The 144,179-nt window shown below is 47.4% G+C and overlaps 1 protein-coding gene across 1 annotated transcript; it reads left to right on the top strand.

Annotated features, from left to right (window-relative positions):
* The first annotated feature begins 62,230 nt into the window (after positions 1-62,230).
* Positions 62,231-143,437, top strand: LOC134945797 (sulfotransferase 1 family member D1-like). The gene is made up of 8 exons (XM_063935303.1): positions 62,231-62,737; positions 69,713-69,875; positions 83,172-83,297; positions 84,162-84,259; positions 141,077-141,203; positions 141,525-141,619; positions 142,252-142,432; positions 142,648-143,437. Exons 2-8 carry the CDS (start codon positions 69,743-69,745, stop codon positions 142,752-142,754), a joined length of 867 nt encoding a protein of 288 aa, XP_063791373.1. The 5' UTR covers positions 62,231-62,737; positions 69,713-69,742; the 3' UTR covers positions 142,755-143,437.
* The last annotated feature ends 742 nt before the right edge of the window (positions 143,438-144,179 follow it).

Below are 144,179 nucleotides of genomic sequence, written 5' to 3'. Positions count from 1 at the left end.
CCCGCGCATCTCCATTAGCGCCTGGTGTCCTGCACATCTCCATCAGCGCCTGGTGTCCCGCGCATCTCCTTCAGTGTCTGGTGTCCCGCGCATCTCCATCAGTGTCTGGTGTCCCGCGCATCTCCATCAGTGCCTGGTGTCCCGCGCTTCTCCATCAGCGCCTGGTGTCCCGCGCTTCTCCATCAGCGCCTGGTGTCCTGCTAACCTCCATTAGCGTCTGGTGTCCCATAAAACTCCATTAGCATCTGGTGTCCCGAGCATTTCCATTAGCGTCTGGTGTCCCGCTCATCTCCACTAGCGTCTGGTGTCCCGCGCATCTCCATTAGCGCCTGGTGTCCCGCGCATCTCCACTAGCGTCTGGTGTCCCGCGCATCTCCATTAGCGTCTGGTGTCCCGCGCATCTCTATTAGCGTCTGGTGTCCCGCACATTTCCATTAGCGTCTGGTGTCCCGTGCATCTCTGAAGGGTTAGCTCTTCTGTCTCTGTAAATATTACTTTTTATATGATCTGACAATGCTAAATTCCTATGTCGTATAAACAACCCTTATGAAGCTAAGAACACTGTACGCTGTTTACTTAAGAAATACCGTAATGGTACGCTATTTGCGTAACGATCGCTCAGCCGTAGGCGAGACGCTCAAGCGTCACGTTCGCTCACGGCCCAGCGATCACAGGACACGTTATTGGTTATGTCTAGGGGAAAGATTCGCTATGGCGTAGCATACACTCGAGACCACGAGGAGGTCACCAGCGATGCAGACGCTCACAACACTATACCTTGATATTAAACCTTATACCGACGAAACACACAGAATACCTTTAATGTGAGTACAGGGTGTAAATGCAACTTTGTGTAGCCTGACTACCTACAAAGCTGTTTGAGCGTCACCGACGCTCAAGTGAACACTTAACACTATAGTAAATACACAGATACTGTTTTAGGGTTCCAAAGCCTATTATCTGTATTATATCTAGTATACTTGTAAAAGAGTAACACAGTACAAATGATACACTACAATATAACAAAGACTTCCTAACCAAACACCTAACTAAGGGATAAACTACAATACTATCCTGGCCTAACACAATACAATACAATACTATAAAGTTTAGTCTAGGGGAGTTACGAGAGAAAAGAGAAAATAGAAAGAGAGAAATAGACACAGAGGGAGAGAGAGGAATTGGCTCACAGAAAGACAATGATTACGGAGAGAACTTACGCACAAAGGGTATGATCGCCTGCGCCTCGATATCCAGCTCCCGATTATCAGCAGATAACCGTTGATGAGAGAGTGAGCGCTGGATGTGGTCGGCCTGCCTATTTATGCCCCACACACAATGCAATCTCCTGGTCCTACAATCCTTCAGTTTATTGGACACAGGAATTCGGCCCTGTACTGTAACCAAAGGTCATAGGTTGATTCATACAGGTGGGCTGTGCTGAGTTTAAACGGCTCAGGTGGGTGGGAAACTGGGTTTCCCGCCGCATACCTGAGTATGGGTAAATAATAGAAATGGACATAAACTTCTTATGTTCATAACTATTCGCACGAGCGATTAATACGCTCCAAACCAACACCGGAATATTGCTAATTAAATACTCTTCCGATGGGTACCAAATACTGCTGTATGACTCCTGTTAGACCCTTCGTGCAATACAAAGAGGGACTCCTCCGCTCAGGGACATTCTATCTAAACCAAACTTACAGAAACTATTGAGGGGAACATGATCTATAAACGACATTAATTGTGAACTTTTGTAACGAATGAGTCGCACGCTACGATCACATAAACTCTACCGTAAATGCGCATACTGCGCGTGCGAGTGCACGCTATTGCGGGTATGCGCTTCCACGGGAGAGCATACGCATGCGCAGCACGGACCAGTGTGCGGTGCAAATATGGCAGTGTGCATTGAGACATTTTTCTGACTTCGACAGTCCACCCTTTGGCAGTCAATAATAACTGCCACAAAATATTTAAGGAGAAAAATGTAAGTCAGGGGTTAATTGATTTCCATGGTGGGGAAAGGAGGAAGAATGGAGTAGGTGTGAAGAGAGTATGACCTAGTGAGAAAGCAGGAGCATGTGTGTATGAGTCCATGTTTGGGGGGGTCATGTATCATCGTGCCGTACGTGTGGTAAATCAAGCTTCGAGGTATTGCGAAGTATACATTTGAATTCCTTCTTATCCTGTGGTACAGGTCTGTGGATGGGCTGTCAAACTCTACCGAGCTCATTTCGGCTGTGGTTGTAACACAATGGGGATGCACATTTTAGTTGATGATACATGAATTGGGGGGGTATGTGGTTGCTGCTATCTGTGCCTGTATTCCCTATCGACTATGTGTGTTATTACCTGAGGGTTGCAGAGATGAAGATAAAGAACACTTACGAAAAATGCAATGATATTCTATGTCAGGTTAATGTACGTTCGTCGATTGAGGTCTTGATTGGTGTCGTTTGATTGCAGTCTTCTTCTTTGTGCTTTTGCTCATAAATCGTGAGTAAAGCAAACAACGTCCATGGATTTACAAAAAATGTTGGGCTAGCGTGATTTTAAAGTTCCTAGGGAAACTGGGGTACCCATGGCATTGTCCATAAAATCTTGTATATCAGGTCGTCTGCTCTTCTTCTTTCCATCTTTCCGTTGTCGGCCCCTTGGCTCATCAGGTCCTTCGTCTACGTGGGTCTTTGTACCTCGGAGGAAAACATAGAAATGGGTGAAAGACGGACCGTATACTCATTTCATCATTACGTCATGGTTTCTAGCATTGGGTCATAAATCAAATCCAGGTTAATTACAGTTTCCTCACTCCTCAAGCTCATCACTTTCGTACTTTGTTTGCACCTCATTAAAGCCTGCCCGCATCTAAATATCAATCCAATAGATATAACGACACCCAAAATACATAGGAGAAACTTTCCAACATCCATTATGACTCCTTGAGCCCAGTCTCCTAAACCGGAGAACCAATTTCGCGGGTTCAACCATGACACCCAACCAGTCAGCTCATTACCTACAGCAGCAAGGGTGAGATTGTGTTTCCGACGAAATTCCCACTTTAATTGCAGAATATCGTCCATCTTTTGGTCTATGACCTCTACCGGATCCTCGGTGTTATTTGTGATATACGTGCAACACTTTATACCGTACTGTGTTGCCAATGTAACACAATATCCGCCTGTTACTGCTGTAAGGTAATTAAGAACCATCCTATGCTGAACTAGTTCTGTTTTGTAAGCTTGAAGTTCTCTTCCAGTGTATCTAAACGTGTCATCATACATTTCAGTGATATTATCTAACAAATTGGCGAGTGCGGAAATGTATTTATAATTCATCACTCCTCGAGCGGTACGAGTGAAATCTAACGCTACCAGAACCTGAATCCCGGTGGATTCATGGATAAGATCAGAGGCCGGATGCTCTAACCTTTCTGACAGTTGTCTTTTAACTCGGTGTTCGTAGTGAGTGTGAGTATAAGGAGCTTGGGCACCACGGTGTATGTCTTTCATTTTGTCATGTGTTACAGTCATCACTTCAGGCAATACTTTTCCAATATAACACAATCCTTCAGAGTTTGGGGCAAGCCACTTGTACGCCTTTCTCCCGCATATGAAATATGCATCATCGGGGAGAACATAAGGGACGGAGAAGGACATGACCATGTTACAAACCTTCCAGGTGAAATCTCCTGACCCTAATTCTTCCATCTGTCTAATACATGTATCAGTCTGTATGATATGTGCACAGTATCCTGGTGATACCTCTCCCACTTTAGTAATTCTATTTCCTAAGGTATACCTATACCGGAAAGATTTTCCTCTACTGGCTATGTGGCGTACAAGCTCTGTATCTGTAGGCATTCTATCTGCTCTGTGTGAAAAGGTCATGGTAAGGTTGCTCCATGACACTTCCCAATTTCCCGGTTTTCTGGGATTGGAGATGTTAAAACATAAGAGGGACCTATCCACATGGTATTGGTGGAGCTTCAAACTAGGAGGGCTGGAGATGTTAAACCTCCGGTCCACCGGTCTCCCACCACTTAGCTCAAGTACCTCCCCTAACGTTAAAGGAAATGGTACTAGCCCTGATTTGCTGTGACCCTGAGGTACTTGAGAGCATACCCAACAATCTGTTTGGTTCAACACGTTACCCACTAGAGAGTGATAGTCACTCAATGGATGCCGGTCCATATGGATATTAAAACTAGATTGGCATTGCTTTATGCATCCATCTTCAACCAGATTACCACAGAGCCTACAGATACAATTTTCCTCAGCTAACAATCCATCACAATTTCTTCTATCGGATCGTTTTCTGATACTCGCCTTTGCTTGTTGGATTGGTTGATCTTGGAAAACTACGCCTCCATCATCATAATCGGAACCCATTCCAGAACCTCTCTCGACCTCTATGGTACTCTCGCCGGAACAGACTGCTCTGGTCAACATCATGGTTAACATCAAAATCCGGATCACAGTCTCTTTGGGCAAGTCCATCTTTGAGGAGGAAATGGAGAAGAATGAGAAAGGGGAAAAAGAAATATCAAGGGAGAAGGGATGGGAAGTGGAGAAAAACAATAAAAGGGAGAAGGGAGTCGACAACTGCTTTCGATCTTCAAGGCTCAGGTGCCGCCTCAGTCCTCCTGGAACAGACACTCCAGTGATACAACCTCTACCGTCTGTTCCTTATCACGGGACTTCTCTGGGTCAGCAACCTTCTTGCAGTGGGATGAATGGACCCAAGTCTCTCTCTCAGCAACCTTCAATGCTGTGGTGCTAGTCAATAAGACCTGGTATGGTCCTTCCCATCTATCAATAAGACAACCTGAGCGTAGAAAATTTCGTATCATTACATAATCCCCAGGTTCAATGTCATGACAATTACTATCTGGTAAATCAGGAATCACCAACTTCAGATTATCATTTTGACTCCTCAACTGCTTACTCATGTTAATCAAGTACTTTACAGTTACTTCATTGTTACATTTCAAATCATCCTGAGGGTTAATCATGACATGCGGTTGTCGACCAAACAGAATTTCAAAAGGAGACAGATTAAGAGGGGACCTGGGAGTGGTTCTGATGCTATATAAAACAATGGGTAAAGCTTCTGGCCATGTCAATCCTGTCTCTGCCATTACTTTACTCAATTTATTTTTAATAGTGCTGTTCACTCTTTCGACCTTCGCACTCGCCTGTGGACGGTACGGAGTGTGCAGCTTACTATCAATTCCCATCAACTTACACATTCCTAAAAACGTTCTGATCTGTTGCTGGGTTTGTGGTAGTGTCATGTCTCTAATGGCTTGGATTCTATCCGCGGTCAGGTGTCTCAGTCCTTGTGTTAGACAGTGTCCCAAGTATTTTACCTTAGCTTGGCATAATTGCAACTTGTCTTTGGAGACCTTGTGACCTGTGTCTGAAAGATGAAACAGGAGCTGTTTCGTATCTTTCAGGGATGCCTCCAATGAATCAGAACACAGTAGTAGATCATCCACATACTGTATCAACACTGATCCACTTTCCGGTTGGAAAGACTGTAAACAATCATGCAAAGCCTGAGAAAATATACTTGGACTATCTATGAAACCTTGGGGTAATCGAGTCCACGTGTATTGGACTCCTCTGTATGTGAATGCAAACAAATATTGACTGTCAGGGTGCAGAGGTACCGAAAAGAAAGCGGAGCAGAGGTCAATAACAGTGAAAAATTTGGCAGTGGGAGGAATTTGCATTAGGATGACAGCTGGATTAGGCACTACGGGGAACTGACTCTCGACTATTTTGTTAATCCCCCTTAGATCCTGCACTAGCCTGTAACCCCTCCCCCCACTCTTTTTAACAGGGAAGATGGGACTATTTGCTGTGCTGGACGTTCTTACTAGAATGCCCTGTTGTAGCAAGCGCTCTATTACGGGAAAAACTCCTAACTCCACCTCTGGCTTCAGAGGATACTGTGGGATTTTTTGGAGCTATCCTACCATCTTTTACTTGCACTACTACTGGAGCTACGTTTGCCATTAATCCAGTGTCTTGTCCATCTTTTGTCCAAAGTGAATCTGGTATCTGAGATGTCATCTCTTCTACCTGGGATGGATTCCTATTTGTCATAATGGAATGTGACATTAATTTTGATGGGGAGTCTAACATATCTCGTACTTCTTGAGCGTGATTCTCAGGTATGTCCAAGAATACACCTTCAGGAGTACAATAAATGACGCAACCCATTTTACATAGTAAGTCTCTTCCCAGGAGATTGGTCGGTGCCGATGCAGCCAGCAAAAAGGAATGCTTGGTGTGCAGAGGCCCTATTGTAATCTCGGCTGGTTTGCTAACAGGGTAGTGCTGGACTACTCCTGTTACTCCTATGGCTGGAACTGTCCTACCAGTGGTTCTCATGCCCACTGTCGAATTTATCACTGACTTGGCCGCCCCTGTGTCTACAAGAAAGTTTAAAGTTTTACCAGCCACATTGATTGCAATCTCTGGTTCGCTTCCAAGACTGGCAATCAATTTAACTGGTTGCAGATTACAGGTATGGCCACACCCCTATTGGGTATGCTGACCGCCCTGAATCCCATTGGCAGCAACTACTTGTGCGGGGGTTAGCTGGGAACTACCAGAGGCATGCCAATCTCTGTTTGGGGGATATCTTTTTGTTTCCCCTGTATGTGGCTCAAAACTCCGCCTCTGTGGACCCTGCTCCCAATGTCGTGTGTGGTGTTGTTGTCTAGGGGGTTGAAAAGATCTTTGTACATTTCTTACTCTACAGTCTCGTGCAAAATGTCCTGGTTTGTTACAAGAAAAACATGTTATCATACTTGCCTTATCCACAGGATTCGGTGGTACATACGCAGGCTGCCTTGTGGTCAGCGCCTGTATACTTACGGACATCAACTTATCACTTTGCGACTCCCTGTGCCTAGTGATGTTTTTGTCGTGATCAACAGCAGCCTCTCTCAAAGTGGACACTGACAGACCTCGCCAGCATGGCTGCGTGGTCTGTACCCTAGCCTTTAATGTTTCTTTCAAACCATCCATCAGTACAGATACTGCTACTTCTCGATGGTTTGGGTTGGTCTTTATGTCTTCTATACCAGTGTATTTTGCCATTTCTGATAATGCCCGGTGGAAATATTCTGCTGCCGTTTCAGACTCCTTTTGTTTAATGGAGAATAGTTTATTCCATTTAGCAACGGCTGGGAAATATTCTTTTAGCTGCAAATTTATCCTTTTTACATTATCCTGGTCGTACACATCTGTAAGTGGTACATCTTTATCTAATAGACAATCAGCTAAGAATTTAACTGAGTCGACACTGGGAGGTAAGCAAGCTCTTAACACTATCTGCCAATCCTTATTATTGGGCTCTAAAGTGTTTCCTAAATCCCTGATGTATTTTTGGCTTGCCACTAAATCCTTTCTGGGGTCTGGGAATTCAGACACTATGGTCCTCAATTCCATTCTAGTTAACGGGCAATACATGGCAATGTTCCTGACGGGTGTGACTCCTGATGCATCTGTTTTCCCATTGGGAACTACTATCACCTTTACAGGAGCAATTCTAACAACTTCATTCTGTGTAGATTCTACAACTTGTGGTACAATTGTTTCAGTGTAATGCATGGTGCCGTACTTACCCGCTGACACGACCTCACCTATCCCTCCGCTAGGGGCCTTCACTAATCTCGTGGGTGGTGCTGTGCCTACTGTGGTCTCTGCTATGGTGGCCGCTAGAGAGAGCGCTGAAATCGTTGCCGAATCGTCTTCTTGTTCACACTCCTGAGGAAGGTTCAAAACAGGGTACAACTTGCACGGGTTAATACTTGCATGAGTTATTTGGTTAACATCATTAACATTTACATTGTTACTAAGAGTTTGTGTTTTACAACCCAGTGCGTTTCTCTCCGCAATCAACTTCTCTCCTGCAATATATGGTGGAGGAGGAGCTGTGGCAATCAACTTCCTGACTGCCCCAGATCCTGCCGCCAGAGCCAAACCTCTCTGTATCTCACCTTCCTGGTGCCATAACTGTAAGTAATCATGATGCTGAATTCGTCTCTTTGATGATTTTACGAGACATATCCTCCTCCTTAAATTTTGTAACACTTCCGGACTGAAGCTACCTATTCTTGGGAACTTGTCCCTGTCTTGTACAGTCATTCTCTCCCATTCATCACATAAAGATTCGGTGTGAATTCCATATTTTTCACACATTACATATCGTGCCGACCCAACTGGTCGGTTCACAGAATCAACCTGAACCAGGGTTGATCGCCCCCTACCTGAGCAACTGGCCCCCATCGTCTGTAGGTGTTGCTTAGTCCTCCTTGGATTTTCTGTATCAAGGTTTTCAGCAAGCCTTTACAGACAACCAAATTACTCCGCAGTAGGCCGGCGGTGGCGGTTTACCGAGTACCCCACTCACTCGCCCACCTCGACCAATACGACCTGATCACACCGACGTGGTGCTGGCGTACTCGATACAGGGCCCCTATGGAACCTTCAGTTTACTGGAACATATGAGGGATACCCGCAGGACACTTACTCTTTCCAGTAAACGTTGGGGTTGTTAGATAGTTCCTGAGTGACCAGCGAACTTCCCTTCCAAAAATAAAAAATTACACAAATCACGTCAGAATGTACAAATAGCGTTTATGACCTTCGTACACAAATAGTACCGGTCAGGTTTACTAATGCACACAATTACGTGCGGTACAATCGTTCAGCACATAAGCAACTAATCTTATGTGCGGAGCGACCAGTGGAATCGAAAATTTCGGCTGCGAATTCCTTCAGCCAGAGCTTAATGGCCTATATGGGTTCTGCACCAACACCCCAGGCGTTGTGCCACTGGACTTTTATAGCGGACCTTTTTACCTTATGACCTCCTGGTCTTGTTCCTTATGACCTCCTGGTCTTGTTACCTTATGACCTCCTGGTCTTGTTACCTTATGGTCTGCTATACTCTAATGCTCAAATATTATTTAACCAGAGATGCCTCCCTGGCCACCGTATATGTCACTTACACGTATGTTCCTTAACGAGTACCCGACTTTCCTTTTGGTTCCACCTTAAAGTTATATAAACTTTTGTATACAAAACACACTCACTCAACACATGTACACTTTTGTTTCTATATCTATTTCTGCGCAGAAATTGTCTTCAGGCCAAGAGTGTTACCAATTAGGAGCAGGATCTGTTAAACTAAATTTCAGATTTTCCAAAAATAGATTTGCGTTATTTACCGCGTCGCGTTATCTACCGCTGTGCGTTACTTATCGCCTTTGCGCCACTTATCGCTTTTGCGCTACTTATCGCTTTTGCGCTAATTCAACTTTATCACAACTTGAGCTACGTGGGCGTAACCAGACGCTACGTTGCGTAATGTACGCTGCGTGCGTCTGCCTTTCGGATTGCGTACGCTAGTCTTTGTTAGCGACACGTGTACGCAATGCAAAGGATCCACCGTAACACAATATATATTTTATCAATGTAGATGATCCCTGATCATCTACCGCAATCCACACTGCACACTGGCTGCCTCGTCTCTCGGACAAGCCGTGTGTTGTTCTATTCTTTAACTATTACCTCTATTTATTAAATAACAGCAAATCTCCTTTTAGCACTTTCTATCAACTATAAAATTTGGCAAACAGGAATAGTGATATACGAAAAATGGAACAGAAATGCAGATATATGCGTGCGTACGCAAGACAAAAGACAAATAAACAGTTTTTTAAAAGACAAGCGTTTTGTTCTTACTTCCGGTTACCGGATTCCTTCAGCACTCTTTACCTAAGTGAAGCAGACGCTTATCCCGTCAGCAACTGCGAGACAACCTCCCACCCTTTTGCTGGGGGATAATGTCTGCTGATCTACCTAGTGCAGATGTGAAAAGGATCGGACGAGTCCCCAATTGACAATGCTAAATTCCTATGTCGTATAAACAACCCTTATGAAGCTAAGAACACTGTACGCTGTTTACTTAAGAAATACCGTAATGGTACGCTATTTGCGTAACGATCGCTCAGCCGTAGGCGAGACGCTCAAGCGTCACGTTCGCTCACGGCCCAGCGATCACAGGACACGTTATTGGTTATGTCTAGGGGAAAGATTCGCTATGGCGTAGCATACACTCGAGACCACGAGGAGGTCACCAGCGATGCAGACGCTCACAACACTATACCTTGATATTAAACCTTATACCGACGAAACACACAGAATACCTTTAATGTGAGTACAGGGTGTAAATGCAACTTTGTGTAGCCTGACTACCTACAAAGCTGTTTGAGCGTCACCGACGCTCAAGTGAACACTTAACACTATAGTAAATACACAGATACTGTTTTAGGGTTCCAAAGCCTATTATCTGTATTATATCTAGTATACTTGTAAAAGAGTAACACAGTACAAATGATACACTACAATATAACAAAGACTTCCTAACCAAACACCTAACTAAGGGATAAACTACAATACTATCCTGGCCTAACACAATACAATACAATACTATAAAGTTTAGTCTAGGGGAGTTACGAGAGAAAAGAGAAAATAGAAAGAGAGAAATAGACACAGAGGGAGAGAGAGGAATTGGCTCACAGAAAGACAATGATTACGGAGAGAACTTACGCACAAAGGGTATGATCGCCTGCGCCTCGATATCCAGCTCCCGATTATCAGCAGATAACCGTTGATGAGAGAGTGAGCGCTGGATGTGGTCGGCCTGCCTATTTATGCCCCACACACAATGCAATCTCCTGGTCCTACAATCCTTCAGTTTATTGGACACAGGAATTCGGCCCTGTACTGTAACCAAAGGTCATAGGTTGATTCATACAGGTGGGCTGTGCTGAGTTTAAACGGCTCAGGTGGGTGGGAAACTGGGTTTCCCGCCGCATACCTGAGTATGGGTAAATAATAGAAATGGACATAAACTTCTTATGTTCATAACTATTCGCACGAGCGATTAATACGCTCCAAACCAACACCGGAATATTGCTAATTAAATACTCTTCCGATGGGTACCAAATACTGCTGTATGACTCCTGTTAGACCCTTCGTGCAATACAAAGAGGGACTCCTCCGCTCAGGGACATTCTATCTAAACCAAACTTACAGAAACTATTGAGGGGAACATGATCTATAAACGACATTAATTGTGAACTTTTGTAACGAATGAGTCGCACGCTACGATCACATAAACTCTACCGTAAATGCGCATACTGCGCGTGCGAGTGCACGCTATTGCGGGTATGCGCTTCCACGGGAGAGCATACGCATGCGCAGCACGGACCAGTGTGCGGTGCAAATATGGCAGTGTGCATTGAGACATTTTTCTGACTTCGACAGATCAATTTCCTTATAATAGTTACAGTGTAAAAGTGAATATTTCTACTTCCCTAATGAAGGGTTAAAACATGCTATATGAACTCTTATGTGTTTGCATGGATGCTTGCTGCCCTGTGCTAGGTGCCTTTGTCTCTCATACAGATACCAGGCTTGTATGTGTCTGTTTCTCAAGGTCAGTTCTATACCAGATGAAACCTGTTACAGACTTTGTTAAATGTTTTGAGAAACTTGTAGAAAACCCATATATGAACATCCGCCTTTTTCACTCCTGCCTGGTAACTACCAACGAGCCAATGGGAGTGTAACGACATGTCAGTTACACCCATATGCATTGTCTTATATACCTTTGTTAACCTCATAATAAACAGTGTGAATTTTTACTGCTTGTGTTGTGCATGTAACTGATAGCATAAAGGTTTACACTCCCAGACGTCTGAGAGGCCATCACATCGAGGGTTAAGGTAATAGGGCCATATCCTTTCAGACATGCTCTAGTGAGTGCAATGAGTTCTGCAGCTTGCGCGGACTGATAAGGTATTGGTAGGGTTTCCAACACAGTATCAGGAAGGGTGACAATGGCATAGCCAGCCTGGTATGTATTGTCATTGGGCCTACTACAGGAGCCGTCAACAAAAACTATGTCTGCGCCTGGTATGGGAACGGGAGACATGTCAAGTCTGGGAGAAGTTTCAGCTTCAATGGAAGCAGCACAGTCATGTAGGTCGGGTGGTTCATCCTCGGGACCTTTCAAGCCTAAAAGGGCATTGAGAATGGGTGTGTACTTGATGGTAAGGGTAGGGTTACTCAAAAGGAGTACTTCATATCCACTAAGGCGTTGTGCTGACATGTGCTGTGTGTGTAAGCCTTTAAGTATTGCCAGGACATCATGTGTGGTGTGGAGTACTGTGGTGTGGCCTAAAGTGAGGGTAGTGGCCATTTCTGCAACCATTGCACAGGCTGCCAAAGCCCTGAGGCAGGCAGGCATACCTTGCACAGACACTGGCATGACTTTGGGAAAAAAATGCCACGGGGCGCAACTTCCCTCCATGAAACTGTGTGAGCACCCCCGCCATGGTTTTACAATTGTCCCTTGCATATAGATGGAAAGGTAGTACATAATTGGGGAGGCCAAGTGCCGGACTTTTTATCAACATACATTTTAAACTTTCATATGCAGTTAACATTTCTTGTGACCATTGTACAGTTTTAGGTTTGTCCTTCAGTGTGGCTTGTCTCAAAATGTTATCATAATAAGAGCAATCAGATATCCACTGTCTGCAGTAATTTACCATACCCAGGAAGGACAATAGTTCCCTCTGGGTAGTTGGGGTGACCAGGCCCAATACAGACTGTATGCGTTGTGGACTGACTTTCCTCTCTCCCTGAGTGAGCACAGAACCTAAGTAATCAACATGCTTTTTACACCATTGCATTTTTATTTTGGACACCTTGTGTCCACATTCACAAAGCCAGTTTAGTAATGAAACACCATCCTCTCGGCAGGCCTCCTCAGTTTTACTACAGAGCAGCAGATCATCTGCATACTGTAGCAGGACTGAACCATGGTGAGGTTGCCAGGGCCTCAATGTGGCCTGGAGACAACAGGTGCGTCAATAATCTGCACCAGGTAAGTTGTTTACCCTCAAAAGAAAAGGCAAAAAGTAATTGTGTCTGTGAATCTACAGGTATGCTGAAAAAAGGCATTCTTCAAATCAATTACAGAGAAGAACGCAGCATCTGCAGGGATTGCAGAAATGAGTGAGTTTACATCTGGAACAATTGGTGCAATTGGGACAATTAGCTGATTGATCGCTCTGAGATTCTGTACAAATCTTATACTGCCATCAGCTTTGGCAACAGGGTTCACAGGAGTACAGTATGGTGATACAATATGTCTGAGAATACCCTGTTGTAAGAATTGCTGTATCATGGGGCGGAGACCTTCTATCTTTTCTGGTGAGAGGGGATACTGCATAGGTCAGAACACAAAACACTGGTTGTTGCACCGCTGTCCACTAAAAAGGGAATTTTACTTCCATTTATAATAAGTGGCAGCAGAGGTGAATCTTTACTATGACGGGAGAGTTGAATAAAGGCTGGGATACCCTCCTCCGGGCCCCGTCAGTGCGCGGGGTCTTTGGAATGTTCCCTGACTGCGGGGTTGGTTCTGTCTGTCAAAGCGTCTGGAGTTCTGATAGTTATGAATGGGTGGGGAAATGAGTAAGCTTTCTGAGTTAAGCAAAGGTAAGCCAGCGTCATCTGTCCAGCAGTCCTTAAACCTTTTCCAAAACGCAGTAACAGACTATGAAGGTTTCTGTTTACAAGCCACAGCGACAGGCAAAAAAGCACAGGCTTTAAAGACTTCCTTCATATGTGTATAGCTGCGTCCTTTGCAAGCTTTGCGCAAATAAGATATACAGCCATCGAGGGTAATGGTGGGCTTGGGCAGTGTTTTACTATTATCTAAACTCTGGGTTATTGGTGCGTTAGGGATAGAGCTAGTGGACGCACCCTCCAGCAGTGAAGTTGGAGGCGATCCCATCTAGTGTGAAAGGGTTACTGCTGCCAAGAGATTTGTGTCTCTGAGCGCAGGATACATTGGAATGCAAGGGGGAGGGAGAGGGATTTCAAAGATTTATAGTTTCTCTGCAGCTTCGCTTCTGTGCTATTGGGAACTGACATTTTTTCTTAAATCTCCATATAGAAAGGGTAATTACTGCCTTCCCGTAGGAATGGGTCCTGTCCTGCTTTCTCTGTCCATCCCGCTAAATTATCCACCCATGGGTTAACTAAGTAATACTCTGAGGTGGAGTTACGGGCAACATACTCCTTACATGTTTCCCCTGGTAAAGGTGGGGGGTAAATGACTGTCTTACTCTGACCCCCTCCCATAGTAAAAAATGCAATTTACACCAACGTTCTATGCAATTTTACAATAACAATGCAATTTACAATAACAATGCAATTTACAATAACTTTCTATGCATGCATCAGCTTAACCAGTTAATTAGTCATTGACAATATCACAATATTATCTGTATAGTGAGAACATGAAATCTTTTGACGAGTACGATACTTACCATTCGTACAAGATGTCAGAAAAATACAGCGTTTTAAACAGGAAGCAAGAAAAGTGTTTGAGTAAAGATATCTGGCAGACGAAAACTTACCAGCCGTCTGGACCAAATATAAGAACTTATCTCACTACAAACATACAAGAATATATATAGACGATCAAATCGAGGTATAATCTACGTTACGTATAGACCCCAGGTCTATTTTAAGTATCCCAGATACTGACGTCTTTGGAGAATTGCGCTTGGACCCCGGGTCCTTTCTCAGACGTATCTTTAAGTCCCAGACATTAAAGATTCTATGGTATCCCTGATACCTGTTTTATGCTTTTACATAAAACTTCGTAATATTAAGTCCCGGACTTAAATATTACCTTGTCACGTGTTCCCGGAACACTGACACGGATTCAGCTTCAGTGTATGACCGCAATCCCGCATAGCAAAGACAGACAATAAATTCTCTATCTTTACCATTCAGGGACGATCACTGAATTCCGGACATAGCCCCCAGCTGAAAGGATATGGCCCTATTACCTTAACCCTCGATGTGATGGCCTCTCAGACGTCTGGGAGTGTAAACCTTTATGCTATCAGTTACATGCACAACACAAGCAGTAAAAATTCACACTGTTTATTATGAGGTTAACAAAGGTATATAAGACAATGCATATGGGTGTAACTGACATGTCGTTACACTCCCATTGGCTCGTTGGTAGTTACCAGGCAGGAGTGAAAAAGGCGGATGTTCATATATGGGTTTTCTACAAGTTTCTCAAAACATTTAACAAAGTCTGTAACAGGTTTCATCTGGTATAGAACTGACCTTGAGAAACAGACACATACAAGCCTGGTATCTGTATGAGAGACAAAGGCACCTAGCACAGGGCAGCAAGCATCCATGCAAACACATAAGAGTTCATATAGCATGTTTTAACCCTTCATTAGGGAAGTAGAAATATTCACTTTTACACTGTAACTATTATAAGGAAATTGATCATATAAAAAGTAATATTTACAGAGACAGAAGAGCTAACCCTTCAATGTCCCTCCCTTGACAACGTCCATCTGCTCACTCAACTTCAAGCTGCTGCGACTAATACTGATCTCTCCGACTGGACTTACCCAATTCTGCAGAAAAATCCTAAATCAGGATTAATCTGCAAAGAGGGGAAACCCTGTATACCCCAGTCCGGTGCCCCTTTGCTCGTTGCCCAGTGCCGTGGTGTTGGTCACCGTGGTGAAGCCACAACACTCCTCCTACTAACCAATGATTTTTATGTTACTAATGCCAAATCACTTGTGGACCAGTATGTTAGCAGATGCATCACTTGCCTCAGGAACAACCCTAATAAAGCTAAACACCAGCATCTTGAATACCCCACAGAAAACTCTAGGATACTCACCCTTTGAAATACTAATGGGTAGACCCTTTTCCTACACCCTGGGCTAAGAAACCACTAGTAGTACAGGAAGGAGATCTAGAACTCATCAGAGAAGAGTATGTCAGGTCCCTGATAACAAAACTGAATGAAATTGAACATGAGGTTGTTTGTAAAAACCCTTTGAATCCACAGGAACCTACACACCCCTTTAAAGTCAGAGACAGAGTCGTGGTGAAGGTGCTCCCCAGGAACAAGAGCCCAGGAGACTTCACCTATGGTCCAGAGACAGAGGTCGTAGCAGTTACCCGAACAGCAGTCCTGACAGAGGAAAGTCCTACCTGGATCCATGCATCCCGAGTAAAAAAGGTTCCTAGACCAGACCTAGAGAGGGAAGCAAGTGATTCCAGTGAGGTACGAACCGGGGCAGACAGCCCTGACCTCCCACCTAGCGAAGAAAGAAGAACAGAAGAAGATGAGGAACCTGCCCCCTATCTCTATCCTGGGGACTATCTCGATAGCCCTACTGGCCCTCATTCACCTCACAATATGTGAAGTCGACATCACACAAACAAATGGGATCCCCACCTTGTGGTATAATTCCTCTAACACACACGTAGCCACATATATCCTTGACTATTTTATGTTCCCCAAAATTGCTGATGACAAATATTATATACAACAAAGGAGGAAATCAGGAATGTCTGAGACAGTATATATTTGTGTTACTGACGAATGGTACTATGACATTAGATATTATGGATCTAATTGTAATTCCTGGGAATCTGTGGGGTGGAATACAGGAGCAGATTGGAAATATGGCCCATCATTTGCAAAAAAAATAGATGGAGCAAATATGGAGTACCCCTACTTTCTAGACTATCCATTCATAAGATGGATGAAGGCCCAAATTCATACAGGTTTAGACTAAACATAGTGGACCCTAGCAGAAGCGACAATGAGACTTATGTAGTTGGTATATGGTGGCAAGCAGGATACTATAGTGCAAGACAAAGGTTTTATTTGTGGGACATGTATAAAAACCCAAAATACCAGCCTAAAATTGCTCCCCAAAACAAACCTTTAAAGCCACATATTGCCACTTCTAAAGATATGGTGGCTATTACTAACCCTACCTTTGAAGACACCCTAGCTATTGAAACTGGTTTCTCTGACATTAATTTTTGGTTGGAATGGATGAAGTATAGTGCTAACAAACACAATAAAAGCAACTGTTATGTCTGTGGCAAATCTAGGCCCCACCTAGGTACAGTGCCCCTTAATATACCCCTAGAACAGGAAAATTGTTTTTTCAGCCTTTTTAATGACACCAAAACAAATGACAGTCAGTGCGAAATGTGGAAAAGGGAATATCCCATATTGTCAAAAAATCCCAACCCAGGAAGCACCATAACCATATATCCTGGAAACTATACCTGTTATACATCTAACACCACCACAGGGAGAAATTTAAAAACCTTCCCACCAGGGTATTGTGCAAATAAAAGAACAACTGTTTTAGTCAACCAAACTAGATCATTAGGCGACATTTATTACATATGTGGGGATATGAAGCTTAGAATTAAATTAGACACACCATGGTATGGTGAGTGTGCCCTGGCCAAAGTCATAATGCCACTCCTAATGATCACCGATGACCCCACTCCTCCCTCTAATACTCCTGCTAATCGAAAGAAAAGAGCACTCCCAGGAGGTAGCTTTGACCCCCACGTATACATTGATGCTATAGGGGTCCCAAGAGGTGTTCCAAATGAGTTCAAAGCTAGAGATGAGGTGGCTGCGGGTTTTGAGTCATTGTTTCCTATAGTAACTGTAAATAAAAACGTAGCCTGGATTAATTATATATATTATAATCAACAAAGATTTGTTAATGATACCAAAGATGCTCTTAAAGGTATAGCTGAACAGCTAGAAGCCACTTCCCAAATGACATTCCAAAATAGAATGGCCCTTGACATGATCCTAGCAGAAAAAGGCGGTACATGTGTTTACATTAGTAAGGTGGAAGGCTGTTGTACATATATTCCTGACAACACTGGTCCCAATGGTAAGGTTACTTTAGCCATAAACAAGTTAGAAACCTTATCCATAGAACTTAAGAAAAATTCAGGTATTGATAACCCATGGAGCCAATATTTTGGGTTTTTCTCCATTAGCGCCTGGTGTCCCATAAAACTCCATTAGCATCTGGTGTCCTGCACATCTCCATTAGCATCTGGTGTCCTGCACATCTCCATTAGCATCTGGTGTCCTGCACATCTCCATCAGCGCCTGGTGTCCTGCGCATCTCCTTCAGTGTCTGGTGTCCCGAGCATCTCCATCAGTGTCTGGTGTCCCGCGCTTCTCCATCAGCGCCTGGTGTCCCGCTAACCTCCATTAGCGTCTGGTGTCCCATAAAACTCCATTAGCATCTGGTGTCCCGCGCATTTCCATTAGCGTCTGGTGTCCCGCTCATCTCCATTAGCGTCTGGTGTCCCGCGCATCTCCTTCAGCGCCTGGTGTCCTGCGCATCTCCATCAGCATCTGGTTTCCCGCGCATCTCCATTAGCGCCTGGTGTCCCACGCATCTCTATTAGCGTCTGGTGTCCCGTGCATCTCCATAAACGCCTGGTGTACCGCGCATCTCCATTAGCACCTGGTGTCACGCGCATCTCCATTTGCGTCAGGTGTCCTGCGCATCTCCATCAACGCCTGGTGTCCCGCGCATCTCCATTAGCGCCTGGTGTCCCGCGCATCTCCATTAGCATCTGGTGTCCCGCGCATCTCCATCAACGCCTGGTGTCCCGCGCATCTCCATCAGCGCTTGGTGTCACGCGCACCTCCATTAGCGCCTGGTGTCCCGCGCATCTCCATTGGCATCTGGTGTCCCGTGCATCTCCATCAATGCCTGCTGTACCGCGCATCTCCATCAACGCCTGGTGTCCAGCGCATCTCCATTAGCGCCTGGTGTCCCGCGCATCTCCATCAGCGCCTGGTGTCCCGCGCATCTCCATCAACGGAATTGTTCTATCTGTATCTTGTTACCATGTTAGTGATCATTATTGATTAAATTACATTACATATTAGCACTCAATCCTTCTTCTTTTTTAACTTTTTAATACACATATATAGCGCTGCTAGCTGTTTTTCTTTGCATCTCCATCAACGCCTGGTGTCCCACGCATCTCCACTAGCGTCTGGTGTCCCGCGCATCTCCATCAACGCCTGGTGTCCCGCGCATCTCCACTAGCGCCTGATGTCCTGCGCATCTCCATCAGCGCCTGGTGTCCCGCGCATCTCCATCAATGCCTGGTGTCCCGCACATCTCCACTAGCGTCTGGTGTCCCGCGCATTTCCATTAGCGTCTGGTGTCCCATAAAACTCCGTTAGCGTCTGGTGTCCTGCACATCTCCATTAACGCCTGGTGTCCTGCGCATCTCCATTAGCGTTTGGTGTCCCATAAAACTCCGTTACCGTCTGGTGTCCTGCACATCTCCATCAGCGCCTGGTGTCCCTCGCGTCTTCATTAGCGTTTGGTGTCCCATAAAACTCCGTTAGCATCTGGTGTCCTGCACATCTCCATTAACGCCTGGTGTCCTGCGCATCTCCATTAGCGTTTGGTGTCCCATAAAACTCCATTAGCGCCTGGTGTCCCATGCATCTCCATTAGCACCTGGTGTCCCGCGCTTCTCCTTCAGCGCCTGGTGTCCCGCACACCTCCATTAGCGTCTGGTGTCCCGCGCGTCTTCATTAGCGTTTGGTGTCCCATAAAACTCTGTTAGCGTCTGGTGTCCTGCACATCTCCATTAACGCCTGGTGTCCCGCGCATCTCCATCAGCATCTGGTTTCCCGCGCATCTCCATTAGCGCCAGCTGTCCCGCACATCTCCATTAGCGTCTGATGTCCCGCGCAATTCCATCAGCGCCTGGTGTCCCGCGCATCTCCATCAGCGCCTGGTGTCACGCTCATCTCCATCAGCGTCTGGTGTCCCACGCATCTCCATCAACGTCTGGTGTCCCGCACATCTCCATCAACGCCTGGTGTCCCGCGCATCTCCATTAGCGCCTGGTGTCCCGCGCATCTCCATTAGCGCCTGGTGTCCCGCGCATCTCTATTAGCATCTGGTGTCCCGCGCATCTCCTTCAGCGCCTGGTGTCCCGCACTTCTCCATCAGCATCTGGTGTCCCGCGCATCTCCATTAGCGCCTGGTATCCCGCGCATCTCTATTAGCATCTGGTGTCCCGCGCATCTCCATCAACGTCTGGTGTCCCGCACATCTCCATCAACGCCTGGTGTCCCGCGCATCTCCATTAGCGCCTGGTGTCCCGCGCATCTCCATTAGCGCCTGGTGTCCCGCGCATCTCTATTAGCATCTGGTGTCCCGCGCATCTCCTTCAGCGCCTGGTGTCCCGCACTTCTCCATCAGCATCTGGTGTCCCGCTAACCTCCATTAGCGTCTGGTGTCCCATAAAACTCCATTGGCATCTGGTGTCCCGCGCATCTCCATTAGCGTCTGGTGTCCCGGGCACCTCCATTAGCGTCTGGTGTCCTGCCCATCTCCATTAGCGTCTGGTTTCCCGCTTCTCACTACCATTTATTTAGGACAGTTGGGCAACTTCCCCACTTTACCCCTGTCTAACGTTTAGGGGCCAATTTAGGGGGAGATGTATCAAACCTTAGAGAAACGTGGAGAAGTTGCCCCCATACCAGCTTCTCGCTACCATTTATTTAGGACAGTTGGGCAACTTCTCCACTGTACCTCTCTCTAACATTTGATACATCTCCCCCTTAGAAGTCCATTTATCATGGATTGCGCAGTGAATGTGATCTGGGCGGGATCTTACCACCCAGGATCACATAGCAATATTCGATCCTATCGGCTGTATGTATCATGCAGCACAGCCAGGGAGAGTGGCTCCGAAAAGCCCCTGGTATTCTGATCAGAGGCGTAGCTAGGGTTTTCGGAGCCCAGGGCAAGATGGAAAATGGCGCCCCCCCAAAAAAAACACATCAACAACAACACCAAAAGAAGCATGTGCACGCGCGGCGGAAAAATGGGCGTGGCCACACACCTGAAGGGGTATGGCCACGCACCAGAAGGGTTGTGGCAACTGAAAATGGCCCACAGTGCCAGTTACATTGCCCCACAGTGCCAGATACAATGCCCCACAGTGCCGGATACATGCCCCACAGTGCCAGATACATTGCCCCACAGTGCCAGATACAATGCCCCACAGTGCCGGATACATGCCCCACAGTGCCAGATACATTGCCCCACAGTGCCAGATACATTGCCCCACAGTGCCAGATACATGCCCCACAGTGCCAGTTACATTGCCCCACAGTGCCAGTTACATTGCCCCACAGTGCCAGTTACATTGCCCCACAGTGCCAGATACATGCCCCACAGTGCCAGTTACATTGCCCCACAGTGCCAGATACAATGCCCCACAGTGCCAGATACAATGACCCACAGTGCCAGATACAATGCCCCACAGTGCCAGTTACATTGCCCCACAGTGCCAGATACAATGCCCCACAGTGCCAGTTACTTTGCCCCACAGTGCCAGTTACATTGCCCCACAGTGCCAGTTACATTGCCCCACAGCGCCAGATACATGCCCCACAGTGCCAGTTACATTGCCCCACAGTGCCAGATACAATGCCCCACAGTGCCAGTTACTTTGCCCCACAGTGCCAGTTACATTGCCCCACAGTGCCAGATATATGCCCCACAGTGCCAGTTACATTGCCCCACAGTGCCAGTTACATGCCCCACAGTGCCAGTTACATGCCCCACTCAGTGCCAGATACATGCCCCACTCAGTGCCAGATACATGCCCCACTCAGTGCCAGTTACATGCCCCACTCAGTGCCAGATACATGCCCCACTCAGTGCCAGATACATGCCCCACTGTGCCAGATACATGCCCCACTCAGTGCCAGTTACATGCCCCACTGTGCCAGATACATGCCCCACTCAGTGCCAGTTACATGCCCCACTCAGTGCCAGTTACATGCCCCATTTAGTGCCAGTTACATGCCCCACTGAGTGCTTGTTACATGCCCCACTCAGTGCCAGTTACATGCCCCATTTAGTGCCAGATACATGCTCCACTGTGCCGCCCCCCTCCCCCCCGGTCACTCACCGCTTGTTGATGATATGTGAGGGGAGGAATGCGCAGCGCAGCGCCTCTCCTTCCCCTCACCGCTCCAGGTCTCCGGCAGCTGTCTGGCACCGGTACGCTAGCCAATCAGAGCTCGCGGACCGGCAGCCAATCAGGAGCCGGTCCGCAAGCTCTGATTGGCTAACGCCGCCGGAGACCGGACACAGCAGCGCTGCTGGCAGGGTAGATGCTAGAATCAAGTGGGCTAAGGGACCTTTTCCGTCTGGGGGAGGAGTCACGACACAAGGGGGAGGAGCTAGGCCAGTGGGATAGTTCCTCTACTATCTACTTCAGTCAGGCTTTCGCGCCCAACACTCCACAGAGACGGCACTGACCAAAGTAGTGAATGATCTAGTCACTGCTAGATCAAAAGGCCATTACACACTACTTATTCTTCTAGATCTCTCTGCTGCTTTTGACACTGTTGACCACTCTATTCTCATACAAACACTACAATCCCTAGGTCTTCAGGACACGGCCCTTACTTGGTTCTCATCCTACCTATCTAATCGCTCTTTCAGTGTTCACTTCTCTGATTATACCTCCTCTTCTCTACCTCTATCAGTTGGAGTACCGCAAGACTCAGTCTTAGGTCCTCTGCTTTTCTCAATCTATACCTCCTCTCTTGGTAAACTAATCAGCTCCTTTGGATTTCAGTATCATTTGTACGCTGATGATACTCAAATCTACCTATCCTCCCCAGATTTGTCACCACCAGTATTGGCTCGTGTCACTGGATGCCTGTCTGCCATTTCATCTTGGATGTCATCTCGCCACCTCAAACTCAACATTTCCAAAATCGAATTAATTATTTTCCCACCAGCTAAGAGTAGTTACCAACCTGATATCTCTATAACTGTTGACAATGCAACTATCCACCCCACCCCACAAGCTCGTTGCCTAGGTGTCACCCTTGACTCTGAACTGTCCTTTGTTCCACACATTCAATCTGTCTCTAAATCATGTTACATGCACCTTAAAAAACATATCCAAAATACGCCCTTATCTTACACAAGACACTGCAAAAACTCTAATCCATGCACTCATCATCTCCCGCATTGATTATTGTAATAGTCTCCTTACTGGTCTTCCCAAACATAGGCTATCACCACTTCAATCCATTTTAAATGCAGCTGCGAGGCTAATCTTCCTCGCCAGACGTTCTTCATCTGCTGATCCGCTCTGTCAGTCCCTCCATTGGTTACCGGTTTTCTACCGTGTCAAATATAAAATACCTTTACTTACATACAAGGCTATTAACCAAACTGCACCATCATACATCTCCTCACTCATCTCAAAATATATCCCTACCAGACCTCTCCGCTCTGCACAAGATCTGCGTCTCTCATCCACATGTATTACCTGTTCCCACTCAAAATTACAGGACTTTACCCGTGATTCACCCACTCTGTGGAATGCCCTCCCACGCACAATAAGACTCGCCTCTAGTCTCCAAACCTTTAAACGTTCTCTGAAAACTCACCTCTTCAGACAAGCCTATCCAATTCCAGACCCACACACATAACCTTCACAGCTTCCCTATCAAGTTACATCCCCTCTGTACAGTCCACATAAACTCACATTTTGTCTTCCAACATTGCTGGGTGATCATATCATATACAACCCATTAAGAACCTAGCAACCTGGGGAACCATTATGTAACAGGTAGCATCTATCCTTGTGTATCAATGCCTATCTCCCTATAGATTGTAAGCTTGCGAGCAGGGCCTTCCTACCTCTGTCTGTCTATCTGTCTTTGCCCAGTTTTGTTCTATAATTGTTGTTCTAATTGTAAAGCGCAACGGAATGTGCTGCGCTATATAAGAAACTGCTAATAAATAAATAATAAATAAATATCCACGCCACCAACTATTACCTTTAGTAATCAGGTGGCGAGCGAAGCGAGCCACCGAGCCCGTAGCGTGGCGAGCGCACTTTTCGGGTACCCTGTTCGGCCGTAGCTCCTCCCCCTGGTGACGTGTCTCCTCCCCTAGGTACATCAGAAGGTCCCTTCTGCCACTCCGATATAGACTCAACCCTGCTGGCAGCGCTCTCCTCCCCTCACATTTCGGCTTGACGGGGGCGAGTGGGGCATGATGCCCTGGCCGCCGGCGGCGCCCCCCTCTCCTGGGCCTGCCAAGGTGCCCAGGGCACGTGCCCCACTCGCCCTACCCTAGATACGCCTCTGATTCTGATACAATGTCATGTACACTGCACCTGTGAAACAAGTATTGCAGACCACCCAACTCCAATTTTCAGTGGGTCAGTGCAAATTTGAGGGCTCTATCCAGGAACCACCGATGGGCCCCACTACCTGGAGGCCCACCCCCTCCTCTAGGGATCAGATTCCAGATTTACATTATACTGCACAGGACTATGGTGTACTCTCTACAGTGCATTATACATTATACATATGTTACATTATACTGCACAGGACTATGGTGTATTATCTACAGGGCATTATACATTATACATATGTTACATTATACTGCACAGGACTATGGTGTACTCTCTACAGTGCATTATACATTATACATATGTTACCTTATACTGCACAGGACTATGGTGTATTATCTACAGTGCATTATACATTATACATATGTTACATTATACTGCACAGGACTATGGTGTATTATCTACAGGGCATTATACATTATACATATGTTACATTATACTGCACAGGACTATGGTGTATTATCTACAGGGCATTATACATTATACATATGTTACATTATACTGCACAGGACTATGGTGTATTATCTACAGGGCATTATACATTATACATATGTTACATTATACTGCACAGGACTATGGTGTATTATCTACAGGGCATTATACATTATACATATGTTACATTATACTGCACAGGACTATGGTGTATTATCTACAGAGCATTATACATTATACATATGTTACATTATACTGCACAGGACTATGGTGTATTATCTACAGTGCATTATACATTATACATATGTTACATTATACTGCACAGGACTATGGTGTATTATCTACAGGGCATTATACATTATACATATGTTACATTATACTGCACAGGACTATGGTGTATTATCTACAGTGCATTATACATTATACATTATACATATGTTACCTTATACTACACAGGACTATGGTGTATTATCTACAGGGCATTATACATTATACATATGTTACATTATACTGCACAGGACTATGGTGTATTATCTACAGAGCATTATACATTATACATATGTTACATTATACTGCACAGGACTATGGTGTATTATCTACAGTGCATTATACATTATACATATGTTACATTATACTGCACAGGACTATGGTGTATTATCTACATGGCATTATACATTATACATATGTTACATTATATTGCACAGGACTATGGTGTATTATCTACAGTGCATTATACATTATACATTATACATATGTTACCTTATACTACACAGGACTATGGTGTATTATCTACAGGGCATTATACATTATACATATGTTACCTTATACTGCACAGGACTATGGTGTATTATCTACAGGGCATTATACATTATACATATGTTACATTATACTGCACAGGACTATGGTGTATTATCTACAGGGCATTATACATTATACATATGTTACATTATACTGCACAGGACTATGGTGTATTATCTACAGTGCATTATACATTATACATATGTTACATTATACAGCACAGGACTATGGTGTATTATCTACAGTGCATTATACATTATACATATGTTACATTATACTGCACAGGACTATGGTGTATTATCTACAGTGCATTATACATTATACATATGTTACATTATACTACACAGGACTATGGTGTATTATCTACAGTGCATTATACATTATACATATGTTACATTATACTGCACAGGACTATGGTGTATTATCTACAGGGCATTATACATTATACATATGTTACATTATACTGCACAGGACTATGGTGTATTATCTACAGTGCATTATACATTATACATATGTTACATTATACTGCACAGGACTATGGTGTACTCTCTACAGTGCATTATACATTATACATATGTTACCTTATACTGCACAGGTCTATGGTGTATTATCTACAGTGCATTATACATTATACATATGTTACATTATACTGCACAGGACTATGGTGTATTATCTACAGGGCATTATACATTATACATATGTTACATTATACTGCACAGGACTATGGTGTATTATCTACAGTGCATTATACATTATACATATGTTACATTATACTGCACAGGACTATGGCGTATTATCTACAGGGCATTATACATTATACATATGTTACATTATACTGCACAGGACTATGGTGTATTATCTACAGGGCATTATACATTAAACATATGTTACATTATACTGCACAGGACTATGGTGTACTCTCTACAGTGCATTGCTGTTATCAGTCTGGTACATTATCATGCATGCACTAACAGTATTTACTATATATATTTATCAAGGGGCCCAGACCATGCACTCCCTAATGGTTAGCCAAGCCCAGAGCCGGCCTTAGGCATAGGCAAACTAGGCAATTGCCTAGGGCATTTAATATGCCTAGGGGCATCAGCAGCTTCTGCTGATTAAAATGATATGCGGCATGCCTATATTCTGTGTGTAGCATTTCATATGCAGATACAGCCACAGTCTCACACAGTATATAGGCATGCTGCATATCATTTTAATCAGTAGAAGCTGCTTGTGCATCCTAGCCACATAGCAATGCAAATAAGATGCATTTTCATTAAAAAAAGGTGCCAGATGTTAGCATTGAGGCAATATCTATGAGGCAGAGGTCACAGTGTTAGTGGCAGTGTGAGTGCTGTGTGCATGTGAGTGGGTTGGTTGTGCAGTAATGTTCGGGATATGTGGAAGGAGCATTATGTGTGTCATGTTAAAATGCATTAATAATGTGCAACATATGTGCAAGGGGCACTATGCGTGTCATTATGTGTATAAGGGCATTAATAATGTGCGGCATATGTGTAACAGGGTACTACTGTATGTGTGTCATTATGTGTATAGGGGCACTAATAATGTGCAGCAAATGTGTAGGGGGCACTATGTGTGTCATTATGTGTAAAAGGGCATTAATAATGTGCGGCATATGTGTAAGGGACATAATGTGTTAAAGGGCATTAATAAAGGTTGTCATAATGTGTAAGGCGCATTATGTTTATAAGGACACTAATAATGTATCTCATATGTGTAAGGGGCATTACTGTGTGCATTTATGTGTATAAATGCATTACTAATGTGTGGCATTATGTGGCGTTGCGTATAGAAAGGGCACTACTGTGTCGTCTAATTTGAATAAAGAGCAATAGGGTATGATGTAATGTGAATAAGGAGCTCTACTGTGAGGAGTAATGTTTATAAGGTACAGTGATACTACTGTGGGATGTAATGTGAATTATGGACACTATCGCATGATCAAATGTGAATGAAGTTGCAGTACTGTGTGGCGTAATTGGAATTGGGGTTACTATTGTGTGGCCATGCCCCTTGCCAGCAAAAACACACCCCTTTTTGGGCTGTGCGCCAAATGTGTAAACTGTTCCTATTTAAAATATAGGGGATACAAACACCAAAATAAGGACTGCTATGGGTGAGGGGTGATGGTGCTGGGAAAGAGGTGCAAGGTCAGAGGCGGAACTAGTGGTGGTGCTAGGGGGCACCAGCCAAAATCTTGCCTAGGGCATCATATTGGTTAGGGCCGGCTCTGGCCAAGCCTCTGTGGTGGCTGGCCACACCCTCTCTGGAGACTGGCCACACCCCTACCACTGCATCCCCCCCAGTGGGCCCTTCATGCCCCAGTCCAAAACTGGCTCTGTCCCACTTGGCATTGTCCCGATCGGGCCAGAATGTTGGGAGGCACGTCTGATCATTGCTGCGTTGCTTTGCGTGCGCCTCATTGAAATGATGTTTTTAGGGTAGGCGAGCATGAGTTTTTGTGGGCACACCATGGTTTTGTAGGTGCATGCTCGGGTTGTACCCAACTACTCTATCAAGTTGTTAGGGGAGATATTATATTATACTTATCTACTCTCTGGAGGACATTGATACTGGGTTCCTGAGAGAGTAGGCACGACTCCCGCATGACATCCATTTCCCAATGTGAAGTGAGCAGTTTGGGGCTTGGTGACGCAATTTGCAGCAAATTGCCTTATCGGGGCCTATCCCTCGCTTTACAATGCTGCATTCACCATGTTGTGCACTTTCCTTGTTAATGGATGAGACACTAAAAAACTATTTGTTCTGTTTTTAATATTCTAATTTCCCAGAGTGCACAGAAAAGTCTTACAGCACAACCAGATCACAGAGCACCAGGAGGCCTGTAACTGGGCCAAGCTACCACACAGAGCTGCCTGGACAACTCAGTCTTCTACCGTCATTCAGGGTAAAGTTCTCATTGGTTTGAGATTATTAACGCCTTCATTTCCAGAGGACACAACGATCACTAACTCCAAATGATCGGATCCATTTGTAAATTTCATTCTTACTATATAAAAGGGATTCTGCACAATTCTCCACGTCTTGTCTTCCCAATTTATTTTTAATGAATGTTTATATATTAAAATTTTAGATAGAGAAAATTCATGGCATAAAGCTAAGCAGAGAAATATTGTTCTAGGTAGGTTAATGAAGGAATGTTATTTAATCTTAATAATATAAAACGGAACATCGGGTATTGATTTATTAACGAGCAATGCTCTATGGCATGAGATGAGCAGGACATGTAGGGCTAGATGCATCATCGCTTGGAAAGTGATAAAATGGAGAGTGAAAAAGTACCAACCAATCAGATGAAGAGTGAAAAAAGTACCAACCAATCAGATGGAGAGTGAAAAAAGTACCAGCCAATCAGATGAAGAGTGAAAAAAATACCAGCCAATCAGATGAAGAGTGAAAAAAGTACCAGCCAATCAGATGGAGAGTGAAAAAAGTACCAGCCAATCAGATGGAGAGTGAAAAAGAACCAGCCAATCAGCTCCTAACTTCCGTGTCACAGGCCGTGTTTGAAAAATGGCAGGTAGGAGCTGAATGGCTGCTAATTTTTCACTCTCCATTTTATCACTTTCCAAGCGGTGATGCATCCGGCCCGTAAAGTTGGATCCATTGGGGAGTATTGGAATTTCTGGTGGGACATTTGTATCATGGTGATCAGTATAGGTCAGTAGAATGGTGTCAACCGGTTTGCATGTTGGGGGTTGATGGTGTAATAGATTGTCATTGATTTGCTTCCATTGTGCAAATATTAATGGGAACAGAGCCTATGCTGGACACTCGGACCGCAATCAGCGACGGGATCTGTAACTGGGAGCCAGATGCTTCATAATGGAAAATGGGCCAACTAGAAGTGGAAGGTCAGATCAGTGTCGGACATCGCCTTCTTATAATATTCATCGAGGGTTTCGTTTTGAGACACCGTGAGTTGGTTCTTCCAGTCACCACAGGTTCCTGAGGACACAGAAAATCAGGGATGGAGAAACTAAATAATATAATCATGTGTGTATAAACCGTCAATGGATTACAGAATGCTAGGAAACCTCAATGTTCTCCATGTGTCAGTATGACTAAATGATAAGCCGCGATACGGGTCATTATTCCTCTCTAAGCAATGAGTGTGGATATGAGGGTGATTGGAGTCACAGCAGAGGTAGCAGGCTGTACCTTTCCTCATGAAGGGTGAGATGGTGTGGTCCATGATTGCGGTGGGTATGTCGGAGAAATTGGCCATTTTATATACCTTCTATCGGCCGATGTCGGACCGCATGACATCATTACACAATAACCTTGCAAATAAATATGAACTAACTTAACATATCTAGAAATAAATGACAGAGAAATAACGACACAGACCACTGAAATGCCATTAAAATCGGTCAACCGTTATTTATTATGATATATTTAAACTAAGTATGGTGGCAATAAGAAAGAACGGCCAGACCAACAGTGACATTACGACTTATTGCCGCTACGCATGTCCACGACTTGACTTGCTTTATCTCATTGGCCACGCCAATAAGTGCTGAGTTTCCAACTTTCTACCCCAATACACCATAATAGTGCCGGCCAGACAGCCGAGCCCCAATGACCCCTGGTAAGGAGGGCCAGAGTATACGATGTATTGGGCAAAGAGCGCACCCACAAACAGCGGCGCAATAGCCACTGTAACTGCCGTTCTTTCCCGCCACAGAGAGTGGTTGATAAACCCCAACCGGCAAAGAAAAAGAAAAACGGGTGGGGAAAACGTGACTCGGGGAGGGAGGGTGGGAAACTCCTGAGAGAAAGAGGCAGGATGCAGATTCAGCAAGAATCGCGTCATCGACTGCCCGGACCGCCCACTTTACTCACTAAGTGGGCGGTCGGGCAGGGGGGCCCCTAAAAAATCGGGAGACTTGCCTGCTCTTCCGGGGGGGGGGGGCGGGAGGGTCACCAGATTTTCGGGAGCCTCCCGCCCTTTCCGGGAGAGTAGGTAAGAATGGTGTGCTGGTGTGTAAATCTCAATGTCTCAATCTCAATCACACAATGTTGTTATGTTCCTTCTCTCAAGTATGTCATTTCTCCTTCGGGCATTATTTTACCTAAAACGGCCTGTGGGAAAGGGCATAGAGGGGAGGGGCCAGCACACCCAGCAGAAGAAATTTAAAGTGCACTGGCTACTTTGGACCCATCTATACCCCATCGTACTAATCTGTCCCCAATATCCCTTATGGACTACGAGAAAAGGATTTACCGGTAGGTATTTAAAATCCTATTTTTTTTAATGAGTGAATTAGATGAAGAACATGTACAGTATATCAACTTATCCAAAATTATTTTAGTTAAAAAAAAATATTTTTTTTAATAATTGTTAAACATCGGAACATGGGTCGGCACCATTGGAACATAGCAAACATCGCGACCATCGCAAATTTCATTTTAATAGCCCGGAGGGGTGAGTATTCAAAAAAATGGGTGCAGCATGTTAGTGTGGACCCCACCTTGAGCTCCCCACTCCAAACATGCATGTGATGGTGCTTTATTCACCTGGGGTTGCATGCCACCACAACACAATGCCTAATTTCCTAGCCGAGGGATACATTTACCATCCCGATGGATGGGATGCCGGCAGTCATGTAACTGACACCAGAATACCGACACTGGGAAACCAGAACATCCATTAATTTTGTGTCAGTTGCTGCAGCCGCCACTTGCACCAGCCGCATGCTATGTGCCACCCAGGGCCGGCCATAGGCATAGGCAAACTAGGCAATTGCCTAGGGCATTTGATATGCCTAGGGGCATCAGCAGCTTCTGCTGATTAAAATGATATGCGGCATGCCTATATTCTGTATGTAACATTTCATATGCAGATACAGCCACAGTCTCTCACAGTATATAGGCATGCTGCATATCTTTTTAATCAGCAGAAGCTGCTTGTGCATCCTAGCCACATAGCAATGCAAATAAGATGCATTTTCATAAAAAAATGGTGCCCGACGTTATCATTGAGGCAATATTTATGAGGACACATCTGTATCCAAGCAGAGGCAGAGGTCACAGTGTTAGTGGCAGTGTGATTGCAGTGTGCATGTGAGTGGGTTGGTTGTGCAGTAGTGTTCGGACTATGTGTAAGGAGCATTATGTGTGTCATGTAAAAATGCATTAATAATGTGCAACATATGTGTAACAGGGTACTACTGTATGTGTGTCATTATGTGTATAGGGGCACTAATAATGTGCAGCAAATGTGTAGGGGGCACTATGTGTGTCATTATGTGTATAAGGGCATTAATAATGTGCAGCAAATGTGTAGGGGGCACCATGTGTGTCATTATGTGTATAAGGGCATTAATAATGTGCGGCATATATGTAAGGGACATTATGTGTATAAGGGCATTAATAATGTACGGCATATGTGTAAGGGACATTACTGTATGTGTATTAATAAAGGTTGTCATAATGTGTAAGGTACATTATGTTTATAAGGACATTAATGTGTCTCATATGTGTAAGGGGCATTACTGTGTGGAATTGTGTATAAATGCATTACTAATGTGTGGCATTATGTGTATAAGGTACTCTACTATGTGGCATTGCGTATAGAAAGGGCACTACTGTGTCGTCTAATGTGAATAAAGAGCAATAAGGTGTGGTGTAATGTGAATAAGGAGCAATTCATTGTGATGTAATGTGAATAAGGGTCACTACTGTGAGGAGTAACGTTTATAAGGTAAAGCGATACTACTGTGGGATGTAATATGAATTATGGACACTATCGCATGATCATATGTGAATAAAGTTGCAGTACTGTGTGGCGTAATTGGAATTGGGGTTATTGTGTGGCCATGCCCCTTGCCAGCAAAAACACACCCCTTTTAGGGCTGTGCGCCAAATGTGCTAACTGTTCCTATTTAAAATATAGGGGGTACAAGGTCAGAGGCGGAACCAGCGGTGGTGCTAGGGGGCACCAGCCAAAATCTTGCCTAGGGCATCATATTGGTTAGGGCCGGCTCTGATCTCTGCCTATGCTTGGATACAGATGTGTCCTCATACATCTTGCCTCAATACACCATGCAGCTGGAGATGCTTGGCGTGAGTCAGCTTGCAGCTCTGATAACATCATGACTAGGATGCACAAGCAGCTTCTGCTGATTAAAATGATATGCAGCATGCTTATATACTGTGTGTGACTGTGGCTGTTTCTGCATACAAAATGCTACACACAGAATATAGGCATGCCGCATATCATTTTAATCAACAGAAGCTGCCTGTGCCCCTAGAGATACCAAATGCCCTAGGCAATTGTCTAGTTTGCCTATGCCTAGGGCCGGCTCTGGGTGCAGCAGCTGAAGTATAATCAGTGGGTGACACATTGCATGGGATGCTGCAAGTGGCGGCTCCGGTTGCTGACATATAATCAGTGGGTGGCACATAGCATGGGGCTGGTGCAAATGGTGACAGCGGTGGCTGACATTTAATCAGTGGGTGGCACATAGCATGGGGCTGGTGCAAGTGGCGACTGCGGAGTCTGACATATAATCAGTGGGTGACACATAGCATGGGGCTGGTGCAAGTGGCGACTGCGGCGGCTGACATATAATCAGGGGGTGGCACATAGCATGGGGCTGGTGCAAGTGGCGGCTCCGATTGCTGACATATAATCAGTGGGTGGCACATAGCATGGGGCTGGTGCAAGTGGTGGCTCCAGTTGCTGACATATAATCAGTGGGTGGCACATAGCATGGGGCTGGTGCAAGTGGCAACTGCGGCGTCTGACATATAATCAGTGGGTGACACATAGCATGGGGCTTGTGCAAGTGGCGACTGCGATGACTGACATATAATCAGGGGGTGGCACATAGCATGCGGCTGGTGCAAGTGGCAGCTCCGGTTGCTGACATATAATCAGTGGCTGGCACATAGCATGGGGCTGGTGCAAGTGGCGACTGCAGTAGCTGACATATAATCAGGGGGTGCCACATAGCATGGGGCTGGTGCAAGTGGCGACTGCGGTGGCTGACATATAATCAGGGGGTGGCACATAGCATGGGTCTGGCGCAAATGGTGACTGCGGTGGCTGACATTTAATCAATGGGTGGCATATAGCATGGGGCTGGTGCAAGTAGCAGCTGCCACCGCTGACATATAATCAGGGGGTGGCAATAGCATGGGGCTGCTGCAAGTGGCGGCTGTAGTAGCTGACATATAATCAGTTGGTGACACATAGCATGGGGCTGGTAGAAGTGCAGGCTGCCATGGCTGACATATAATTAGTGGGTGGCACATAGCATGGGGCTGGTGCAAGTGGCGACTGCGGAGGCTGACATATAATCAGTGGGTGGCACATAGCATGGGGCTGGTGCAAGTGGTGACTGCGGAGGCTGACATATAATCAGTGGGTGGCACATAGCATGGGTCTGGTGCAAATGGTGACTGCGGTGGCTGACATTTAATCAATGGGTGGCATATAGCATGGGGTTGGTGCAAGTGGCGGCTGCGGCAGATGACATATAATCAGTTGGTGACACACAGCATAGGGCTGGTAGAAGTGCAGGCTGCCATGGCTGACATATAGTCAGTGGGTGACACATAGCATGGGGCTGGTGCAAGTGGCGACTGCGGCGGCTGACATATAATCAGGGGGTGGCACATAGCATGGGGCTGGTGCAAGTGGCGGCTCCGATTGCTGACATATAATCAGTGGGTGGCACATAGCATGGGGCTGGTGCAAGTGGTGGCTCCAGTTGCTGACATATAATCAGTGGGTGGCACATAGCATGGGGCTGGTGCAAGTGGCAACTGCGGCGTCTGACATATAATCAGTGGGTGGCACATAGCATGGGGCTGGTGCAAGTGGCAGCTCCGGTTGCTGACATTTAATCAGTGGGTGGCACATAGCATGGGGCTGGTGCAAGTGGCGACTGCGGCGGCTGACATATAATCAGTGGGTGCCACATAGCATGGGGCTGGTGCAAGTGGCGACTGCGGTGGCTGACATTTAATCAGTGGGTGGCACATAGCATGGGGCTGGTGCAAGTGGCGACTGCGGAGTCTGACATATAATCAGTGGGTGGCACATAGCATGGGGCTGGTGCAAATGGTGACAGCGGTGGCTGACATTTAATCAGTGGGTGGCACATAGCATGGGGCTGGTGCAAATGGAGACTGCAGCAGCTGACATATAATCAGTGGGTGACACATAGCATGGGGCTGGTGCAAGTGGCGACTGCGGAGGCTGACATATAATCAGTGGGTGGCACATAGCATGGGTCTGGTGCAAATGGTGACTGCGGTGGCTGACATATAATCAGGGGGTGGCACATAGCATGGGGTTGGTGCAAGTAGCGGCTGCCACCGTTGACATATAATAAGGGGGTGGCACATAGCATGGGGCTGATGCAAGTGGCGACTGCAGTAGCTAACATATAATCAGTTGGTGACACACAGCATGGGGCTGGTGCAAGTGGCGGCTGTAGTAGCTGACATATAATCAGTTGGTGACACATAGCATGGGGCTGGTAGAAGTGCAGGCTGCCATGGCTGACATATAATTAGGGGGTGGCACATAGCATGGGGCTGGTGCAAGTGGTGACTGTGGTGGCTGACATATAATCAGTGGGTGGCACATAGCATGGGGCTGGTGCAAGTGGTGACTGTGGTGGCTGACATATAATCAGTGGGTGGCACATAGCATGGGGCTGGTGCAAGTGGCGGCTCCGGTTGCTGACATATAATTAGTGGGTGGCACATAGCATAGGGCTGGTGCAACTGGCGACTGCGATGACTGACATATAAACAGGGGGTGGCACATAGCATGGGGCTGGTGCAAGTGGCGGCTCCCGTTGCTGACATATAATCAGTGGGTGGCACATAGCATGGGGCTGGTGCAAGTGGCGACTGCGGCGGCTGACATATAATCAGTGGGTGGCACATAGCATGGGGCTGGTGCAAGTGGCAGCTCCGGTTGCTGACATATAATCAGTGGGTGGCACATAGCATGGGGCTGGTGCAAGTGGCGACTGCGGCGGCTGACATATAATCAGTGGGTGGCACATAGCATGGGGCTGGTGCAAGTGGTGGCTCCGGTTGCTGACATATAATCAGTGGGTGGCACATAACATGGGGCTGCTGCAAGTGGCGACAGCGGCGGCTGACATATAATCAGTGGGTGGCACATAGCATGGGGCTGGTGCAAGTGGCGACTGCGATGACTGACATATAATCAGGGGGTGGCACATAGCATGGGGCTGGTGCAAGTGGCGGCTCCGGTTGCTGACATATAATCAGGGGGTGGCACATAGCATGGGGCTGGTGCAAGTGGCGACTGCGATGACTGACATATAATCAGGAGGTGGCACATAGCATGGGGATGGTGCAAGTGGCGACTGCGGCGGCTGACATATAATCAGTGGGTTGCACATAGCATGGGTCTGGTGCAAGTGGCGACTGCGGCGGCTGACATATAATCAGTGGGTGGCACATAGCATGGGGCTGGTGCAAGTGGCGGCTCCGGTTGCTGACATATAATCAGTGGGTGGCACATAGCATGGGGCTGGTGCAAGTGGCGACTGCGGCGGCTGAAATATAATCAGTGGGTGGCACATAGCATGGGGCTGGTGCAAGTGGCAGCTCCGGTTGCTGACATATAATCAGTGGGTGGCACATAGCATTGGGATTGTGCAAGTGGCGACTGCGATGACTGACATATAATCAGGGGGTGGCACATAGCATGTGGCTGGTGCAAGTGGCGGCTCCGGTTGCTGACATATAATCAGGGGGAGGCACATAGCATGCGGCTGGTGCAAGTGGCGGCTCCGGTTGCTGACAAATAATCAGTGGGTGGCACATAGCATGGGGCTGGTGCAAGTGGCAGCTCCGGTTGCTGACATATAATCAGGGGGTGGCACATAGCATGAGGCTGGTGCAAGTGGCGACTGCGATGACTGACATATAATCAGGGGGTGGCACATAGCATGCGGCTGGTGCAAGTGGCGGCTCCGGTTGCTGACATATAATCAGGGGGTGGCACATAGCATGGGGCTGGTGCAAGTGGCGACTGCGATGACTGACATATAATCAGGGGGTGGCACATAGCATGCGGCTGGTGCAAGTGGCGGCTACGGTTGCTGACATATAATCAGGGGGTGGCACATAGCATGGGGCTGGTGCAAGTGACGACTGCGGAGTCTGACATATAATCAGTGGGTGGCACACAGCATGGGGCTGGTGCAAATGGTGACAGCGGTGGCTGACATTTAATCAGTGGGTGGCACATAGCATGGGGCTGGTGCAAGTGGCGACTGCAGCAGCTGACATAATCAGTGGGTGACACATAGCATGGGGCTGGTGCAAGTGGCGACTGCGGAGGCTGACATATAATCAGTGGGTGGCACATAGCATGGGGCTGGTGCAAGTGGTGACTGCGGAGGCTGACATATAATCAGTGGGTGGCACATAGCATGGGTCTGGTGCAAATGGTGACTGCGGTGGCTGACATTTAATCAATGGGTGGCATATAGCATGGGGTTGGTGCAAGTAGCAGCTGCCACCGCTGACATATAATCAGGGGGTGGCAAATAGCATGGGGCTGGTGCAAGTGGCGGCTGCGGCAGATGACATATAATCAGTTGGTGACACACAGCATGGGGCTGGTGCAAGTGGCGGCTGTAGTAGCTGACATATAATCAGTTGGTGACACATAGCATGGGGCTGGTAGAAGTGCAGGCTGCCATGGCTGACATATAATTAGGGGGTGGCACATAGCATGGGGCTGGTGCAAGTGGTGACTGTGGTGGCTGACATATAATCAGTGGGTGGCACATAGCATGGGGCTGGTGCTAGTGGCAGCTCTGATTGCTGACATATAATTAGTGGGTGGCACATAGCATGGGGCTGGTGCAAGTGGCGACTGTGGTGACTGACATATAATCAGGGAGTGGCACATAGCATGGGGATGCTGCAATTGGCGGCTGCGGTAGCTGACATATAATCAGTGGGTGACATATAGCATGGGGCTGGTGCAAGTGGCGACTGCGGCGGCTGACATATAATCAGGGGGTGGCACATAGCATGGGGCTGGTGCAAGTGGCGGCTCCGATTGCTGACATATAATCAGTGGGTGGCACATAGCATGGGGCTGGGGCACGTGGTGGCTCCAGTTGCTGACATATAATCAGTGGGTGGCACATAGCATGGGGCTGGTGCAAGTGGCAACTGCGGCGTCTGACATATAATCAGTGGGTGGCACATAGCATGGGGCTGGTGCAAGTGGCGGCTCCGGTTGCTGACATATAATCAGTGGGTGGCACATAGCATAGGGCTGGTGCAACTGGCGACTGCGATGACTGACATATAAACAGGGGGTGGCACATAGCATGGGGCTGGTGCAAGTGGCGGCTCCTGTTGCTGACATATAATCAGTGGGTGGCACATAGCATGGGGCTGGTGCAAGTGTCGACTGCGGCGGCTGACATATAATCAGTGGGTGCCACATAGCATGGGGCTGGTGCAAGTGGCGACTGCGGTGGCTGACATTTAATCAGTGGGTGGCACATAGGATGGGGCTGGTGCAAGTGGCGACTGCGGAGTCTGACATATAATCAGTGGGTGGCACATAGCATGGGGCTGGTGCAAATGGTGACAGCGGTGGCTGACATTTAATCAGTGGGTGGCACATAGCATGGGGCTGGTGCAAATGGAGACTGCAGCAGCTGACATATAATCAGTGGGTGACACATAGCATGGGGCTGGTGCAAGTGGCGACTGCGGAGGCTGACATATAATCAGTGGGTGGCACATAACATGGGGCTGGTGCAAGTGGTGACTGCGGAGGCTGACATATAATCAGGGGGTGGCACATAGCATGGGGTTGGTGCAAGTAGCGGCTGCCACCGCTGACATATAATCAGGGGGTGGCACATAGCATGGGGCTGATGCAAGTGGCGACTGCAGTAGCTGACATATAATCAGTTGGTGACACACAGCATGGGGCTGGTGCAAGTGGCGGCTGTAGTAGCTGACATATAATCAGTTGGTGACACATAGCATGGGGCTGGTAGAAGTGCAGGCTGCCATGGCTGACATATAATTAGGGGGTGGCACATAGCATGGGGCTGGTGCAAGTGGTGACTGTGGTGGCTGACATATAATCAGTGGGTGGCACATAGCATGGGGCTGGTGCTAGTGGCGGCTCTGATTGCTGACATATAATTAGTGGGTGGCACATAGCATGGGGCTAGTGCAAGTGGCGACTGTGGTGACTGACATATAATCAGGGGGTGGCACATAGCATGGGGATGCTGCAAGTGGCGGCTGCGGTAGCTGACATATAATCAGGGGGTGGCACATAGCATGGGGATGCTGCAAGTGGCGGCTGCGGTGGCTGACATATAATCAGGGGGTGGCACATAGCATGGGGCTGGTGCATGTCACGGCTGCAGCAGCTGATATATAATCAGTGGGTGACATATAGCATGGGGATGCTGCAAGTGGCGGCTCCGGTGGCTGACATATAATCAGGGGGTGGCACATAGCATGGGGCTGGTGCAAGTGGCGACTGCGGCGGCTGACATATAATCAGGGGGTGGCACATAGCATGGGGCTGGTGCAAGTGGCGGCTCCGATTGCTGACATATAATCAGTGGGTGGCACATAGCATGGGGCTGGTGCAAGTGGTGGCTCCAGTTGCTGACATATAATCAGTGGGTGGCACATAGCATAGGGCTGGTGCAAGTGGCAACTGCGGCGTCTGACATATAATCAGTGGGTGGCACATAGCATGGGGCTGGTGCAAGTGGCGGCTCCAGTTGCTGACATATAATCAGTGGGTGGCACATAGCATGGGGCTGGTGCAAGTGGCGGCTCCAGTTGCTGACATATAATCAGTGGGTGGCACATAGCATGGGGCTGGTGCAAGTGGTGACTGTGGTGGCTGACATATAATCAGTGGGTGGCACATAGCATGGGGCTGGTGCTAGTGGCGGCTCTGATTGCTGACATATAATTAGTGGGTGGCACATAGCATGGGGCTGGTGCAAGTGGCGACTGTGGTGACTGACATATAATCAGGGGGTGGCACATAGCATGGGGATGCTGCAAGTGGTGACTGTGGTGGCTGACATATAATCAGTGGGTGGCACATAGCATAGGGCTGGTGCAACTGGCGACTGCGATGACTGACATATAAACAGGGGGTGGCACATAGCATGGGGCTGGTGCAAGTGGCGGCTCCTGTTGCTGACATATAATCAGTGGGTGGCACATAGCATAGGGCTGGTGCAAGTGGCGACTGCGGCGGCTGACATATAATCAGTGGGTGGCACATAGCATGGGGCTGGTGCAAGTGGCAGCTCCGGTTGCTGACATATAATCAGTGGGTGGCACATAGCATGGGGCTGGTGCAAGTGGCGACTGCGGTGGCTGACATATAATCAGTGGGTGGCACATAGCATGGGGCTGGTAGAAGTGCAGGCTGCCATGGCTGACATATAATTAGGGGGTGGCACATAGCATGGGGCTGGTGCAAGTGGTGACTGTGGTGGCTGACATATAATCAGTGGGTGGCACATAGCATGGGGCTGGTGCTAGTGGCGGCTCTGATTGCTGACATATAATTAGTGGGTGGCACATAGCATGGGGCTGGTGCAAGTGGCGACTGTGGTGACTGACATATAATCAGGGGGTGGCACAAAGCATGGGGATGCTGCAAGTGGCGGCTGCGGTAGCTGACATATAATCAGGGGGTGGCACATAGCATGGGGATGCTGCAAGTGGCGGCTGCGGTGGCTGACATATAATCAGGGGGTGGCACATAGCATGGGGCTGGTGCATGTCACGGCTGCAGCAGCTGATATATAATCAGTGGGTGACATATAGCATGGGGATGCTGCAAGTGGCGGCTCCGGTGGCTGACATATAATCAGGGGGTGGCACATAGCATGGGGCTGGTGCAAGTGGCGACTGCGGCGGCTGACATATAATCAGGGGGTGGCACATAGCATGGGGCTGGTGCAAGTGGCGGCTCCGATTGCTGACATATAATCAGTGGGTGGCACATAGCATGGGGCTGGTGCAAGTGGTGGCTCCAGTTGCTGACATATAATCAGTGGGTGGCACATAGCATAGGGCTGGTGCAAGTGGCAACTGCGGCGTCTGACATATAATCAGTGGGTGGCACATAGCATGGGGCTGGTGCAAGTGGCGGCTCCAGTTGCTGACATATAATCAGTGGGTGGCACATAGCATGGGGCTGGTGCAAGTGGCGGCTCCAGTTGCTGACATATAATCAGTGGGTGGCACATAGCATGGGGCTGGTGCAAGTGGTGACTGTGGTGGCTGACATATAATCAGTGGGTGGCACATAGCATGGGGCTGGTGCTAGTGGCGGCTCTGATTGCTGACATATAATTAGTGGGTGGCACATAGCATGGGGCTGGTGCAAGTGGCGACTGTGGTGACTGACATATAATCAGGGGGTGGCACATAGCATGGGGATGCTGCAAGTGGTGACTGTGGTGGCTGACATATAATCAGTGGGTGGCACATAGCATAGGGCTGGTGCAACTGGCGACTGCGATTACTGACATATAAACAGGGGGTGGCACATAGCATGGGGCTGGTGCAAGTGGCGGCTCCTGTTGCTGACATATAATCAGTGGGTGGCACATAGCATAGGGCTGGTGCAAGTGGCGACTGCGGCGGCTGACATATAATCAGTGGGTGGCACATAGCATGGGGCTGGTGCAAGTGGCAGCTCCGGTTGCTGACATATAATCAGTGGGTGGCACATAGCATGGGGCTGGTGCAAGTGGCGACTGCGGCGGCTGACATATAATCAGTGGGTGGCACATAGCATGGGGCTGGTGCAAGTGGTGGCTCCGGTTGCTGACATATAATCAGTGGGTGGCACATAACATGTGGCTGCTGCAAGTGGCGACAGCGGCGGCTGACATATAATCAGTGGGTGGCACATAGCATGGGCTGGTGCAAGTGGCGGCTCCGGTTGCTGACATATAATCAGGGGGTGGCACATAGCATGGGGCTGGTGCAAGTGGCGACTGCAATGACTGACATATAATCAGGAGGTGGCACATAGCATGGGGATGGTGCAAGTGGCGACTGCGGCGGCTGACATATAATCAGTGGGTTGCACATAGCATGGGTCTGGTGCAAGTGGCGACTGCGGCGGCTGACATATAATCAGTGGGTGGCACATAGCATGGGGCTGGTGCAAGTGACGGCTCCGGTTGCTGACATATAATCAGTGGGTGGCACATAGCATAGGGCTGGTGCAACTGGCGACTGCGATGACTGACATATAAACAGGGGGTGGCACATAGCATGGGGCTGGTGCAAGTGGCGGCTCCTGTTGCTGACATATAATCAGTGGGTGGCACATAGCATAGGGCTGGTGCAAGTGGCGACTGCGGCGGCTGACATATAATCAGTGGGTGGCACATAGCATGGGGCTGGTGCAAGTGGCAGCTCCGGTTGCTGACATATAATCAGTGGGTGGCACATAGCATGGGGCTGGTGCAAGTGGCGACTGCGGCGGCTGACATATAATCAGTGGGTGGCACATAGCATGGGGCTGGTGCAAGTGGTGGCTCCGGTTGCTGACATATAATCAGGGGGTGGCACATAGCATGGAGCTGGTGCAAGTGGCGACTGCGATGACTGACATATAATCAGGAGGTGGCACATAGCATGGGGATGGTGCAAATGGCGACTGCGGCGGCTGACATATAATCAGTGGGTTGCACATAGCATGGGTCTGGTGCAAGTGGCGACTGCGCCGGCTGACATATAATCAGTGGGTGGCACATAGCATGGGGCTGGTGCAAGTGACGGCTCCGGTTGCTGACATATAATCAGTGGGTGGCACATAGCATGGGGCTGGTGCAAGTGGCGACTGCGGCGGCTGAAATATAATCAGTGGGTGGCACATAGCATGGGGCTGGTGCAAGTGGCAGCTCCGGTTGCTGACATATAATCAGTGGGTGGCACATAGCATTGGGATTGTGCAAGTGGCGACTGCGATGACTGACATATAATCAGGGGGTGGCACATAGCATGTGGCTGGTGCAAGTGGCGGCTCCGGTTGCTGACATATAATCAGGGGGTGGCACATAGCATGCGGCTGGTGCAAGTGGCGGCTCCGGTTGCTGACAAATAATCAGTGGGTGGCACATAGCATGGGGCTGGTGCAAGTGGCAGCTCCGGTTGCTGACATATAATCAGGGGGTGGCACATAGCATGGGGCTGGTGCAAGTGGCGACTGCGATGACTGACATATAATCAGGGGGTGGCACATAGCATGCGGCTTGTGCAAGTGGCGGCGCCGGTTGCTGACATATAATCAGGGGGTGGCACATAGCATGGGGCTGGTGCAAGTGGCGACTGCGATGACTGACATATAATCAGGGGGTGGCACATAGCATGGGGCTGGTGCAAGTGGCGGATCCGGTTGCTGACATATAATCAGGGGGTGGCACATAGCATGGGGCTGGTGCAAGTGGCGACTGCGATGACTTACATATAATCAGGAGGTGGCACATAGCATGGGGCTGGTGCAAGTGGAGACTGCGATGACTGACATATAATCAGGGGGTGGCACATAGCATGCGGCTGGTGCAAGTGGCAGCTCCGGTTGCTGACATATAATCAGTGGGTGGCACATAGCATTGGGATTGTGCAAGTGCAAGTTGCGACTGCGATGACTGACATATAATCAGGGGGTGGCACATAGCATGCGGCTGGTGCAAGTGGCGGCTACGGTTGCTGACATATAATCAGGGGGTGGCACATAGCATGCGGCTGGTGCAAGTGGCGGCTCCAGTTGCTGACATATAATCAGTGGGTGGCACATAGCATGGGGCTGGTGCAAGTGGCAGCTCCGGTTGCTGACATATAATCAGGGGGTGGCACATAGCATGGGGCTTGTGCAAGTGGCGACTGCGATGACTGTCATATAATCAGGGGGTGGCACATAGCATGCGGCTGGTGCAAGTGGCGGCTGCGGTTGCTGACATATAATCAGGGGGTGGCACATAGCATGGGGCTGGTGCAAGTGGCGGCTCCGGTTGCTGACATATAATCAGGGGGTGGCACATAGCATGGGGCTGGTGCAAGTGGCGACTGCGATGACTGACATATAATCAGGGGGTGGCACATAGCATGGGGCTGGTTCAAGTGGCGGCTCCGGTTGCTGACATATAATCAGGGGGTGGCACATAGCATGGGGCTGGTGCAAGTGGCGACTGCGATGACTGACATATAATCAGGAGGTGGCACATAGCATGGGGCTGGTGCAAGTGGAGACTGCGATGACTGACATATAATCAGGGGGTGGCACATAGCATGCGGCTGGTGCAAGTGGCGGCTGCAGCAACTGACACAAAATTAATGGATGTTCTGGTTTCCCAGTGTCGGTACTCTGGTGTCAGTTACATGACTGCCGGCATCCCATCCATCGGGATGGTAAATGTATCCCTCGGCTAGGAAATTAGGCATTGTGTTGTGGTGGTATGCAACCCCAGGTGAATAAAGCACCATCACATGCATGTTTGGAGTGGGGAGTTCAAGGTGGGGTCCACACTAACATGCTGCACCCATTTTTTGAATACTCACCCCTCCGGGCTATTAAAATGAAATTTGCGATGGTCGCGATGTTTGCTATGTTCCAATGGTGCCGACCCATGTTCCAATGTTTAACAATTATTTAAAAAAAAAAAAAAAAATTTAACTAAAATAATTTTGGATAAGTTGATATACTGTACATGTTCTTCATCTAATTCACTCATAAAAAAAAATAGGATTTTAAATACCTACCGGTAAATCCTTTTCTCGTAGTCCATAAGGGATATTGGGGACAGAGTAGTACGATGGGGTATAGATGGGTCCAAAGTAGCCAGTGCACTTTAAATTTCTTCCGCTGGGTGTGCTTAGTGAGTAAAGTGGGCAGTCCGGGCAGTCGATGACGCGATTCTTGCTGAATCGCGTCATCATAGCAACGCCCCCTGCTGTATAATGCCGGTAATCGCGGCATTACATAGCAGGGGGCGTGGCTTAAATTATGTGCCGTGATAACCCCACCACTGTTCCGCTTCCGCCCGCCCCAGTTCTGCCTCCGCCCCGCCCCCTATCAGTGTCATAACCCTGCCCCGCCCCCCTGCTGAGCCGACCTGGCTGCTCTCTCCCGGAGAGAGCAGCCAGGATGTCGGCATGTATTCAGCACACTAAAACATATAGGGGCCAGCAACAGCTGGCAACAGAAAACAGCAACAGCTGAACAGGTAACACATAACAGAACCTGCAGAAAGTCACCGCACAGAGGCTGGCGCCCAATATCCCTTATGGACTATGAGAAAAGGATTTACCGGTAGGTATTTAAAATCCTATTTCTCTAACGTCCTAGTGGATGCTGGGGACTCCGTAAGGACCATGGGGAATATGTGATACCCTGAAACTGCAGCCCAAATCAACTGTGGCACTACAGGTGCCAGCATGACTTTAATAAAAGTAAAATGTTTGCTGGAGTTGCATAGCACTGTGCCAGCAGCCTACGGCTTGCAGCACAGAAGGAGTTAACAGCACAGCTCATAGCTATACAGATTAGTCTGCAAAATGCAAAGGGCATGACTTACTCATTTGCAGACTCAGAGCGGGAAACTGAGAGCGGGAAACACAGAGCGGGAAATCCCAGATAGAATGTGTACCTGGGAATGCAGGGTTATAAAAAGGTTGTCCTGCAGCAGCCTAGGAAGAGGACAGTCAGTGAGGAGAGTGAGCAGACAGTGAGGTGAATTTAGCCAGAAAGATGTAGCCCCAGTGAGGGCTCCCCACATGTTTAGGTGGGGAGTGATGCCAGCCACAGCAAAGCACTTGATGACAGAGGGAGACATCGCAGTGTAAGAGCAGCAGTATGCAGAATCCAGTGAAAGGGTGATGCCAGGAGAAAAATGTGCTAATGGTGTGAGTCTCAAGAGGTATCTGGGTGAAGTGGTCGGAAGCCACGCGGCGTGAGTAAGCGCCCCCATGGAAAAGTATCTCGAGAGGTATCTGGGTGAAGTGGTCGGAAAGCCACGCGGCGTGAGTAAGCGCCCCCAAGGAAAAGAATCCTCGCTAAGTAAGAGAGAGAGAGACGGTCACCTGATGTGTAGCACTACTGGTCACAGAATGCCCTGGTACGTAATGCTGTTTGCCATGTATATGCCGCTGCGACTAAGCGATGCGCTGGAGGAGGTGCCCTGATGTGTGATCCACTGTAACTTATTCTTTGTGCTGGAGGAGTGTGTTCACAAGTTATCCCTGCAATCTCCCTGTTTGATGGTTAAATAAACTTTATGCTGTTTATCTGAGATGGCCTGGCGCCCAATTCTTTATGCGCTGCACCGACACCTGTAGTCCACACCCACAATGTACTTGTAGTTAAAGACCTGATTCTTCAGGGGACCCTCTGGTAACTGTGCCTGAAACCATGACCAGCCGGGGCAAGGTAAGGGTGATGTACTATACACAGTGACTGCAGATCTTGCATACCTAATACTAGTGGGCTATCACAAATAGACGGGCTCCGCAGGAGACAGGGCACTTTAAGAAAGAATTTGGATTCTGGTGTGTTCTGGCTCCTCCCTCTATGTCCCTCCTCCAGACCTCAGTTTGAATCTGTGCCCGGACGAGCTGGGTGCTGTTTAGTGAGCTCTCCTGAGCTTGCTATAAGAAAGTATTTTGTTAGGTTTTTTATTTTCAGGGAGCTCTGCTGGCAACAGACTCCCTGCATCGTGGGACTGAGGGGAGAGAAGCAGCCCTACTCTCTGAAGATAGGTCCTGCTTCTTAGGCTACTGGACACCATTAGCTCCAGAGGGATCGTACACAGGATCTCACCCTTTGTCGTCCGATCCCTGAGCCACGCCGCCGTCCCCCTCGCAGAGCCGGAAGACAGAAGCCGGGTGAAAGAAGCAAGAAGACTTCGAAATCGGCGGGAGAAGACTCCAGTCTTCAAACTGAGGTAGCGCACAGCACTGCAGCTGTGCGCCATTGCTCCCACACTACACCCACATACTCCGGTCACTGTAGGGTGCAGGGCGCAGGGGGGGGGGCGGGGGGGCGCCCTGGGCAGCAATTAGGACCTCTTGGCAAAAGTGGGCATATATACAGTTGGGCACTGCTATATGCATGAGCCCCCGCTAAAAATTGTACATGAAAGCGGGACAGAAGCCCGCCATCGAGGGGGCGGGCCTTCTTCCTCAGCACTCACCAGCGCCATGTTTTTTCTCCACAGCACCGCTGAGAGGAAGCTCCCCAGCCTCTCCCCTGCAGTTACACGGTAGAAGAGGGTAAAAAGAGAGGGGGGGCACATAATTAGGCGCAAAAATCAATATAAACAGCAGCTACTGGGTTAACATTAAGTTACTGTGTTATTCCTGGGTTAATAGCGCTGGGGTGTGTGCTGGCATACTCTCTCTCTGTCTCTCCAAAGGGCCTTATGAGGGAATTGTCTTCAGATGAGCATTCCCTGAGTGTGTGGTGTGTCGGTACGTGTGTGTCGACATGTCTGAGGTAAAAGGCTCCCCTAAGGAGGAGATGGAGCAAATATGTGTGTGAGAGGGTATCTCCGTCGATAACGCCGACACCTGTTTGGATATGTGTAATTAAGTGCTAAGGTGAATTTATTGCACAAAAGATTAGAGAACAAACAGGGAATCTACCCATGTCTGTCCCTATGTCGCAGAGACCTTCAGAGTCTCTCAAGGCTCACTATCCAAAATAATAGACACTGATATCGACACGGAGTCTGACTCCAGTGTCGACTGCGATAATGCAAAGTTACAGCCAAAATGGCAGAAAAGTATTCACTATTCAATATATGATTATTGTAATAAAAGATTATTTGCATATCACTGATGACTCATCTGTCCCTGACACAAGGGTACACATGTTAAGGGCTGTAACACACACTCCGGTTTTTCCCGGATGGCAAAAAGCCGGACAAACTTTGTCCGGCTTTTTGCCTTCCAGGAGAAACCAGCAGAGTCTGTCACACAGGACGGCTTTGAGCCGTGTGTGATGCTGTGCGCATGCGCAGCATCAGACACGACTTCAGAAAAAAACGTTGTGTGTGAAAGCTCCCCTTCACACACATGGTTTACTGGCTCCAAAGACGGCCCGGCCGCCGGACCTTCCAGTGGTGAGACCCGGCTGCAACTCGGCAGCCGGGCCGGGGCCGTGCAGTGTGAAGGGATCCTAGCCCTCACACTGTTAACTACAATGCCGGCACGGCAAAAGCCGGGTAGTGTGTTTTAGCCCTTAAGGGGAAGAAAGCTGAGGTAAATTTCCCTCCTCTCATGAGGAAAAAGAGCGGGAATCTCCAGACAAGAGACTGCAGTTTCCCACAGAGAATTTTCAGGGAGTATCCTTTCACCACTAGGGCCAGGATACGATGGGAATCTTCCCCTAGGGTGTCACGTTTGCCCAAAAGGTAGCCCTGACGTAACAGCTATTCTCAGGGATCCTGCAGATAGCGTGCGCATTCTGGTACACTACTCAGACCGGCGATTGTGTCGGCATGGGTTTATAGCGCTGTGGCAGCGTGGACAGGTACCTTATCAGCAGAGATGGAGACCCTAGTATGTATATATATATATATATATATGTATATGTATATATAGAGATATATATATTAAAGATGCTGTCTTAGGAGATATATATATATATAACATGCCCAAAGAGACATGAGTCTACTGGGTCCTAGAGACAAAGCTATGTCGATTTCTGCTTGACGTGTCCTGTAGAATATGCAATGGACAGATGATGCCGACTTAAGAGGCATATGGAAGGCTGAGGATTGTGTGGAGAAGGGTTCTCGGACCTGGTCTCCACAGCTATAGCTGGTAATTCTGATATTTTGCCTTACATTCCTGCACAGCCTAGGAAAGCACGACATTATCAAATGCAGCCTTTCGAACAAAGAAACAAGAAAGTCCGAGGTGCGTCCTTTCTTGCCAGAGGCGGGGGCAGAGGAAAGAAGCTGCACAACACAGCTAGTTCTTAGGAACAGAAGTCCTCCCCGGCCTCTACAAAATCCACCGCATGTTGCTGGGGCTCCACAGGCGGAGCTAGGCCCGGTGGGGGCACGCCTTCGTAAGTTCAGCCACAAGTGGGTTCACTCCCTGTTAGATCCCTGGGCAATAGATATTGTGTCTCAGGGATACAAGCTGGACTTTGAGGAGATGCCCCCTCACCGACGGCCCTGCCGGCTTCCCCCCACGAGAGGGAAACAGTGTTAACTGCAATTCACAAATTGTATCTTCAACAGGTGGTGGTCAAGGTTCCCCTCCTTCAACAAGGAGGGGGTTATTATTCGACCATGTTGTAGTCCCGAAACCAGACGGTTCGGTCAGACCCATATTGAATTTAAAATCCCTGAACATATACCTGAAAAGGTTCAAGGTCAAGATGGAATCGCTAAGAGCGGTCATTGCAAGCCTGAAAGGGGGAGATTTTATGGTGACTATGGACATAAAGGATGCATACCTTCATGTCCCCATTTATCCACCTCATCAGGCGTACCTCAGAATTGCGGTACGGGATTGTCATTACCAATTTCAGACGTTGCCGTTTGGTCTCTCCACGGCCCCGAGAATATTCACCAAGGTAATGGCGGAAATGATGGTGCTCCTGCGGAAGCAAGGTGTCACTATTATCACGTACTTGGACGATCTCCTCATAAAAGCGAGATCAAGAGAGCAGTTGCTGAACAGCGTATAACTTTCTCTGGAAGTGTAATGGAAACACGGCTGGAGTCTATATATTCCAAAGTCGCAGTTGGTTCCTACAGCTCATCTGCCTCTCCTAGGCATGATCCTAGACACAGACCAGAAAAGGGTTTATCTCCCGATAGAGAGAGCTCAGGAGCTCGTGACACTGGTCAGGAATCTATTAAAACCAAAACAGGTGTCAGTGCATCACTGCACTCGAGTCCTGGGAAGGATGGTGGCATCATACGAGGCCATTCCCTTCGGCAGGTTCCATGCGAGGACCTTCCAATGGGACTTACTGGACAAGTGGTCCGGATCACATCTTCAGATGCATCGGTTAATCACCCTATCCCCCAGGGCCAGGGTGTCTCTCCTGTGGTGGCTGCAGAGTGCTCACCTTCTCGAAGGTCGCAGATTCGGCATTCAGGACTGGGTCCTGGTGACCACGGATGCAAGCCTCCGAGGGTGGGGGGCAGTCACACAGGGAAGAAATTTCCAAGGGCTGTGGTCAAGTCAGGAGACTTGCCTTCACATCAACATCCTGGAACTAAGGGCCATATACAACGCCCTACGTCAAGCGGAGTCCCTGCTTCGCGACCAACCGGTTCTGATTCAGTCAGACAATATCACCGCAGTGGCTCATGTAAACCGCCAAGGCGGCACAAGGAGCAGGGTGGCGATGGTAGAAGCCACCAGAATTCTTCGCTGGGCGGAGAATCACGTAAGCGAACTGTCAGCAGTGTTCATTCCGGGAGTGGACAACTGGGAAGCAGACTTCCTCAGCAGGCACGACCTCCACCCTGGAGAGTGGGGACTTCATCAAGAAGTCTTCACGCAGATTGCAAGTCGGTGGGAACTGCCACAAGTGGACATGATGGCATCCCGCCTCAACAAAAAGCTGCAGAGATATTGCGCCAGGTCAAGAGACCCTCAGGTAATAACTGTGGACGCACTGGTGACACCGTGAGTGTTCCCGTCGGTCTATGTATTTCCTCCTCTTCCTCTCATACCCAAGGTGCTGAGAATCATAAGGAAACGAGGAGTGAGAACAATACTCATTGTTCCGGATTGGCCAAGAAGGACTTGGTATCCAGATCTGCAAGAAATGCTCACCGAGGACCCGTGGCCTCTGCCTCTAGGACAGGACTTGTGCAACAGGGGCCCTGTCTGTTCCAAGACTTACCGCGGCTGCGTTTGACGGCATGGTGGTTGAACGCCGGATCCTAGCAGAAAAAGGCATTCCGGATGAGGTCATTCCTACGCTGATAGAGGCTAGGAAGGATGTGACGGCTCAACATTATCACTGTATATGGCGAAAATATGTGGCTTGGTGTGAGGCCAGGACGGCCCCTACGGAGGAATTCCAGCTGGGCCTTTTCCTTCACTTCCTACAGTCGGGAGTGACTTTGGGCCTTAAATTGGGTTCCATTAAGGTTCAGATTTCGGCCTTATCCATTTTCTTTCAAAAAGAACTGGCTGCTCTGCCTGAAGTTCAGACGTTTGTAAAGGGAGTGCTGCATATTCAGCCCCCTTTTGTGTCTCCAGTGGCACCTTGGGATCTTAACGTGGTGTTGAGTTTCCTGAAATCACACTGGTTTGAACCACTCAAAACGATGGAAGTAAAATATCTCACGTGGAAGGTGGTCATGCTATTAGCCTTGGCTTTGGCTAGGCGTGTGTCAGAATTGGCGGCTTTGTCACATAAAAGCCCTTATCTGGTTTTCCATGCGGATAGAGCAGAATTGCGGACCGCCCACAATTTCTGCCGAAAGTGGTTTCATCCTTTCATATAAACCAACCTATTGTGGTGCCTGTGGCTACTACTGACTTGGAGGATTCCGAGTCACTGGATGTAGTCGGGGCTTTGAAGGTTTATGTAGCCAGAACGGCTAAGGTCAGGAAAACAGAATCTTTGTTTATCCTGTATGCTTCCAAAAAGCTTGGGGCGCCTGCTTCAAAGCAAACTATTGCTCGCTGGATCTGTAACACGATTCAGCAGGATCATTCTGCGGCTGGGTTGCCGCTGCCTAAGTCAGTTTAGGCCCATTCCACAAGGAAGTCGGGCTCTTCTTGGGCGGCTGCCCGAGGGGTCTCGGCATTACAGCTTTGCCGAGCAGCTACTTGGTCAGGTTCAAACACCTTTGCAAAGTTCTACAAGTTTGATACCCTGGCTGAGGAGGACCTTGTGTTTGCTCATTCGGTGCTGCAGAGTCATCCGCACTCTCCCGCCCGTTTGGGAGCTTTGGTATAATCCCCATGGTCCTTACGGAGTCCCCAGCATCCACTAGGACGTTAGAGAAAATAAGATTTTACTTACCGGTAAATCTATTTCTCGTAGTCCGTAGTGGATGCTGGGGACTCCGTAAGGACCATGGGGAATAGATGGGCTCCGCAGGAGACAGGGCACTTTAAGAAAGAATTTGGATTCTGGTGTGTTCTGGCTCCTCCCTCTATGTCCCTCCTCCACACCTCAGTTAGAGAAACTGTGCCCGGAAGAGCTGACAGTACAAGGAAAGGATTTTGGAATCCAGAGCAAGACTCATACCAGTCACACCAATCACACCGTATAACTTGTGATAAACATACCCAGTTAACAGTATGAACAACAACGGAGCATCAGATCAACCCTGATGCAACCATAACATAACCCTTATTTAAGCAATAACTATATACAAGTATTGCAGAAGAAGTCCGCATTTGGGACGGGCGCCCAGCATCCACTACGGACTACGAGAAATAGATTTATTTTTCTCTAGCATCCATAAGGGATATTGGGGACAGATTAGTGCGATGGGGACATCCGAAAGCTTTCAGAATGGGCAGGAGCGTGCGGAGACTGCTGCAGCACCGCCTGCCCAAACTGGGCATCCTCTTTGGCCAGGGTATAAAATTTGTAGAATTTCACAAAAGTGTTCTTCCCCGACCAGGTAGCCGCTCGGCATAGTTGCAAGACCGAGACTCCACGGGCAGCCGCCCAGGAAGAGCCCACTGACCTTGTAGAGTGGGCCTTCAGAGACTGAAGAACAGGTAAGGCTGCCGACACATAGGCCTGTTGGATAGTAAGCCTAATCCAACGAGCAATGGTCTGCTTTGGAGCAGGACAAATCTTTTTCTGCGCATCATAAAGCACGACTAAGGAATCCGTCTTCCTGACCCGAGCTGTGCACCTGACATAGATCTTCAAAGCTCGCACTGCATCCAATGCCTCCGGAGGAGCCGAAGCGTCGGAACAGGACAGAACCACAACAGGTAGATTCAGGTGGAATGCGGAGACAACCTTTGGCAGGACCTGCTGTCTAGTCCAGAGCTCCACTCTGTCCTCGTAAAAGACCAAGTAGGGACTTTTACACGATAAGGCCCCCAATTTTGAGACGCGTCTAGCAGAAGCCAGGGCCAATATCATCACTGTCTTCCATGTGAGGTACTTGTCTTCTACCGTCATCAGAGGCTCAAACCAGGAGGACTGTAGAAATTTCAACACTACATCCAAAGCCCTGGGTGCCGTAGGCGGCACAAAGGGAGGTTGTATGTGGAGTACCCCTTGTAAGAAGGTCTGAACTTCTGGCAACACAGCCAATTTCTTCTGAAAGAAAATTAAGAGAGCTGAAATCTGGACCTTAAAGGAACCCTGACGTAAGCCCTTATCCACACCAGCCTGCAGGAAATGGAGGAATCGTCCTAAGTAAAACTCTGCAGGCGGATAGGTGCGTTCCTCGCACCAAGAGACATATCTCCTATATGATGATAGTGTTTTGACGTCACAGGTTTTCTGGCTTGCACCATAGTGGCAACGACTTTTAAGAAAGCCCTTTGTGAGCTAGGATGTTCCGCTCAACTTCCATGCCGTCAAACGAAGCCGTCTTAAGTCCGGGTAGGCGAACGGCTCTTGCCGAAGAAGATCCTTTCTTAGCGGCAGAGGCAAAGGGTCTTCTATGGACATGTCCAGAAGAGCTGCATACCATGCCCTTTGGGGCCAATCCGGCGCAATCAGGATTGCTTGTACACTGTGATGTCTGATCTGCTGGACACCCTTGGGATCCACTGCACTCGCCTGAGGGTCTCCGGTTCGCGAGCAGTAGCAGTGAAGTTTCTTGTTGAGGCGAGATGCCATCATGTCGATCTGCGGGTATCCCCACCTGTCGACAATCTGTTGAAACACCTGAGGATGTAATCCCCACTCTCCTGGGTGGAGGTCGTGGCGACTCAGGAAGTCCGCTTCCCAGTTGCCCTCTCCTGGAATGAAAATTGCGGACAGCGCTCTTGCATTTCTTTCCGCCCAGAGAAGTATTTTTGACACTTCTCGCATGCAGGCCCTGCTTTTTGTCCCTCCCTGTCGATTGATGTATGCCACTGCCGTGGCGTTGTCCGACTGAACCTGGATCGCCTGATCCCTGAGTAGAGGGGAGGCCTGAATCAGAGCATTGTATATAGCCCGAAGTTCCAGAATGTTGATCCGAAGTAGGGCCTCTTTCGCAGACCACCTGCTCTGGAACTGCGCCCCCTGGGTGACAGCTCCCCATCCTCTCATGCACGCATCCGTCGTGAGGAGGATCCAATCCTGAATCCCGAAACATCGACCTTCCAGCAGGTTGGAAGACTGTAACCACCACAGGAGTCAAATCCTGGCCTGGGGTGACAGCTGAATCATCCGGTGCATCTGAAGACGTGAACCGGACCACTTGTTCAGAATGTCCAATTGGAAAGGTCTGGCATGGAACCTTCCGAACTGTATCGCCTCGTACGAGGCTACCATTTTTCCCAACAATTTTATGTAAAGATTAATGGAAACTCGAGCAGGTCGGAGAACCATGCAAACCATCTCTTGAAGTGTACTCACCTTATCCTCTGGGAGGAACACTCTCTGAGCTACAGTATCCAGTATCATACCCAGAAACAGGAGACGTTGAGACGGTACCAGTGGAGACTTCTGTAGGTTGAGGATCCACCCGTGGTGAGACAGAAGTTGGATAGTGTGAACTATATGGAGCAGTAGAAGCTCCATGGAACTTGCTTTTATCAGGAGATCATCCAGGCAAGGGACAATGTTGACCCCCTGGACTCTGAGCTGGAACATCTTTTCAGCCATCACCTTTGTGAACACCCTCGGAGCTGTAGACAGGCCGAAGGGCAACGCCTGAAACTGGTAGTGATCGTTCAGTAGGGCGAACCGCAGATAGTCCTGATGAGGAGGCCAAATTGGGATATGTAGGTAGGCGTCCTTGATATCCAGGGACACGAGGAATTCCTGTTGTTCCAGGCCCGCGATCACCATCACCGCTCTCAAATATTCCATCTTGAATTTGAAAACCTTCAGGTAAGGATTCAAGGACTTCAGATTCAAAATGGTTCTCACAGACCCATCTGGTTTTGGCACTACGAACAGACTGGTGTAGTAACCTTGTCCTTGCTGTAGCAGGGGTACTGGAACAATGACCTGGGACTGGACCAACTTGTCGATGGCCAGTAGTAGCGTAACACGCATATCTTCCAAAACTGGCAAGCCTGATTTGAAAATTAGTTGGGGAGGAGCACCGTCTAACTCCAGCTTGTAACCCTGAGAGATAAGGTCCCTTACCCAGGCATCTTGGCAGGAACCATCCCAGACATGGCTGTAGTGATGTAACCGAGCTCCCACCACAAGATCCCCTCGGGGTGGGTAGGCACCGTCATGCCAAAGTCTTTGTGGAAGCTGAGCTGGTGCTCTGCTCCTGAGAGCCAGCAACGGCTGATTTCTTAGGCTTACCTCTGGAGCTTCTAGCTGCATTGGAGGCACCCCGGGCCGTAGAATGAAATCTGGAGGTCCGAAAGGACTGAGTAGATGGTCCCAGGTAGGTACGCCTAGCAGGCGGAGCCCCAGAAGGGAGAAACGTGGATTTCCTAGCAGTAGCTTTGGAGATCCATGCGTCCAATTCAGCTCCGAAGAGTCATTCACCTGTGAAGGGAAGAGATTCTACATTACATTTGGAGTCAGCGTCTGCCATCCACTGACGCAACCATATGGCTCAGCCATAGCAGTGGTTCTAGCATTTATATTGCCAATCTCTTTAAGGGAGTCACAGAGGACTCTTGTCGTATCCTGAATGTGTTTTAGGAAAGTGACAGTAGTAACTAAGATCATATCACCTGAAAGACCCTCCTGAATCTGAGTAGCCCATGTATAAATGGCATGTGTCATCCAGCAACCAGCAATGACCGGTCTTTGAGCTACACTTGCAGCAGTGTAGATAGATTTTAGAGTGGTCTCTATTTTCCTATGCCCCGTAAAAGAGCCCAGAGCAGGGAGCACTGCCTTTTTAGAAAGGCGAGAGACTGAGACGTCTACTGCTGGAAAATCTTCCCAGAATTTCCTGCCTTCAGGGGCAAATGGGAAGGTATTTAAAAACCTTTTGGACACCTGATATTTTTTACCTGGATTTTTCCAGGCTAATTTAAATAAATCATCCAATTCCTTGGAATCAGGAAAAGTGACTGTCAGTTTGTCTTGAGGGAGGAAAAATGACTGCTGATCAGTAGCGTCCTCCAGGGGGAGCTTTAACACATCCCGTATAGCCAATATGAGGGGTTCGATACCCTGTGTAGGGGTGCAATTCCCACTAATGGGATCCCCATCATCCCCATCCACCTGTACATCATCATCAGAATCTGATAGGATTGCAGGTAAAGCAGGTTTTTGTGCACCTGTAGTAGACAGCGGGGGATGGGAAGCATCAGCCTTGGCAGCTAGGTTAGCCACTGCTTGTTGCAGTCCTTTTTTTTTTCCCTTGGCGTTGACAGTGAGCTGAGATGACATATCCGACATCATAGTTTTTATAGCCCCCTGCCAGGAAGGCTCTGGACTCTCCCCCATGTTGTTATCAGTATTTTGTGATGACTGACTACACTGCTCACAGGATATGGAGTCAGATGAAATAGGGGAGAATCTGGCATTACACACATTGCATGACTTCTGTTTCACCATAATGAAAGACAGAAACAATACACATACAACACAGACTGACTGAGTACAATACAAGCCTGCCCTATTGCATATGAGAGGAGACACAGAAGAGAGGACACCAGCACACCCAACGCTGTACAGCCCCAGTGAGGCTGTCAGCGTTTTATGTAGTAATATATAACAGTTATATACTGCTGTACAGAAAATTCCCCAGCGGAATGTAAACTGTGCACTAATAGCGGCTCTCCCCTCTACACCCGGTACCCAGTGATCCTGTGACCGTTTGGAGGAGCTGTATGAGGCGGCTGCTGCTGCTTATGCAGAGAAGGCGCCAAATTGCTGCTGAGCCCGCTCTGAGGTAGCTCCGCCGCCACCAGTATGACGCCAGAGCTACTAATAAGTTTTATACTGGCTGTGTCTCCACAGGCTGTGTAGCCTCACATAATGCTTGGTACAACACGCCTCCCGCCAGTCTCACGCAGGGGCACCAGTGGGTCCTCCCCCAGGAGGGACCCGTACGCCTCACCCACGCTTCTGCCACACAATGAATCAGGGGGCCCCCCTATCAGGGCCCCCGGTTTGTACTCACCACGACGATCACCTTCAGGCTCTATCAGGGGTATGCGGCATGCTGCGGCTGCGACAGCTAAGGCGCAGTGCCCCGCTGAACAAACAGTCCCTCAGGATGGTGGTCCTGCAGCGGAGAAGCTGCTCTGCACCTCATGAGGCCGGTGGCCGTCTCCCCCCCCCAACTCCCACGGTGCAGGAATGCTGTTGCCCAAACAGCATACCAAAATAAGTAAAAGTTTAAATGAAATTGAAGAAAAGCTTCAGAGTGTGCATCCTCTCCTGAGGGCACTTTTTTCTAAACTGCCTGTGGGAGAGGGCATAAAGGGGAGGAGCCAGCACACCCAGTGGAAGAAATTTAAAGGGCACTGGCTCCTTTGGACCCGTCTATACCCCCATTGTACTAATCTGTCCCCAGTATCCCTTATGGATGCTAGAGAAAACACATTTCTGAGCGTGTTTTTTTGGGGGGAAATTGTCAGTTAAGTGGTTAAGGGCCCCACAGCCGGCAACAACCGCCACACCACTCAGTGGTCCAACTGTGACTATGAGGAGTGGACCCTGGGGAGATCTGGATGGAGGTCAGATGGACAGGCAGTGGGGCCTCCCCTCTCATCTCTCCCTGGCTGATAAGTTATGGACTGGGGAGTTTACAATGGTTATCTGCATCCCCATTGCTAACATTAACCCCCTCAGCTAACGGGGAACAGTTTTGGGGGCTTATTTTTTCTAATTTATGACGGTCCCATATAAATTAGGCATCTAACACACCACGGTATGCGGTGGCAAGAACCATCGCACCAGAGCATTTCAGTACTGATCAGGGGCTAGGACAGATGCTCCAAAAAGCTGCTGTGCCACAAACTCTACGACTACTACTTTCCCCAAAGCTGCTGCGCCACAAACCCTACCACTACTACTTTCCCTGAAGCTGCATCACCACAAACACTACCACTACTTTCCCCAAAGCTGCTGTGCCACAAACCCTACCACTACTACTTTCCCTGAAGCTGTTGTACCACAAACCCTACCACTGCTACTTTACCCGAAGCTGCTGTGCCACAAACCCTACTACTGCTAGTTTCCCCAAAGGTGCTGCGCCACAAACACTACCACTACTTTCCCCAAAGCTGCTGTTCCACAAACCCTACCACTACTACTTTCCCAGAAGCTGCTGTGCCACAAACCCTACCACTGCTATTTTCCCCGAAGCTGCTCTGCCACAAACTGTATCACTGCTAGTTTCCCCGAAGCTGCTGTGCCACAAACCCTACAACTACTACTTTCCCCGAAGCTGCTGTGTCACAAACCCTACCACTACTACTTTTCCCAAAGCTACTGCGTCACAAACCCTACAACTACTACTTTCCCCGAAGCTGCTGTGCCACAAACCCTACCACTGCTACTTTCCCCCGTATCACTGCTACTTTCCCCCAAAGCTGCTGTGCCACAACCCTACCACTACAACATTCCCCAAAGCTGCTGTCCCGCAACCTGTACCACTGCTAGTTTCCCCGAAGACGCTGCACCACCACAAAACCTACCACTATTACTTTCCCCGAAGCTGCTGTGCCACAAACCCTACTACTACTACTTTCCCAGACGCTGCTGTGCCACAAACCCGACCACTACTACTTTCCCAGATGCTGCTGTGCCACAAACCCTACCACTGCTACTTTCCCAAAGCTGCTGTGCCACAATCTGTGCTACTGCTAGTTTCCCCAAAGCTGCTGTGCCACAAACTCTACGACTACTACTTTCCCCAAAGCTGCTGCGCCACAAACCCTACCACTGCTACTTTCCCCAAAGCTGCATCACCACAAACACTACCACTACTTTACCCGTAGCTGCTGTGCCACAAACCCTACTACTGCTACTTTCCCCAAAGGTGCTGTGCCACAAACACTACCACTACTTTCCCCAAAGCTGCTGTGCCACAAACCCTACCACTGCTACTTTCCCCAAAGCTGCATCACCACAAACACTACCACTACTTTCCCCAAAGCTGCTGTGCCACAAACCCTACCACTACTACTTTCCCTGAAGCTGTTGTACCACAAACCCTACCACTGCTACTTTACCCGAAGCTGCTGTGCCACAAACCCTACTACTGCTAGTTTCCCCAAAGGTGCTGCGCCACAAACACTACCACTACTTTCCCCAAAGCTGCTGTTCCACAAACCCTACCACTACTACTTTCCCAGAAGCTGCTGTGCCACAAACCCTACCACTGCTATTTTCCCCGAAGCTGCTCTGCCACAAACTGTATCACTGCTAGTTTCCCCGAAGCTGCTGTGCCACAAACCCTACAACTACTACTTTCCCCGAAGCTGCTGTGTCACAAACCCTACCACTACTACTTTTCCCAAAGCTACTGCGTCACAAACCCTACAACTACTACTTTCCCCGAAGCTGCTGTGCCACAAACCCTACCACTGCTACTTTCCCCCGTATCACTGCTACTTTCCCCCAAAGCTGCTGTGCCACAACCCTACCACTACAACATTCCCCAAAGCTGCTGTCCCGCAACCTGTACCACTGCTAGTTTCCCCGAAGACGCTGCACCACCACAAAACCTACCACTATTACTTTCCCCGAAGCTGCTGTGCCACAAACCCTACTACTACTACTTTCCCAGACGCTGCTGTGCCACAAACCCGACCACTACTACTTTCCCAGATGCTGCTGTGCCACAAACCCTACCACTGCTACTTTCCCAAAGCTGCTGTGCCACAATCTGTGCTACTGCTAGTTTCCCCAAAGCTGCTGTGCCACAAACTCTACGACTACTACTTTCCCCAAAGCTGCTGCGCCACAAACCCTACCACTGCTACTTTCCCCAAAGCTGCATCACCACAAACACTACCACTACTTTACCCGTAGCTGCTGTGCCACAAACCCTACTACTGCTACTTTCCCCAAAGGTGCTGTGCCACAAACACTACCACTACTTTCCCCAAAGCTGCTGTGCCACAAACCCTACCACTGCTACTTTCCCCAAAGCTGCATCACCACAAACACTACCACTACTTTCCCCAAAGCTGCTGTGCCACAAACCCTACCACTACTACTTTCCCTGAAGCTGTTGTACCACAAACCCTACCACTGCTACTTTACCCGAAGCTGCTGTGCCACAAACCCTACTACTGCTAGTTTCCCCAAAGGTGCTGCGCCACAAACACTACCACTACTTTCCCCAAAGCTGCTGTTCCACAAACCCTACCACTACTACTTTCCCAGAAGCTGCTGTGCCACAAACCCTACCACTGCTATTTTCCCCGAAGCTGCTCTGCCACAAACTGTATCACTGCTAGTTTCCCCGAAGCTGCTGTGCCACAAACCCTACAACTACTACTTTCCCCGAAGCTGCTGTGTCACAAACCCTACCACTACTACTTTTCCCAAAGCTACTGCGTCACAAACCCTACAACTACTACTTTCCCCGAAGCTGCTGTGCCACAAACCCTACCACTGCTACTTTCCCCCGTATCACTGCTACTTTCCCCCAAAGCTGCTGTGCCACAACCCTACCACTACAACATTCCCCAAAGCTGCTGTCCCGCAACCTGTACCACTGCTAGTTTCCCCGAAGACGCTGCACCACCACAAAACCTACCACTATTACTTTCCCCGAAGCTGCTGTGCCACAAACCCTACTACTACTACTTTCCCAGACGCTGCTGTGCCACAAACCCGACCACTACTACTTTCCCAGATGCTGCTGTGCCACAAACCCTACCACTGCTACTTTCCCAAAGCTGCTGTGCCACAATCTGTGCTACTGCTAGTTTCCCCAAAGCTGCTGTGCCACAAACTCTACGACTACTACTTTCCCCAAAGCTGCTGCGCCACAAACCCTACCACTGCTACTTTCCCCAAAGCTGCATCACCACAAACACTACCACTACTTTCCCCAAAGCTGCTGTGCCACAAACCCTACCACTACTACTTTCCCTGAAGCTGTTGTACCACAAACCCTACCACTGCTACTTTACCCGTAGCTGCTGTGCCACAAACCCTACTACTGCTAGTTTCCCCAAAGGTGCTGCGCCACAAACACTACCACTACTTTCCCCAAAGCTGCTGTTCCACAAACCCTACCACTACTACTTTCCCAGAAGCTGCTGTGCCACAAACCCTACCACTGCTATTTTCCCCGAAGCTGCTCTGCCACAAACTGTATCACTGCTAGTTTCCCCGAAGCTGCTGTGCCACAAACCCTACAACTACTACTTTCCCCGAAGCTGCTGTGTCACAAACCCTACCACTACTACTTTTCCCAAAGCTCCTGCGTCACAAACCCTACAACTACTACTTTCCCCGAAGCTGCTGTGCCACAAACCCTACCACTGCTACTTTCCCCCGTATCACTGCTACTTTCCCCGAAGCTGCTGTGCCACAACCCTACCACTACAACATTCCCCAAAGCTGCTGTCCCGCAACCTGTACCACGGCTAGTTTCCCCCGAAGACGCTGCACCACCACAAAACCTACCACTATTACTTTCCCCGAAGCTGCTGTGCCACAAACCCTACTACTACTACTTTCCCAGACGCTGCTGTGCCACAAACCCAACCACTACTACTTTCCCAGATGCTGCTGTGCCACAAACCCTACCACTGCTACTTTCCCAAAGCTGCTGTGCCACAATCTGTGCCACTGCTAGTTTCCCCGAAGATGCTGCGCCACAAGCCCTACCACTACTACTTTCCCTAAAGCTGCTGTACCGCAAACCCTACTACTACTACTTTCCCAAATGCTGCTGTGCCACAAACCCTACCACTACTACTTTCCCCGAAGCTGATGTGCCACAAACCCTACCACTACTACTTTCCCAGATGCTGCTGTGCCACAAACCCTACCACTACTACTTTCCCCGAAGCTGCTGTGCCACAACCCTACCACTACTACTTTTCCCAAAGCTCCTGCGCCACAAACCCTACCACTGCTACTTTCCCCACTAATTAGCACCAGCGCAAGTCTGCATTGCTGAGTTCCTTCTGGTAGTGTTACCGCACAGGTGTGAGCTGAGATCATGCATGTGCAGAGCGAGTGACAGAGACGGTGGAAGGATCGAGACCCCTCTAAGCCGGACCTCCTTTCAATAGGATGGCGCCAGTTCCCGCAGACAATTCCAAAAACTTTATAACGTGCCTGTTATAACACTACAATAACAAAAAAGTATGTGGACTTTTCCTTGTTACCGTTGGGGCCCCACTATTGTCATACAGTCCTGGTTCTCAGAGTATGAGCCTAAAATGTCTTGTTATGACTGTGCAGACATCTATATTCTACATTAATGAGACGTGAGCTAGCAGCAGGGATGTAGGTCCTACACTAGAAAACTAAATATGGATCCTGCCCTGCGGCATAAAGGGGTTAATTGTTCCACGCTGTGTATCTCCACCCCCTGATTGCAGCTTCTGCCCCTCCCTCACAGGGTGCAACTATTATAAGAGTAAATCAAACTTAATCCCCAAACTTTATTATACAGTAACGCTATGTGACTGCAGATCCCTGCTGAGCGCCGTGGGCCAGAATCCTTGCCTGACTCTAGTGTGTTACGTGTCACTGCGGCAGATGCCACAGTATCACATGTAACACATTATAGGAAAGCACAGGTGCCTGAGGAAGGTAAAGGTCTGCAAACCGAGCCGCAGGTCTGCGTGCAGTAAAGGTCTGAGGAAGGTAAAGGTCTGCAAACCGAGCCGCAGGTCTGCGTGCAGTAAAGGTCTGAGGAAGGTAAAGGTCTGCAAACCGAGCCGCAGGTCTGCGTGCAGTAAAGGTCTGAGGAAGGTAAAGGACTGCAAACCGAGCCGCAGGTCTGCGTGCAGTAAAGGTCTGAGGAAGGTAAAGGACTGCAAACCGAGCCGCAGGTCTGCGTGCAGTAAAGGTCTGAGGAAGGTAAAGGACTGCAAACCGAGCCGCAGGTCAGCGTGCCCTCACTAAGGTCAGAGCTGGGCTGTATACGGGTCACTCACAGTCCCGGTTATCACCTCTGCAACTGCTGGTAAGTCTGGTTATAATTATTCCACTCATGCACATGGGGAGGGGGGAACTGGCTGTGCTCTGCAGGGTATTGCAGTATGCATTTTATATAATGGATATAATACTGCATATAATGATGGATGGAAGCCTGGGGACCCTCGCCGATATCTCCCTCCACAATGAGGTCATTCTCCTGGTGGACAGCTGTTTAGGACCAAATGAGCATGCACAGCAGACATCAATGTATAGGCATATATCTTTAATCTGGCATTGATCCAGAGCAGTCTTTCCCGATTTCTGGTCCCCATTGCTGAGTTTTTTTGCATTTTGATAAGATGGGTAAATCCGCAGTCTCTATAGTGCTTGGTCTAGTGCAGAGAAGTCTCTGATTTATATGACATTAACCCTCTGATAAACAACATGGAGGAGAAAGTCTATATTCCAGCAGTATTCCTTTAAAATATGCACTTCCCTGCTTCTACAGAATATCATTGCATTATTATCCATTAGTAATAAAGTGCTGACATATCGTGCAGCACTGTACATTGAGGGAGAGCATGGCACAAAAAAATGACATAATAATAATAACAATCATTTTATATCGCGCTCTATATACAATAGGACTCAAGGCGCTTAACAGAGAGAACAAACATAATACAGCACAAAAACAATGAAGTACAGAAAAGCTTTTCAGAAAATAGAGAGAGCATGGAGATACTAAAAGGAGATTAGTGAAATGTGTGAGAACAGGAAAGTCTGGAGTCTGTTTTTGAAGGATTCTATAGTTGGGGCCTCTCGCACTGTGTGGGGAAGTGAGTTCCATAGAGTCGGAGCCGCATGGATAAAAGCTCAACCCCCAGATGAGTTACGGGAGATTCTAGGTACTGCTAAAAGTCCTTCATCTACAGATCGCAGTAATCGAGCAGGGCAATTTGGAATCAGAAGCTGCGTCAGGTACCTTGGGCCCTGGTCTTGTAGAGCTTTGAAAGTCAGTACGCCCATCCTGAAGACAATTTGCCATCTTACAGACAACCAGTGGAGGGAGTAGTGAATGGGTGTTATGTGGCTAGAACGGGGCTGGTTGGTTTATAGCCTGGCAGATGCGTTTTGTACCAGCTGTAAGCGGTGCAATTCTTTTGCTGGGAGACCAAGTTAGAGGGCATTGCAGAAGTCTAATCAATTGCATGTATGACTTTTGACAGATCATCAGAGGGAACTAAGTGCTTGAGCATCCACTCCTGGAGCTCAGCTAGACAGCCATGTAGGGTTGTTATTGGTTTCTAAGTATTTGAAGCAAAGGTCAGGTACAGTTGTGTATCATCTGCATACTGTGACGTGACCTAATAGTAGGTAAAATGCACCTTCCCAAGTAAGCTTACAATCTAATCTAAGCGGTGCGGAGTCAGAGCCGGCCTTAGGCATAGGCAAACTAGACAAATGCCTAGGGCATTTGGTATGCTTAGGGGCATCAGCAGCTTCTGCTGATTAAAATGATATGCGGCATGCCTATATCCTGTGTGTGACTGCGGCTGTATCTGCATACAAAATGCTACGTTACAGTGTATTCCTGGAAATCACTGTAATGTAGCATTTCATATGCAGATACAGCCACAATCGCACACAGAATATAGGCATGCTGCATATCATTTTAATCAGCAGAAGGTGCCCGACGTTAGCAGAGCTGCCAGCTGACTCATGCCAGGCATCTCCTGCAGAACTAATAGCGGTGCTAGGGGGCACCAGCCAAAATCTTGCCTAGGGCATCATATTGGTTAGGGCCGGTTCTGTGCGGGGTACATTTAATACGTAAGGTAGCAGAATTGCCATTGTTACTGATGGTGGGTTAAGTGTGTGAGGCTACTGCACCAATAATAAATGCGCCATCTCTTTTACTAATAGAGCGGTGCTGTGGTAGGAATGCTGATAATGCTAAGTGGGAAATGTAAGTTAGTTATTGTACAACTCTAAACAAAACAGGTACTGGCTCTAATATATGTATATTATACAGAGAGAGAGAGAGAGACAGACAAGAACGCTGGAATAGTGTTTGAGGGCAGGCATATTTGTTCTAGGTTTCTAATCTACATATTTTACAACCCCAGGAAAGTGTTTACGTTGTGTTTCTAACAGCTTTTGGGCTTTGGTAAAAGCTGGCTAAAGGTTCCTGGGGTTATGGATGGAGAGTGAGGGCGGGCTCCATCCATCAGGCCCAGTTCAGGTCTTAGGGCCTTTAGCCTCACAACAGGCTAAATAGTGATTTCACCTGCACGAGGGTGCTAAAAGGCTGTCAGCCTGGTCATACTGTCTCTGACTGCCTGTGGGAAAAGAGACAGTAGAGTATCTGGGAGATAAAGCTGCACTTTCAAATGTTTTTTAGTGAACAGTCATGTACATTTCTGTTTAGTTAGAGTTGGACAGGCAAGGCATTTATGTCAATGTTTTATAAAACTTGGCTGAGGCCAATTGCACCATAAAACTTGAACATGTGGATAGATAGATGGATAGATAGATAGATAGATAGATAGATAGATAGATAGATAGATAGATAGATAGATAGATAGATAGATAGATAGATAGATAGATAGAGCTATATATGCCCTATAAAATGTTATTATATTTTTGGTGGAAAGCAAGGTCCCCTCACTGACAGCATGGACGACTTTAACATCCTCTCGACTCACAAACTCAGGACTGCTGTCACTCTAACGATTCTGAATGTCTTCCTCACTTGTGACCTTTAAATCTTCCAAAGACCCTTTGCCTATCTTGGACTTCGACTCATACCAATCAGATTTTGATCTTGGCTTCTGGATATCTTGAGGGTCACTGAATGCAGTATTTGCTAAGTCTTCATCATACCTCTTTGGTAACTTGCATATATTTGATCGTGCAGAAGACCATATCTGTGGCTGAACTTCCACGTTGGTAGCCTCTGGTTGCTGGCATGTCATGTGAAGCATACTTGCTCTGCTTATCAAAATCCAGCTTTTCCTTGACTAGCACTGGTTCTTTGAATATGACATCTCTAGACTTGGTACATAGATTCCATTATCTGTAACCTTTTCTTTCATGGCAGTAGCCAAGCATGATTCATTTGACTGATGTTGAATCGTGCTTGCATCTTCTTTCTTTTGATATGTGTACATAGACTGTGCTTCCAAAAATTCTGAGATGTTTTAGACTTGATTTTTCTCTTTGACCACACTTCAAAAGGTGTTATATCCTTTAGGGCAACTGTAGCAGAATGGTTTCTCAGATAAACTGATGTGAACACAGCTTCCACCCAAAACTGTTTGTCGAAGCCTGCATCCTTCAGCATACATCTTGCTTTCTTCACCAGTGTACAGTTTTCTTGTTCACTGACACCATTTTGCTCAGGAGTATAGGCAATGGTCAACACATGCTCTATCACATATTTTCATAAAAAATATTCCACCTCCCTATTTAGGTAATCTCCACCATTGTCAGATCTAAGCGTCTTGAGACTGTGATTGATTTTCTACAAGTTTCTAGTAGTCTGCAATCTTCTTTTGCTACTTCAGATTTCTCTCCGATGACATACATGTGTCATTATCTGTATCCACTTACTGACTTTACTTCTATTGGACCACACAATGTACTATGTCAAGTGGCTTTGTAGCTCTACTTCCTGGCTTGGGAAATGGCTGACAATTTTGTTTTCCTAATATGCAGCTCTCACATATGGGTTCCCCTGTGTTAGTCACAGTCATTCCTGTGACCAAATCTTCTATGCCAGAGTTCCAGTGACTGTAACTCAGTTTTCACAGCAGAATAAGGCTGTCTATCCAGTACACATAATTGCTGCATTCTTGTGCCTGTAGCTATGACGGTCCCTCTTCTGTTTCGCACAATGCACTTTCCTTTAGCAAAGTGAACTCTGTGGCCTCTCTGTTTTAGGACACTTATGGCTATAAAATGTATTCCCATATCTGGTACGTAAAGCACATCTTGGATCTCTGTTACTTTTTTAATTGCTCCAACTCTCAAACTGGCTTTGTTTCAACTTTTGTAGCTGTAAGTACTTGGTTGCCAATCCTTTTGATTATGATAGGTTCACAATTGGTTAACATGGTGAACCACTCCTCATTGCAGCTGAAATGCATAGTTGTGCATGAATACCAGCAATCTTGTCTGCAGTTATCTGTAATACCCAGGGCTCATATCTGCTGTTGCATTTTTTACTTTGCAAAGGATACATTCTTTTTCATATACTCAAATGCTTTGTGACCTATTTTGTGACAATTGTAGCATCTGAACTTGAATTTTCTGATTTTTTTCTATGCAGTGGTACACACCGGATACACATTCCTGGAACTGTAGTAACTTTGCTCTGTCTGTGGTTGATTTTGCTGTATTTGCTTACAAAGCAACAACTAGGAAGTCAAACGTAGGCATCAAGTTATGTAACATTGCTTTAGCAATCTCCTCATAATCTATTTGCACTTCAAGAGACATTAGTTGCTGAGAAACAGACATCCTTTTGTCAATATAGTCACTAATACTGCTGCATTCACATAACATGGTGTTGTACAATGCAAGTCTTAAATTTATACTTCTCATGACACCTCCATACTGGTAAACTGCCTGCAGTGCTGTCCACGTGTCTTTAGCTGACATTTTATCATGTATTATAGAGAACACATGTTGCTCTACCCTTAAGCCAATAGTACCTATGGCTCTCTCTACATCATCTGGGTTTTGACTGTCACCAGGATCTAATGTCACTTTCCACAATCTCTCATGCTTCAGGTATATTTCCTTGGCAAACTTCCAGGTTGTATAAGTCTCTGCAACTTTTAGCTTGATAAACCCTATAAATAATATATAATCGCTGTTCCAGCACCTCTACTGGATACCTACATACACTCACCAGCTGTTGAGTTGTATGACAGGCTGCTCCCCTCAAACTCCGCTGCATCTACCAATGTGTATAACAGTGAGTACGGCTATAACTGTTTTCTCTTCAATAAAACCACTGCACTGGTTAAGGAACTGGGCTATTTGTAGCTGTAAGGCATCCAGTGGTGTGCACAGAAACTTTTCTACATCCTCAAGCCTGTATACACAACAGTAAGAGGTGTGAGATCCTGGCTGCTGGGACCTGTTCTGGCTACTGATACAGTGCATGGGGAGAGAGACCTGTACAGGGCACACACACCAGCAGTGAGGAACAATCCACCTCTCACATCTCACTATGTTTCCTCTGTTCCACATTGTGCTATTTTTTCCCAATAAAAATACATGAATCTTGCTAACATGAAGTCCATACAATCTTCGCCTCTTTAATGGGGATGTGTACAAAATGTCTTCAGTTATAACGTCGATATTGATCATGGAGACAGTGATGAAATGTCTACATGGTAAAATGTCAACATTTTGTCCCTGCGGCCCGGCAGTGACGTACCTTCTCCTGGTGGCTGCAGCGGCTCCAGTGGAGTCTTTCAGGTCCTGGTGGTCATGTGACCATCACTCCATGTCAGATATCCGATCCTCTGGCATTCCAGTAAGTTTTTCTCCACTAACCCTATCCCTACCTCTCCCTCTAGTGCCTAACCTTAACCTACCCGTAGCCTAACCCTACCTCTCCCTCTAGTGCCTAACCTTAACCTACCCGTACCCTAACCCTACCTCTCCCTCTAGTGCCTAACCTTAACCTACCCGTACCCTAACCCTACCTCTCCCTCTAGTGCCTAACCTTAACCTACCCGTACCCTAACCCTACCTCTCCCTCTAGTGCCTAACCTTAACCTACCCGTAGCCTAACCCTACCTCTCCCTCTAGTGCCTAACCTTAACCTACCCGTAGCCTAACCCTACCTCTCCCTCTAGTGCCTAACCTTAACCTACCCGTAGCCTAACCCTACTTCTCCCTCTAGTGCCTAACCTTAACCTACCCGTAGCCTAACCCTACCTCTCCCTCTAGTGCCTAACCTTAACCTACCCGTACCCTAACCCTACCTCTCCCTCTAGTGCCTAACCTTAACCTACCCGTACCCTAACCCTACCTCTCCCTCTAGTGCCTAACCTTAACCTACCCGTAGCCTAACCCTACCTCTCCCTCTAGTGCCTAACCTTAACCTACCCGTAGCCTAACCCTACCTCTCCCTCTAGTGCCTAACCTTAACCTACCCGTAGCCTAACCCTACCTCTCCCTCTAGTGCCTAACCTTAACCTACCCGTAGCCTAACCCTACCTCTCCCTCTAGTGCCTAACCTTAACCTACCCGTAGCCTAACCCTACCTCTCCCTCTAGTGCCTAACCTTAACCTACCCGTAGCCTAACCCTACCTCTCCCTCTAGTGCCTAACCTTAACCTACCCGTAGCCTAACCCTACCTCTCCGTGTAGTGCCTAACCCTACCTCTACCCTCTAGTGCCTAACCCTACCTCTACCTCTAGTGCCTAACCCTACCTCTACCCTCTAGTGCCTAACCCTACCTCTCCGTGTAGTGCCTAACCCTACCTCTACCCTCTAGTGCCTAACCCTACCTCTCCCTCCAGTGCCTAACCCTACCTCTACCTCTAGTGCCTAACCCTACCTCTACCCTCTAGTGCCTAACCCTACCTCTCCCTCCAGTGCCTAACCCTACCTCTACCTCTAGTGCCTAACCCTACATCTACCCTCTAGTGCCTAACCCTACCTCTACCCTCTAGTGCCTAACCCTACCTCTACCTCTAGTGCCTAACCCTACCTCTCCCTCCAGTGCCTAACCTTACCTCTACCTTTAGTGGCTAGCCTTAACCTACCCGTAGCCTAACCCTACCTCTCCCTCTAGTGCCTAACCCTACCTCTCCCTCTAGTGCTGAACCCTAACCTCCCCGTAGCCTAACTCTAATCTCCAGAATGTAATCTAACCCTGTTGACATGTGACCTGACGACGCTGTGTGACGATCTTTTTACTACATCTCCTGTGAAGCTGAGTACAGTAACAAAGGCTGACTGTGACCCCCTTTAATGTTCTTTCATTGCATTTGACAGGTGTACCCCAGCGCGTGTGACTTGAGAACAATGTCAGTCCGCACCCCGGCAAAACTGGTGAGCGGCATGCCTGTCGCCGGATCCTTCGCAGAAAACTGGGAGAATGTTCAGGTTTTCCAGGCCAGAGAAGATGATCTGCTGATAGACACCTACCCTAAGTCCGGTGAGCCCAGGCTCTCGTCTGCACCGAGTGTCATGTCTGTTAATAATAAAAAGAACAGAAGAATCATTTGGAATGATATTGGGGGTCATTCCGAGTTGATCGCTAGCTGCATTTGTTCGCAGCGCAGCGATCAGTCTAAAAAACGTCAGTTCTTCGCATGCGTATGTGGCGCAATGCGCACCCGCGATGTACGGGCACAACGAACGATGCAGTTTTGCACAGGGTCTAGTGATGCATTTCAGTCGCACTTGTTGCCGCAGAGTGATTGACATGAAGTGGGTGTTTCTGGGTGGCAACTGACTGTTTTACGGACGTATTTGGGAAAACGCAGGCGTGCCAGGGAAAACGCAGGCGTGGCTGGGCGGGTGTGTGACGTCAAATCCGGAACTGAATAGGCTGAAGTGATCACAAGCGCTGAGTAGGTTTTGAGCTACTCTGAAACTACACAAATTTTTTTTTGCAGTCGCTCTGCGATCCTTTCGTTCGCACTTCTGATAAGCTAAAATACACTCCCAGTGGGCGGCGGCATAGCATTTGCACGGCTGCTAAAAAGTGCTAGCGAGCGAACAACTCGGAATGACCACCATTATTCCCAGAGTTTTGCAAATTCAAAGTGAAATGTTTAGAATCTGAAATGTAATAACAGCTATTTTAATGACTGGTAACTGGAACACCCTCTAGGGATGCTGAATACAGCGGTGTATTGCAGATACTGTATGCCTGAGGTTTTTTGTATGAAAAAGGGACAAGGTTTTGCAGGAAACATCATTAAAGGGCACCTATATCATTCCATATTTGTGGCTACTTCCCCGAAAACACCCATTTTCGGGGGTTAGCCGCAAATATTAGGTTACGCTCGAATGTAAGGAGGGACGGCGATCCCTCCATTCCTGCAACAGCCGCATCCACCATAGGTTTGGGGGATATGATGCTGTCCGGTTTACCAGTATCCGGAATGTGATGGGAGAAGCCTGAAGAGTAGATACAGCAGGATACTTTGGGGGGCTGGACTGTGATGTCATTAGGCCCCACCCCCAAAATGGGAAATTGTCCGTGATTCGCGTGTCCCTGGGTAGGGTGCGCGAGCTAAATGGCACGATTTGTGTCTTTAGCCCCACCTCCTTCACACAACCGCTGATATTTTAGTGAAGCGGGTGTGATGTGGGCGAGTCACCTACCCTTCCGGGGCTGCAGGGGACTACCTAAAAAATCGTGAGGCTCCCGTAGCTTCCAGGAGGGTAGGGAAGTGTGCATTAAAGGAGGACTGGAACCATAGTCTAAAAAGGGAAGCAGTTTCCCTCATTTGGGACAGACATCTTGGAGCTGAGGAGCAGGCAGCTAGTTCGGCCGGGGAGAAGTGTGTGGCCATGATGCCCATATAATGCCTAAGAAGAGAGACCAAAGAGAAAGATTAGGGAATGAGAGAAAGTGCAGCCAGAAGCCTGCAGTGTGAGAAAGGAGGTGGAGCCTCAGGAAAGGGGGCAGGTCTTCACAGCAAACCCTTTCCTGTTACTGTGGGGGCGTGGCCAGCACTATCAGAGATACTGGGCTTCCCCCACACTCCCTGTACACTGTGAAAAGAGGCCAGGCGCATGTACCCAGCATCTATTCTCCTGCTGCTACCCACTGCTATACAGAGAAGCAGTGTGTGCTCCCCCAACTGCAACCCCAACCACTACCGTGGGACATACAGGGCGTAGCTACCATAGATGCAGGGAATGCAGCTGCTATGGGGCCCAGAGCTGAGAGGAGTCACCTTCCCTGTCACAGTTACATGTGCTATATACAGGGTGTAGCTACCATAGGTGCAGGAAGTGCAGCTGCTATGGGGCCCAGAGCTGAGAGGAGCCACCTTCCCTGTCACAGTTACATGTGTTATATACAAGGGTGTAGCTACCATAGGTGCAGGGAGTGCAGCTGCTATGGGGCCCAGAGCTGAGAGGGGCCACCTTCACTGTCACAGTTACATGTGTTATATACAGGGTGTAGCTACCATAGGTGCAGGGAGTGCAGCTGCTATGGGGCCCAGAGCTGAGAGGAGCCACCTTCCCTGTCAGAGTTACATGTGTTATATACAAGGGTGTAGCTACCATAGGTGCAGGGAGTGCAGCTGCTATGGGGCCCAGAGCTGAGAGGGGCCACCTTCCCTGTCACAGTTACATGTGTTATATACAGGGTGTAGCTACCATAGGTGCAGGGAGTGCAGCCGCTATGGGGCCCAGAGCTGAGAGGAGCCACCTTCCCTGTCACAGTTACATGTGTTATATACAAGGGCGTAGCTTCCATAGGTGCAGGGAGTGCAGCTGCTATGGGGCCCAGAGCTGAGAGGGGCCACCTTCCCTGTCACAGTTACATGTGTTATATACAGGGTGTAGCTACCATAGGTGCAGGGAGTGCAGCTGCTATGGGGCCCAGAGCTGAGAGGAGCCACCTTCCCTGTCACAGTTACATGTGTTATATACAGGGTGTAGCTACCATAGGAGCAGGGAGTGCAGCTGCTATGGGGCCAGAGCTGAGAGGGGCCACCTTCTCTGTCACAATTACATGTGCTATATACAGGGGTGTAGCTAACATAGGTGCAGGGAGTGCAGCTGCTATGGGGCCCGGAGCTGAGAGGGGCCACCTTCCCTGTCACACTTACATGTGTTATATACAGGGTGTAGCTACCATAGGTGCAGGGAGTGCAGCTGCTATGGGTCCCGGAGCTGAGAGGGGCCACCTTCCCTGTCACAGTTACATGTGTTATATAATTTTTTTCCCGTTGGGTGGTACTTGGGGTCCTTTCACACTTTTTCCTTGGGGCCTGCAATATATTTAGGTATGCCCCTGGACCTGCTCATTGTAGTGTGGTATAAAATGAACTGAGGCTCAGTAATGAGGCACAATATGAACAGGGAGCACTATATATCATGATGTGAATTGGGGGTACTGTGCGGCATAATGTGTACTGGCAGCTCTGAAATGTGACATAGGGTGACCTTAAGCACGACTACGATTCATAAAATAAACTAGGGCGCTGCTATGGGGCATAATATTAAAGAAGGCTCTACTGTGGTTCATAAAATGAACTAGGGCACTATTATATGGCATAACATTAACAACTGCTGCAGAGAAGTGTCTCTCTAGAAGCATTGGGACGGGGGACGCTCCAAAATGTTGCTATGGGGCCCACAAAGTTCTGGCTACTCCCCTGGAGGTATGTGTGCACTGTTTGCAGGGAGACAGAGAGAGTGTAGTTTTACAGTAGTGAGGAATAGTGAACTTGCCGACACCCGGCATACCGACAGCTATTCTCCCTCGTGGGGGTCCACGACCCCCCTGGAGGGAGAATAAAATAGCGTGGCGCCCGTAGCGCGCCACCGTGCCAGCAGCGTGGCGAGCGCAGCGAGCCTGAGAGGGGCTCCTTTGCGCTCGCCGCATTGTCGGTATGCCGGCGGTCGGGCTCCCGGCGCCAGTATGCTGGTCGCTGGTAGCCTGGCCGCCGGCATACCATATTACACCCCTTGTGTGGGGTGTTTCCTCCATTAATGCTAAGTTGCGAGCTTCTGGAGAGATGTGTGAAGCTGTGGAACTACAAGCACCAGCCAGCGAAGGGCCAGGTGTGCCTATATGTGTTAAATACAAACTGTGCTTTTGTAAATGTGCTTTAAGACTGTGCAGGTGGAGAAGGATGGAGTGTAAGAATAGTTGTATGTCTGTGTCATTTGACATGCCTAGTGTTTGAGCTGGAGGGGGAGAAGAAGTTGCTGTAACCATATTCGTGTCCTGTAAAGTCACGTGCAGGAGGAGAGAGATAGAGTGATGTAATTTCATCAGGGAAGCTCCCACATAATTTCATAAAAAATGCAGTTAGGCCCAAATAAAGGGGTTGGGTATGGGATCCCGGGTGTTGGGGTGTCGGAGGTCACATGACCGACATCGCCATCCCGACATTGAGAATAACTGATTTTAAGCGAAGCACAAGTTGTTTTGTGGACTGATCTCTCTAGAGGCAGACGTACAGCTGCTCGGCATACAAGGGCGGAATCTTGCTAGGGATGGCCATCAACCATCGATTCAAAATCATCGATGGTCTATGACCGATGTTAATTACTTTTACCATCGATGGGGGAGAACCAGATGGTTTCCCGCCATTGATGTTGAAGAGTTATCAAATATTTTTTTTTTTATCTTTTAGGGTGTCAAGGACACGGAGCATAGCTCTGCCCCCTGACACCGTTGAAGCCACGCCCCCAGGCCCTGATTGGCCAGCGACTAATAAAATAATAACTTAAGGGTGACCATTGATGATCAAAACCATTGATTGTTCCCTTACAGATGGTTTCCCACCATCGAGGTTCTCAATTGATGGTAGCCATCGTTGATAACCCACTGATGGCCATCCCTACATCTCGCATTATCATGATTATAAGAGCGTTTGGATAATAGATCATCACTGTATACATAATTGACAGGTTCAACAGGTCAACATGAAAATGGTCGACACATGTTTTTTCAACTTATGCTTTATTTACTATCCACGTGAACACCTATTATTATTATTTATTATCCTTTATTTATATGGCGCCACAAGGGTTCCGCAGCGCCCAATTACAGAGTACATAAATAATCAAACAGGAAAACGGCAAGTTACAGTTGATGACAGTATAGGACAAGTACAGGGTAAATAAACAGTTACATCAGCAGATGACACTGGAATAAGTATCAGATGGCAGAGGACTGCTGGATGTGGTGCAGTTGAAGATTATTAAAGTAAGAAAGGATAAGCACATGAGGGACGAGGGCCCTGCTCATGAGAGCTTACATTCTAAAGGGGAGGGGTAGACAGACAGGGGTGACACAGATGGGGTACATAGAGAACGTGGAACGGAGGGTTAGGATGAGATTTGGCTGCGTTTGGTGAAGAAGTGGGTCTTAAGGGCCCGTTTGAAGTTTTGTAGAGAGGTGGAGAGTCTGAGGGGGAGAGGTAGGGAATTCCAGAGAAAGGGATCAGCACGTGAGAAATCTTGGAGATAGGAGTGGGAGGAAGTAATCAGAAGACAGGAGAGTCGGCGTGCATTAGCAGAGCGAAGAGGACGGGTGGGAGTGTAAAGGGAGATAAGGTCAGAGATGTAGATGGGAGAGGAGTGGGTGAGGGCTTTGTAAGTGAGTGTGAGAAGCTTGAAATGGATTCTGAAAGGGAAGGGGAGCCAGTGAAGGGCTTGTAGGAGAGGAGAGGTGGACATAGTGCGTTTGGTGAGGAAAATGAGCCGGGCAGCAGCATTGAGGATAGATTGGAGTGGAGAGAGGTGTTTGTCAGGAATGCCAGTCAGGAGGAGATTACAGTAGTCCAGTCTGGAGATGACCATTGAGTGGATAAGAGTCTTAGTAGCATCCTATTGGGAACAGTAACCTGTGGTGAACAAGCCACCTTGTCCGAAGCATGGCGACCATTTGCGTCGACTATTTTCATGCTGTTCTTTTGTACCTGTTGACCTTAAGCACTGCTGACTTTTTATCTGCCAATCTCTTATACCTGTCAACGTAAGGACTGTTGACCTTTAAACTGACGATCTATTAATCCTCACCTGATAGTAGCTGCCGCAGCCGTATGGAGAGCGACCAGAGAATCAGCCCCTTCATGCTGTAAGGTACATTTGACGTTATAGTCTGGGAAACGTTTCTTTTGAAGTAAAGGTTTGTAAATCATACAATAATATTACACCGTCACATTAAGGCTGCAGCAAATCTACAGTCCTACAGTGCATTCATGTTCTCAGCCAGTGCAGCCTCCGTATAGCTGCCCCAGACAAAGGTAATTGCTTCACTTCAAACACTCCATTTTAATAATTTTAACGTTTTTATGTGTCAGATAAGTTATGACTATGGGGCCTATTTATCAATTAATATTTGCAGGATTTTCCCCGAACACATCCACCCACAAATATTAGGTATCCCCAGCATTTATGTGTTGGTCAGTAGCAGATAACAGAGTCCTCCATCTTCCACCGCAAAAGTATGCCACTTAGGTTTCGTGACTGCTTTACTGTATTGCTGAATTTACCAAGCTCATTCCGGCCCCTTTCCTCAGCAGATAACGTCATCTTCAGATGGCATTTGTCGCCTATGGCTACTCTCTACGTAGAGATTACTATGAGATGTTTCCATGGCAACCCTCCCCAGCAGTGGAGCCAGGCACGCACAGGCCACATAGGCGCAGTAGCGTTCCGATAGAGAAATTAAGCGATCACATTAGCGTTCACCTCTTACACATCACAGGGAATAGCGCTGATAAGAGAACCTCCAGGCAGTCCTTGGTCCTCATTCGGAGATGACCGAACCCACACGCAGATGCAGATGCCAATGTACATGCACTTGAGTGATTATTTGCAACTGCGCTGAAAGTCCTAAAAGCCTCATGGCGCAGGCACTTGAAAGGGTTAAAGCTCGTCTCTGCTTCAATGTCATAGAATTGCTTGTGTTATAGAACTTAATGTTCCAGCACATTCCTTGCTACTGTCCTTGTCTCTTATCTTTTTCTTATACCGTGTGAACAACCTCCCTATTTGAAATACAAACTTGCCCATATATGCATATCCTTCCACTGCGGCAGTTCCTAGCCAATCATGTTATGTTAGCCCCTTTTTGTGTTCTGTCCAATTAGTTATTGACTTGGGATATACACGCCCTAAATCCTTTCTTTTATATACTTTTGTTAAACGAACAATAAACAGTGTGAATCTTTACTGCTTGTGTTGTGCATGTAACTTGTGGCTAAAGGTTTACACTCACGGACGTCTGAGAGGCCATCACATCGAGGGTTAAAGAATATAGGGGCATATCCTTTCAAGTGGGGGCTACGTCCGCGATTCAGTGATCGTCCCCAGATGGTAAGATAGAGAATTTATTGTCTGTCTTTGCCATACGGGATTGCGGTCATACACTGAAGCTGAATCCGTGTCAGTGTTCTGGGAACACGTGACCAAACATCTTTAATGTCTGGGACTTAAAGATACGTCTGAGAAGGGACCAGGGGTCCAAGCGCAACTCTCCAAAGACGTTAGTATCTGGGATACTTAAAATAGACCTGGGAGTCTATACATAACGTGACGTTAGTATCTGGGATACTTAAAATAGACCTGGGGTCTATACGTAACGTAGAGAATACCTCGATTTGATCGTCTATATATTCTTGTATGTTTGTAGTGAGATAAGTTCTTATATTTGGTCCAGACGGCTGGTAAGTTTTCGTCTGCCAGATATCTTTACTCAAACACTTTTCCTGCTTCCTGTTTAAAACGCTGTATTTTTCTGACATCTTGTACGAATGGTAAGTATCGTACACGTCAAAAGATTTCATGTTCTCACTATACAGATAATATTGTGATATTGTCAATGACTAATTAACTGGTTAGCTGATGCATGTATAGTAGAGTGTTGTACATTTTAGATATTTTCTTTTAAAGTTGTACTGTTGATTTATATTACTGTCTGACAATGGGCTCTAGTCAGAGTAAAAAAAACTACATATCCCCCGCCCCTCCCTGGTGAGACATGCAAGATGTATGTCGCCCGCAACTCTACCTCAGAGTATTACTTAGTTAACCCATGGGTGGATAATTTAGCGGGATGGACAGAGAAAGCAGGACAGGACCCATTCCTACGGGAAGGCAGTAATTACCCTTTCTATATGGAGGATTACAAAAATGTCAGTTCCCAACAGCACAGAAGCGAAGAAGTGATAAACTGTAAATCTTTGAAATCCCTCTCGCCTCCCCCTTGCATTCCAATGTATCCTGCGCTTGAGGACACAGATCTCTTGGCAGCAGTAACCCTTTCACACCAGATGGGATCGCCTCCAACTCCACTGCTGGAGGGTGCGTCCACTAGCTCTATCCCTAACGCACCAGTAGCCCAGAGTTTAGATAATAGTAAAACACTGTCCCAAGCCCACTATTACCCTCGATGGCTGTATATCTTATTTGCGCAAAGCTTGCAAAGGACGCAGCTATACACATATGAAGGAAGTCTTTAAAACCCGTGCTCCTTTGCCTGTGCTTTTTTGCCTGTCGCTGTAGCTTGTAAACAGAAACCTTCGGAGTCTGTTACTGAGTTTTGGAAAAGGTTTAAGGACTGCTGGACAGATGACGCTGGCTTACCTTTGCTTAACTCAGAAAGCTTACTCATTTCCACCTTCATTAACAACCTTCTGTCATAGTTTCTGTTAAGCAAAACGTCTCTTCCTGGATTTCTGATAGTACGATAGATTTAAAAAGAAAAACATTTATATGAGAAAGAGGCTGCAGGGTGTTTTGATGTAAAGAAACCTGCACTCACTCATAACTATCAGAACTCCAGACGCTTTGACAGACAGAACCAACCCCGCAGTCAGGGAAGATTCCAAAGACCCCGCGCACTGACGGGGCCCGGAGGAGGGTATCCCAGCCTTTATTCAACTCACCCGTCATAGTAAAGATTCACCTCTGCTGCCACTTATTATAAATGGAAGTAAAATTCCCTTTTTAGTGGACAGCGGTGCAACAACCAGTGTTTTGTGTTCTGACCTATGCAGTATCTCCTCTCACCAGAAAAGATAGAAGGTCTCCGCCCCATGATACAGCAATTCTTACAACAGGGTATTCTCAGACATATTGTATCACCATACTGTACTCCTGTGAACCCTGTTGCCAAAGCTGATGGCAGTATAAGATTTGTACAGGATCTCAGAGCGATCAATCAGTTAATTGTCCCAATTGCACCAATTGTTCCAGATGTAAACTCACTCATTTCTGCAATCCCTGCAGATGCTGCGTTCTTCTCTGTAATTGATTTGAAGAATGCCTTTTTTCAGCATACCTGTAGATTCACAGACACAATTACTTTTTGCCTTTTCTTTTGAGGGTAAACAACTTACCTGGTGCAGATTATTGACGCACCTGTTGTCTCCAGGCCACATTGGGGCCCTGGCAACCTCACCATGGTTCAGTCCTGCTACAGTATGCAGATGATCTGCTGCTCTGTAGTAAAACTGAGGAGGCCTGCCGAGAGGATGGTGTTTCATTACTAAACTGGCTTTGTGAATGTGGACACAAGGTGTCCAAAACAAAAATGCAATGGTGTAAAAAGCATGTTGATTACTTAGGTTTTGTGCTCACTCAGGGAGAGAGGAAAATCAGTCCACAACGCATACAGTCTGTATTGGGCCTGGTCACCCCAACTACCCAGAAGGAACTACTGTCCTTCCTGGGTATGGTAAATTACTGCAGACAGTGGATTTCTGATTGCTCTTATTATGATAACATTTTGAGACAAGCCACACTGAAGGACAAACCTAAAACTGTACAATGGTCACAAGAAATGTTAACTGCATATGAAAGTTTAAAATGTATGTTGATGAAAAGTCCGGCACTTGGCCTCCCCAATTATGTACTACCTTTCCATCTATATGCAAGGGACAATTGTAAAACCATGGCGGGGGTGCTCACACAGTTTCATGGAGGGAAGTTGCGCCCCGTGGCATTTTTTTTCCAAAGTCATGCCAGTGTCTGTGCAAGGTATGCCTGCCTGCCTCAGGGCTTTGGCAGCCTGTGCAATGGTTGCAGAAATGGCCACTACCCTCACTTTAGGCCACATCACAGTACTCCACACCACACATGATGTCCTGGCAATACTTAAAGGCTTACACACACAGCACATGTCAGCACAACGCCTTAGTGGATATGAAGTACTCCTTTTGAGTAACCCTACCCTTACCATCAAGTACACTGCTAGTTCTTCTGGCCCTGCACCCATTCTCAATGCCCTTTTAGGCTTGAAAGGTCCCGAGGATGAACCACCCGACCTACATGACTGTGCTGCTTCCATTGAAGCTGAAACTTCTCCCAGACTTGACATGTCTCCCGTTCCCATACCAGGCGCAGACATAGTTTTTGTTGACGGCTCCTGTAGTAGGCCCAATGACAATACATACCAGGCTGGCTATGCCATTGTCACCCTCCCTGACACTGTGTTGGAAACCCTACCAATACCTTATCAGTCCGCGCAAGCTGCAGAACTCATTGCACTCACTAGAGCATGTCCCTCCCTTGACAACGTCCATCTGCTCACTCAACTTCAAGCTGCTGCGACTAATACTGATCTCTCCGACTGGACTTACCCAATTCTGCAGAAAAAATCCTAAATCAGGATTAATCTGCAAAGAGGGGAAACCCTGTATACCCCAGTCCAGTGCCCCTTTGCTCGTTGCCCAGTGCCGTGGTGTTGGTCACCGTGGTGAAGCCACAACACTCCTCCTACTAACCAATGATTTTTATGTTACTAATGCCGAATCACTTGTGGACCAGTATGTTAGCAGATGCATCACTTGCCTCAGGAACAACCCTAATAAAGCTAAACACCAGCATCTTGAATACCCCACCACCCCTTTTACACACTTACAAATTGATTTTACCCATATCCCTGGTACAGGTAAACAAGAATATGCCCTGGTCATTGTAGATATGTTATCTCGCTGGCCAGAAGTATTCCTAACTAAGTCAGAGGATGCCAAGATAGTAGCAAGAATCCTAACACAGAAAATCATCCCTAGATGGGGGTGCCCCCTGCAAATAAATAGTGATAAAGGCTCAGCCTTTACAGCCAAAATCACACAGGCCTTAGTAAAAGCTCTGCAGGTGGAGTGGAAGTTTCACATCCCGTACCACCTGCAGAGTTCAGGGGTCGTAGGAAGAATGAATAGGACCCTCAAAGACAAACTAAGGAAGGCCACAGGAGGTACCTTCCACAAGTGGAAGCAGGTCCTTCCCATTATCCTAGCAGAAATCAGAATACCCCACAGAAAACTCTAGGATACTCACCCTTTGAAATACTAATGGGTAGACCCTTTTCCTACACCCTGGGCTAAGAAACCACTAGTAATACAGGAAGGAGATCTAGAACTCATCAGAGAAGAGTATGTCAGGTCCCTGATAACAAAACTGAATGAAATTGAACATGAGGTTGTTTGTAAAAACCCTTTGAATCCACAGGAACCTACACACCCCTTTAAAGTCGGAGACAGAGTCGTGGTGAAGGTGCTCCCCAGGAACAAGAGCCCAGGAGACTTCACCTATGGTCCAGAGACAGAGGTCGTAGCAGTTACCCGAACAGCAGTCCTGACAGAGGAAAGTCCTACCTGGATCCATGCATCCCGAGTAAAAAAGGTTCCTAGACCAGACCTAGAGAGGGAAGCAAGTGATTCCAGTGAGGTACGAACCGGGGCAGACAGCCCTGACCTCCCACCTAGCGAAGACAGAAGAACAGAAAACGATGAAGAACCTGCCCCCTATCTTTACCCTGGGGACTATCTTGATAGCCCTACTGGCCCATTTTCCCCTCTCAATGACTGAGGTTGATATAACTCAGAATAAGGGAAACTGACACTATGGTATAACTCTTCCACCACATACCTAGATTATTTCCAATTCCCCCAACTAGCTGCTGTCCAAAAGTCTGTTGACTACCAGATCCGCGCTGACACCACAGACAACCTAAGCCCCGAGGTACCCTATATTTGCGTTACAGGCCATAACTGGGGAAATGATTGCAGCTCATGGTCCGCGGCTGCCTGGAACACAGGTACCCCATGGGGCTATAAGCCCGCTGAAGCCTTAGATGAAAAGGATAAACACGGAACATCATTAACCCAACGATTAACCCTTCTTAAAATGCCCAACAATTACTGCAACTCCCGCTCAGGCTAAAAATTGCGCCATTGGTGTGCAGAAAGACGTAAGCTTTGCAAGAATCATATAGTATAACAATAATGATTCTAAGAGGGGATTGAAAGGGTTAAAGCTCGTCTCTGCTTCAATGTCATAGAATTGCTTGTGTTATAGAACTTAATGTTCCAGCACATTCCTTGCTACTGTCCTTGTCTCTTATCTTTTTCTTATACCGTGTGAACAACCTCCCTATTTGAAATACAAACTTGCCCATATATGCATATCCTTCCACTGCGGCAGTTCCTAGCCAATCATGTTATGTTAGCCCCTTTTTGTGTTCTGTCCAATTAGTTATTGACTTGGGATATACACGCCCTAAATCCTTTCTTTTATATACTTTTGTTAAACGAACAATAAACAGTGTGAATCTTTACTGCTTGTGTTGTGCATGTAACTTGTGGCTAAAGGTTTACACTCACGGACGTCTGAGAGGCCATCACATCGAGGGTTAAAGAATATAGGGGCATATCCTTTCAGCACTACACAGAGTGTACGTACAAAGGAGCTGCTGAGATTGATGTTATAAGAAATGCAGGGGAAAAGTGATGGTGCTAATGGGCGCCGGGCGGTGACTAGTATCTTGACTAGACTTGGATCTTGTCAGCTGACCGCATCTCCTCCAGTCAGAATGCTTCCTTAGCTCAGCTGACCCTGGCAGCCAATCTGCGACCTGCAGCTCCTATTTAAACCCTTCCTGTTCAACAGCACCTGCAATACACACATGAACTTATTTTGGCTGCCCGCTCTGAGAGGGAGCAGCCAAGTCGGCAAGGTTGATGGGCATGGCAGGGACATGATGGCACAATCACATCATCATGGTCCCACCCTTGCTATACAATGCCATGATAACTGGCATCAGGGGCAAATGCAGGTTTTCTGGAGCGGGGGTTTCCAAATGTTTGATCTTACAGTGATTGTCACCATAATTAGCATGTAACAAGCTATAGTATGCCCCAACCACAGTGCTGTGTATGTATTACAGTACGTCAGACATATGCAGGCCCAATGATCATGGTAAGCCACTAACAAGATTCTCATACCGAAGGGAGGGGGGGGGTTCTGGGCAACTGGAATCCCCCCTGCATTTGTCAATGGGCTTTGTAAAGCAGTGGTGGGGCTATAATGATGTAAGTTACATCATTCCGCCCCGACTGCTCTCTTCACTTGGGAAATGGGCGGCACCGGTCAGCCACAAGGGTGGTCCGGGAGACTTGTCCGCTCTTCCAGATTCTGGGAGCTCCACTAGAGATTTGCATCATTTGAAAGTAGGGAAGTATGTGGAACAATTCACTCCCGACTGTTTACATGGATATTGCACAGAGTACACATGAAAGGACAGGACTGTGAGCTGTTTATATCCAAATCACAGAAATCCAAGGCAAGATGCGGGAGCCATAATAGGTCACTCACAACAGGGGCTGCGTTATTACGTGAAATACACAAGTTTTCCTAATGAGTGATGACATCATAACTCACTGTATAGACATATTACGTACACAAGTTTACACACAAGGTCACACGTAGAAAATAAAAGTCACTGCATTCCATTTCTCAGGTACCACCTGGCTGAGTGAGATTGTGGATCTGATTCTATGCGATGGGGACACAGAGAAAACTCAAAGAAGAGCCATCTATAAACGGGTGCCCTTTCTGGAGTTCACAGTTCCCGGGTTGCCCTCAGGTAAACTAAATCACAATACTGCAGAACACAACATAACATTATTTAGTAGTATCTTCATTCTTTTGCAGTTTAAAACAGCAAATAAAGCTAAAACAAATGTTCTGGAACGAAAAGGACACCATTTCTCAGACACTGATTGAAAGGGTGATATCAGACAAAAAGCTGAAATAACAAAGCATGGCATAAAAGTTTCTTGGCAGTTTGCAGTGATGTCGCTGGCTGTGCCCGCTGTGCAGGAGTCCACAAAGCTGTACAGGGCATTTTTGATACTAACGCGTATACCCCATTCACTCAGACTCAACCTCCAGCCCGTGCTTAAAGCAATTTGAGACGGAGACTATCCACCCTCCCAAGCACAGGGATGAAACAAATACATATTTAGAATTATATTACACTTTGCAGTTTTAATAAATACCGGTTATATCTTGTATATTTTTTTAAACTAATCACAGTAAACTTTTTTTGTACATTTATAGTGCTTTTAAAACATTGGGGGTAATTCTGAGTTGATCGCAGCAGCAAGTTTGTTAGCAATTAGGCAAAACCATGTGCACTGCAGGGGAGGCAGATATAACATGTGCAGAGAGAGTTAGATTTGGGTGGGTTATATTGTTTCTGTGCCGGGTAAATACTGGCTGCTTTATTTTTACACTGCAAGTTAGATTTCAGTTTGAATACCCCCCACCCAAATCTAACTCTCTCTGCACATGTTATATCTGTCCCCCCTGCAGTGCACATGGTTTTGCCCAACTGCTAACAAAATTCCTGCTGCAATCAATTAGGCCCTTTGACTCTTCCCCCTACTACTAGAAGCAAAGCCTATTATTCCTTTTTTTGTACTTATGGTCATGTTTTTTCCCTCAGGGACTGAACTCCTCAATGCCCTGGAGTCTCGCCGACTGATCAAATCGCACTTACCTGTAGATCTACTTCCAAAGAGCTTTTGGGAAAAAAACTGCAAGGTACTGACCAGAGGTCCTTACATACAGTACCATGGAGCCTGGTGTCCCTTCTCCAATGTTGCCTGGTTTTACTATAGGTGTTGTTGTAGAACATTGGGGTATATTTACTAACATTCGTAATTTTCCGTTTGAGGTCATAGTTCAATCACGAATGACATCGAAAGTGTAAAATTGCAACTTTTTGAATTGATTACGACTAATTTAATAAGCTGCCGTATTCTGCATTTTCGGGTTTTCCGATGTCGATGTCATTCGTTTTTTTTTTTTGCAGTGTTTTACGTGAGTGAATTGTAAAACACTGCCGACTTTAATACAATGAATCTCGGCCGGATCTGAGAGATCCGTGCTGGGCTTCATTGTTCACCTTGTAAAAAAAAAAAAAATGTTTAAAGTTTTAAAAAAAATTGCGTGGGGTCCCCCCTACTAAGCATAACCAGCCTCGGGCTCTTTGAGCCGGTCCTGGTTGCAGAAATATGGGGGAAAAATGGATAGGGGTTCCCCCATATTTAAACAACCAGCACCGGGCTCTGCGCCTGGTCCTGGTTCCAAAAATACGGGGGACAAAAAGCGTAGGGGTCCCCCGTATTTTTGAAACCAGCACCGGGCTCCACTAGCTGGACAGATAATGCCACAGCCGGGGGTCACTTTTATACAGTGTCCTGCGGCCGTGGCATTAAATATCCAACTAGTCACCCCTGGCCGGGGTACCCTGGGGGAGTGGGGACCCCTTCAATCAAGGGGTCCCCCCCCAGCCACCCAAGGGCCAGGGGTGAAGCCCGAGGCTGTCCCCCCCATCCAATGGGCTGCGGATGGGGGGCTGATAGCCTTAGTTGAAAGTGTTTGATATTGTTTTTAGTAGCAGTACTACAAGGCCCAGCAAGCCTCCCCCGCAAGCTGGTACTTGGAGAACCACAAGTACCAGCATGCGGCAAAAAAACCGGGCCCGCTGGTACCTGTAGTACTACTACTAAAAAAATACCCCAATAAAGACATCACACACACACCTTGATAGTATAACTTTATTACATCCATCCACACCACCATATACACATACTTACCTTATGTTCCCACGCAGGTCGGTCCTCTTCTCCAGTAGAATCCATGGTGTACCTGTTGAAAAAATTATACTCACATAATCCAGTGTAGAAGGCTCTTTGGATAATCCTTTTGTAATCCACGTACTTGAAAAAATAAAAAAACGGAGACCCGACCACGAACTGAAAGGGGCCCCATGTTTTCACATGGGACCCCTTTCCCCGAATGCCAGAAACCCACTCTGACTTATGTCTAAGTGGGTTTCTTCAGCCAATCAGGGAGCGCCACATTGTAGCACCCTCCTGATTGGCTGTGTGCTCCTGTACTGACTGACAGGCGGCACACGGCAGTGTTACAATGTAGCGCCTATGCGCTCCATTGTAACCAATGGTGGGAACTTTGTGGTCAGCGGTGAGGTCACTTTCGGTCAACCGCTGAGCAAAAAGTTCCCACCATTGGTTGCAATGGAGCGCATAGGCGCTACATTGTAACACAGCCGTGTGCCGCCTGTCAGTCAGTACAGGAGCACACAGCCGATCAGGAGGGAGCTACAATGTGGCGCTCCCTGATTGGCTGAAGAAACCCTCTTAGATATAAGTCAGAGGGGGTTTCTGGCATTCGGGGAAAGGGGTCCCCTACGCTTTTTGTCCCCCGTATTTTTGGAACCAGGACCAGGCGCAGAGCCCGATGCTGGTTGTTTAAATATGGGGGAACCCCTGTCCATTTTTTCCCCATATTTCTGCAACCAGGGTCGGCTCAAAGAGCCCGAGGCTGGTTATGCTTAGGAGGGGGACCCCACGCAATTTTTTTAATAAAAATTAACACTTTCCCACCCCTTCCCACTGATATACATGCACGGATCTCATGGATCCGTGCATGCCTATCCAATCACGGCTCAAAAAAGCAGGTCTGTTTTTTTTTAGCACTTTTTTACGAATTGTAATTTTTCATGGCAGTGTTTGGCTATTTTGAGATTTGCACTTTTTAGTAAATGACCGAGTTCTACTAATTTGCTGGCGTATTTGACCGATGGTGTATTCATTCATATTTTTTTTTCTGGACTTCCAAAAAAATACGAATGCCCTCATCACTGTCGTGATTTGAGTTTAGTAAATTACCGAGATGACACTTTGAAGAAAAAACGGCATCTCGGTCAAAATCGGAAGCTTAGTAAATATACCCCACTGTCTCACATCTCACAGGCTGTAGCTCCGAGGCTTTCTCTCTTGCTCAGTATCTTGGTCTGTCTCTCCTGATGTATAGTGCGGTCTGTCTCTTAGGCTGTGGAGCAGAGTTTATATTATGTTGATGTAGAGACTGTCCTACATCTTCTGTTACAGAGCCTCAGCTTCAGAGCCGGCCCTAGGTATAGGCAAACTAGGCAAATGCCTAGGGCATTTTATATGCCTAGGGGCACAAGCAGCTTTTGCTGATTAAAATGAAATGCGGCATGCCTATATTCTGTGTGTGACTGCGGCTGTATCTGCATACAAAATGCTACATTACACACAGAATATAGGCATGCCGCATATGGGGGGTCATTCCGAGTTGTTCGCTCGTTATTTTTTTCCGCTACGGAGCGATTAGTCGCAAACTGCGCATGCGCAATGTACGCAGTGCGCCTGCGCCAAGTAATTAGCACAAAAGTTTGGTATTTTACTCACGGTGTAACAAAGTTTTTTCATCGTTCTGGTGATCGGAGTGTGATTGACAGGAAGTGGGTGTTTCTGGGCGGAAACTGGCCGTGTTCTGGGAGTGTGCAGAGAAACGCTGGCGTTTCTGGGAAAAACGCAGGAGTGTCTGAAGGAACGGGGGAGTGTCTGTGCGAACGCTGGGTGTGTTTGTGACGTCAAACCAGGAATGAAACTGACTGAACTGATCGCAGTGCAGGAGTAAGTCTGGAGCTACTCAGAAACTGCTAAGAAATTTCTATTCGCTATTCTGCTAATCTTTCGTTCGCAATTCTGCTAAGCTAAGATTCACTCCCAGAGGGCGGCGGCTTAGCGTGAGCAATGATGCTAAAAGCAGCTAGCGAGCGATCAACTCGGAATGAGGGCCATCATTTTAATCAGTAGAAGCTGCTTGTGCATCATAGGCACATAGTAATGCAAATAAGATGCATTTTCATCAAAACAAGGTGCCCAACGTTAGCAGAGCTGGCCTTGAGTTGCCAGCTGACTCACGCCAGACATCTCTTGCTGCATGGCGTATTGGGGTAAGATATTTGACGACACACCTGTATCCAAGCAGAGGCAGAGGTCACAGTGTTAGCGACTTTGTGAGTGCTGTGTGCGGGTGGGTCGATTGTGCAGTAGTGTTCAACATATGTGTAAGGGGCATTATGTGTGTCATGTGTATAAAAATTAGTGATGTGCACCGGAAATTTTTCGGGTTTTGTGTTTTGGTTTTGGGTTCGGTTCCGTGGCCGTGTTTTGGGTTCGAACGCGTTTTGGCAAAACCTCACCGAATTTTTTTTGTCGGATTCGGGTGTGTTTTGGATTCGGGTGTTTTTTTCAAAAAAACCTAAAAAACAGCTTAAATCATAGAATTTGGGGGTCATTTTGATCCCATAGTATTATTAACCTCAATAACCATAATTTCCACTCATTTTCAGTCTATTCTGAACACCTCACACCTCACAATATTATTTTTAGTCCTAAAATTTGCACAGAGGCAGCTGTGTGACTAAGATAAGCGACCCAAGTGGCCGACACAAACACCTGGCCCATCTAGGAGTGGCACTGCAGTGTCAGGCAGGATGGCCCTTCAAAAAAATACTCCCCAAACAGCACATGACACAAAGAAAAAAAGAGGCGCAATGAGGTAGCTGTGTGACTAAGCTAAGCGACACAAGTGGCCGACACAAACACCTGGCCCATCTAGGAGTGGCACTGCAGTGTCACGCAGGATGGCCCTTCCAAAAAATAGACCCCAAACAGCACATGACGCAAAGAAAAATGAAAGAAAAAAGAGGTGCAAGATGGAATTGTCCTTGGGCCCTCCCACCCACCCTTGTGTTGTATAAACAGGACATGCACACTTTAACAAACCCATCATTTCAGCGACAGGGTCTGCCACACGACTGTGACTGAAATGACTGGTTGGTTTGGGCCCCCACCAAAAAAGAAGCAATCAATCTCTCCTTGCACAAACTGGCTCTACAGAGGCAAGATGTCCACCTCATCAGCATCGTCCGATTCATCACCCCTTTCACTGTGTACATCCCCCTCCTCACAGATTATTAATTCGTCCCCACTGGAATCCACCATCTCAGGTCTTCGTGTACTTTCTGGAGGCAATTGCTGCTGGTGAATGTCTCCACGGAGGAATTGATTATAATTCATTTTAATGAACATCATCTTCTCCACATTTTCCGGAAGTAACCTCGTACGCCGATTGCTGACAAGGTGAGCGGCTGCACTAAACACTCTTTCGGAGTACACACTGGAGGGAGGGCAACTTAGGTAGAATAAAGCCAATTTCTGCAAGGGCCTCCAAATTGCCTCTTTTTCCTGCCAGTATACGTACGGATTGTCTGACGTGCCTACTTGGATGCGGTCACTCATATAATCCTCCACCATTCTTTCAATGGTGAGAGAATCATATGCAGTGACAGTAGACAACATGTCAGTAATCGTTGGCAGGTCCTTCAGTCCGGACCAGATGTCAGCATTAGCAGTCGCTCCAGACTGCCCTGCATCACCGCCAGTGGGTGGGCTCGGAATTCGTAGCCTTTTCCTCGCACCCCCAGTTGTGGGAGAATGTGAAGGATGAGATGTTGACGGGTCGCGTTCCGCTTGACTTGACAATTTTCTCACCAGCAGGTCTTTGAACCTCTGCAGACTTGTGTCTGCCGGAAAGAGAGATCCAACGTAGGTTTTAAATCTAGGATCGAGCACGGTGGCCAAAATGTAGTGCTCTGATTTCAACAGATTGACCACCCGTGAATCCTGGTTAAGCGAATTAAGGGCTCCATCCACAAGTCCCACATGCCTAGCGGAATCGCTCTGTTTTAGCTCCTCCTTCAATGCCTCCAGCTTCTTCTGCAAAAGCCTGATGAGGGGAATGACCTGACTCAGGCTGGCAGTGTCTGAACTGACTTCACGTGTGGCAAATTCAAAAGGTTGCAGAACCTTGCACAACGTTGAAATCATTCTCCACTGCGCTTGAGACAGGTGCATTCCACCTCGTTTGCCTATATCATGGGCAGATGTATAGGCTTGAATGGCCTTTTGCTGCTCCTCCATCCTCTGAAGCATATAGAGGGTTGAATTCCACCTCGTTACCACCTCTTGCTTCAGATGATGGCAGGGCAGGTTCAGGTGTTTTTGGTGGTACTCCAGTCTTCTGTACGCGGTGCCTGTACGCCGAAAGTGGCCCGCAATTCTTCTGGCCACCGACAGCATCTCTTGCACGCCCCTGTCGTTTTTTAAATAATTCTGCACCACCAAATTTAAGGTATGTGCAAAACATGGGACGTGCTGGAATTTGCCCAGATGTAATGCACGCACAATATTGCTGGTGTTGTCCGATGCCACAAATCCCCAGGAGAGTCCAATTGGGTTAAGCCATTCTGCGATGATCTTCCTCAGTTGCCGTAAGAGGTTTTCAGCTGTGTGTGTATTCTGGAAAGCGGTGATACAAAGCGTAGCCTGCCTAGGAACGAGTTGGCGTTTGCGAGATGCTGCTACTGGTGCCGCCGCTGCTGTTCTTGCAGCGAGAGGCAATAGATCTACCCAGTGGGCTGTCACAGTCATATAGTCCTGAGTCTGCCCTGCTCCACTTGTCCACATGTCCGTGGTTAAGTGGACATTGGGTACAACTGCATTTTTTAGTGTCAGGTCCGGGTGTTTTTGTGAATCCGTTAACCTGGAACCAACCACAGGGGTAGGTGCTGGGGTATGAAGAAAACAGGGAGGACGAAGGAAGTTCCGTTTCATATATTTATTAAAGTAACAATTCAGTAAGGAGTTAAATGACTAGTTGTTAATCATCATTATACTGAAGTATTGCAGGAATAACAGAAATAATATGCAAGAGAAAACTCAGAAATAAATAGAAGAAATGTTCATGGAAACATATGCAAAAACAAGCTGAAGAATAAATGTTGAATTGTCCAAATATAAGCAGGCTTTGATGCTGAACTGCAGATTGTGTTTAACTGGTTAATGCAGACATGGAGAATTAACTGTAAGAATTTGCAATGGAGTTTTAAGAGTTAACTGAGAGACTGTGAAGAATTATCCTTGTAATGACAACATAGAAAAAGTACTGAATTGGGTTACTTGCGGGTTCCGGAGATCACTGTGAAACTGTAGTAGATGGCGAGGTGATGAATGGGTTAAATGCAGAGTTGAACAAACGAACAGCTGAGGGAATTGGAATCCTCCAGACTTTGTATGATAGGCAGACAGACAAGGTAACCTCATGCAGGACACTGGGAATCCAAGTATTTCCAATAGGTGTGCAATTGACTGATAGCACAATGGAGAGCCGGTAGATCTTTGGCAGTGAAGGCTGCAAAACGGACCTCTGGGAACGGAGGCGATATCTGGACCACGGGAATCACACAGGAATGCACGGAGAGAGTTCAGAGCTAGAGCACAGCTTTGATACAACAAAGCACTGGCCCAGAGTGACATAATCCCAGCCTACTTAAAGGCAGCACAAGCACGGGATTGGCTTACACCTGCCCACAGGTGTTTTCACAAGTGCTCAGTATTAGCTATTTGGTCTCCAACATGGCCACCTCCTATACAGCAGACACACCGCAGTGCCTTAGGCCATTTGGTCCCCGCACTCACAGTTCCCAGACTCTGCATTACCTGTGCCATTGATCACGCCGTGTCCCCACACGGGCGCACAGCACCGCGAGCAACCGCACTGGCAACGGATGAACCCCAGAACCCGCAAAGGTGAGAGACCGGTTCGTGACAGTACCCCCTCTTCTACGGGTGGTCTCCGAACACCTTTGAACCTTGTCAGGATTTTTGGAGAAGTATTTCTGTACCAGTCTTGGAGCATGAACATCTTCAGAGAAAACCCAGGATCTCTCCTCCGGGCCGTAACCCTTCCAGTCGACCAGAAACTGTAAACGTCCATATCGGGAACGTGAGTCCACAATCTCTTTAACTTCAAATTCCTCATTCTGCAAAGAGTGAACTTTAGGAGATTTGGACTGGGTAGTACGGAACTTATTGAGAATCAAAGGCTTCAGTAAAGATGTATGAAAGGCGTTAGGAATTCTCAAAGACGGTGGCAGCTTGACTTTGTATGACACAGGGTTGAGTACCTTTACAATGGGAAATGGACCAATAAACCTGGGAGCAAATTTCTTAGAAGGAACTTTGAACTTGAGATTGCGCGTAGAAATCCAAACTTGGTCTCCCACTTTGTAATTCGGTACAGCTTTACGTTTTTTATCTGCAAAAGATTTATAACGAGCGGAAGTTTTGACCAAGGACTTACGTACACAACTCCAGATGCTAGATAGACGTTGAAGCTCTTGATCTGCCGCTGGGACCTCTAGGGCTGGCAATGGATGAAACTCTGGCACACGAGGATGAAAGCCGAAGTTAATATAAAAGGGCGTAGATTCTGAAGATGAATGGAAGAGATTATTATGAGCAAATTCTGCCAATGGAAGGTAGTCAACCCAGTCATCCTGTGAGGACGATATATATAGCCGGAGAAATGTTTCAAGGTCTTGGTTGACTCTCTCAGTTTGTCCATCTGTCTGAGGATGATATGCAGAAGAAAAGTTCAACTTGACATTTAAAGATGAACAAAGCGACCTCCAAAACTTGGCCACAAACTGTGTTCCCCGATCAGAAACAATTTCTCGAGGAAGGCCATGCAACTTGAAGATTTCAGAGATGAACAATCTGGCTAGTAAAGGGGCTGATGGTAACCCAGTTAATGGAATGAAATGTGCCATTTTCGAAAATCGATCCACTATCACCCAAATGGTATTTCGCCCTTTTGATGGAGGTAGATCGGTCACGAAATCCATTGAGATATGAGTCCATGGTTGTTTGGGTATGGATAGTGGATGTAACAAACCTGGTGGAGAACTTCTTGGACTCTTATGTTGGGCACATTTAGGACATGCTGCTATAAACTCTTGGACATCGGCTTTGAGACGTGGCCACCAATAAGACTGTTGAATAAACTTGAGAGTCTTTAGAACCCCAGGATGACCCATGAAGGAAGAGGAGTGAGCCCAGGTAAGCAGCCGTTTTCGAAGACTTGTGGCGACAAAGGTCTTGCCAGGCGAAGGAACTGGAGAGGTTCGAGTCATTAAAAAGGACCTAGGATTCACAATGGCTTGATTCGTGGTAGCATCATTTAATTCAGAAGAAGCAAAGGACCGGGAAAGGGCATCTGCCTTTTTGTTCTGAGACCCTGGACGATAGGTGAGTTTGAAATCAAATCGTGAGAAGAAAAGCGCCCATCGGGCTTGTCGTGGATTCAAACACTGAGCTGACTGCAGATACAGAAGATTCTTATGATCAGTATAAACTGTAATGCGATGTTGAGCTCCTTCTAGAAGGTATCTCCACTCCTCAAATGCCAACTTGATGGCAAGTAACTCTTGCTCACCGATTGCATAATTACGTTCTGCCGGGAGGAACTTACGGGAGAAATATCCGCAGGGATGGACCTTTTTATCTTCAAAGACTTGTGACAACACAGCTCCTACTGCTTCTGTAGATGCATCCACCTCTAGTAGAAAGGGACGATTCAGATCAGGCTGTTGAAGAATGGGGGCTGACACAAAGGCTTGCTTTAAATCAGAGAAGGCTTTGATTGCTTCTGAAGACCAGTTCGTAGGATTTGCTCCCTTACGAGTTAGGGCTGTGATGGGAGCAGCTAACGTAGAATAATTCTTAATGAATCTCCTATAGAAATTAGCAAAGCCGAGAAATCGCTGAATCCCCTTGAGAGTTGTAGGAGTGGACCAATCTCGGATAGCTTGTACCTTACCGGGATCCATACATAGCTCTGATCCAGAAATGATGTAACCAAGGAACGGTATGGAAGATACTTCAAAAGTGCACTTCTCTAACTTACAATAAAGTTGATTTTTCCTCAGACGTGTCAGTACCTCTTTAACTTGGTGACGGTGAGACTTTATATCCCTAGAGAATATTAGGATATCATCCAGGTACACTACTAGACACTTGTAGAGAAGATCACGAAAAAGTTCATTCACATAGCTTTGAAAAACTGCAGGTGCATTACAAAGACCGAAAGGCATTACAAGGTATTCGTAATGCCCATCCCGGGTATTAAAAGCAGTCTTCCACTCGTCCCCTTCTCGGATGCGGATTAAATTGTAGGCCCCTCGGAGATCCAGTTTTGTAAACACAGTAGCTCCTTTTACCCGGTCAAATAATTCTGGAATTAAGGGTAATGGATACTTGTTTTTCACAGTGATCTCATTGAGTCCACGGTAATCTATGCATGGTCGTAACCCACCGTCCTTCTTCTTAACGAAAAAGAATCCGGCTCCTGCAGGTGAAGAAGATGGTCTGATAAATCCTTTGGTTAGATTTTCTTGTATATAATCAGACATAGCTTGCGTCTCTGGGATGGATAGCGGATAAATTCGTCCCCTAGGAGGTGTTTTACCCGGAACCAGGACAATTGGGCAGTCCCATTCGCGATGAGGAGGTAGAGAGTCTGCTGCTTGTTTACTGAAAACATCCGCAAAGGATTGATACACCGGAGGTAGGTCGGGAAGGCTGATTGACCGGAGAGGTACAATTGAGGCTAAACAGTTCTTGGTACAAGATTTACCCCATGAAAGGACTTCCATGGTTTGCCAATTAAGTTGAGGGTTATGTTTCTGCAGCCAAGGTAAACCAAGTATCACATCTTGAGAGGCTTTGGGAATCACGTAGAAGGAGAGGTATTCGGAATGGAGCACACCAACTTTCATCTTGAGACATACGGTTCGATGAGTAATTATACCATCTGGAATTCGACTTCCATCCACTGCTGTAACGGCAACTGCTGCTTCCAGAGGCATGGTTTGAACTTTAGACCGCATGACAAAGGCTGAGGAGATGAAGTTCTCGGCTGCCCCAGAATCTAGGAGAGCTGAAACTTTCACTGTAGAACTTGGCACTTCTAATTGAATAGACAAGGTCGGCTCTTTCCCAGAACGTGATTCTAGAGTAACTCCTAGCTTAACCTCTCTTGAATAAGCTAGGAGCGAGAGTTTCCCGGTCGGAGTTTGCAGAATTTAACTAAGTGTTCAGAGGACCCACAGTACATGCAGAGGTTACCCTGTCGACGACGAAGTCGTTCCTCTTCTGTGAGGCGAGAGCGCCCAATCTGCATAGGTTCGTCTGTCGTTACCGGAGACTGTGATGAAGAATCTTGTCGAGGCCTAGGATGATAACGTGGACTGGATCGCTCTGCCCTGGATTTCTCTAAACATCGCTCCCTGTAGCGTAGGTCAAGTTTGTTACAGAGAGAAATCAATTCATCCAGTTTAGTTGGCACATCCCGGATAGTTAAATCGTCCTTGATTCTCTCAGAAAGTCCATTCCAAAACGCGGCGATCAGGGCCTCCTCATTCCAGTTTAACTCTGAAGACAACGTGCGAAACTGAACAATATATTGATTGACAGGACGTAAACCTTGACGTAGACGGAGAATCTCCAAAGATGCTGAGGTGGTCCTGCCGGGTTCGTCAAAGATTCTCCGGAAAGAAGATACAAACTCTTTGTAATTAGAGAGGATAGGATCACCTCTCTCCCATAATGGTGATGCCCACTCCAGAGCCTGACCGGAGAGGAGGGCAATAATATATGCGACCTTAGAACGAGCTGATGGGAAACTGGCGGACATCAGTTCGAACTGGATCTCGCATTGATTCAGGAATCCCCTGCAAAGTTTTGGAGTTCCGTCAAACTTACTCGGAGAGGGTAACTGCAAGCGGGACGTAGGCAGCATCACAGGAGAAGCTGTAGTGGTAACTGGGACAACCGGAGTTGGAATCTGGACTTGAGACGTTTTAATTGCTGTATGAAGAGTCTCTAAACGGTCTGCCATAGTTTGCATAAACTGCACTATTTGTGTCTGTATAGACTCCTGGTTTTCCAGACGGGAAAGGATATTTGACGTAGCACCGCCTCCTGCGAATTGGTCACTTGACGGATCCATGTGGCCAGTGCTTACTGTCAGGTCCGGGTGTTTTTGTGAATCCGTTAACCTGGAACCAACCACAGGGGTAGGTGCTGGGGTATGAAGAAAACAGGGAGGACGAAGGAAGTTCCGTTTCATATATTTATTAAAGTAACAATTCAGTAAGGAGTTAAATGACTAGTTGTTAATCATCATTATACTGAAGTATTGCAGGAATAACAGAAATAATATGCAAGAGAAAACTCAGAAATAAATAGAAGAAATGTTCATGGAAACATATGCAAAAACAAGCTGAAGAATAAATGTTGAATTGTCCAAATATAAACAGGCTTTGATGCTGAACTGCAGATTGTGTTTAACTGGTTAATGCAGACATGGAGAATTAACTGTAAGAATTTGCAATGGAGTTTTAAGAGTTAACTGAGAGACTGTGAAGAATTATCCTTGTAATGACAACATAGAAAAAGTACTGAATTGGGTTACTTGCGGGTTCCGGAGATCACTGTGAAACTGTAGTAGATGGCGAGGTGATGAATGGGTTAAATGCAGAGTTGAACAAACGAACAGCTGAGGGAATTGGAATCCTCCAGACTTTGTATGATAGGCAGACAGACAAGGTAACCTCATGCAGGACACTGGGAATCCAAGTATTTCCAATAGGTGTGCAATTGACTGATAGCACAATGGAGAGCCGGTAGATCTTTGGCAGTGAAGGCTGCAAAACGGACCTCTGGGAACGGAGGCGATATCTGGACCACGGGAATCACACAGGAATGCACGGAGAGAGTTCAGAGCTAGAGCACAGCTTTGATACAACAAAGCACTGGCCCAGAGTGACATAATCCCAGCCTACTTAAAGGCAGCACAAGCACGGGATTGGCTTACACCTGCCCACAGGTGTTTTCACAAGTGCTCAGTATTAGCTATTTGGTCTCCAACATGGCCACCTCCTATACAGCAGACACACCGCAGTGCCTTAGGCCATTTGGTCCCCGCACTCACAGTTCCCAGACTCTGCATTACCTGTGCCATTGATCACGCCGTGTCCCCACACGGGCGCACAGCACCGCGAGCAACCGCACTGGCAACGGATGAACCCCAGAACCCGCAAAGGTGAGAGACCGGTTCGTGACATTTAGGACACTGGTGAGTCTTTTTCTGACATCCATGTACATTCTCGGTATCGCCTGCCTAGAGAAGTGGAACCTAGGGGTATATTTACTAACATTCGTAATTTTCGGAAAAAGGTCAAAGTTCAATCACGAATGACATCGAAAGTGTAAACTTGCAACTTTTTGAATTGATTACGACTAATTTACTAAGCTGTCGTATTCTGCATTTTCATTTGTTCCGATGTCGATGTCATTCGTGTTTTTTTTACATTTTTTACGGCAGTGATTAGCAAAACACTGCCGACTTTTTAAAAATTAATCTCGGCCGGATCTGTGTGATCCGTGCTGGGGTTAATTTTTTATTTTATTTTAAACTAAACACTGTAAAATCTCAAAAAAAAATTGCGTGGGGTCCCCCCTCCTAAGCATAACCAGCCTCGGGCTCTTTGAGCCGATCCTGGTTGCAGAAATATGGGGGGAAAAATGACTGGGGTTCCCCCATATTTAAGCAACCAGCATCGGGCTCTGCGCCTGGTCCTGGTTCCAAAAATACGGAGGACAAAAAGAGTAGGGGTCCCCCGTATTTTTAAAACCAGCACCGGGCTCCACTAGCTGGACAGATAATGCCACAGCCGGGGTCACTTTTATACAGTGCCCTGCGGCCGTGGCATCAAAAATCCAACTAGTCACCCCTGGCCGGGGTACCCTGGGGGAGTGGGGACCCCTTCAATCAAGGGGTCCCCCCCCCCAGCCACCCAAGGGCCAGGGGTGAAGCCCGAGGCTGTCCCCCCCATCCAATGGGCTGCGGATGGGGGGCTGATAGCCTTTGTTGAAAATGAAAAGATATTGTTTTTAGTAGCAGTACTACAAGTCCCAGCAAGCCTCCCCCGCATGCTGGTACTTGGAGAACCACAAGTACCAGCATGCGGCGGAAAAACGGGTCCGCTGGTACCTGTAGTACTATTACTAAAAAAATACCCAAAAAAACACAAGACACACACACCTTGAAAGTAAAGTTTTATTACATACATCCACACAAACATACATACATACTTACCTATGTCCCCACGCAGGTCGGTCCTCTTCTCCAGTAGAATCCATGGCGTACCTGTTGAATAAATTATACTCACCAGCTCCAGGGTCCCAGGCTCCTCGTAGCATCCCTTTGTAATCCACGTACTTGAATAAAATAAAAAAACGGACACCCGAGCCACGCACTGAAAGGGGACCCATGTTTTCACATGGGTCCCCTTTCCCCGACTGCCAGAAACCCACTCTGACTTCTGTCTAAGTGGGTTTCTTCAGCCAATCAGGGAGCGCCACGTTGTAGCACTCTCCTGATCGACTGTGTGCTCCTGTACTGAGTGACAGGCGGCACACGGCAGTGTTACAATGTAGCGCCCAGTGGTTAAAGTGGGCCGGAACGGGGCGGAACTGCGTTCCGTCACCTCTAATTGCAGGCAGAACCAGTTCCGCCTCCGCCCGGCCACAGCATCAGGTCCCAGCTGCATTTTAAATGTGGCAGCGGCCGCCAGCCAATCCCGGCTCGTGGACCAACTGCAACACCAATCAGAAGTAGGGGCGGCTATTTCAAGCCTGAGCCAATCATGGCTCGCGGACCGCCAGCCAATGAGAAGCTGCCAAGTGGCAGCTTCTCATTAGCTGGCGGTTCAGGAGCCGTGAATGGCGCACAATCAAAGTGCTCTCTCTCCCCCGTTGCCTCAGCTGCCGGAGTGTGAGCCGCTGGCTTTAACACCCGATTCCCCCCCCGCATCCGTGACCCCCCCCCCCCTGCGCAGCCGCCGGAGTGTGAGCCGCGGGCTTTAACACCCGATGCCCCCCCCCCCTGCAGCCGTGATCCCCCCCGCAGCCGCCGGTGTTTACTGTGAGGCTGAGCAGCGGGCATCCTGCAGGAGACTCACAGTTCACTGTGGAGGGAGGTGAGGGGAGGGGTGGGTACTGTAATGGTGGGTACTGTAATGGTGGTGACAAAGGCTGTGCTGTGTGACACAGTGGTGGAGCAGTTCTGGGGGACACAGAGGGAGGTGCTGAATGCTTACTGACACTGTGGGGGTGCTGGATGCTATGTGACAGGGGGTGTAGTGCTGGGGCAAACAGGGGGATGCTGGATGCTCTGTCTCTCTTACTGTGTTATGGGGGACTCTGCCTGCCGTACTGTGTTATGGGGGACTCTGCCTGCCGTACTGTGTTATGGGGGACTCTGCCTGCCGTACTGTGTTATGGGGGACTCTGCCTGTCGTACTGTGTTATGGGGGACTCTGCCTGCCGTACTGTGTTATGGGGGACTCTGCCTGCCGTACTGTGTTATGGGGGACTCTGCCTGCCGTACTGTGTTATGTGGGACTCTGCCTGCCGTACTGTGTTATGGGGGACTCTGCCTGCCGTACTGTGTTATGGGGGACTCTGCCTGCCGTACTGTGTTATGGAGACTCTGCCTGCCGTACTGTGTAAAAGGGGGCTCTGCCTGCCGTACTGTGTAAAAGGGGGCTCTGCCTGCCGTACTGTGTAAAAGGGGGCTCTGCCTGCCATACTGTGTAAAAGGGGGCTCTGCCTGCCGTACTGTGTAAAATGGGGACTCTGCCTGCCGTACTGTGTAAAAGGGGTCTCTGCCTGCCGTACTGTGTAAAAGGGGTCTCTGCCTGCCGTACTGTGTAAAAGGGGGCTCTGCCTGAGGTACTGTGTAAAAGGGGGCTCTACCTGGCATAATGCCTGATAGGGGCTCTACCTGGTGTACTGTAAGTGGCGCTACTGTGCGCCGTCATTTGAATAATGGAGATTACTGTGCAGCGTAATATGAATTGGTATTATTTTGTGACCACGCCCCTTCCCCCTAAAGTTTTGTCACTTGTCCTATTTTAAATATGGGGGGGAACGCTGATGCTGTTTCTTACACACAGCGCTAAAATGCATGGACACATCAGGAAAGTGACAGACAAAGGAAACAAGAAATCAGAAGGGACACATAGAAGACCTAAGAGAGGTGAGTAAAGGTTGTTCAACATATACATTGTGAACCAAATCTAAAATCAGGAGGGGGAGGACACTGCTGTGGGCATTGTGTGTGTAAGTGGCTCTGCTATTGTGGGCATTGTGTGTGTAAAGGGCACTAGTATGTGGGGCGGGCAATGTGAATAAGATTGTGCTACCGTGAAGCATTATTTTGAATAGGTGGTACTTTTGTGTGGCCACGCCCCTTCCCTGTGAGGCCACACCCCTTTCTGCGGCGTGCACGCCTTCGGCGCGCACTAAGCAGAAGGGATTGCGGGCGAGGTGAGTTCCCCCACCTCTCCAGGACCACTTTAAGCCCTGGTAGCGCCTATGCGCTCCATTGTAACCAATGGTGGGAACTTTCTGCCCTGCAGTTGACCGAAAGTGACCTCACCGCTGAGCAGAAAGTTCCCACCATTGGTTACAATGGAGCGCATAGGCGCTACATTGTAACACTGCCGTGTGCCGCCTGTCAGTCAGTACAGGAGCACACAGCCGATCAGGAGGGTGCCACAACGTGGCGCTCCCTGATTGGCTGAAGAAACCCACTTAGACACAAGTCAGAGTGGGTTTCTGGCAGTCGGGGAAAGGGGACCCATGTGCAAACATGGGTCCCCTTTCAGTGCGTGGCTCGGGTCTCCATTTTTTTATTTTAGTCAAGTACCTGGATTACAAATGGATTCTACGAGGAGCCTGGGACCCTGGAGCTGGTGAGTATAATTTATTCAACAGGTACCCCATGGATTCTACTGGAGAAGAGGACCGACCTGCGTGGGGACATAGGTAAGTATGTATGTATGTTTGTGTGGATGTATGTAATAAAACTTTACTTTCAAGGTGTGTGTGTCTTGTGTTTTTTTGGGTATTTTTTTAGTAATAGTACTACAGGTACCAGCGGGCCCGTTTTTCCGCTGCATGCTGGTACTTGTGGTTCTCCAAGTACCAGCATGCGGGGGAGGCTTGCTGGAACTTGTAGTACTGCTACTAAAAACAATATCTTTTCATTTTCAACAAAGGCTATCAGCCCCCCATCCGCAGCCCATTGGATGGGGGGGACAGCCTCGGGCTTCACCCCTGGCCCTTGGGTGGCTGGGGGGGGGGGGCCCCTTGATTGAAGGGGTCCCCACTCCCCCAGGGTACCCCGGCCAGGGGTGACTAGTTGGATTTTTTATGCCACGGCCGCAGGGCACTATATAAAAGTGACCCCCGGCTGTGGCATTATCTGTCCAGCTAGTGGAGCCTGGTGCTGGTTTTAAAAATACGGGGGACCCCTACTCTTTTTGTCCCCCGTATTTTTGGAACCAGGACCAGGCGCAGAGCCCGATGCTGGTTGCTTAAATATGGGGGAACCCCTGTCAATTTTTTCCCCATATTTCTGCAACCAGGATCGGCTCAAAGAGCCCGAGGCTGGTTATGCTTAGGAGGGGGGACCCCACGCATTTTTTTTTTGGAAAATAACCACTTTCCCACCCCTTCCCACTGATATACATGCACGGATCTCATGGATCCGTGCATGCCTATCCAATCACGGTAAAAAAAAGCAGGTCTGTTTTTTTTAGCACTTTTTTACGAGTTGTAATTTTTCACGGCAGTGTTTTATTTTTTTTTGCTTTGCACTTCTTAGTAAATGACCGAGATTCATACTTAAACAGCCGCGTTTTGACCCATGGTGTATTCATTCGTAAAAAAATTTTGTGGACTTCCAAAAAAATACGAATGGCCTCATCACTGCCGTGATTTGAGTTTAGTAAATTACCGAGATGACACTTTGAAGAAAAAACGGCATCTCGGTCAAAATCGGGATCTTAGTAAATATACCCCCTAGATGGTATTTGGTAACGGGGGCACACTAACTCAAGCAATTCTCTAGTTCCCCGTGAACTAACGGCGGATACTGGACGCACGTCTAACACCAACATAGTTGTCAAGGCCTGAATTATCCGCTTTGCAACAGGATGACTGCTGTGATATTTCCTCTTCCTCGCAAAGGACTGTTGGACAGTCAATTGCTTACTGGAAGTAGTACAAGTGGTCTTCCGACTTCCCCTCTGGGATGACGATCGACTCCCAGCAGCAACAACAGCAGCGCCAGCAGCAGTAGGCGTTACACTCAAGGATGCATCGGAGGAATCCCAGGCAGGAGAGGACTCGTCAGACTTGCCATTGACATGGCCTGCAGGACTATTGGCTTTCCTGGGTAAGGAGGAAATTGACACTGAGGGAGTTGGTGGTGTGGTTTGCGGGAGCTTGGTTACAAGAGGAAGGGATTTACTGGTCAGTGGACTGCTTCCGCTGTCGCCCAAAGTTTTTGAACTTGTCACTGACTTATTATGAATGCGCTGCAGGTGACGTATAAGGGAGGATGTTCCGAGGTGGTTAATTTCCTTACCCCTACTTATTACAGCTTGACAAAGGCAACACACGGCTTGACACCAGTTGTCCGCATTTCTGTTGAAATAATTCCACACTGAAGAGCTGATATTTTTTGGTATTTTCACCAGGCATGTCAATGGCCATATTCCTCCCACGGACAACAGGTGTCTCCCGGGGGCCTGACTTAAACAAACCACATCACCATCAGAATCCTCCTTGTCAATTTCCTCCCCAGCGCCAGCAACACCCATATCCTCATCCTGGTGTACTTCAACACTGACATCTTCAATTTGACTATCAGGAACTGGACTGCGGGTGCGCCTTCCAGCACTTGCAGGGGGGCGTGCAAATGGTGGAAGGCGCAAGCTCTTCCCGTCCAGTGTTGGGAAGGTCAGGCATCGCAACCGACACAATTGGACTCTCCTTGGGGATTTGTGATTTCGAAGAACGCACAGTTCTTTGCTGTGCTTTTGCCAGCTTAAGTCTTTTCTTTTTTCTAGCGAGAGGATGAGTGCTTCCATCCTCATGTGAAGCTGAACCACTAGCCATGAACATAGGCCAGGGCTTCAGCCGTTCCTTGCCACTCCGTGTCGTAAATGGCATATTGGCAAGTTTACGCTTCTCCTCAGATGCTTTTAATTTTGATTTTTGGGTCATTTTACTGATCTTTTGTGTTTTGGATTTTACATGCTCTGTACTATGACATTGGGCATCGGCCTTGGCAGACGACGTTGATGGCATTTCATCGTCTCGGCCATGACTAGTGGCAGCAGCTTCAGCACGAGGTGGAAGTGGATCTTGATCTTTCCCTATTTTTTTAACCTCCACATTTTTGTTCTCCATATTTTAATGTGCACAACTAAAAGCCACCACAGGTATACAATGTAGATGGATGGATAGTATAGTATTATAGTACTTATGGACGACGAGTGCACTGATGACACAGAGGTAGGTACAGCCGTGGCCTACCGTACTGCTATATATATATATATATATATATATATATATATATATATATATATATAAAATATACTGTATAATAATAACGGACCTGGTGGACACTGTCAGCAGACTGCTAAACTAGTATGAAGAATAAAAAACCCACCACAGGTATACAATGTAGATGGATGGATAGTATACTATTATATTACTTATGGACGACGAGTGCACTGACGACACAGAGGTAGGTACAGCCGTGGCCTACCGTACTGCTATATATATATATATATATATTATACTGTATAATAATAATAACGGACCTGGTGGACACTGTCAGCAGACTGCTAAACTAGTATGAAGAAAAAAAAAGCTACCACAGGTATACAATGTAGATGGATGGATACTATAGTATCTCCTATATATTTGCCTTAATCTGTGACTCTGTGCCCGTAACGCTGGGAGGAGTCACAGAGCTGGGCGGAGTCAACTGCATCTACTGCAGGGAGCTACCCCATACCCAGTGCCAGCAGCAGTCAGGTGCAAGACCCTACCTTACAGTATAGGAGGTGAGGATGGCCACCAGCTGCCGGCTGCTGTGCCTGTCCTCCCCCCAATCACCTGTGACAGCGGGCTGTGTGCTGTGCAGTGCGGGTCCCAAAAAGGGGGCGGAGCTACGGCGTCACGAGGGGGCGGGGCTACATGGAATAGATGGGCGGAGCTACACAGGACCAGACAGCTGAACAGTGGTGGAATCAGCATTGCAGTGACGGCCAGCCAGACTTAGTAAGTGGAGGGTGAGAGAGAAATGTGTGTGCGTGTGTGTATATAGTGTGTGTGTGTGTGTGTGTGTGTGTGTGTGTGTGTGTGTGTGTGTGTGTGTATATAGTGTGTGTGTGTGTGTGTGTGTGTGTGTATATAGTGTGTGTGTGTGTGTGTGTATATAGTGTGTGTGTGTGTGTGTGTGTGTGTGTGTGTGTGTGTGTGTGTGTGTGTGTGTGTATATAGTAGGGATGTGCACTTGAAATTTTTCGGGTTTTGTGTTTTGGTTTTGGGTTCGGTTCCGCGGCCGTGTTTTGGGTTCGAACGCGTTTTGGCAAAACCTCACCGAATTTTTTTTGTCGGATTCGGGTGTGTTTTGGATTCGGGTGTTTTTTTCAAAAAACCCTAAAAAACAGCTTAAGTCATAGAATATGGGGGTCATTTTGATCCCATAGTATTATTAACCTCAATAACCATAATTTAAACTCATTTTCAGTCTATTATGAACACCTCACACCTCACAATATTATTTTTAGTCCTAAAATTTGCACCGAGGTCGCTGGATGGCTAAGCTAAGCGACCCAAGTGGCCGACACAAACACCTGGCCCATCTAGGAGTGGCACTGCAGTGTCACGCAGGATGGCCCTTCCAAAAAACACCCCCCAAACAGCACATGACGCAAAGTAAAAAAGAGGCGCAATGAGGTAGCTGTGTGAGTAAGCTAAGCGACCCTAGTGGCCGACACAAACACCTGGCCCATCTAGGAGTGGCACTGCAGTGTCACGCAGGCTGGCCCTTCAAAAAACTACTCCCCAAACAGCACATGACGCAAAGAAAAAAAGAGGCGCAATGAGGTAGCTGTGTGAGTAAGCTAAGCGACCCTAGTGGCCGACACAAACACCTGGCCCATCTAGGAGTGGCACTGCAGTGTCACGCAGGCTGGCCCTTCAAAAAACTACTCCCCAAACAGCACATGACGCAAAGAAAAAAAGAGGCGCAATGAGGTAGCTGTGTGACTAAGATAAGCGACCCAAGTGGCCGACACAAACACCTGGCCCATCTAGGAGTGGCACTGCAGTGTCACGCAGGATGGCCCTTCCAAAAAACACCCCCCAAACAGCACATGACGCAAAGAAGAAAAAAAGAAAAAAGAGGTGCACGATGGAATTGTCCTTGGGCCCTCCCACCCACCCTTATGTTGTATAAACAGGACATGCACACTTTAACCAACCCATCATTTCAGCGACAGGGTCTGCCACACGACTGTGACTGAAATGACGGGTTGGTTTGGGCCCCCACCAAAAAAGAAGCAATCAATCTCCCCTTGCACAAACTGGCTCTACAGAGGCAAGATGTCCACCTCATCATCATCCTCCGATTCATCACCCCTTTCACTGTGTACATCCCCCTCCTCACAGATTATTAATTCGTCCCCACTGGAATCCACCATCTCAGACCCCCGTATACTTTCTGGAGGCAATGAATGTCTCCAAGGAGTAATTGATTATAATTCATTTTAATGAACATCATCTTCTCCACATTTTCTGGAAGTAGCCTCGTACGCCGATTGCTGACAAGGTGAGCGGCGGCACTAAACACTCTTTCGGAGTACACACTGGAGGGAGGGCAACTTAGGTAGAATAAAGCCAGTTTGTGCAAGGGCCTCCAAATTGCCTCTTTTCCCTGCCAGTATACGTACGGACTGTCTGACGTGCCTACTTGGATGCGGTCACTCATATAATCCTCCACCATTCTTTCAATGGTGACAGAATCATATGCAGTGACAGTAGACGACATGTCAGTAATCGTTGGCAGGTCCTTCAGTCCGGACCAGATGTCAGCATCAGACTGCCCTGCATCACCGCCAGCGGGTGGGCTCGGAATTCGTAGCCTTTTCCTCGCACCCCCAATTGCGGGAGAATGTGAAGGAGGAGATGTTGACAGGTCGCGTTCCGCTTGACTTGACAATTTTCTCACCAGCAGTTCTTTGAACCCCTGCAGACTTGTGTCTGCCGGAAAGAGAGATCCAACGTAGGTTTTAAATCTAGGATCGAGCACGGTGGCCAAAATGTAGTGCTCTGATTTCAACAGATTGACCACCCGTGAATCCTGGTTAAGCGATTGAAGGGCTCCATCCACAAGTCCCACATGCCTAGCGGAATCGCTCTGTTTTAGCTCCTCCTTCAATGCCTCCAGCTTCTTCTGCAAAAGCCTGATGAGGGGAATGACATGACTCAGGCTGGCAGTGTCTGAACTGACTTCACGTGTGGCAAGTTCAAAGGGTTGCAGAACCTTGCACAACGTTGAAATCATTCTCCACTGCGCTTGAGTCAGGTGCATTCCCCCTCCTTTGCCTATATCGTGGGCAGATGTATAGGCTTGAATGGCCTTTTGCTGCTCCTCCATCCTCTGAAGCATATAGAGGGTTGAATTCCACCTCGTTACCACCTCTTGCTTCAGATGATGGCAGGGCAGGTTCAGGTTTTTTTGGTGGTGCTCCAGTCTTCTGTACGCGGTGCCTGCACGCCGAAAGTGGCCCGCAATTCTTCTGGCCACCGACAGAATCTCTTGCACGCCCCTGTCGTTTTTTAAATAATTCTGCACCACCAAATTCAAGGTATGTGCAAAACATGGGACGTGCTGGAATTTGCCCAGATTTAATGCACGCACAATATTGCTGGCGTTGTCCGATGCCACAAATCCACAGGAGAGTCCATTTGGGGTAAGCCATTCTGCGATGATCTTCCTCAGTTGCCGTAAGAGGTTTTCAGCTGTGTGCGTATTCTGGAAAGCGGTGATACAAAGCGTAGCCTGCCTAGGAACGAGCTGGCGTTTGAGAGATCCTGCTACTGGTGCCGCCGCTGCTGTTCTTGCGGCGGGAGGCAATACATCTACCCAGTGGGCTGTCACAGTCATGTAGTCCTGAGTCTGCCCTGCTCCACTTGTCCACATGTCCGTGGTTAAGTGGACATTGGGTACAACTGCATTTTTTAGGACACTGGTGAGTCTTTTTCTGACGTCCGTGTACATTCTCGGTATCGCCTGCCTAGAGAAGTGGAACCTAGATGGTATTTGGTAACGGGGGCACACTGCCTCAAGAAATTTTCTAGTTCCCTGTGAACTAACGGCGGATACCGGACGCACGTCTAACACCAACATAGTTGTCAAGGCCTCAGTTATCCGCTTTGCAGCAGGATGACTGCTGTGATATTTCATCTTCCTCGCAAAGGACTGTTGGACAGTCAATTGCTTACTGGAAGTAGTACAAGTGGTCTTCCGACTTCCCCTCTGGGATGACGATCGACTCCCAGCAGCAACAACAGCAGCGCCAGCAGCAGTAGGCATTACACTCAAGGATGCATCGGAGGAATCCCAGGCAGGAGAGGACTCGTCAGACTTGCCAGTGACATGGCCTGCAGGACTATTGGCTTTCCTGGGTAAGGAGGAAATTGACACTGAGGGAGTCGGTGGTGTGGTTTGCGGGAGCTTGGTTACAAGAGGAAGGGATTTACTGGTCAGTGGACTGCTTCCGCTGTCGCCCAAAGTTTTTGAACTTGTCACTGACTTATTATGAATGCGCTGCAGGTGACGTATAAGGGAGGATGTTCCGAGGTGGTTAACGTCCTTACCCCTACTTATTACAGCTTGACAAAGGCAACACACGGCTTGACAAATGTTGTCCACATTTCTGTTGAAATACTTCCACACCGAAGAGCTGATTTTTTTGGTATTTTCACCAGGCATGTCAATGGCCATATTCCTCCCACGGACAACAGTTGTCTCCCCGGGTGCCTGACTTAAACAAACCACCTCACCATCAGAATCCTCCTTGTCAATTTCCTCCCCAGCGCCAGCAACACCCATATCCTCCTCATCCTGGTGTACTTCAACACTGACATCTTCAATCTGACTATCAGGAACTGGACTGCGGGTGCTCCTTCCAGCACTTGCAGGGGGCGTGCAAATGGTGGAAGGCGCATGCTCTTCACGTCCAGTGTTGGGAAGGTCAGGCATCGCAATCGACACAATTGGACTCTCCTTGTGGATTTGGGATTTCGAAGAACGCACAGTTCTTTGCTGTGCTTTTGCCAGCTTGAGTCTTTTCATTTTTCTAGCGAGAGGCTGAGTGCTTCCATCCTCATGTGAAGCTGAACCACTAGCCATGAACATAGGCCAGGGCCTCAGCCGTTCCTTGCCACTCCGTGTGGTAAATGGCATATTGGCAAGTTTACGCTTCTCCTCCGACAATTTTATTTTAGATTTTTGAGTCCTTTTTTTACTGATATTTGGTGTTTTGGATTTTACATGCTCTGTACTATGACATTGGGCATCGGCCTTGGCAGACGACGTTGATGGCATTTCATCGTCTCGGCCATGACTAGTGGCAGCAGCTTCAGCACGAGGTGGAAGTCGATCTTGATCTTTCCCTATTTTTGGAACCTCAACATTTTTGTTCTCCATATTTTAATAGGCACAACTAAAAGGCACCTCAGGTAAACAATGGAGATGGATGGATACTAGTATACTTATGGATGACGAGCGACTGCCGACACAGAGGTAGCTACAGCCGTGGACTACCGTACTGTGTCTGCTGCTAATATAGACTGGATGATAATGAGATAAAATTAAAATATATATATATCACACTAGTACTGCAGCCGGACAGGTATATATTATGTAATGATGGACCTGCTGGACACTGTCTGTCAGCACTGCAGACTCCTAAAGTAAGCTACTAGTATCAAGAAGATAGAAAAAAAAAAACCACGGGTAGGTGGTATACAATTATGGATGGACGAGCGACTGCCGACACAGAGGTAGCTACAGCCGTGGACTACCGTACTGTGTCTGCTGCTAATATAGACTGGATGATAATGAGATAAAATTAAAATATATATATATCACACTAGTACTGCAGCCGGACAGGTATATATTATGTAATGACGGACCTGCTGGACACTGTCAGCACTGCAGACTCCTAAAGTAAGCTACTAGTATCAAGAAGATAGAAGAAAAAAAAAAACCACGGGTAGGTGGTATACAATTATGGATGGACAAGCGACTGCCGACACAGAGGTAGCTACAGCCGTGGACTACCGTACTGTGTCTGCTGCTAATATAGACTGGATGATAATGAGATAAAATTAAAATATATATATATCACACTAGTACTGCAGCCGGACAGGTATATATTATGTAATGACGGACCTGCTGGACACTGTCTGTCAGCACTGCAGACTCCTAAAGTAAGCTACTAGTATCAAGAAGATAGAAGAAAAAAAAACACGGGTAGGTGGTATACAATTATGGATGGACGAGCGACTGCCGACACAGAGGTAGCTACAGCCGTGGACTACCGTACTGTGTCTGCTGCTAATATAGACTGGATGATAATGAGATAAAATTAAAATATATATATATATCACTAGTACTGCAGCCGGACAGGTATATATTATGTAATGACGGACCTGCTGGACACTGTCTGCAGAATGCGTTTATAAAAACACCACACGATGAGTGTTTAACTTTTTCAGGCAGACAATCACAATATACTGGTGGTCAGCAGACAATCACAATATATTGGTGGTCAGTGGTCACTGGTCAGTCACACTGGCAGTGGCACTCTGGCAGCAAAAGTGTGCACTGTACTTAAAATATGTACTCCTGCTATAACTGCTCCCCAGTCTCCCCCACAATTAAGCTGTGTGAGCAGTGAGCACTCAGCACAGTCAGATAATGATATACAGTATTACATATGATGCAGCACACTGGGCTGAGCACAGATATGGTATGTGACTGTGTCACACTGTGTATCGTTTTTTTTCAGGCAGAGAACGGATTAATTAAACTGGTGGTGGTCACTGGTCACTGGTCACACTATCAGCAAGTAGTACTCCGTCCTAAGCAGACAATCACAATATACTGGTGGTCAGTGTGGTCACTGTCAGTCACACTGGCAGTGTGGCACTCTGGCAGCAAAAGTGTGCACTGTACTTAAAATATATTATGTACTCCTGCTCTAACTGCTCCCCAGTCTCCCCCACAATTAAGCTGTGTGAGCACTGCAGTGAGCACTCAGCACAGTCAGATATACAGTATTACATATGATGCAGCATACTGAGGCTGAGCACAGATATGGTATGTGACTGTGTCACACTGTGTATCGTTTTTTTTCAGGCAGAGAACGGATTAATTAAACTGGTGGTCAATGGTCACTGGTCACACTATCAGCAAGTAGTAGTACAGTAGTACTCCAGTCCTAATATGCTCCCCAAAATTAGTAAATAGTGTCTCTAACTCTCTACTCTCTTCTCTATAAACGGAGAGGACGCCAGACACGTCCTCTCCCTATCAATCTCAATGCACGTGTGAAAATGGCGGCGACGCGCGGCTCCTTATATAGAATCCGAGTCTCGCGATAGAATCCGAGCCTCGCGAGAATCCTACAGGGGGATGATGACGTTCGGGCGCGCTTGGGTTAACCGAGCAAGGCGGGAGGATCCGAGCCTGCTCGGACCCGTGTAAAAAAAGCTGAAGTTCGGGGGGGGTTCGGTTTCCGAGGAACCGAACCCGCTCATCACTAGTATATAGTGTGTGTGTGTGTGTGTGTGTGTGTGTGTGTGTGTGTGTGTGTGTGTGTGTGTATATAGGCCCTCATTCCGAGTTGATCGGTCGCAAGGCGAATTTAGCAGAGTTACACACGCTAAGCCGCCGCCTACTGGGAGTGTATCTTAGCATCTTAAAATTGCGACCGATGTATTCGCAATATTGCGATCACAAACTACTTAGCAGTTTTAGAGTAGCTCCACACTTACTCTGCCTGTGCGATCAGTTCAGTGCTTGTCGTTCCTGGTTTGACGTCACAAACACACCCAGCGTTCGCCCAACCACTCCCCCGTTTCTCCGGCCACTCCTGCGTTTTTTCCGGAAACGGTAGCGTTTTCAGCCACACGCCCATAAAACGCCGTGTTTCCGCCCAGTAACACCCATTTCCTGTCAATCACATTACGATCGCCGGAGCGATGAAAAAGCCGTGAGTAAAAATACTATCTTCATTGTTAAATTACTTGGCGCAGTCGCAGTGCGAATATTGCGCATGCGTACTAAGCGGATTTTCATTGCGATGCGATGAAAAATACCGAGCGAACGACTCGGAATGAGGGCCATAGTGTGGGGGTGGGGGTGTGGGTGGGTGTGTGTGTGTGTGTGTGTGTATATATGGTGGGGTGTGTGTGTTTGTATATATGTGTGAATTGTGTGTGTGTGAGGTATGTCTGTGTGTGCGAACTTTATGGACGCCACTGCTGGGGGGGCCATTACATGCAAGGACGCTACTAATATACGGGGGGCATTACGTATAAGGACGCTACTACTATAGGGGGGGCATTACGTATAAGGACGCTACTACTATAGGGGGGGCATTACGTATAAGGACGCTACTACTATGGGGGGGCATTACGTATAAGGACGCTACTACTATAGGGGGACATTACGTATAAGGAGGCTACTAATACTGGGGGGCATTACATATAAGGACGCTACTACTGGGGGGGGGGGCATTATGTATAAGGACTCTATTACTTCTGGGGGGCATTATGTATAAGGACGGTGCTACTACTGGGGGCACATTATGTATAAGGATGCTACTACTACAGGGGTGGCATTACGTATAAGGACGCTACTATTACTGTTGGGGGGCATTACATATAACTGCTACTACTACTGGGGGGCATTACGTATAAGGACGCTACTACTACGGGTGGGCCATTACGTATAAGGACGCTACTATTACTGTTGTGGGGCATTACATATAACTGCTACTACTACTGGGGGGGCATTATGTATAAGGACACTACTACTATTGGGGGGGCATTATGTATTAGGACGCTACTACTACTGGGGGGGCATTATGTATAAGGATGCTACTACTACTGGGGGGGCATTATGTATAAGGATGCTACTACTACTGGGGGGGCATTATGTATAAGGACGCTACTATTACTGTTGGGGAGCATTACATATAACTGCTACTACTACTGGGGGGGCATTATGTATAAGGACACTACTACTATTGGGGGGGCATTACGTATATGGACGCTACTACTACGGGTGGGGCATTACGTATAAGGACGCTACTACTACGGGTGGGGCATTACGTATAAGATGAATAAGATTGTGCTACATTGTGGCGTAATTTTAAATGGGGGTACTATTGTGTGGCCATGCCCCTTAATTGTGAGACCACATCACTTTTCCCGATGTACAACAAAGGAATATGGGAGGGCGCAAAATTCATAGTTTACAGGGGGGCGCCGAACACCCTAGCACCGGCCCTGGCCACCAGTAGCAAAAGTACACCACGGCCACTGACACTATCTGCAGGGAGGGGAACAGCGCTGATATGGAGGGTACTTGCAGGCAGCGAGTCGCCGCCCGCAGCTCCTCTCCCACCTACACACCATACCTGCCGCCTGACACCCACACCCCAGGGAGAGGGCGCTAGCTCAGGCACCGCTAGATCAGCATCTGCAGCATACAGACAAGGGCTGCCATGCTCAGCTGCAAGCGGTGCGGAGCATGTGCAGCGGGACAGCGCCAGGACGGGACACGCACTAATCAACATTGCTGCTGGGCCGGAGCTCCCTCCGTCTGCAGCCTAAGGACGCGCGCCGCACCTCTCCAGGGAAACACCATGCCTGCCCGCCCACAGGGCTCCGGACGCTTACCTATGCTCCGCGATCACAGCAGCTGACGCTGCCAGGCAGGATGGAGGAATGACGCCCGTCAGACGGGGCGGACAGTGTGCGGCGGAACGGGGCCAGGAAGGAATGCTGACCACGACCCATTGCTGCTGGGTCTGAGCTCCCTCCCTCTGCAGTCACCATCTCACAGCAGCAGCCTGGAGGTTAGTGGCCACCACGACCCGCACATCCTTACCTCACACATACCTCACACATACCTCACATACCTCACACATGAGAGCAAAGGTACACACACTGTGACATCACACCTGTAGGCCACCCCTATATCTTCTAAGTACTCCCCGTCACTATGCCCTGTCACCCTCATCCTGCTCTCTAACTGCCTGTCTGTGTACTGGCCTTCACCCCTCTCACACCATCACCAACCCTCACTAACTACCACAGAGACTATGTGCACTGATATCTGCCCCTTCACCACCTGCAGCGCCCCTGGACCCCTCCCCATCCCCCGCAAACCCCCGCACCTGCCCCTCCACCACCCGTGGCACCCCCACCCACTGCGCCTTCGGAACCCCTACCCCACCCGCAGTGTCTTCCAAACCCCTCCCCCATCTGCAGCAGCCCCTCCCCCATCCGCCACACCCCGCATCTGGCTCTCCCCCGCCCGCTGCTCCTTTGGATACCCTACCCCACCCACGCAGCAGGCCCTTCCCAATCCGCATCGCCTACACCGTTCGCAACAGCACCGCACCCGCCACTCCCCCACCCACGTTACCCCTGCATCCACCCCTCCCCCACCCACCGCGCCCCCTGGACACCTCCCCCATCCACTGCACACCCGCACCCACCCCTTCCCCTTCTGCAGCGCCTTCGGAACCCCTCCTCCATCCGCAACAGCCCTGCAGCTGCCATCCCCCACCTGCGACACCCCTGCTCCTACCCCACCCACAGCGCCTTCATACCCCCTCCCCCATCCGCGGTCCCCACTCCCCAAACCCCTTCTTGTTGCAAGGGACTACGCCCCCTTCACCATCGGACGCCCTATCATTGTGCAATATTCAAACACTAACAAAACTAGGAATGCAGGTAATACTCCATATATTGAACCCCAGAAAGGCGTGCAGGGGTTAAGGGGGCGTAGCCCCTTCTAACGGTGTGAAGAGCGCCCATAGGGCGCGATGAAGCACCTAGTAGTATTATATTACTTATGGACGACGAGTGCACTGACGACACAGAGGTAGGTACAGCCGTGGCCTACCGTACTGCTATATATATTAGAGATGAGCGCCTGAAATTTTTCGGGTTTTGTGTTTTGGTTTTGGGTTCGGTTCCGCGGCCGTGTTTTGGGTTCGAACGCGTTTTGGCAAAACCTCACCGAATTTTTTTTGTCGGATTCGGGTGTGTTTTGGATTCGGGTGTTTTTTTCCAAAAACACTAAAAAACAGCTTAAATCATAGAATTTGGGGGTCATTTTGATCCCAAAGTATTATTAACCTCAAAAACCATAATTTACACTCATTTTCAGTCTATTCTGAATACCTCACACCTCACAATATTATTTTTAGTCCTAAAATTTGCACCGAGGTCGCTGTGTGAGTAAGATAAGCGACCCTAGTGGCCGACACAAACACCGGGCCCATCTAGGAGTGGCACTGCAGTGTCACGCAGGATGTCCCTTCCAAAAAACCCTCCCCAAACCGCACATGACGCAAAGAAAAAAAGAGGCGCAATGAGGTAGCTGTGTGAGTAAGATTAGCGACCCTAGTGGCCGACACAAACACCGGGCCCATCTAGGAGTGGCACTGCAGTGTCAGGCAGGATGGCCCTTCAAAAAAATACTCCCCAAACAGCACATGACGCAAAGAAAAATGAAAGAAAAAAGAGGAAGGTCAGGCATCGCAACCGACACAATTGGACTCTCCTTGGGGATTTGTGATTTCGAAGAACGCACAGTTCTTTGCTGTGCTTTTGCCAGCTTAAGTCTTTTCTTTTTTCTAGCGAGAGGATGAGTGCTTCCATCCTCATGTGAAGCTGAACCACTAGCCATGAACATAGGCCAGGGCCTCAGCCGTTCCTTGCCACTCCGTGTGGTAAATGGCATATTGGCAAGTTTACGCTTCTCCTCCGACAATTTTATTTTAGGTTTTGGAGTCCTTTTTTTACTGATATTTGGTGTTTTGGTTTTGACATGCTCTGTACTATGCCATTGGGCATCGGCCTTGGCAGACGACGTTGCTGGCATTTCATCGTCTCGGCCATGACTAGTGGCAGCAGCTTCAGCACGAGGTGGAAGTGGATCTTGATCTTTCCCTAATTTTGGAACCTCAACATTTTTGTTCTCCATATTTTAATAGGCACAACTAAAAGGCACCTCAGGTAAACAATGGAGATGGATGGATTGGATACTAGTATACAATTATGGACGGGCTGCCGAGTGCCGACACAGAGGTAGCCACAGCCGTGAACTACCGCACTGTACTGTGTCTGCTGCTAATATATAGACTGGTTGATAAAGAGATAGTATACTCGTAACTAGTATGTATGTATAAAGAAAGAAAAAAAAACCACGGTTAGGTGGTATATACAATTATGGACGGGCTGCCGAGTGCCGACACAGAGGTAGCCACAGCCGTGAACTACCGCACTGTACTGTGTCTGCTGCTAATATATAGACTGGTTGATAAAGAGATAGTATACTCGTAACTAGTATGTATGTATAAAGAAAGAAAAAAAAACCACGGTTAGGTGGTATATACAATTATGGACGGGCTGCCGAGTGCCGACACAGAGGTAGCCACAGCCGTGAACTACCGCACTGTACTGTGTCTGCTGCTAATATATAGACTGGTTGATAAAGAGATAGTATACTCGTAACTAGTATGTATGTATAAAGAAAGAAAAAAAAACCACGGTTAGGTGGTATATACAATTATGGACGGGCTGCCGAGTGCCGACACAGAGGTAGCCACAGCCGTGAACTACCGCACTGTACTGTGTCTGCTGCTAATATATAGACTGGTTGATAAAGAGATAGTATACTCGTAACTAGTATGTATGTATAAAGAAAGAAAAAAAAACCACGGTTAGGTGGTATATACAATTATGGACGGGCTGCCGAGTGCCGACACAGAGGTAGCCACAGCCGTGAACTACCGCACTGTACTGTGTCTGCTGCTAATATATAGACTGGTTGATAAAGAGATAGTATACTCGTAACTAGTATGTATGTATAAAGAAAGAAAAAAAAACCACGGTTAGGTGGTATATACAATTATGGACGGGCAGCCGAGTGCCGACACAGAGGTAGCCACAGCCGTGAACTACCGCACTGTACTGTGTCTGCTGCTAATATATAGACTGGTTGATAAAGAGATAGTATACTCGTAACTAGTATGTATGTATAAAGAAAGAAAAAAAAACCACGGTTAGGTCACTGGTATATACAATTATGGACGGGCTGCCGAGTGCCGACACAGAGGTAGCCACAGCCGTGAACTACCGCACTGTACTGTGTCTGCTGCTAATATAGACTGGTTGATAAAGAGATAGTATACTACTAATATTATATACTGGTGGTCAGGTCACTGGTCACTAGTCACACTGGCAGTGGCACTCCTGCAGCAAAAGTGTGCACTGTTTAATTTTAATATAATATTATGTACTCCTGGCTCCTGCTATAACCTATAACTGGCACTGCAGTAGTGCTCCCCAGTCTCCCCCACAATTATAAGCTGTGTGAGCTGAGCAGTCAGACAGATATATAATATATATAGATGATGCAGCACACTGGCCTGAGCCTGAGCAGTGCACACAGATATGGTATGTGACTGAGTCACTGTGTGCTGTGTATCGCTTTTTTCAGGCAGAGAACGGATTATAAATAAAAGTGGTGGTCACTGGTCACTATCAGCAAAACTCTGCACTGTACACTACTGAGTACTCCTAATGCTCCCCAAAATTAGTAAATCAAGTGTCTCTCTAATCTATTCTAATTCTAAACGGAGAGGACGCCAGCCACGTCCTCTCCCTATCAATCTCAATGCACGTGTGAAAATGGCGGCGACGCGCGGCTCCTTATATAGAATCCGAGTCTCGCGATAGAATCCGAGCCTCGCGAGAATCCGACAGCGTCATGATGACGTTCGGGCGCGCTCGGGTTAACCGAGCAAGGCGGGAAGATCCGAGTCGCTCGGACCCGTGAAAAAAAACATGAAGTTCTGGCGGGTTCGGATTCAGAGAAACCGAACCCGCTCATCTCTAATATATATATATAATATACTGTATAATAATAACGGACCTGGTGGACACTGTCAGCAGACTGCTAAACTAGTATGAAGAAAAAAAAAACCACCACAGGTATACAATGTAGATGGATGGATAGTATAGTATTATATTACTTATGGACGACGAGTGCACTGATGACACAGAGGTAGGTACAGCCGTGGCCTACCGTACTGCTATATATATATATATATATATATATAATATACTGTATAATAATAACGGACCTGGTGGACACTGTCAGCAGACTGCTAAACTAGTATGAAGAAAAAAAAAACCACCACAGGTATACAATGTAGATGGATAGTATAGTATTATATTACTTATGGACGACGAGTGCACTGACGACACAGAGGTAGGTACAGCCGTGGCCTACCGTACTGCTATATATATATATATATATATATATATATATATATAATATACTGTATAATAATAATAACGGACCTGGAGGACACTGTCAGCAGACTGCTAAACTAGTATGAAGAAAAAAAAAGCCACCATAGGTATACAATGTAGATGGATGGATACTATAGTATAGTATTATATTACTTATGGACGACGAGTGCACTGACGACACAGAGGTAGGTACAGCCGTGGCCTACCGTACTGCTATATATATATATATAATATACTGTATAATAATAACGGACCTGGTGGACACTGTCAGCAGACTGCTAAATTAGTATGAAGAAAAAAAAAGCCACCACAGGAGTGTTTTTCAGGCAGACAAACGTATACTGGACTGGTGGTCACTGTCAGCAAAACTGTGCACTGTACTCCTGCTATAACTGCTCCCCAGTCCCCACAATTAGGCAGTGTGAGCAGTGCACTCAGCACAGATATATGCAGCAGTGCAGCACACTGAGTGAGCACAGATATGGTGGAGCGTTTTTTTCAGGCAGAGAAACAACGGATTAAACTCACTGGTGGTATTATAATCAAAACCCTGCACTGTACTCCCTAACAGCTGCTCCCCGTCCCCAATCCTCCCCAAAATTATAACTAAGTCACTCAGTCTTTTCTACTATGACGGAGAGGACGCCAGCCACGTCCTCTCCCTATCAATCTCAATGCACGTGTGAAAATGGCGGCGACGCACGGCTCCTTATATAGAATCCAAATCTCGCGAGAATCCGACAGCGGGATGATGACATTCGGGCGCGCTCGGGTTAACCGAGCAAGGCGGGAGGATCCGAGTCGCTCGGACCCGTGAAAAAAAAAGTGAAGTTCGGGCGGGTTCGGATCCCGAGGATCCGAACCCGCTCATCACTAATAAAAATGCATTAATAATGTGCGGCATATGTGTAAGGGAAGTTATGTGTGATAGCCGGGCAGCGGCAGGTCCATCAGTGATTTTAAAAACATTGCACGCCAACCCGTTTCATCACATAAGCAAGCAGTTTATTTACAGTTCAGACAGGGTTATCACGACAGTAACATTTGATTTCTTGTTCTCCTCTCTTCAGGGTAATATTCATATGGGTTACATCAGATTACATTTCCTTTTATTTGCTTCACTGGCAATAACAGCATTAACAATGATGTGACAGCATTACAGTACAGTACATACCAGTGCAGTCTCTGGGAATCAGTAGTGCGGCATCCGCAAACTGAGACTCATTTCGGTGTGCTCTCCCCCCATTCGCTAGGGGCTCTATCTAAACGGGATCTCTCATGGACACGTTACTGGGGGCCTTCCGCCAAACGTGGTTACCTACCACTCACCCAGCTCGTCCTCTCCCGAAGAATCACACCTTCCGTCCTGCTTCTTGGGTACCCCTGAAGGTGAAGATCCCCTTTATTTCTTCCACTGATTGCTCATGCTGTAGCTGCTCGCACACTGCAAATCTGGATATCTCTTGCTCTTCCTAGCTCCATAATGCCAGGGACTGTGGAGTACCATGCTTGTTCCACAGTCCCCAGACTGCGTTTCTCCTGGACACTAGCCTGTGCCCTCCATCCTCAGTCCTCAGCTCACCCTCAACTCTAGCCTCTGCTTTGTTCCTTCTACTAAAACCCCCTACACTTTCTGTCCTAACTCCTTACATGTCACAGGGTCTGCAAGTAACTGGTTTTGGAGCCATAAACTCCCCCACTCACTGATAAGAATCAAATGGCTTTTGGAACTTTCCAATATCTCTTGTCTCCTAACATTCCAGTATGCCACATATGTGTGTAATTATATGTGTATAAAGGCATTAATAATGTGCGGCATATGTGTAAGGGACATTATGGGGGAGATTCAAATGTTTGAAAAGTCAGTTGGGAGTCTGTTTTTTCCTATCTAATAGACAAGAAAAAACAGACTTTTCAAACATTTGAATTCCACCCTATGTGTTTACTTATGTGTATAAGGGCATTAATAATGTGCGGCATTTGTTTAAGGAACATTATGTGTATGAGGGCACTAATAAAGGTTGGCATAATGTGTTAGGTGCATTATGAGTAAGGGGCATTACTGTGTGGCATAATGTGTATAAAGGCATTACTAATGTGTGGCATTATGTGTATAAGGGGCTCTATTGTGTGGCATAACGTATAGAAAGGACACTACTGTGTGGTCTAATGTGAATAAAGAGCAATTTGGTGTGGTGTAATGTGAATAAGGAGCAATTCAGTGTGGTGTAATGTGAATAAGGGGCACTACTGTAAGGAGTAACGTATATAAAGTAAAGTGGCACTACTGTGTGGCGTAATGTATAGAAAGGGCACTACTGTGCTGTCTAATGTGAATAAAGAGCAATATGGTGTGGTGTAATGTGAATAAGGAGAAATTCAGGGTGATAAAATGTGAATAAGGGCCACTACTGTGTGGAGTAACGTTTATAAGGAAAAGTGGTACTGCTGTGTGTCATGTATCGTGAATTAGAAACAATATCGCATGATAAAATATGAATAAAGTTGCACTACTGTGTGGCATAATTTGAATTGGGGGTACTATTGTGTGGTCATGCCCCTTCCCAGCAAGAACACACCCCTTTTTGGGCTGTGCGCCGAATGTGCACAGTGTTCCTATTTAAAATATAGTGGGTAGGAGCACCAAAATGAAGACTGCTAGGGGTGAGGGGTGATGGTGCTGGGAAAGGGGTGCAGGGTCAGAGGCGGAACTATCGGTGGTGCTAGGGGGCACCAGCCAAAATCTTGCCTAGGGCATCATATTGGTTAGGGCAGGCTCTGCTCAGCTTCTATAATATATTACACATTGCAGAGGTGGTCCTCTCACACTTATTGCACAGATTGGTGTCAAAGTCAGAAAAATATCTCTATGCACACTACCATATTTGCACCTCACACAGGTCCGTGCTGCGCATGCGTACGCTCTCCCGTACGTGCGCATACTCACAGTCGCGGGCACCCGCAGGCGCATGGTATGCGTATTTACGGTAGAGTTTATGCGATCGTAGCGTGCGACTCAAACATTACATATTTTCACTATATAATGTATTTTGTAGATCATGGTCCCTTTGATAGATTCTGCAAGTTTGGTTAATATAGAATGTTCATGAACAGAGAAATCCCTCTTTGTTTGATACGAAGGGTCAGACAGGAGTAATACAGTGGTGTTTAGTATCCATCGGAAGAATATTTAATTAGAAATATTCCGGTGTTGGTTTGAAGCAGATCAATCGCTCGTGCGAATAGTTATGGACATAAGAAGTTTATGAACATTTACTTTATTTGCACTTTATTACCCATGCGGCGGGAAACCCAGTTTCCCTCCCACCTGAGCTGTTGGAAATAGTCACAGCCCACCTGTATGAATCAACCTATGACCTTTTGTTATAATGCGAAGCCGAATTCCTGTGTCCAATGAACAATAAGATTGTAGGGACCATTGAATTGCATTGTGTGTGGGGCATAAATAGGCATGCCGACCATATCCAGTTCACTCTCTTCAACGGTTCTCATTGCTGATAATCGGGAGCTGGATATCGAGGCGCATGCGATCGTTTCCCCTTGTGCGTAAGTGTTTCTCCGCAACTATATTGATCTTCTTGTTATTGTGGGCCAATCTCTCTCAATTTCTCTCTCTCTCTCTCCTTCTCTCTCTCACTCATTTTCCCTTAAATTGTATTGTATTGTATTTCCTGTGTAGTTATCTGGTTAGGTAGTCTATGTTATATTGTAGTGTATGACTTGTATTGTGTTTAACTCTTTTGCAAGTATAGCATTCATAATATATATTTTAGGCGTTGGACCCTGAGCACGGTATCTGTGTGTTTCTTATAGTATTAAGTATTCTCAGAGCGTCGGTGACGCTCAAACAGCTTTTAAGGTAATAAGGTTATACTGTGTTGCATTTACTCTCTAACATTACACTAAGGTTTTACTGCACAATACACTGTTTATGGTTTAGATACAAAGGTTTAATATAGTGAGCGTCAGCTCCGTTGGTGATCTCCTCGTGGTCCCGAGCGTTCGCTACGCTATAGCGAATCATTACTTTAGTTAACAGCCAATAACGTGCCTGCCTGTGATCTCTTGGCCGTGAGTGAACGTGACGCTCGAGCGTCTCGATCACGGCAAAGCGATTGTTACGCAACTAGCGTACCCTTACGGTACTTCATACGTAGATAGCGTACAGTGTTCTTAGACCTCATAAAGGGTATTATATGGGAACCGGAGGTAAGAACAAAACAATAGTGTCCTTTTAAAACTGTTTATTTTTCTGTCTTGCGTACACACGCACGCACACATATATATCTGCATTTCCTTTTCATTGGTGTATTTTCGTATGTCACTCTCCTGTTTGCCAGTTCTATAGTTGATAAACGTATAAATTGTGTTACGGTGGATCTTTGCTTTGCGTACACGTGTCTCTAACAAAAGACTGAGACTTGCGTACGCAATCCAAGGGCCGACGCACGTAGCGTATATTACGCAACGGAGCGTACGGGTACGCCCACGTAACTCAAATCACAAGTTTTTTTTTCTCTCCTCTCAAAGCGATAAGTAGCGCCACGCGGTAAATAACGCCAGGCGATAAATCGCGCAAATTTTTTTTTAATTCCAAATTTAAATTAATAGATCCTTCTCCTAATTTGTAACACATCTGGTCTAAAGAGAAATTTCTGCGCAGAAATAGAAATAGAAACAAAAGTGTACAGGTGGTGAGTGAGTGTGTTGTATACAATTTTACAGGTTGAACCACAAGAAAAGTCGAGTTCTCGTGAGGTACATGCGTGTAAGTGACGTACATGGTGGCTAGGGAGGCATCCCTGGTTAAATATACAATTTGAGCATTAGAGTGTAGCAGACCAGGAGGTCATACTGTAACAGACCAGGAGGTCATAGCAGACCAACAGGTTCAGGTACAGCAGACAAGGAAGTCCGCTATACAGTCCACAGGCACAACACCAAGAAAGGGTTGGTGCAACACCCATATAGGCCATATAAGCTCTGGCTGAAGGAATTCGCAGCCGAAATTTTCGATTCCACTGGTCGCTCAGTACATAAGATTAGTTGCTTGTGTACTAAACGATTGTACCGCACGTAATTGTGTGCATTAGTAAACCTGACCGGTACTATTTGTGTACGAAGGTCATAAACGCTATTTGTACATTCTAACGTGATTTGTGTAATTTTTTTTATTTTAAGGGAAGTTCGCTGCTCACTCAGGAACTATCCAGCAACCAATAGTTACTGGAAAGAGTAAGTGTTCTTCGGAGCACCCTCACAGGTTCCAGTAAATAGAGGTTCAGGTCGCAGGGGCCCTAGGTCGAGTACGCCAGCACCATATCGGTGTGATCAGGTCGTATTGGTCGGCGTGGGCGAGTGAGTGGGGTACTCGGTAAACCGCCACCGTCAGCCTATTTTGGACATTTGGTTTGCGTAAGGGTTGGTTAAATAAAGCAACACCTTCGAACTATGGGGGCCACTTGTTCAGGTAGGGGGCGATCAACCTCGGTTCGGGTTGATTCAGTGAACCGACCAATTGGGTCGGCAAGGTATGTAATGTGTGAGAAATACAGAAGTCACACAGAAGCTTTATGTGATGAATGGGAGAGAATGACAGTACATGACGGGGAGAAATTCCCAAGAGTAGGTAGCTTCAGCACAGAAGTGTTAACGAATTTAAGGAGAAGGATATGTCTCATTAAATCAACAAAGAGACGAATCAAACATTACGATTATTTGCAGTTGTGGCAGCAGGAAGGTGACATACAGAGAGGATTGGCTCAGGCGGCGGGATCTGGCTCAATCAGAAAATTGATAGCCACGGCCCCACCGCCACCATACATATCAGGAGAGAAATTGGTTGCGGAGAATGACGCACTAAGGTGTAACACACAAACACTTAGCAACTGTATAAATGTTAAAGATAATGTTAACCAATTAACCAACGCAAGTATTAACCCGTGCAAGTTGTACCCTGTTTTGAACTTTCCTCAGGAGTGTGATCAAGAAGACGAATCGGCAACAATTTCAGCGCTCTCTCTAGCAGCCACCATAGCAGAGACCACAGTAGGCACAGCTCCACCCACGAGATTAGTAACAAAGGCCCCTAGCGGAGGGATAGGTGAGGTCGTGTCTACAGGTAAGTACGGCACCATACACTATGCTGAAGCCATTTCACCACAGGCTGTAGAACCCACACAGAGTGATGTTGTTAGAGTTAATCCTGTTAGGATAATAGCTGTTCCAAACGGGAAAACTGACACAACAGGGGTCACCCCTGTGAGGAACATTGCCATGTATAGCCCATTTTCCAGAATGGAATTAAGGACCATCGTGTCTGAATTCCCTGACCCTAGAAAAGATTTAGTTGCCAGTCAAAAATACATCAGAGACTTAGGTAACACTGTAGAGCCCAACAATAAAGACTGGCAGATATTGCTGAGAGCATGTTTACCCTCCAATGTTGACGCAACTCAATTTTTAGCTGATTGCGGATTAGATCAGGATGTACCTCTTACAGATGTGTACAACAAAGACAATGTAAAAAGAATAAACTTACAGTTAAAAGAATATTTCCCAGCGGTAGTCAGATGGAACAAGATATTCTCCATTAAACAGAAGGAGTCAGAGACAGCTGCAGAGTATTTTCACAGAGCATTATCAGAAATGGCAAAATACACAGGCATAGAGGACATTAAAACAAACATAAACCATCGAGAAGTAGCAGTATCGGTACTGATGGATGGTTTAAAAGAATCATTAAAGACTAGGGTACAGACCACACAACCATGTTGGCGAGGTCTGTCTGTGGCTACTTTGAGAGAGGCTGCTATTGATCACGATAGGAACATCACCAGACACAGGGAACAACAAAGTGATAAGTTAATGGCCGTAAGTATACAGGCCCTGACCACAAGGCAGCCTTTGTTTGTATCACCAAACCCTGTGGGTAAGTCAAGTGTGGTTACTTGTTATTCTTGTCATAAACAGGGACACATGGCACGAGATTGTAGAGTAAAGAATGTACGAAACTCATACCAACCCCTTAGACAACGACACGACACACGACATTGGGAGCAAGGTCCGCAGAAACGGAGTTATGAGCCACATGCAGGGGAAACAAAAAGATACCCCCCAAACAGAGATTGGCAAACCTCTGGTAGTTCCCAGCTAACTCCCTCACAAGTAGTTGCTGCCAGCGGGATTCAGGGAGGTCACCATACCCAATAGGGGTGTGGCCATACCTGTAATCTGCAGCCAGTAAAATTGATTGCAAGTCTTGGAAGTGAACCAGAAATTGCAATCAATGTAGCTGGTAAATCATTAAACTTTCTTGTAGACACAGGGGCGGCCAAATCAGTGATAAATTCGACAGTGGGCATGAGGACCACTGGTAGGACAATTCCAGCCGTGGGAGTAACAGGAGTAGTCCAGCATTACCCTGTTAGCAAACCAGCAGAGATTACAATAGGGCCTTTACATACCAAGCATTCCTTTTTGCTGGCTGCATCGGCACCGACCAATCTCCTGGGAAGAGACTTACTGTGTAAAATGGGGTGCGTCATTTATTGTACTCCTGAAGGTGTATTCTTGGACATACCTGAGAATCACGCTCAGGAAGTACGAGACATGTTAGACTCCCCGTCAAAATTAATGTCACATACCATTATGACAAATAGGACTCCCTCCCAAGTAGAAGAAATGACATCTCAGATACCAGAGTCACTTTGGACAAAAGATGGACAGGACACTGGATTAATGGCAAACGTAGCTCCGGTAGTTGTACAAGTAAAAGATGGTAGGATAGCTCCAAAAATCCCACAGTACCCTCTGAAGCCAGAGGTGGAGTTAGGAGTTTACCCAGTAATAGAGCGCTTGCTACAACAGGGCATTCTGGTAAGAACGTCCAGCACTGCTAATAGTCCCATCTTCCCTGTGAAAAAGAGTGGGGGGAGGGGTTACCGGCTAGTGCAGGATCTAAGGGGGATTAACAAAATAGTTGAGAGTCAGTTCCCCGTAGTGCCAAATCCAGCTGTCATCCTAATGCAAATCCCTCCCACTGCGAAATTTTTCACTGTTATTGACCTCTGCTCCGCTTTCTTTTCGGTACCTCTGCACCCTGACAGTCAATATTTATTCGCATTTACATACAGAGGAGTCCAATACACATGGACTCGATTACCACAAGGATTCATAGATAGCCCAAGTATATTTTCTCAGGCTTTGCATGATTGTTTACAGTCTTTCCAACCAGTGAGTGGATCAGTATTAATACAGTACGTGGATGATCTACTACTGTGTTCTGATTCATTGGAGGCATCCCTGAAGGATACGAAACAGCTCCTGTTTCATCTTTCAGACACAGGACACAAGGTTTCCAAAGACAAGTTGCAATTATGCCAAACTAAGGTAAAATATTTGGGACACTGTTTAACACAAGGACTGAGACACCTGACCGCTGATAGAATTCAAGCAATTAGAGACATGACTCTGCCACAAACCCAGCAACAGATCAGAACATTTTTAGGAATGTGTGGGTATTGCCGTAATTGGATCCCAGGGTTTTCCATTTTAGCGTTACCTTTGCAGAAAATGGTCTCCTCAAACAAACCTGATCGGATTTCGCATACAGACGAGTCTGAGGCAGCATTTGAGAGACTTAAACAGTGCCTAACGCAGGCACCAGCATTAGGTATGCCGGACTATGGGAAACCCTTTGAACTATACGGAACAGAAAGTGCTGGTTGCGCGGCAGGCGTACTAACCCAAAAGCACGGTGATGCCAGCAGGCCAGTAGCATATTACAGCGCTCAGCTAGACACGGTAGCGCGATCCCTCCCCACATGCTTGCGAAGCGTTGCTGCGATAGCATTGCTAGTAACGAAAAGCGAAGACGTCGTGCTAGGTCACAACCTCACAATTCATACACCGCATGCAGTGTCAGCCTTGTTAAATTCTGCCCAAACCAGGCACGTCTCATCAGCGCGGTTTACAAGATGGGAATTGGCACTAATGGCCCCCGTAAACATCACCATAAGGAGATGCAGTGCATTAAATCCTGCAACATATCTCCCAAGTGTGTCTGGACAGACCCAAAGGGTGGAGGATGAGAGTACTGGGGAAGGAGGATTTAATACAAAGGAAGATACTCATGATTGTATAGAATATTTGACCCAAAATTTTATCGCAAGGCCTGACATCAGTGACAACCCACTGGAAGATGCAGAACTTACGTTCTACACGGACGGTAGTTGTCATAGACAGTCAGACTCGGGAGACTTGTGTACTGGATACGCAGTCGTAGATGACCAAGGCACCATAGAAGCGGAACCGCTAGGCCCACCTCACTCAGCCCAGGTTGCTGAACTGGTCGCCCTAACCAGAGCATGTGAATTGGCTAAGGGCAAATCAGCCAATATCTACACCGATTCTAGATACGCATTCGGGGTAGTCCATGATTTCGGAGCCCTATGGCGCCTCAGAAATTTCATGACGGCAGCTGGTACACCGGTAGCGCATGCAGCTCACATAAAAAGGCTTCTAACAGCGATACAGGAACCCGACAGAGTGGCTGTTATCAAATGTAAAGCACATACATATAGCCAAGACCCAGTATCGCTTGGTAACAGCCGAGCAGACGAAGCAGCTAAGTTAGCAGCTGCTACCCCCAGACAGACAGACACCACACAACTGATGGTATTTAATACCATCAACACACAGAAGTTGTGTGAGATGCAAAATTTGTGTTCCACACAGGAAAAGGCAGTCTGGAAGGCAAAGGGATATGGCCAGGAGTCCTCAGGACTCTGGACGGATGGACATGGTAAACCAGTGGCCCCCAGAGCATATCTTCCATGTTTGGCTGAAGCAGCTCACGGGCTGACTCATCTAGGCAAGGAAGGGATGTGCAAGTTGGTAAGAGCATATTGGTGCGCCCCAGGATTCTCCTCTCATGCGAGTAAAAGAGCCATGTCATGCCTTACCTGTTTGAGAAAGAATATTGGAAAGGCAATACCTACAGAACCATCCCATATCCCACCTGCCGGCGGCCCTTTCCAGGTAATACAGATTGACTTCATTCAATTACCCCCTTGTCGAAATTTGAAATATGTACTTGTTTGTATAGATGTTTTCTCAAATTGGGTCGAAGCATTTCCGGCGGCCACAAATACCGCTATGTTTACTGCTAAGAAAATTGTGCAGGAATTTGTATGTAGATATGGTATCCCTAGAATTATCGAAAGTGATAGGGGTACCCATTTTACAGGTGATGTCTTTCAAGGAATGTGTAAATTGATGGGAATTGATAGCAAGCTGCATACTCCATACCGTCCACAGGCGAGTGCGAAAGTGGAAAGAGTGAACAGCACTATTAAAAATAAACTGAGTAAAGTGATGGCAGAGACAGGATTGACATGGCCAGAAGCTTTACCCATTGTACTGTACAGCATCAGAACCACTCCCAGGTCCCCTCTTAATCTGTCTCCCTTTGAAATCTTGTTCGGTCGACAACCGCATGTTATGATTAACCCTCAGGATGATTTGAAGTGTAACAATGAAGTAACTGTAAAATACTTGATTAACATGAGTAAACAGTTGAGGAATCAAAATGATAATCTGAAGTTAGTGATTCCTGATTTACCAGATAGTAATTGTCATGACATTGAACCTGGGGATTATGTAATGATACGGAATTTTCTACGCTCAGGTTGCCTTATTGACAGATGGGAAGGACCATACCAGGTCTTATTGACTAGCACCACAGCATTAAAGGTTGCTGAGAGAGAGACTTGGGTTCATTCGTCCCACTGTAAAAAGGTCGTTGATCCAGAGAAGTCCTGTGATAAGGAACAGACGGTAGAGGTTGTATCACTAGAGTGTCTGTTCCAGGAGGACTGAGGCGGCACCTGAGCATTGAAAATCACAAGACCAAAAGCAGTTGTCGATCCCCTGTTCCCTTTTATTGTTTTTCTCCAACTCCCCATCCCCTCTCCCTCAAATTATTTTTTTTCCCCCTCTCATTTTTCTTCGTCTCCTCCTATAAGATGGACTTGCCCCAAGAGACTGTGATCCGGATTTTCCTGTTGACCATGATGTTGACCAGAGCAGTCTGTTCCGGCGAGAGTACCATGGAGGTCGAGAGAGGTTCTGGAATGGGTTCTGATGATAAAGATGGAGGCGTAGTTTTCCGAGAACAACATAATCAACAAGCAAAGGCGAGTATCAGAAAACGATCCGATAGCATTGACCATAGAAGGAATTGTGAAGGATTGTTAGCTGAAGAAAACTGTATCTGTAGGCTCTGTAACAATGTCATTGAGGATGGGTGTATTAAGAAATGCCAATCCAGTTTTAATATCCATATGGACCGGCATCCATTGAGTGACTATCACTCCCTAGTGGGTAATGTGTTAAACAAAACGGATTGTTGGGTATGCTCTCAAGTACCTCAGGGTCATAGCAAATCAGGGCTAGTACCATTTCCTTTAACGATAGAGGAGGTACTTGAGTTAAATGGTGGGAGACCGGTGGACCGGAGGTTTAATATCTCCAGCCCTCCTAGTTTGAAGCTCCACCAATACCATGTGGATAGGTCCCTATTATGTTTCAACATCTCCAATCCCCGAAAACCGGGAAATTGGGAAGTGTCATGGAGTAACCACACCATGACCTTTTCGCATAGAGCAGATAGAATGCCTACAGATACAGAGCTTGTACGCCACATAGCCAGTAGAGGAAAATCTTTCCGGTATAGGTATACCTTAGGAAATAAGATTACTAGAGTTGGAGAGGTATCACCAGGATACTGTGCACATATCGTACAACCTGATACGTGTACTAAGCAGATGGAAGAATTAGGGTTAGGAGATTTCACATGGAAGGTGTGTAATATGGTTATGTCCTACTCCGTCCCATATGTTCTCCCCGATGATGCATATTTCATATGCGGGAGAAAGGCGTACAAGTGGCTTGCCCCAAACTCTGAAGGATTGTGTTATATTGGAAAAGTACTGCCTGAAGTAATGACTGTATCACATGACAAAATGAAAGACATACACCGTGGTGCCCAAGCTCCTTATACTCACACCCATTACGAGCACGTTGTTAAAAGGCACCTGATAGAGAAGACAGAGCATCCGGCCTCTGATCTGATAAGTGAATCCACCGGGATTCAATTCTTAATCGCGTTAGATTTCACCCGCACTGCTAGAGGAGTGCTGAATTATAAATACATATCGGCGCTCGCAAATTTGTTAGATAATATCACTGAAATGTATGATGACACGTTTAGGTATACTGGAAGAGAACTTCAGGCTTACAAAACAGAACTGGTACAGCATAGAATGGTTCTCAATTACCTCACAGCAGTGACAGGCGGATATTGTGTCACACTGGCAACACAATACGGCGTGAAATGTTGCACATATATTACGAATAGCACCGAGGATCCGGTCGAGGTCATAGACCAAAAGATGGACGATATTCTCCAATTGAAGTGGGAATTTCGCAGGAGACACAATCTCACTCTTGCTGCTGTAGGTAATGAGCTGACTGGTTGGGTGTCATGGTTGAACCCGCGAAATTGGTTTTCTGGCTTAGGAGACTGGGCTCAAGGAGTCATAATGGATGTTGGGAAGTTTCTCCTATGTATCTTAGGTGTTGTCATATCGATTGGATTGATATTTAGATGCGGTCAGGCTTTAATGAAGTGCAATCATCGTACTAGGGTAATGAGTTTAAGGAGTGAGGAAACTGTAATTAACCTGGACTTGATTTATGACCCAAATGTAGAAACAATGATGTGATGAAAATGCGATTTCTACGGTCCGTTTCTTTCACCTGTTTTTCCGTTTTCTCCAAGGTAACAAGACCCACTTGGACAAGGAATTTTATGAGCCGATATACAGACAACAGAGGGATTAAAGAAGAAGTTTGACAACCTGATACACAGATTTTTGATGAACTATGCCATGGATCCCCAGTTTCCCTAGAAATTTTAAAATTACGCTAGCCCAACACTTTTGTAAATCTATGGACATTGACAGCTTTTGCTCGCACCTTATGGGCAAAAGCACAAAGAAGACTGCATTCAACAGACACCAAACAAGACCCCAATCGACGACTGTACATTTACCTGACATAGAATACCACCGCATTTACCGTAATTATGTCTTTTCTTCATTTCTACAACCCTCAGGTAATGACACACATAGTCGATAGGGAATACAGGCACAGATATCAGCAATCACATATCTCCCCCATTCATGTATCATCAACTAAAATGTGCTCCCCCATTTTGTTACAACCAAAGCCAAAAAGAGCTCGGTAAAGTTTGACAGCCCATCCACAGACCCGTAACACGGGATAAGAAGGAATTCACATGTATACTTCGCAATACCTCGAAGCTTGATTTAAAACACGTACGGCACGATGATACATGACCCCCAAGCACGGATTCATACACACATGCTTCTGCTATCTCACTAGGTCATACCCTTTTCCTACCATCCCCTCTCCTCCCTTACCCAACCATGTAAATGTATTAACCCCTAACATATATTTTTCTCCTTTTGAAATGTTTTCAGGAAGTGGCAGTTATTGTTGACTGCCAAAGGGTGGACTGTCAAAGTCAGAAAAATATCTCTATGCACACTACCATATTTGCACCTCACACAGGTCCGTGCTGCGCATGCGTACGCTCTCCCGTACGTGCGCATACTCACAGTCGCGGGCACCCGCAGGCGCATGGTATGCGTATTTACGGTAGAGTTTATGCGATCGTAGCGTGCGACTCAAACATTACATATTTTCACTATATAATGTATTTTGTAGATCATGGTCCCTTTGATAGATTCTGCAAGTTTGGTTAATATAGAATGTTCATGAACAGAGAAATCCCTCTTTGTTTGATACGAAGGGTCAGACAGGAGTAATACAGTGGTGTTTAGTATCCATCGGAAGAATATTTAATTAGAAATATTCCGGTGTTGGTTTGAAGCAGATCAATCGCTCGTGCGAATAGTTATGGACATAAGAAGTTTATGAACATTTTCTTTATTTGCACTTTATTACCCATGCGGCGGGAAACCCAGTTTCCCTCCCACCTGAGCTGTTGGAAATAGTCACAGCCCACCTGTATGAATCAACCTATGACCTTTTGTTATAATGCGAAGCCGAATTCCTGTGTCCAATGAACAATAAGATTGTAGGGACCATTGAATTGCATTGTGTGTGGGGCATAAATAGGCAGGCCGACCATATCCAGTTCACTCTCTTCAACGGTTCTCATTGCTGATAATCGGGAGCTGGATATCGAGGCGCATGCGATCGTTTCCCCTTGTGCGTAAGTGTTTCTCCGCAACTATATTGATCTTCTTGTTATTGTGGGCCAATCTCTCTCAATTTCTCTCTCTCTCTCTCCTTCTCTCTCTCACTCATTTTCCCTTAAATTGTATTGTATTGTATTTCCTGTGTAGTTATCTGGTTAGGTAGTCTATGTTATATTGTAGTGTATGACTTGTATTGTGTTTAACTCTTTTGCAAGTATAGCATTCATAATATATATTTTAGGCGTTGGACCCTGAGCACGGTATCTGTGTGTTTCTTATAGTATTAAGTATTCTCAGAGCGTCGGTGACGCTCAAACAGCTTTTCTCTATCGTCCTAGTGGATGCTGGGGTTCCTGAAAGGACCATGGGGAATAGCGGCTCCGCAGGAGACAGGGCACAAAAAGTAAAGCTTTTCCAGATCAGGTGGTGTGCACTGGCTCCTCCCCCTATGACCCTCCTCCAGACTCCAGTTAGATTTTTGTGCCCGGCCGAGAAGGGTGCAATCTAGGTGGCTCTCCTAAAGAGCTGCTTAGAAAAAGTTTAGCTTAGGTTTTTTATTTTACAGTGAGTCCTGCTGGCAACAGGATCACTGCAACGAGGGACTGAGGGGAGAAGAAGTGAACTCACCTGCGTGCAGGATGGATTGGCTTCTTGGCTACTGGACATCAGCTCCAGAGGGACGATCACAGGTACAGCCTGGATGGTCACCGGAGCCGCGCCGCCGGCCCCCTTGCAGATGCTGAAGTCAGAAGAGGTCCAGAATCGGCGGCTGAAGACTCCTGCAGTCTTCTAAAGGTAGCGCACAGCACTGCAGCTGTGCGCCATTTTCCTCTCAGCACACTTCACACGCAGTCACTGAGGGTGCAGGGCGCTGGGGGGGGGCGCCCTGGGAGGCAAATGTAACCTATATAAAGGCTAAAAATACCTCACATATAGCCCCCAGAGGCTATATGGAGATATTTAACCCCTGCCTGGATTCACTAAATAGCGGGAGACGAGCCCGCCGGAAAAGGGGCGGGGCCTATCTCCTCAGCACACGGCGCCATTTCCTCTCACAGCTCCGCTGGTCAGGACGGCTCCCAGGTCTCTCCCCTGCACTGCACTACAGAAACAGGGTAAAACAGAGAGGGGGGGCAAATTTATGGCGATATTTTGATATATATAAAGCAGCTATAAGGGAGCACTTATTATAAGGCTATCCCTGTTATATATAGCGCTTTTGGTGTGTGCTGGCAAACTCTCCCTCTGTCTCCCCAAAGGGCTAGTGGGTCCTGTCTTCGTTAGGAGCATTCCCTGTGTGTCTGCTGTGTGTCGGTACGTGTGTGTCGACATGTATGAGGACGATATTGGTGTGGAGGCGGAGCAATTGCCAAATATGAGGATGTCACCCCCTAGGGAGTCGACACCAGAATGGATGCCTTTATTTATGGAACTACGGGATAGTGTCAACACGCTAAAGCAGTCGTTTGACGACATGAGACGGCCGGACAATCAATTAGTGCCTGTCCAGGCGGCTCAAACACCGTCAGGGGCTGTGAAACGCCCTTTGCCTCAGTCGGTCGACACAGACCCAGACACAGGCACTGACTCCAGTGGTGACGGTGACGAATCAACCGTATTTTCCAGTAGGGCCACACGTTATATGATTTTGGCAATGAAGGAGGCGTTACATTTAGCTGATACTACAGGTACCACTAAACAGGGTATTATGTGGGGTGTGAAAAAACTACCTATAGTTTTTCCTGAATCAGAAGAATTAAATGACGTGTGTAATGAAGCGTGGGTTGCCCCTGATAAAAAGCTGATAATTTCAAAGAAATTATTGGCATTATACCCTTTCCCGCCAGAGGTTAGGGAGCGCTGGGAAACACCTCCTAGGGTGGACAAGGCGCTAACACGCTTATCTAAACAAGTGGCGTTACCCTCTCCTGAGACGGCCGCACTTAAAGATCCATCAGATAGGAGGATGGAAAATATCCAAAAAAGTATATACACACATGCAGGTGTTATACTACGACCAGCTATAGCGACTGCCTGGATGTGCAGTGCTGGGGTAGTTTGGTCAGAGTCCCTGATTGAAAATATTGATACCCTGGACAGGGACAATATTTTACTGTCGTTAGAACAAATAAAGGATGCATTTCTTTATATGCGTGATGCACAGAGGGATATCTGCACACTGGCATCACGGGTAAGTGCTATGTCCATTTCGGCCAGAAGAGCTTTATGGACGCGACAGTGGACAGGCGATGCGGATTCAAAACGACATATGGAAGTTTTGCCGTATAAAGGGGAGGAGTTATTTGGAGTCGGTCTATCAGATTTGGTGGCCACGGCTACAGCCGGGAAATCCACCTTTCTACCTCAAGTCACTCCCCAACAGAAAAAGGCACCGACTTTTCAACCGCAGCCCTTTCGTTCCTTTAAAAATAAGAGAGCAAAGGGCTATTCATATCTGCCACGAGGCAGAGGTCGAGGGAAGAGACAGCAACAGGCAGCTCCTTCCCAGGAACAGAAGCCTTCCCCGGCTTCTACAAAAGCCTCAGCATGACGCTGGGGCTTCTCAAGCGGACTCGGGGACGGTGGGTGGTCGTCTCAAAAATTACAGCGCGCAGTGGGCTCACTCGCAGGTAGATCCCTGGATCCTGCAGATAATATCTCAGGGGTACAGGTTGGAATTAGAGACAGATCCACCTCGCCGTTTCCTGAAGTCTGCTTTACCAACGTCCCCCTCCGAAAGGGAGACGGTTTTGGAAGCCATTCACAAGCTGTACTCTCAGCAGGTGATAGTCAAGGTACCTCTTCTACAACAAGGGAAGGGGTATTATTCCACTCTTTTTGTGGTACCGAAGCCGGATGGCTCGGTAAGGCCTATTCTAAATCTGAAGTCCTTGAACCTGTACATAAAGAAGTTCAAGTTCAAGATGGAGTCACTCAGAGCAGTGATAGCGAACCTGGAAGAGGGGGACTTTATGGTATCCTTGGACATCAAGGATGCGTATCTCCACGTTCCAATTTACCCCTCACACCAGGGGTACCTCAGGTTCGTTGTACAAAACTGTCACTATCAGTTTCAGACGCTGCCGTTCGGATTGTCCACGGCACCTCGGGTCTTTACAAAGGTAATGGCCGAGATGATGATTCTTCTTCGAAGAAAAGGCATATTAATTATCCCATACTTGGACGATCTCCTAATAAGGGCAAGGTCCAGAGAACAGCTAGAGATGGGATTAGCACTGTCTCAAGAAGTGCTAAAACAGCACGGGTGGATTCTGAATATTCCAAAATCCCAGTTAATGCCGACAACTCGTCTACTGTTCCTAGGGATGATTCTGGACACGGTTCAGAAAAAGGTTTTTCTCCCGGAGGAAAAAGCCAAGGAGTTATCCGAGCTTGTCAGGAACCTCCTAAAACCAGGAAAGGTGTCTGTACATCAATGCACAAGAGTCCTGGGAAAAATGGTGGCTTCTTACGAAGCAATTCCATTCGGCAGATTCCACGCAAGGACAAGGGTGTCTCTTCTGTGGTGGTTGCAGAGTGCTCATCTATTGGAGGGCCGCAGATTCGGCATACAGGATTGGATCCTGGTGACCACGGACGCCAGCCTGAGAGGCTGGGGAGCAGTCACACAAGGAAGAAACTTCCATGGAGTATGGACGAGCCTGGAAACGTCTCTTCACATAAACATTCTGGAACTAAGAGCAATATACAATGCTCTAAGCCAGGCAGAACCTCTGCTTCAGGGAAAACCGGTGTTGATCCAGTCGGACAACATCACGGCAGTCGCCCATGTGAACAGACAGGGCGGCACAAGAAGCAGGAGTGCAATGGCAGAAGCTGCAAGGATTCTTCGCTGGGCAGAGAATCATGTGATAGCACTGTCAGCAGTGTTCATCCCGGGAGTGGACAACTGGGAAGCAGACTTCCTCAGCAGACACGATCTTCACCCGGGAGAGTGGGGACTTCATCCAGAAGTCTTCCACTTGCTGGTAACCCGTTGGGAAAGACCAATGGTGGACATGATGGCGTCTCGCCTCAACAAAAAACTGGACAGGTATTGCGCCAGGTCAAGAGATCCGCAGGCAATAGCTGTGGACGCGCTGGTAACGCCTTGGGTGTACCAGTCGGTGTATGTGTTTCCTCCTCTGCCTCTCATACCAAAAGTATTGAGAATTATACGGCAAAGAGGCGTAAGGACGATACTAGTGGTTCCGGATTGGCCAAGAAGGACTTGGTACCCGGAACTTCAAGAGATGATCACGGAAGATCCGTGGCCTCTACCTCTATGGAGGGACTTGCTTCAGCAGGGTCCCTGTCTGTTTCAAGACTTACCGCGGCTGCGTTTGACGGCATGGCGGTTGAACGCCGGATCCTAAAGGAAAAAGGCATGCCGGAAGAAGTCATTCCTACTTTGATTAAAGCAAGGAAGGAAGTAACCGTGCAACATTATCACCGAATTTGGCGAAAATATGTTGCGTGGTGCGAAGATCGGAGTGCTCCGACGGAGGAATTTCAACTGGGTCGATTCCTACATTTCCTGCAATCAGGATTGTCTATGGGTCTCAAATTGGGATCTATTAAGGTTCAAATTTCGGCCCTGTCGATTTTCTTTCAAAAAGAATTGGCTTCAGTCCCTGAAGTCCAGACCTTTGTTAAGGGAGTGCTACATATACAGCCTCCTGTGGTGCCTCCAGTGGCACAGTGGGATCTCAATGTGGTTTTGGACTTTCTAAAATCTCATTGGTTTGAACCACTAAAGAAGGTGGATTTGAAATATCTCACATGGAAAGTGACCATGCTTCTAGCCCTGGCTTCGGCCAGGAGAGTGTCAGAACTGGCAGCTTTATCTTACAAAAGCCCATATCTGATTTTCCATTCGGACAGGGCAGAACTGTGGACTCGTCCGCATTTTCTCCCTAAGGTGGTGTCAGCATTTCATCTGAACCAGCCTATTGTAGTGCCTGCGGCTACAAGTGACTTGGAGGACTCCAAGTTACTGGACGTTGTCAGAGCATTAAAAATATATATTGCAAGGACAGCTGGAGTCAGAAAATCTGACTCGTTGTTTATATTGTATGCACCCAACAAGATGGGTGCTCCTGCGTCTAAGCAGACGATTGCTCGTTGGATCTGTAGCACAATCCAACTTGCACATTCTGTGGCAGGCCTGCCACAGCCTAAATCTGTAAAGGCCCACTCCACAAGGAAGGTGGGCTCATCTTGGGCGGCTGCCCGAGGGGTCTCGGCATTACAACTTTGCCGAGCAGCTACGTGGTCAGGGGAGAACACGTTTGTAAAATTTTACAAATTTGATACTCTGGCTAAGGAGGACCTGGAGTTCTCTCATTCGGTGCTGCAGAGTCATCCGCACTCTCCCGCCCGTTTGGGAGCTTTGGTATAATCCCCATGGTCCTTTCAGGAACCCCAGCATCCACTAGGACGATAGAGAAAATAAGATTTTACTTACCGATAAATCTATTTCTCGGAGTCCGTAGTGGATGCTGGGCGCCCATCCCAAGTGCGGATTATCTGCAATAATTGTACATAGTTATTGTTAACTAATTCGGGTTATTGTTGAAGGAAGCCATCTTTCAGAGGCTCCGCTGTTATCATACTGTTAACTGGGTTTAGATCACAAGTTGTACGGTGTGATTGGTGTGGCTGGTATGAGTCTTACCCGGGATTCAAAATCCTCCCTTATTGTGTACGCTCGTCCGGGCACAGTACCTAACTGGAGTCTGGAGGAGGGTCATAGGGGGAGGAGCCAGTGCACACCACCTGATCTGGAAAAGCTTTACTTTTTGTGCCCTGTCTCCTGCGGAGCCGCTATTCCCCATGGTCCTTTCAGGAACCCCAGCATCCACTACGGACTCCGAGAAATAGATTTATCGGTAAGTAAAATCTTATTTTAAGGTAATAAGGTTATACTGTGTTGCATTTACTCTCTAACATTACACTAAGGTTTTACTGCACAATACACTGTTTATGGTTTAGATACAAAGGTTTAATATAGTGAGCGTCAGCTCCGTTGGTGATCTCCTCGTGGTCCCGAGCGTTCGCTACGCTATAGCGAATCATTACTTTAGTTAACAGCCAATAACGTGCCTGCCTGTGATCTCTTGGCCGTGAGTGAACGTGACGCTTGAGCGTCTCGATCACGGCAAAGCGATTGTTACGCAACTAGCGTACCCTTACGGTACTTCATACGTAGATAGCGTACAGTGTTCTTAGACCTCATAAAGGGTATTATATACGATAAATATTTAGCTTTATCATTGGTCTTCCACTTGTGTGGACTGCTGGAAAACCTGCTCTATAGCTCTGAAGCTGTCAGTGTTCATGTAGAGCCTAGCATATCTTCCATACTGGTCTACCATCCATGCTATATCTCTGCGTCTATTGGTCTTTATGTAGAGCAAAAGACTCTATATAATTATTGTTTTACCATTTTTTTTTAATTATTTTAGCCAATTATTTTTTGGAAATGAATGGGTTAATTAACACTTTCTCCCCAAAACACCAGAATGAATGTAAGAAAGATAGATGAGGGTGGAATGGGGGGGAGATGACATTTAGGAGACAGATGGTCACATCCTCACCTCAGTAATGTCAGTGGGAATTTCCCGCTGTTATGTGGGCCACTATCTGATCCTGTGGAACTCTGTCAGCGGTCAGCCACAGAACACTTCAAGTTCTGTGTGTGGGTTGGCGGGCCGCGGGTGGAAGGACAGGACAGCGCAGGACGGGCAGGCGTGAGGGAGCGCGGTGTGACGTGCTGGCGAGGAACACAGCACAGGGCGGCCAGGAGTACAGCGCAGGGCGGACAGGAGGGAGCCCGGTATGACGTCAGCACGTCACATCGCGAGCCGGTTGGTGCTGGACGGAGCTGTGTCTCGGCAGTGCACCCGTCCATTACCCCCGGGAATTTAATTTTTACCCCATTTGGGGTAATTTACCCCTGTTCCCTGAACACTGTTCTCTGGTGTTCATAAAAATCTGAATCCACCAAACCTTCCGAAGTTCCTGCTCTTCTGCACAGTAGAGCGGATAGCACACTCTGATGATAAAAGAATTTGCAGTTGCGTTCATATTACTTTATTTAATGGGTAGTAGTAGTAAAGGCATATTTCCTTTTTTTGTTTTACTTCTTTTGTGGTTTCTTCAGGTTGTCTTCCGTTTAAGTAAAATCTGTTGTGTTGTTTGTCACGCGTTTAGATTTATAACATATTAGGACCAGTGGCGGAACAAGCAAGCGGTGGGCCCAGGTGCGACAAAATGCTTTGGGCCCCCCCCCCATCCAAGTCCACCCCGGGGGCAGTGCGCGCCGTAGGCGCGCGCAAAAATACATAGTGGCGTGGCTTCGTGGGGAAGGGGTGTGGCCACAAAATAATACCAACACAGTAGTCTCCATTATTCAAATTACGCCGCACAGTAGCACCACTACACCAGGTAGAGACCCTTTTACACCTTACAGCGAACAGATTCCTCTTTTTACACATTACAGCAGACAGCGTGCCCTTTTTACACATAACGGCAGACAGCGTGCCCTTTTTACACATAACGGCAGACCGCGTGCCCTTGTTACACATTACGGCAGACAGCGTGCCCTTTTTACACATTACGGTAGACAGCGTGCCCTTGTTACACATTACGGCAGACAGCGTGCCCTTGTTACACATTACGGCAGACAGCGTCCCCATTTTTACACATTACGGCAGGCAGATTCCTCCTTTTTACACATAGCAGCAGGCAGATTCCCCATTTTTACACATAGCGTCAGGCAGCCCCCCTTTTTTACACATTACGGCAGGCAGATTCCCCATTTTTACACATAGCGTCGGGCAGATTACCCCTTTTTACACATAACGGCAGACCGCGTGCCCTTGTTACACATTACGGCAGACAGCGTGCCCTTTTTACACATTACGGCAGACAGCGTGCCCTTGTTACACATTACGGCAGACAGCGTCCCCATTTTTACACATTACGGCAGGCAGTCCCCCCTTTTTACACATTGCGGCAGGTAGTCCCCCCTTTTTACACATTGCGGCAGGCAGTCCCCCCTTTTTACACATTGCGGCAGGTAGTCCCCCCTTTTTACACATTGCGGCAGGCAGTCCCCCCTTTTTACACAGTGCGGCAGGCAGTCCCCCCTTTTTACACATTGCGGCAGGCAGGCACAAGAAAGAAAGAAGGAAAGAAAGAAAGAAAGAAAGAAAGAAAGAAGAATTATACTTACCCTCAGGCTCCTCGGTGCAGCTGCGTCAGACGACGATTCCCGGGCAGTAGAGAATGAGGAGGAGGGAGCCGGAGGACGGAGCCGCAGCAGCGCTTTGTTACTGGTGGAGGCGCTGCTGCTGCTGCCCCTCTGCTTCCCTATAGGCTGTTCTCGGAAGACAGCCTATAGGGAAGCAGAGGAGCAGCAGCAGCAGCGCCTCCACCAGTAACAAAGCGCTGCTGCGGCTCCGTCCTCCGGCTCCCTCCTCCTTCCCCCGTCTGTACCGCTGCTCAGCTCCTATCTCCGGGCGGCTGTGCGCTGCGGGCAGCGGTTGCCTGCAGCGCACAGCGGCATGTAATGAGTCAGTTTGACTCATTACATGCTTGGGCCCCTGGACAGAGGCGGGCCCCAGTGCAGTGCACTGCCTGCACTGCCGGTAGTTCCGCCTCTGATTAGGACGTGTGGTCTGGCTGATTGTTAATTAGAGGGGGTATTTTCCTTTTCACTTGACTGCTCTGGTTATGGTCACTACTAGAGCTTTATTTATATATATATATATATATATATATATATATATATATATATATATATATAACCAATAGAAAAGAGGCGGCACTCGGAGGCTTTAAGATGCAAAAGATGTTGGTTCAACTAATGAACCAACGTTTCGGGGTCAGATGCACCCCTTTGTCAAGGTGAATGAAAAGAGTAAAAAATGCTGTGACAATGACCTTTTAAGTATAATGATATCAACTCCAACATTGAGTGAGAGCAATAAGATAGGCTAAAAAATCGGTCAACTGAATACCCTTAGTAATACCTCAATATCATAGCTGTGGAGTGAATCCTGAGGTATTACTAAGGGTATTCAGTTGACCGATTTTTGAGCCTATCTTATTGCTCTCACTCAAAGTTGGAGTTGATATCATTATACTTAAAAGGTCATTGTCACAGCATTTTTTTACTCTTTTTATGGCATATTGGTGAACTATATGTGATACGCACGAATATTGTAATATTTTCTACCTTTGAGAATACTGTTCATGCCCACGGCATTGGCTGGATGGGATTTTGAAATGTGCAAATATTGACTTTTTGATCACGACCCCTGATGAAGTCCTATATGGACGAAACGCGTTGGGTTTTTACGTGTTTGTGAATTTGAGTACACACCTGAACTCTCTGGTGGAAGAATTGATATCCTATTCAAGTGTAGATATCATCAAACAAAATTCGCCAGACGATTACAAATCTATATTGTTCACTCAATGTATATGATTTTTTCATTTGTTTTATTGATGTTTTTATGTAATATTGCAGTATTTACTGTTAAATTTTAAGAATAAATACATTTATATGTGACATCTGAGGTGGTTCAGCTCCCATGAGAATTCTTTTTTCCTATATATATATATATATATATATATATATATATATATATATAGTGAGTTTCTCCCAGAGTGGTAAATTTAGCATGTTGGTTGTCCTCTCACCGCAGATCATATACGTGGCCCGGAACCCTAAGGACGTGTTAGTATCATATTATCATTTCCATCGGATGGCCGCTTTGCACCCAGAGCCGGGGACGTTTGAGGAATTTCTGCATGACTTTATAAAGGGCACAGGTGTGTATGTACAATATGTATATTATGTGGTGAGCGCACAGACCAATGGGAACACACCATAGAGCACAAGGAGGGTGTGAAAGAATAAACATGTTGGTTATAGTATACCTGAATGTATACCTGGTCACATATAGCATAGCGATCTCTTCACCATCATCACTATATGAAGGATAATGTATGACATATTTGTACAGCCTAATAACAGTTTAAGCTTGCACCGAGTTCCAATGACCTGGTAGACACCACAGAACGGAAGTGTAGGACAATACCCATTAATAATGAATGCCCTAATGACCGATATCCTTGTCCGTGTGTTCGCAGTGTGTTATGGGTCATGGAGCGACCACGTGAAGAGTTGGTGGAAAATCAGGCACCAGAGGAATGTCCTCTACCTCTTCTATGAGGACTTATTAGAGGTGAGGCACTTGTCTGAGAGGCTGACGCTTCATACACGCACTTCGCTTTTGAAAGTCACTACCGTTGATTTAAACCAAAGTGTAAGCTCCCTCTTTACCCTCTGTCCCACCTCTGTATATTCTTATAACCCTTTACCAGTGCCGCTAAAACCTGGGTTATTGCCATGATAACTTGGGTCGCAACTCAGTGAAAAAGGGTTAATCTAGGTCAATTGACCCTGGAATCCAACCCGGCTAGCTTGCAGGATTGGACTCGGGAAGGTGACGGGTTAAGGGACAGTGTAAACAGGTAAGCCGGAACTTCTAACCCAGCTCCCGTGTACAATATGGGGACGCTGCTTCCTGCTGCGCTGACACTGATTCGGGGCGGGGTCATTGATGTCGGGGTGGCGCTGCAGTCTCTACATCGGCTGATGTTGCTGCTGAGACTCCCTGCAGCCACTGCACCAGTGTGCGGTGTAAACAGTGAAAAGGGGTCTGACCCGGTTTGGAACTGTGTTCCAAATCTTGGGTCAGACCCGGGACTTAGGTGGAAAAGGACCTCTGCATTGTGGAGAAAATCGCTGCATGTGTACGTGAGGGGTTAGGGGGAAAGGTCGCTTCCTCACCTCTCTATCATTCTCTGGCTACAGGACCCAAAGCGTGAAATCAGGAAAGTGATGAGGTTCATAGAGAAGGATCTGTCGGAAGATGTTCTGGAGAAAATCCACCAGCAGACGACTTTTGCGTCTATGAAAGAGAATAAAATGGCCAATTTCTCCGACATACCCACCGCAATCATGGACCACACCATCTCACCCTTCATGAGGAAAGGTACAGCCTGCTATACCTCTGCTGTGACTCCAATCACCCTCATATCCACACTCATTGCTTAGAGAGGAATAATGACCCGTATCGCGGCTTATCATTTAGTCATACTGACACATGGAGAACATTGAGGTTTCCTAGCATTCTGTAATCTATTGACGGTTTATACACACATGATTATATTATTTAGTTTCTCCATCCCTGATTTTCTGTGTCCTCAGGAACCTGTGGTGACTGGAAGAACCAACTCACGGTGTCTCAAAACGAAACCCTCGATGAATATTATAAGAAGGCGATGTCCGACACTGATCTGACCTTCCACTTCTAGTTGGCCCATTTTCCATTATGAAGCATCTGGCTCCCAGTTACAGATCCCGTCGCTGATTGCGGTCCGAGTGTCCAGCATAGGCTCTGTTCCCATTAATATTTGCACAATGGAAGCGAATCAATGACAATCTATTACACCATCAACCCCCAACATGCAAACCGTTTGACACCATTCTACTGACCTATACTGATCACCATGATACAAATGTCCCACCAGAAATTACAATACTCCCCAATGGATCCAACTTTACGGGCCGGATGCATCACCGCTTGGAAAGTGATAAAATGGAGAGTGAAAAATTAGCAGCCATTCAGCTCCTACCTGACATTTTTCAAACACGGCCTGTGACACGGAAGTTAGGAGCTGATTGGCTGGTTCTTTTTCACTCTCCATCTGATTGGTTGGTACTTTTTTCACTCTCCATCTGATTGGCTGGCACTTTTTTCACTCTTCATCTGATTGGTTGGTACTTTTTTCACTCTTCATCTGATTGGCTGGTATGTTCTCACTCTCCATTTTATCACTTTCCAAGCGATGATGCATCTTGCGCTACATGTCCTGCTCATCTCATGCCCTAGAGCAGGCTTGTCCAACCCGCGGCCCGCGGGCCGCATGCGGCCCAAGTCGGCTAGTAATGCGGCCCAGGAGCAGCGCTGCAGCAGAGGTTTTTTTTTTTTTTGAGTACGGACACCACATGTGAGGCTGAGCCGGCCCCAGCAGGCTGTCAGCACATCCTGATTGGATTGCTGCTGCTGGGACCAGCACCAGCTCACGCCCTCTCCGCTGTCAGTCATAGTGTAGCCCTCCTCCGCTGCATAGCGGCACACGTGACTGAGCAGCGCGAGAGTAGAGGAGCCCAGCGGAGAAGTTGGTTGTACAAGAACACGTGGAGCGGCGGACGGAGACGGAGGCAGCGCTGCAGGAGCGGTAAGTATGTGTCTGTGCGTGTGTGTGTGTTTTTTTACAGCTACAAGAGGCACAGTACAAGGGCGCAGCTACAAGGGGCACAGTACAAGGGGGCAGCTACAGGGCCACAACTACAAGGGGCACAGTACAAGGGGGCAGCTACAAGGGGCACAGTACAAGGGGGCAGCTACAAGGGGCACAGTACAAGGGGGCAGCTACAGGGCCACAACTACAAGGGGCACAGTACAAGGGGGCAGCTACAAGGGGCACAGTACAAGGGGGCAGCTACAGGGCCACAACTACAAGGGGCACAGTACAAGGGGGCAGCTACAAGGGGCACAGTACAAGGGGGCAGCTACAGGGCCACAACTACAAGGGGCACAGTACAAGGGGGCAGCTACAAGGGGCACAGTACAAGGGGGCAGCTACAGGGCCACAACTACAAGGGGCACAGTACAAGGGGGCAGCTACAGGGCCACAACTACAAGGGGCACAGTACAAGGGGACAGCTACAGGGCC

This window comes from Pseudophryne corroboree, chromosome 7 (assembly GCF_028390025.1).
Source record: "Pseudophryne corroboree isolate aPseCor3 chromosome 7, aPseCor3.hap2, whole genome shotgun sequence".
NCBI lineage: Eukaryota > Metazoa > Chordata > Amphibia > Anura > Myobatrachidae > Pseudophryne > Pseudophryne corroboree.
The sequence above is the reverse complement of the archived record's forward strand: the minus strand, read 5'-3'. Positions and strand labels throughout refer to the sequence as shown.

Coding starts and splice junctions, on each gene's coding strand:
- LOC134945797 (XM_063935303.1), top strand. CDS start 69,743: ATGTCAGTCCGCACCCCGGCAAAACTGGTGAGCGGCATGCCTGTCGCC. Junction 83,298..84,161: donor AGTTCCCGGGTTGCCCTCAG/GTAAACTAAATC, acceptor TTTTTCCCTCAG/GGACTGAACTCCTCAATGCC. Junction 141,620..142,251: donor TCTATGAGGACTTATTAGAG/GTGAGGCACTTG, acceptor CTCTGGCTACAG/GACCCAAAGCGTGAAATCAG.